A 144,179-nucleotide genomic window follows, 5' to 3' on the forward strand; every position below is an offset into this window, starting at 1 on the left:
ACTTTTTGAAGCTTTCTGAGCGAAAAAAAAAAATCAATTTTTGAAATTTTTTAAAATTTTTGAAAAAAAAATCAACTCCGGGCTTAAAAATTGGCCAAAACCGGTATCGGCGAGACCCGGAGCTAGGTACCTGAATTTTTTTGTGATAACCGCAGGTTCCTTGTCATAGTCTAGGAGGCCTGAATGATACTTTTTGATGCTTTCTGAGCGAAAAAAAAATTTCAATTTATGAAATTTTTTAGAATTTTTGAAAAAAATTCAACTCCGGGGCTTAAAAATTGGCCAAAACCGGTATCGGCGAGACCCGGAGCTAGGTACCTGAAATTTTTTGTGATAATCGCAGGTTCCTTGTCATAGTCTAGGAGGCCCGAATGATACTTTTTGAAGCTTTCTGAGCGAAAAAAAAAATTTCAATTTTTGAAAGTTTTTAGAATTTTTGAAAAATATTCAACTCCGGGGCTTAAAAATTGGCCAAAACCGGTATCGGCGAGACCCGAAGCTAGGTGCCTGAAATTTTTTGTGATAATCGCAGGTTCCTTGTCATAGTCTAGGAGGCCCGAATGATACTTTTTGAAGCTTTCTGAGCGAAAAAAAATTTTCAATTTTTGAAATTTTTTAGAATTTTTGAAAAAAAATCAACTCCGGGGCTTAAAAATTGGCCAAAACCGGTATCGGCGAGACCCGGAGCTAGGTACCTGAAATTTTTTGTGATAATCGCAAGTTCCTTGTCATAGTCTAGGAGGCCCGAATGATACTTTTTGATGCTTTCTGAGCGAAAAAAAAAATTTCAATTTTTGAAATTTTTTAGAATTTTTGAAAAAAATTCAACTCCGGGGCTTAAAAATTGGCCAAAACCGGTATCGGCGAGACCCGGAGCTAGGTACCTGAATTTTTTTGTGATAACCGCAGGTTCCTTGTCATAGTCTAGGAGGCCCGAATGATACTTTTTGATGCTTTCTGAGCGAAAAAAAAATTTTCAATTTTTGAAATTTTTTAGAATTTTTGAAAAATATTCAACTCCTGAGCTTAAAATTTGGCCAAAACCGGTATCGGCGAGACCCGGAGCTAGGTGCCTGAAATTTTTTGTGATAATCGCTGGTTCCTTGTCATAGTCTAGGAGGCCCGAATGATACTTTTTGATGCTTTCTGAGCGAAAAAAAATTTTCAATTTTTGAAATTTTTTAGAATTTTTGAAAAAAATTCAACTCCGGGGCTTAAAAATTGGCCAAAACCGGTATCGGCGAGACCCGGAGCTAGGTGCCTGAAATTTTTTGTGATAATCGCAGGTTCCTTGTCATAGTCTAGGAGGCCCGAATGATACTTTTTGATGCTTTCTGAGCGAAAAAAAATTTTCAGTTTTTGAAATGTTTTAGAATTTTTGAAAAAAATTCAACTCCGGGGCTTAAAAATTGGCCAAAACCGGTATCGGCGAGACCCGGAGCAAGGTACCTGAAATTTTTTGTGATAATCGCAGGTTCCTTGTCATAGTCTAGGAGGCCCGAATGATACTTTTTGATGCTTTCTGAGCGAAAACAAATTTTCAATTTTTGAAATTTTTTAGAATTTTTGAAAACAATTCAACTCCGGGGCTTAAAAATTGGCCAAAACCGGTATCGGCGAGAAACGGAGCTAGGTACCTGAAATTTTTTGTGATAACCGCAGGTTCCTTGTCATAGTCTAGGAGGCCCGAATGAAACTTTTTGAAGCTTTCTGAGCGAAAAAAAAATTTCAATTTATGAAATTTTTTAGAATTTTTGAAAAAAATTCAACTCCGGGGCTTAGAAATTGGCCAAAACCGGTATCGGCGAGACCCGGAGCTAGGTACCTGAAATTTTTTGTGATAATCGCAGGTTCCTTGTCATAGTCTAGGAGGCCCGAATGAAACTTTTTGAAGCTTTCTGAGCGAAAAAAAAATTTCAATTTTTGAAATTTTTTAGAATTTTTGAAAACAATTCAACTCCGGGGCTTAAAAATTGGCCAAAGCCGGTATCGGCGAGACCCGGAGCTAGGTACCTGAAATTTTTTGTGATAACCGCAGGTTCCTTGTCATAGTCTAGGAGGCCCGAATGAAACTTTTTGAAGCTTTCTGAGCGAAAAAAAAATTTCAATTTTTGAAAGTTTTTAGAATTTTTGAAAACAAATCAACTCCGGGGCTTAAAAATTGGCCAAAACCGGTATCGGCGAGACCCGGAGCTAGGTACCTGAAATTTTTTGTGATAATCGCAGGTTCCTTGTCATAGTCTAGTAGGCCCGAATGATACTTTTTGAAGCTTTCTGAGCGAAAAAAAATTTTCAATTTTTGAAATTTTTTAGAATTTTTGAAAAAAATCCAACTCCGGGGCTTAAAAATTGGCCAAAACCGGTATCGGCGAGACCCGGAGCTAGGTACCTGAATTTTTTTGTGATAATCGCAGGTTCCTTGTCATAGTCTAGGAGGCCCGAATGATACTTTTTGAAGCTTTCTGAGTGAAAAAAAATTTTCAATTTTTGAAATTTTTTCGAATTTTTGAAAAATATTCAACTCCTGAGCTTAAAAATTGGCCAAAACCGGTATCGGCGAGACCCGGAGCTAGGTGCCTGAAATTTTTTGTGATAATCGCAGGTTCCTTGTCATAGTCTAGGAGGCCCGAATGATACTTTTTGATGCTTTCTGAGCGAAAAAAAAATTTTCAATTTTTGAAATTTTTTAGAATTTTTGAAAAATATTCAACTCCTGAGCTTAAAAATTGGCCAAAACCGGTATCGGCGAGACCCGGAGCTAGGTGCCTGAAATTTTTTGTGATAATCGCAGGTTCCTTGTCATAGTCTAGGAGGCCCGAATGATACTTTTTGATGCTTTCTGAGCGAAAAAAAAATTTTCAATTTTTGAAATTTTTTAGAATTTTTGAAAAAAAATCAACTCCGGGGCTTAAAAATTGGCCAAAACCGGTATCGGCGAGACCCGGAGCTAGGTACCTGAAATTTTTTGTGATAATCGCAGGTTCCTCGTCATAGTCTAGGAGGCCCGAATGATACTTTTTGATGCTTTCTGAGCGAAAAAAAAATTTCAATTTATGAATTTTTTAGAATTTTTGAAAAAAATTCAACTCCGGGGCTTAAAAATTGGCCAAAACTGGTATCGGCGAGACCCGGAGCTAGGTACCTGACATTTTTTGTGATAATCGCAGGTTCCTTGTCATAGTCTAGGAGGCCCGAATGATACTTTTTGATGCTTTCTGAGTGAAAAATTTTTTTTTCAATTATTGAAATTTTTTAGAATTTTTGAAAAAAATTCAACTCCGGGGCTTAAAAATTGGCCAAAACCGGTATCGGCGAGACCCGGAGCTAGGTACCTGAAATTTTTTGTGATAATCGCAGGTTCCTTGTCATAGTCTAGGAGGCCCGAATGATACTTTTCGAAGTTTTCTGAGCGAAAAAAAAATTTTCAATTTTTGAAATTTTTTAGAATTTTTGAAAAAAAATCAACTCCGGGGCTTAAAAATTGGCCAAAACCGGTATCGGCGAGACCCGAAGCAAGGTACCTGAAATTTTTTGTGATAATCGCAGGTTCCTTGTCATAGTCTAGGAGGCCCGAATGATACTTTTTGATGCTTTCTGAGCGAAAAAAAAATTTTCAATTTTTGAAAGTTTTTAGAATTTTTGAAAAAAATTCAAATCCGGGGCTTAAAAATTGGCCAAAACCGGTATCGGCGAGACCCGAAGCTAGGTACCTGAAATTTTTTGTGATAATCGCAGGTTCCTTGTCATAGTCTAGGAGGCCCGAATGATACTTTTTGATGCTTTCTGAGCGAAAAAAAAATTTTCAATTTTTGAAATTTTTTCGAATTTTTGAAAAATATTCAACTCCTGAGCTTAAAAATTGGCCAAAACCGGTATCGGCGAGACCCGGAGCTAGGTGCCTGAAATTTTTTGTGATAATCGCAGGTTCCTTGTCATAGTCTAGGAGGCCCGAATGATACTTTTTGAAGCTTTCTGAGCGAAAAAAAAATTTTCAATTTTTGAAATTTTTTAGAATTTTTGAAAAAAATCCAACTCCGGGGCTTAAAAATTGGCCAAAACCGGTATCGGCGAGACCCGAAGCTAGGTACCTGAAATTTTTTGTGATAATCGCAGGTTTCTTGTCATAGTCTAGGAGGCCCGAATGATACTTTTTGAAGCTTTCTGAGCGAAAAAAAAAAATTCAATTTTTGAAAGTTTTTAGAATTTTTGAAAAAAATTCAACTCCGGGGCTTAAAAATTGGCCAAAACCGGTATCGGCGAGACCCGAAGCTAGGTGCCTGAAATTTTTTGTGATAATCGCAGGTTCCTTGTCATAGTCTAGGAGGCCCGAATGATACTTTTTGAAGCTTTCTGAGCGAAAACAAATTTTCAATTTTTGAAATTTTTTAGAATTTTTGAAAAAAATTCAACTCCGGGACTTAAAAATTGGCCAAAACCGGTATCGGCGAGACCCGGAGCTAGGTACCTGAAATTTTTTGTGATAATCGCAGGTTCCTTGTCATAGTCTAGGAGGCCCGAATGATACTTTTTGATGCTTTCTGAGCGAAAAAAAAATTTCAATTTTTGAAATTTTTTAGAATTTTTGAAAAAAATTCAACTCCGGGGCTTAAAAATTGGCCAAAACCGGTATCGGCGAGACCCGGAGCTAGGTACCTGAAATTTTTTGTGATACTCGCAGGTTCCTTGTCATAGTCTAGTAGGCCCGAATGATACTTTTTGAAGCTTTCTGAGCGAAAAAAAATTTTCAATTTTTGAAATTTTTTAGAATTTTTGAAAAAAAAATCAACTCCGGGGCTTAAAAATTGGCCAAAACCGGTATCGGCGAGACCCGGAGCAAGGTACCTGAAATTTTTTGTGATAATCGCAGGTTCCTTGTCATAGTCTAGGAGGCCCGAATGATACTTTTTGATGCTTTCTGAGCGAAAAAAAAAAATTCAATTTTTGAAATTTTTTAGAATTTTTGAAAAAAATTCAACTCCGGGGCTTAAAAATTGGCCAAAACCGGTATCGGCGAGACCCGGAGCTAGGTACCTGAAATTTTTTGTGATAATCGCAGGTTCCTTGTCATAGTCTAGGAGGCCCGAATGATACTTTTTGAAGCTTTCTGAGCGAAAAAAAAAATTTCAATTTTTGAAAGTTTTTAGAATTTTTGAAAAAAAATCAACTCCGGGGCTTAAAAATTGGCCAAAACCGGTATCGGCGAGACCCGGAGCTAGGTACCTGAAATTTTTTGTGATAATCGCAGGTTCCTTGTCATAGTCTAGGAGGCCCGAATGATACTTTTTGAAGCTTTCTGAGCGAAAAAAAAAATTTCAATTTGTGAAATTTTTTTGAATTTTTGAAAAAAATTCAACTCCGGGGCTTAAAAATTGGCCAAAACCGGTATCGGCGAGACCCGGAGCTAGGTACCTGAAATTTTTTGTGATAACCGCAGGTTCCTTGTCATAGTCTAGGAGGCCCGAATGAAACTTTTTGATGCTTTCTGAGCGAAAAAAAAATTTCAATTTTTGAAATTTTTTAGAATTTTTGAAAAAAATTCAACTCCGGTGCTTAAAAATTGGCCAAAACCGGTATCGGCGAGACCCGGAGCTAGGTACCTGAAATTTTTTGTGATAATCGCAGGTTCCTTGTCATAGGCTAGGAGGCCCGAATGATACTTTTTGAAGCTTTCTGAGCGAAAACAAATTTTCAATTTTTGAAAGTTTTTAGAATTTTTGAAAAAAATTCAACTCCGGGGCTTAAAAATTGGCCAAAACCGGTATCGGCGAGACCCGGAGCTAGGTACCTGAAATTTTTTGTGATAATCGCAGGTTCCTTGTCATAGTCTAGGAGGCCCGAATGATACTTTTTTATGCTTTCTGAGCGAAAAAAAAAATTTCAATTTTTGAAAGTTTTTAGAATTTTTGAAAAAAATTCAACTCCGGGGCTTAAAAATTGGCCAAAACCGGTATCGGCGAGACCCGGAGCTAGGTACCTGAAATTTTTTGTGTCAATCGCAGGTTCCTTGTCATAGTCTAGTAGGCCCGAATGATACTTTTTGAAGCTTTCTGAGCGAAAAAAAATTTTCAATTTTTGAAATTTTTTAGAATTTTTGAAAAAAAATCAACTCCGGGGCTTAAAAATTGGCCAAAACCGGTATCGGCGAGACCCGGAGCAAGGTACCTGAAATTTTTTGTGATAATCGCAAGTTCCTTGTCATAGTCTAGGAGGCCCGAATGATACTTTTTGATGCTTTCTGAGCGAAAAAAAAAATTTCAATTTTTGAAATTTTTTTGAATTTTTGAAAAAAATTCAACTCCGGGGCTTAAAAATTGGCCAAAACCGGTATCGGCGAGACCCGGAGCTAGGTACCTGAAATTTTTTGTGATAACCGCAGGTTCCTTGTCATAGTCTAGGAGGCCCGAATGAAACTTTTTGATGCTTTCTGAGCGAAAAAAAAATTTCAATTTTTGAAATTTTTTAGAATTTTTGAAAAAAATTCAACTCCGGGGCTTAAAAATTGGCCAAAACCGGTATCGGCGAGACCCGGAGCCAGGTACCTGAATTTTTTTGTGATAATCGCAGGTTTCTTGTCATAGTCTAGGATGCCCGAATGATACTTTTTGAAGCTTTCTGAGCGAAAAAAAAAATTTCAATTTTTGAAATTTTTTAGAATTTTTGAAAACAAATCAACTCTGGGGCTTAAAAATTGGCCAAAACCGGTATCGGCGAGACCCGGAGCTAGGTACCTGAAATTTTTTGTGATAATCGCAGGTTCCTTGTCATAGTCTAGGAGGCCCGAATGATACTTTTTGAAGCTTTCTGAGCGAAAAAAAAAATTTCAATTTTTGAAAGTTTTTAGAATTTTTGAAAAAAATTCAACTCCGGGGCTTAAAAATTGGCCAAAACCGGTATCGGCGAGACCCGAAGCTAGGAACCTGAAATTTTTTGTGATAATCGCAGGTTCCTTGTCATAGTCTAGGAGGCCCGAATGATACTTTTTGATGCTTTCTGAGCGAAAAAAAAATTTTCAATTTTTGAAATTTTTTAGAATTTTTGAAAAATATTCAACTCCTGAGCTTAAAAATTGGCCAAAACCGGTATCGGCGAGACCCGGAGCTAGGTGCCTGAAATTTTTTGTGATAATCGCAGGTTCCTTGTCATAGTCTAGGAGGCCCGAATGATACTTTTTGAAGCTTTCTGAGCGAAAAAAAAATTTCAATTTATGAAATTTTTTAGAATTTTTGAAAAAAATTCAACTCCGGGGCTTAAAAATTGGCCAAAACCGGTATCGGCGAGACCCGGAGCTAGGTACCTGAAATTTTTTGTGATAATCGCAGGTTCCTTGTCATAGTCTAGGAGGCCCGAATGATACTTTTTGATGCTTTCTGAGCGAAAAAAAAATTTTCAATTTTTGAAAATTTTTAGAATTTTTGAAAAAAATTCAACTCCGGGGCTTAAAAATTGGCCAAAACCGGTATCGGCGAGACCCGAAGCTAGGTGCCTGAAATTTTTTGTGATAATCGCAGGTTCCTTGTCATAGTCTAGGAGGCCCGAATGATACTTTTTGAAGCTTTCTGAGCGAAAACAAATTTTCAATTTTTGAAATTTTTTAGAATTTTTGAAAAAAATTCAACTCCGGGGCATAAAAATTGGCCAAAACCGGTATCGGCGAGACCCGGAGCTAGGTACTTGAAATTTTTTGTGATAATCGCAGGTTCCTTGTCATAGTCTAGGAGGCCCGAATGATACTTTTTGATGCTTTCTGAGCGAAAAAAAAAATTTCAATTTTTGAAATTTTTTCGAATTTTTCAAAAAAATTCAACTCCGGGGCTTAAAAATTGGCCAAAACCGGTATCGGCGAGACCCGGAGCTAGGTACCTGAAATTTTTTGTGATACTCGCAGGTTCCTTGTCATAGTCTAGTAGGCCCGAATGATACTTTTTGAAGCTTTCTGAGCGAAAAAAAATTTTCAATTTTTGAATTTTTTTGAATTTTTGAAAAAAAATCAACTCCGGGGCTTAAAAATTGGCCAAAACCGGTATCGGCGAGACCCGGAGCAAGGTACCTGAAATTTTTTGTGATAATCGCAAGTTCCTTGTCATAGTCTAGGAGGCCCGAATGATACTTTTTGATGCTTTCTGAGCGAAAAAAAAAATTTCAATTTTTGAAATTTTTTTGAATTTTTGAAAACAATTCAACTCCGGGGCTTAAAAATTGGCCAAAACCGGTATCGGCGAGACCCGGAGCTAGGTACCTGAAATTTTTTGTGATAACCGCAGGTTCCTTGTCATAGTCTAGGAGGCCCGAATGATACTTTTTGAAGCTTTCTGAGCGAAAAAAAAATTTCAATTTTTGAAATTTTTTAGAATTTTTGAAAAAAATTCAACTCCGGGGCTTAAAAATTGGCCAAAACCGGTATCGGCGAGACCCGGAGCAAGGTACCTGAAATTTTTTGTGATAATCGCAGGTTCCTTGTCATAGTCTAGGAGGCCCGAATGATACTTTTTGAAGCTTTCTGAGCGAAAACAAATTTTCAATTTTTGAAATTTTTTAGAATTTTTGAAAAAAATTCAACTCCGGGGCATAAAAATTGGCCAAAACCGGTATCGGCGAGACCCGAAGCTAGGAACCTGAAATTTTTTGTGATAATCGCAGGTTCCTTGTCATAGTCTAGGAGGCCCGAATGATACTTTTTGATGCTTTCTGAGCGAAAAAAAAATTTTCAATTTTTGAAATTTTTTAGAATTTTTGAAAAATATTCAACTCCTGAGCTTAAAATTTGGCCAAAACCGGTATCGGCGAGACCCGGAGCTAGGTGCCTGAAATTTTTTGTGATAATCGCAGGTTCCTTGTCATAGTCTAGGAGGCCCGAATGATACTTTTTGAAGCTTTCTGAGCGAAAAAAAAATTTCAATTTATGAATTTTTTTAGAATTTTTGAAAAAAATTCAACTCCGGGGCTTAAAAATTGGCCAAAACCGGTATCGGCGAGACCCGGAGCTAGGTACCTGAAATTTTTTGTGATAATCGCAGGTTCCTTGTCATAGTCTAGGAGGCCCGAATGATACTTTTTGATGCTTTCTGAGCGAAAAAAAAATTTTCAATTTTTGAAAGTTTTTAGAATTTTTGAAAAAAATTCAACTCCGGGGCTTAAAAATTGGCCAAAACCGGTATCGGCGAGACCCGAAGCTAGGTGCCTGAAATTTTTTGTGATAATCGCAGGTTCCTTGTCATAGTCTAGGAGGCCCGAATGATACTTTTTGAAGCTTTCCTAGCGAAAACAAATTTTCAATTTTTGAAATTTTTTAGAATTTTTGAAAAAAATTCAACTCCGGGGCATAAAAATTGGCCAAAACCGGTATCGGCGAGACCCGGAGCTAGGTACCTGAAATTTTTTGTGATAATCGCAGGTTCCTTGTCATAGTCTAGGAGGCCCGAATGATACTTTTTGATGCTTTCTGAGCGAAAAAAAAATTTTCAATTTTTGAAATTTTTTCGAATTTTTCAAAAAAATTCAACTCCGGGGCTTAAAAATTGGCCAAAACCGGTATCGGCGAGACCCGGAGCTAGGTACCTGAAATTTTTTGTGATACTCGCAGGTTCCTTGTCATAGTCTAGTAGGCCCGAATGATACTTTTTGAAGCTTTCTGAGCAAAAAAAAATTTTCAATTTTTGAATTTTTTTAGAATTTTTGAAAAAAAATCAACTCCGGGGCTTAAAAATTGGCCAAAACCGGTATCGGCGAGACCCGGAGCAAGGTGCCTGAAATTTTTTGTGATAATCGCAAGTTCCTTGTCATAGTCTAGGAGGCCCGAATGATACTTTTTGATGCTTTCTGAGCGAAAAAAAAAATTTCAATTTTTGAAATTTTTTTGAATTTTTGAAAACAATTCAACTCCGGGGCTTAAAAATTGGCCAAAACCGGTATCGGCGAGACCCGGAGCTAGGTACCTGAAATTTTTTGTGATAACCGCAGGTTCCTTGTCATAGTCTAGGAGGCCCGAATGAAACTTTTTGAAGCTTTCTGAGCGAAAAAAAAATTTCAATTTATGAAATTTTATAGAATTTTTGAAAAAAATTCAACTCCGGGGCTTAAAAATTGGCCAAAACCGGTATCGGCGAGACCCGGAGCAAGGTACCTGAAATTTTTTGTGATAATCGCAGGTTCCTTGTCATAGTCTAGGAGGCCCGAATGATACTTTTTGATGCTTTCTGAGCGAAAAAAAAATTTTCGATTTTTGAAAGTTTTTAGAATTTTTGAAAAAAATTCAACTCCGGGGCTTAAAAATTGGCCAAAACCGGTATCGGCGAGACCCGAAGCTAGGTGCCTGAAATTTTTTGTGATAATCGCAGGTTCCTTGTCATAGTCTAGGAGGCCCGAATGATACTTTTTGATGCTTTCTGAGCGAAAACAAATTTTCAATTTTTGAAATTTTTTAGAATTTTTGAAAAAAATTCAACTCCGGGGCATAAAAATTGGCCAAAACCGGTATCGGCGAGACCCGAAGCTAGGAACCTGAAATTTTTTGTGATAATCGCAGGTTCCTTGTCATAGTCTAGGAGGCCCGAATGATACTTTTTGATGCTTTCTGAGCGAAAAAAAAATTTTCAATTTTTGAAATTTTTTAGAATTTTTGAAAAAAAATCAACTCTGGGGCTTAAAAATTGGCCAAAACCGGTATCGGCAAGACCCGGAGCTAGGTACCTGAATTTTTTTGTGATACTCGCAGGTTCCTTGTCATAGTCTAGGAGGCCCGAATGATACTTTTTGATGCTTTCTGAGCGAAAAAAAAAATTTCAATTTTTGAAATTTTTTTCGAATTTTTGAAAAAAATTCAACTCCGGGGCTTAAAAATTGGCCAAAACCGGTATCGGCGAGACCCGGAGCTAGGTACCTGAATTTTTTAGTGATACTCGCAGGTTCCTTGTCATAGTCTAGGAGGCCCGAATGATACTTTTTGAAGCTTTCTGAGCGAAAAAAAAATTTTCAATTTTTGAAATTTTTTCGAATTTTTGAAAAAAATTCAACTCCGGGGCTTAAAAATTGGCCAAAACCTGTATCGTCGAGACCCGGAGCTAGGTACCTGAAATTTTTTGTGATAATCGCAGGTTCCTTGTCATAGTCTAGGAGGCCCGAATGATACTTTTTGAAGCTTTCTGAGCAAAAAAAAAATTTTCATTTTTTGAAATTTTTTAGAATTTTTGAAAAAAATTCAACTCCGGGGCTTAAAAATTGGCCAAAAACGGTATCGGCGAGACCCGGAGCTAGGTACCTGAAATTTTTTGTGATAATCGCAGGTTCCCTGTCATAGTCTAGGAGGCCCGAATGATACTTTTTGATGCTTTCTGAGCGAAAAAAAATTTTCAATTTTTGAAATTTTTTAGAATTTTTGAAAAAAAATCAACTCCGGGGCTTAAAAATTGGCCAAAACCGGTATCGGCGAGACCCGGAGCTAGGTACCTGAAATTTTTTGTGATAATCGCAGGTTCCTTGTCATAGTCTAGGAGGCCCGAATGATACTTTTTGAAGCTTTCTGAGCAAAAAAAAAATTTTCAATTTTTGAAATTTTTTAGAATTTTTTAAAAAAATTCAACTCCGGGGCTTAAAAATTGGCCAAAACCGGTATCGGCGAGAACCGGAGCTAGGTACCTGAAATTTTTTGTGATAATCGCAGGTTCCTTGTCATAGTCTAGGAGGCCCGAATGATACTTTTTGATGCTTTCTGAGCAAAAAAAAAAATTTCAATTTTTGAAATTTTTTAGAATTTTTGAAAAAAATTCAACTCCGGGGCTTAAAAATTGGCCAAAACCGGTATCGGCGTGACCCGGAGCTAGGTACCTGAAATTTTTTGTGATAATCGCAGGTTCCTTGTCATAGTCTAGGAGGCCCGAATGATACTTTTTGAGGCTTTCTGAGCGAAAAAAAAATTTTCAATTTTTGAAATTTTTTAGAATTTAAAAAAAAAAATTACTCCGGGGCTTAAAAATTGGCCAAAACCGGTATCGGCGAGACCCGAAGCTAGGTACCTGAAATTTTTTGTGATAATCGCAGGTTCCTTGTCATAGTCTAGGAGGCCCGAATGATACTTTTTGAAGCTTTCTGAGCGAAAAAAAAATTTTCAATTTTTGAAATTTTTTAGAATTTTTTAAAAAAATTCAACTCCGGGGCTTAAAAATTGGCCAAAACCGGTATCGGCGAGACCCGGAGCTAGGTACCTGAAATTTTTTGTGATAATCGCAGGTTCCTTGTCATAGTCTAGTAGGCCCGAATGATACTTTTTGAAGCTTTCTGAGCGAAAAAAAAAATTTTCAATTTTTGAAATTTTTTCGAATTTTTGAAAAAAATTCAACTCCGGGGCTTAAAAATTGGCCAAAACCGGTATCGGCGAGACCCGAAGCTAGGTACCTGAAACTTTTGTGATAATCGCAGGTTCCTTGTCATAGTCTAGGAGGCCCGAATGATACTTTTTGAAGCTTTCTGAGCAAAAAAAATTTTTCAATTTTTGACATTTTTTTGAATTTTTGAAAAAAATTTCAACTCCGGGGCTTAAAAATTGGAAAAAAACCGGTATCGGCGAGACCCGAAGCTAGGTACCTGAAATTTTTTGTGATAATCGCAGGTTCCTTGTCATAGTCTAGGAGGCCCGAATGATACTTTTTGAAGCTTTCAGAGCGAATAAAAAATTTCAATTTTTGAAATTTTTTAGAATTTTTGAAAAAAATTCAACTCCGGGGCTTAAGAATTGACCAAAAACCAGTATCGGCGAGACCCGGAGCTAGCTACCTGAAATTTATTGTGTCAATCGCAGGTTCCTTGTCATAGTCTAGGAGGCCTGAACGATACAGTTTGAAGCTTTCTGAGCGAAAAAAAAAGTGTGCATTTTTGATTTTTTTTTTAATTTTTGAAAAACATTCAACTCCGGGGCTTAAGAATTGACCAAAAACCAGTATCGGCGAGACCCGGAGCTAGCTATCTGAAATTTATTGTGTCAATCGCAGGTTCCTTGTCATAGTCTAGGAGGCCTGAATGATACTTTTTAAAGCTTTCTGAGCGAAAAAAAAATTTGGAATTTTTGATTTTTTTTGAATTTTTGAAAAAAGTTCAACTCCGGGGCTTAAAAATTGGCCAAAACCGGTATCGGCGAGACCCGGAGCTAGCTGCCTGAAATTTCTCGTGTCAATCGCAGGTTCCTTGTCATAGTCTAGGAGGCCTGAATGATACTTTTTGAAGCTTTCTAAGCGAAAAAAAATAAGAATTTTTGAAAAAAATTCAACACCGGGGCTTAAAAATTGGCCAAAAACCGGTTTCGACGAGACCCGGAGCTAGGTACCTGAAATTTATTGTGTCAATCGCAGGTTCCTTATCATAGTGTAGGAGGCCTGAATGATACTTTTTGAAGCTTTCTGAGCGAAAATAAATTTGGAATTTTTAAAATTTTTTTGAATTTTTGAAAAACATTCAACTCCGGGGCTTAAAAATTGGCCAAAACCAGTATCGGCGAGACCCGGAGCTAGCTGCCTGAAATTTCTCGTGTCAATCGCAGGTTCCTTGTCATAGTCTAGGAGGCCTGAATGATACTTTTTGAAGCTTTCTAAGCGAAAAAAAATAAGAATTTTTGAAAAAAATTCAACTCCGGGGCTTAAAAAATGGCCAAAACCAGTATCGGCGAGACCCGGAGCTGGGTACCTGAAACTTATTGTGTCAATCGCAGGTTCCTTGTCATAGTCTAGGAGGCCTGAATGATACTTTTTGAAGCTTTCTGAACGAAAAATAAATTTTGAATTTTTATTTTTTTTTGAATTTTTAAAAAAATTCAACTCCGGGGCTAAAATATTGGCTAAAATCCGGTTTCGGCGAGACCCGGAGCTAGGTACCTGAAATGTATTGTGTGAATCGCAGGTTCCTTGTCATAGTCTAGAAGGCCTGAATGATACATTTTGAAGCTTTCTAAGCGAAAAATAAATTTGGAATTTTTAAATTTTTTTTGAATTTTTGAAAAACATTCAACTCCGGGGCTTAAAAATTGGCCAAAACCAGTATCGGCGAGACCCGGAGCTAGCTACCTGAAATTTATTGTGTCAATCGCAGGTTCCTTGTCATAGTCTAGGAGGCCTGAATGATACTTTTTGAAGCTTTCAAAAAAAAAAAGTATAAATTTGGAATTTTTGAAATTTTTTTGAATTTTTGAAAAAAATTCAACTCCGGGGCTTAAAAATTGGCCAAAACCGGTATCGGCGAGACCCGGAGCTAGGTGCCTGAAATTTTTTGTGATAATCGCAGGTTCCTTGTCATAGTCTAGGAGGCCCGAATGATACTTTTTGAAGCTTTCTGAGCGAAAACAAATTTTCAATTTTTGAAATTTTTTAGAATTTTTGAAAAAAATTCAACTCCGGGGCATAAAAATTGGCCAAAACCGGTATCGGCGAGACCCGGAGCTAGGTACCTGAAATTTTTTGTGATAATCGCAGGTTCCTTGTCATAGTCTAGGAGGCCCGAATGATACTTTTTGATGCTTTCTGAGCGAAAAAAAAATTTTCAATTTTTGAAATTTTTTCGAATTTTTCAAAAACATTCAACTCCGGGGCTCAAAAATTGGCTAAAATCCGGTTTCGGCGAGACCCGGAGCTAGGTACCTGAAATGTATTGTGTGAATCGCAGGTTCCTTGTCATAGTCTAGGAGGCCTGAATGATACTTTTTGAAGCTTTCTGAACAAAAAATAAATTTTGAATTTTTGAAAAAAGTTCAACTCCAGAGCTCAAAAATTGGCCAAAACCCGGTTTCGGCGAGACCCGGAGCTAGTTACCTGAAATTTCTCGTCTCAATCGCAGGTTCCTTGTCATAGTCTAGGAGGCCTGAATGATACTTTTTGAAGCTATCTGAACGAAAAATAAATTTTGAATTTTTGATTTTTTTTGAATTTTTGAAAAACATTCAACTCCGGGGCTCAAAAATTGGCTAAAATCCGGTTTCGGCGAGACCCGGAGCTAGGTACCTGAAATGTATTGTGTGAATCGCAGGTTCCTTGTCATAGTCTAGGAGGCCTGAATGATACATTTTGAAGCTTTCTGAGCGAAAAAAATAAGAAGTTTTGACTTCTTTTTTATTTTTGAAAAAAATCTAATCCGGGGCTTTAAAATTAGCCACAAACCTGTTTTGGCGAGACTCGGAGCTAGGTACCTGAAATTTATTGTGTCAATCGCAGGTTCCTTGTCATAGTCTAGGAGGCCTGAATGATACTTTTTGAAGCTTTCTGAACGAAAAAAATAAGAAGTTTTGACTTCTTTTTTATTTTTGAAAAAAATCTAATCCGGGGCTTAAAAATTGGCCAAAACCGGTTTCGACGAGACCCGGAGCTAGGTACCTGAAATTTATTGTGTCAATCGCAGGTTCCTTGTCATAGTCTAGGAGGCCTGAATGATACTTTTTGAAGCTTTCTGAGCGAAAAAAGAATTTGATTTTTGAAAACAGTTCAACTCCGGGGCTCAAAAGATGGCCAACAACCGGTTTCGGCGAGACCCGGAGCTAGGTACCTGAAATGTATTGTGTGAATCGCAGGTTCCTTGTCATAGTCTAGGAGGCCTGAATGATACATTTTGAAGCTTTCAAAAAAAAAAAAGTACAAATTTGGAATTTTTTAAATTTTTTTGGATTTTTGAAAAACATTCAACTCCGGGGCTTAAGAATTGACCAAAAACCAGTATCGGCGAGACCAGGAGCTAGCTACCTGAAATTTATTGTGTCAATCGCAGGTTCCTTGTCATAGTCTAGGAGGCCTGAATGATACTTTTTTAAGCTTTCTGAACGAAAAATAAATTTGGAATTTTTGATTTTTTTTGAATTTTTGAAAAAAGTTCAACTCCGGGGCTTAAAAATTGGCTAAAATCCGGTTTCGGCGAGACCCGGAGCTAGGTACCTGAAATGTATTGTGTAAATCGCAGGTTCCTTGTCATAGTCTAGGAGGCCTGAATGATACATTTTGAAGCTTTCTGAGCGAAAAAAAATAAGAAGTTTTGACTTCTTTTTTATTTTTGAAAAAAATCTAATCCGGGGCTTAAAAATTAGCCACAAACCTGTTTTGGCGAGACTCGGAGCTAGGTACCTGAAATTTATTGTGTCAATCGCAGGTTCCTTGTCATAGTCTAGGAGGCCTGAATGATACTTTTTGAAGCTTTCTGAGCGAAAAAAAAAGTGTGCATTTTTGATTTTTTTTTGAATTTTTGAAAAACATTCAACTCCGGGGCTTAAAAATTGGCCAAAACCAGTATCGGCGAGACCCGGAGCTAGGTACCTGAAATTTATTTTGTCAATCGCAGGTTTCGTGTCATAGTCCAGGAGGCCTGAATGATACTTTTTGAAGCTTTCAAAAAAAAAAAGTATAAATTTGGAATTTTTAAAATTTTTTTGGATTTTTGAAAAACATTCAACTCCGGGGCTTAAAAATTGGCCAAAACCGGTTTCGGCGAGACCCGGAGCTAGGTACCTGAAATGTATTGTGTGAATCGCAGGTTCCTTGTCATAGTCTAGGAGGCCTGAATGATACATTTTGAAACTTTCTAAGCGATAAATAAATTTGGAATTTTAAAATTTTTTTTGAATTTTTGAAAAACATTCAACTCCGGGGCTTAAAAATTGGCCAAAACCAGTATCGGCGAGACCCGGAGCTAGGTACCTGAAATTTATTGTGTCAATCGCAGGTTTCGTGTCATAGTCCAGGAGGCCTGAATTATACTTTTTGAAGCTTTCAAAAAAAAAAAGTATAAATTTGGAATTTTTGAAATTTTTTTGGATTTTTGAAAAACATTCAACTCCGGGGCTTAAAAATTGGCCAAAACCGGTATCGGCGAGACCCGGAGCTAGGTACCTGAAACTTATTGTGTCAATCGCAGGTTCCTTGTCATAGTCTAGGAGGCCTGAATTATACTTTTTGAAGCTTTCAAAAAAAAAAAGTATAAATTTGGAATTTTTGAAATTTTTTTGGATTTTTGAAAAACATTCAACTCCGGGGCTTAAAAATTGGCCAAAACCGGTATCGGCGAGACCCGGAGCTAGGTACCTGAAACTTATTGTGTCAATCGCAGGTTCCTTGTCATAGTCTAGGAGGCCTGAATTATACTTTTTGAAGCTTTCAAAAAAAAAAAGTATAAATTTGGAATTTTAAAATTTTTTTTGAATTTTTGAAAAACATTCAACTCCGGGGCTTAAAAATTGGCCAAAACCAGTATCGGCGAGACCCGGAGCTAGGTACCTGAAATTTATTGTGTCAATCGCAGGTTTCGTGTCATAGTCCAGGAGGCCTGAATTATACTTTTTGAAGCTTTCAAAAAAAAAAAGTATAAATTTGGAATTTTTGAAATTTTTTTGGATTTTTGAAAAACATTCAACTCCGGGGCTTAAAAATTGGCCAAAACCGGTTTCGGCGAGACCCGGAGCTAGGTACCTGAAATTTTTTGTGATAATCGCAGGTTCCTTGTCATAGTCTAGGAGGCCCGAATGATACTTTTTGATGCTTTCTGAGCGAAAAAAAAATTTTCAATTTTTGAAATTTTTTCGAATTTTTCAAAAACATTCAACTCCGGGGCTCAAAAATTGGCTAAAATCCGGTTTCGGCGAGACCCGGAGCTAGGTACCTGAAATGTATTGTGTGAATCGCAGGTTCCTTGTCATAGTCTAGGAGGCCTGAATGATACTTTTTGAAGCTTTCTGAACAAAAAATAAATTTTGAATTTTTGAAAAAAGTTCAACTCCAGAGCTCAAAAATTGGCCAAAACCCGGTTTCGGCGAGACCCGGAGCTAGTTACCTGAAATTTCTCGTCTCAATCGCAGGTTCCTTGTCATAGTCTAGGAGGCCTGAATGATACTTTTTGAAGCTATCTGAACGAAAAATAAATTTTGAATTTTTGATTTTTTTTGAATTTTTGAAAAACATTCAACTCCGGGGCTCAAAAATTGGCTAAAATCCGGTTTCGGCGAGACCCGGAGCTAGGTACCTGAAATGTATTGTGTGAATCGCAGGTTCCTTGTCATAGTCTAGGAGGCCTGAATGATACATTTTGAAGCTTTCTGAGCGAAAAAAATAAGAAGTTTTGACTTCTTTTTTATTTTTGAAAAAAATCTAATCCGGGGCTTTAAAATTAGCCACAAACCTGTTTTGGCGAGACTCGGAGCTAGGTACCTGAAATTTATTGTGTCAATCGCAGGTTCCTTGTCATAGTCTAGGAGGCCTGAATGATACTTTTTGAAGCTTTCTGAACGAAAAAAATAAGAAGTTTTGACTTCTTTTTTATTTTTGAAAAAAATCTAATACGGGGCTTAAAAATTGGCCAAAACCGGTTTCGACGAGACCCGGAGCTAGGTACCTGAAATTTATTGTGTCAATCGCAGGTTCCTTGTCATAGTCTAGGAGGCCTGAATGATACTTTTTGAAGCTTTCTGAGCGAAAAAAGAATTTGATTTTTGAAAACAGTTCAACTCCGGGGCTCAAAAGATGGCCAACAACCGGTTTCGGCGAGACCCGGAGCTAGGTACCTGAAATGTATTGTGTGAATCGCAGGTTCCTTGTCATAGTCTAGGAGGCCTGAATGATACATTTTGAAGCTTTCAAAAAAAAAAAAGTACAAATTTGGAATTTTTTAAATTTTTTTGGATTTTTGAAAAACATTCAACTCCGGGGCTTAAGAATTGACCAAAAACCAGTATCGGCGAGACCAGGAGCTAGCTACCTGAAATTTATTGTGTCAATCGCAGGTTCCTTGTCATAGTCTAGGAGGCCTGAATGATACTTTTTTAAGCTTTCTGAACGAAAAATAAATTTGGAATTTTTGATTTTTTTTGAATTTTTGAAAAAAGTTCAACTCCGGGGCTTAAAAATTGGCTAAAATCCGGTTTCGGCGAGACCCGGAGCTAGGTACCTGAAATGTATTGTGTAAATCGCAGGTTCCTTGTCATAGTCTAGGAGGCCTGAATGATACATTTTGAAGCTTTCTGAGCGAAAAAAAATAAGAAGTTTTGACTTCTTTTTTATTTTTGAAAAAAATCTAATCCGGGGCTTAAAAATTAGCCACAAACCTGTTTTGGCGAGACTCGGAGCTAGGTACCTGAAATTTATTGTGTCAATCGCAGGTTCCTTGTCATAGTCTAGGAGGCCTGAATGATACTTTTTGAAGCTTTCTGAGCGAAAAAAAAAGTGTGCATTTTTGATTTTTTTTTGAATTTTTGAAAAACATTCAACTCCGGGGCTTAAAAATTGGCCAAAACCAGTATCGGCGAGACCCGGAGCTAGGTACCTGAAATTTATTTTGTCAATCGCAGGTTTCGTGTCATAGTCCAGGAGGCCTGAATGATACTTTTTGAAGCTTTCAAAAAAAAAAAGTATAAATTTGGAATTTTTAAAATTTTTTTGGATTTTTGAAAAACATTCAACTCCGGGGCTTAAAAATTGGCCAAAACCGGTTTCGGCGAGACCCGGAGCTAGGTACCTGAAATGTATTGTGTGAATCGCAGGTTCCTTGTCATAGTCTAGGAGGCCTGAATGATACATTTTGAAACTTTCTAAGCGATAAATAAATTTGGAATTTTAAAATTTTTTTTGAATTTTTGAAAAACATTCAACTCCGGGGCTTAAAAATTGGCCAAAACCAGTATCGGCGAGACCCGGAGCTAGGTACCTGAAATTTATTGTGTCAATCGCAGGTTTCGTGTCATAGTCCAGGAGGCCTGAATTATACTTTTTGAAGCTTTCAAAAAAAAAAAGTATAAATTTGGAATTTTTGAAATTTTTTTGGATTTTTGAAAAACATTCAACTCCGGGGCTTAAAAATTGGCCAAAACCGGTATCGGCGAGACCCGGAGCTAGGTACCTGAAACTTATTGTGTCAATCGCAGGTTCCTTGTCATAGTCTAGGAGGCCTGAATGATACTTTTTGAAGCTTTCTGAACAAAAAATAAATTTGGAATTTTAAAATTTTTTTTGAATTTTTGAAAAACATTCAACTCCGGGGCTTAAAAATTGGCCAAAACCAGTATCGGCGAGACCCGGAGCTAGGTACCTTAAATTTATTGTGTCAATCGCAGGTTTCGTGTCATAGTCCAGGAGGCCTGAATTATACTTTTTGAAGCTTTCAAAAAAAAAAAAGTATAAATTTGGAATTTTTAAAATTTTTTTGGATTTTTGAAAAACATTCAACTCCGGGGCTTAAAAATTGGCCAAAACCGGTTTCGGCGAGACCCGGAGCTAGGTACCTGAAACTTATTGTGTCAATCGCAGGTTCCTTGTCATAGTCTAGGAGGCCTGAATGATACTTTTTGAAGCTTTCTGAACGAAAAATAAATTTTGAATTTTTGTTTTTTTTTGATTTTTAAAAAAATTCAACTCCGGGGCTCAAATATTGGCTAAAATCCGGTTTCGGCGAGACCCGGAGCTAGGTACCTGAAATGTATTGTGTGAATCGCAGGTTCCTTGTCATAGTCTAGGAGGCCTGAATGATACTTTTTAAAGCTTTCTAAGCGAAAAAAAATAAGAAGTTTTGAAAAAAATTCAACTCCGGGGCTTAAAAATTGGCCAAAACCGGTTTCGACGAGACCTTGAGCTAGTTACCTGAAATTTCTCGTGTCAATCGCAGGTTCCTTGTCATAGTCTAGGAGGCCTGAATGATACTTTTTGAAGCTTTCTGAACGAGAATTAAATTTGGAATTTTAGATTTTTTAGAATTTTTTAAAAGAATTCAACTCCGGGGCTTAAAAATTGGCCAAAACCGGTATCGGCGAGACCCGGAGCTAGCTGCCTGAAATTTCTCGTGTCAATCGCAGGTTCCTTGTCATAGTCTAGGAGGCCTGAATGATACTTTTTAAAGCTTTCTAAGCGAAAAAAAATAAGAAGTTTTGAAAAAAATTCAACTCCGGGGCTCAAAAATTGGCTAAAATCCGGTTTCGGCGAGACCCGGAGCTAGGTACCTGAAATTTATTGTGTCAATCGCAGGTTCCTTGTCATAGTCTAGGAGGCCTGAATGATACTTTTTGAAGCTATCTGAACGAAAAATAAATTTTGAATTTTTGATTTTTTTTGAATTTTTGAAAAACATTCAACTCCGGGGCTCAAAAATTGGCTAAAATCCGGTTTCGGCGAGACCCGGAGCTAGGTACCTGAAATGTATTGTGTGAATCGCAGGTTCCTTGTCATAGTCTAGGAGGCCTGAATGATACATTTTGAAGCTTTCTGAGCGAAAAAAATAAGAAGTTTTGACTTCTTTTTTATTTTTGAAAAAAATCTAATCCGGGGCTTTAAAATTAGCCACAAACCTGTTTTGGCGAGACTCGGAGCTAGGTACCTGAAATTTATTGTGTCAATCGCAGGTTCCTTGTCATAGTCTAGGAGGCCTGAATGATACTTTTTGAAGCTTTCTGAGCGAAAAAAATAAGAAGTTTTGACTTCTTTTTTATTTTTGAAAAAAATCTAATCCGGGGCTTAAAAATTGGCCAAAACCGGTTTCGACGAGACCCGGAGCTAGGTACCTGAAATTTATTGTGTCAATCGCAGGTTCCTTGTCATAGTCTAGGAGGCCTGAATGATACTTTTTGAAGCTTTCTGAGCGAAAAAAGAATTTGATTTTTGAAAACAGTTCAACTCCGGGGCTCAAAAGATGGCCAACAACCGGTTTAGGCGAGACCCGGAGCTAGGTACCTGAAATGTATTGTGTGAATCGCAGGTTCCTAGTCTAAGAGGCCTGAATGATACATTTTGAAGCTTTCAAAAAAAAAGTACAAATTTGGAATTTTTTAAATTATTTTGGATTTTTGAAAAACATTCAACTCCGGGGCTTAAGAATTGGCCAAAACCAGTATCGGCGAGACCAGGAGCTAGCTACCTGAAATTTATTGTGTCAATCGCAGGTTCCTTGTCATAGTCTAGGAGGCCTGAATGATACTTTTTGAAGCTTTCTGAACGAAAAATAAATTTGGAATTTTTGATTTTTTTTGAATTTTTGAAAAAAGTTCAACTCCGGGGCTTAAAAATTGGCTAAAATCCGGTTTCGGCGAGACCCGGAGCTAGGTACCTGAAATGTATTGTGTGAATCGCAGGTTCCTTGTCATAGTCTAGGAGGCCTGAATGATACATTTTGAAGCTTTCTGAGCGAAAAAAAATAAGAAGTTTTGACTTCTTTTTTATTTTTGAAAAAAATCTAATCCGGGGCTTAAAAATTAGCCACAAACCTGTTTTGGCGAGACTCGGAGCTAGGTACCTGAAATTTATTGTGTCAATCGCAGGTTCCTTGTCATAGTCTAGGAGGCCTGAATGATACTTTTTGAAGCTTTCAAAAACAAAAAGTATAAATTTGGATTTTGTAAAATTTTTTTTAATTTTTGAAAAACATTCAACTCCGGGGCTTAAGAATTGACCAAAAACCAGTATCGGCGAGACCCGGAGCTAGCTACCTGAAATTTATTGTGTCAATCGCAGGTTCCTTGTCATAGTCTAGGAGGCCTGAATGATACTTTTTGAAGCTTTCAAAAACAAAAAGTATAAATTTGGAATTTGTAAAATTTTTTTTAATTTTTGAAAAACATTCAACTCCGGGGCTTAAAAATTGGCCAAAACCGGTATCGGCGAGACCCGAAGCTAGGTACCTGAAATTTTTTGTGATAATCGCAGGTTCCTTGTCATAGTCTAGGAGGCCCGAATGATACTTTTTGAGGCTTTCTGAGCGAAAAAAAAAATTTCAATTTTTGAAATTTTTTCGAATTTATGAAAAAAATTCAACTCCGGGGCTTAAAAATTGGCCAAAACCGGTATCGGCGAGACCCGAAGCTAGGTACCTGAAACTTTTGTGATAATCGCAGGTTCCTTGTCATAGTCTAGGAGGCCCGAATGATACTTTTTGAAGCTTTCTGAGCAAAAAAAATTTTTCAATTTTTGACATTTTTTTGAATTTTTGAAAAAAATTTCAACTCCGGGGCTTAAAAATTGGAAAAAAACCGGTATCGGCGAGACCCGAAGCTAGGTACCTGAAATTTTTTGTGATAATCGCAGGTTCCTTGTCATAGTCTAGGAGGCCCGAATGATACTTTTTGAAGCTTTCTGAGCGAAAAAAAAATTTCAATTTTTGAAATTTTTTAGAATTTTTGAAAAAAATTCAACTCCGGGGCTTAAGAATTGACCAAAAACCAGTATCGGCGAGACCCGGAGCTAGCTACCTGAAATTTATTGTGTCAATCGCAGGTTCCTTGTCATAGTCTAGGAGGCCTGAACGATACAGTTTGAAGCTTTCTGAGCGAAAAAAAAAGTGTGCATTTTTGATTTTTTTTTTAATTTTTGAAAAACATTCAACTCCGGGGCTTAAGAATTGACCAAAAACCAGTATCGGCGAGACCCGGAGCTAGCTACCTGAAATTTATTGTGTCAATCGCAGGTTCCTTGTCATAGTCTAGGAGGCCTGAATGATACTTTTTAAAGCTTTCTGAGCGAAAAAAAAATTTGGAATTTTTGATTTTTTTTGAATTTTTGAAAAAAGTTCAACTCCGGGGCTTAAAAATTGGCCAAAACCGGTATCGGCGAGACCCGGAGCTAGCTGCCTGAAATTTCTCGTGTCAATCGCAGGTTCCTTGTCATAGTCTAGGAGGCCTGAATGATACTTTTTGAAGCTTTCTAAGCGAAAAAAAATAAGAATTTTTGAAAAAAATTCAACACCGGGGCTTAAAAATTGGCCAAAAACCGGTTTCGACGAGACCCGGAGCTAGGTACCTGAAATTTATTGTGTCAATCGCAGGTTCCTTATCATAGTGTAGGAGGCCTGAATGATACTTTTTGATGCTTTCTGAGCGAAAATAAATTTGGAATTTTTAAAATTTTTTTGAATTTTTGAAAAACATTCAACTCCGGGGCTTAAAAATTGGCCAAAACCAGTATCGGCGAGACCCGGAGCTAGCTGCCTGAAATTTCTCGTGTCAATCGCAGGTTCCTTGTCATAGTCTAGGAGGCCTGAATGATACTTTTTGAAGCTTTCTAAGCGAAAAAAAATAAGAATTTTTGAAAAAAATTCAACTCCGGGGCTTAAAAATTGGCCAAAACCAGTATCGGCGAGACCCGGAGCTGGGTACCTGAAACTTATTGTGTCAATCGCAGGTTCCTTGTCATAGTCTAGGAGGCCTGAATGATACTTTTTGAAGCTTTCTGAACGAAAAATAAATTTTGAATTTTTATTTTTTTTTGAATTTTTAAAAAAATTCAACTCCGGGGCTAAAATATTGGCTAAAATCCGGTTTCGGCGAGACCCGGAGCTAGGTACCTGAAATGTATTGTGTGAATCGCAGGTTCCTTGTCATAGTCTAGGAGGCCTGAATGATACATTTTGAAGCTTTCTAAGCGAAAAATAAATTTGGAATTTTTAAATTTTTTTTGAATTTTTGAAAAACATTCAACTCCGGGGCTTAAAAATTGGCCAAAACCAGTATCGGCGAGACCCGGAGCTAGCTACCTGAAATTTATTGTGATACTCGCAGGTTCCTTGTCATAGTCTAGGAGGCCTGAATGATACTTTTTGAAGCTTTCAAAAAAAAAAAGTATAAATTTGGAATTTTTGAAATTTTTTTGAATTTTTGAAAAAAATTCAACTCCGGGGCTTAAAAATTGGCCAAAACCGGTATCGGCGAGACCCGGAGCTAGGTGCCTGAAATTTTTTGTGATAATCGCAGGTTCCTTGTCATAGTCTAGGAGGCCCGAATGATACTTTTTGAAGCTTTCTGAGCGAAAACAAATTTTCAATTTTTGAAATTTTTTAGAATTTTTGAAAAAAATTCAACTCCGGGGCATAAAAATTGGCCAAAACCGGTATCGGCGAGACCCGGAGCTAGGTACCTGAAATTTTTTGTGATAATCGCAGGTTCCTTGTCATAATCTAGGAGGCCCGAATGATACTTTTTGATGCTTTCTGAGCGAAAAAAAAATTTGGAATTTTTGAAATTTTTTCGAATTTTTCAAAAACATTCAACTCCGGGGCTCAAAAATTGGCTAAAATCCGGTTTCGGCGAGACCCGGAGCTAGGTACCTGAAATGTATTGTGTGAATCGCAGGTTCCTTGTCATAGTCTAGGAGGCCTGAATGATACTTTTTGAAGCTTTCTGAACAAAAAATAAATTTTGAATTTTTGAAAAAAGTTCAACTCCAGAGCTCAAAAATTGGCCAAAACCCGGTTTCGGCGAGACCCGGAGCTAGTTACCTGAAATTTCTCGTCTCAATCGCAGGTTCCTTGTCATAGTCTAGGAGGCCTGAATGATACTTTTTGAAGCTATCTGAACGAAAAATAAATTTTGAATTTTTGATTTTTTTTGAATTTTTGAAAAACATTCAACTCCGGGGCTCAAAAATTGGCTAAAATCCGGTTTCGGCGAGACCCGGAGCTAGGTACCTGAAATGTATTGTGTGAATCGCAGGTTCCTTGTCATAGTCTAGGAGGCCTGAATGATACATTTTGAAGCTTTCTGAGCGAAAAAAATAAGAAGTTTTGACTTCTTTTTTATTTTTGAAAAAAATCTAATCCGGGGCTTTAAAATTAGCCACAAACCTGTTTTGGCGAGACTCGGAGCTAGGTACCTGTAATTTATTGTGTCAATCGCAGGTTCCTTGTCATAGTCTAGGAGGCCTGAATGATACGTTTTGAAGCTTTCTGAACGAAAAAAATAAGAAGTTTTGACTTCTTTTTTATTTTTGAAAAAAATCTAATCCGGGGCTTAAAAATTGGCCAAAACCGGTTTCGACGAGACCCGGAGCTAGGTACCTGAAATTTATTGTGTCAATCGCAGGTTCCTTGTCATAGTCTAGGAGGCCTGAATGATACTTTTTGAAGCTTTCTGAGCGAAAAAAGAATTTGATTTTTGAAAACAGTTCAACTCCGGGGCTCAAAAGATGGCCAACAACCGGTTTCGGCGAGACCCGGAGCTAGGTACCTGAAATGTATTGTGTGAATCGCAGGTTCCTTGTCATAGTCTAGGAGGCCTGAATGATACATTTTGAAGCTTTCAAAAAAAAAAAAGTACAAATTTGGAATTTTTTAATTTTTTTTGGATTTTTGAAAAACATTCAACTCCGGGGCTTAAGAATTGACCAAAAACCAGTATCGGCGAGACCAGGAGCTAGCTACCTGAAATTTATTGTGTCAATCGCAGGTTCCTTGTCATAGTCTAGGAGGCCTGAATGATACTTTTTTAAGCTTTCTGAACGAAAAATAAATTTGGAATTTTTGATTTTTTTTGAATTTTTGAAAAAAGTTCAACTCCGGGGCTTAAAAATTGGCTAAAATCCGGTTTCGGCGAGACCCGGAGCTAGGTACCTGAAATGTATTGTGTAAATCGCAGGTTCCTTGTCATAGTCTAGGAGGCCTGAATGATACATTTTGAAGCTTTCTGAGCGAAAAAAAATAAGAAGTTTTGACTTCTTTTTTATTTTTGAAAAAAATCTAATCCGGGGCTTAAAAATTAGCCACAAACCTGTTTTGGCGAGACTCGGAGCTAGGTACCTGAAATTTATTGTGTCAATCGCAGGTTCCTTGTCATAGTCTAGGAGGCCTGAATGATACTTTTTGAAGCTTTCTGAGCGAAAAAAAAAGTGTGCATTTTTGATTTTTTTTTGAATTTTTGAAAAACATTCAACTCCGGGGCTTAAAAATTGGCCAAAACCAGTATCGGCGAGACCCGGAGCTAGGTACCTGAAATTTATTTTGTCAATCGCAGGTTTCGTGTCATAGTCCAGGAGGCCTGAATTATACTTTTTGAAGCTTTCAAAAAAAAAAAGTATAAATTTGGAATTTTTAAAATTTTTTTGGATTTTTGAAAAACATTCAACTCCGGGGCTTAAAAATTGGCCAAAACCGGTTTCGGCGAGACCCGGAGCTAGGTACCTGAAATGTATTGTGTGAATCGCAGGTTCCTTGTCATAGTCTAGGAGGCCTGAATGATACATTTTGAAACTTTCTAAGCGAAAAATAAATTTGGAATTTTAAAATTTTTTTTGAATTTTTGAAAAACATTCAACTCCGGGGCTTAAAAATTGGCCAAAACCAGTATCGGCGAGACCCGGAGCTAGGTACCTGAAATTTATTGTGTCAATCGCAGGTTTCGTGTCATAGTCCAGGAGGCCTGAATTATACTTTTTGAAGCTTTCAAAAAAAAAAAGTATAAATTTGGAATTTTTAAAATTTTTTTGGATTTTTGAAAAACATTCAACTCCGGGGCTTAAAAATTGGCCAAAACCGGTATCGGCGAGACCCGGAGCTAGGTACCTGAAACTTATTGTGTCAATCGCAGGTTCCTTGTCATAGTCTAGGAGGCCTGAATGATACTTTTTGAAGCTTTCTGAACAAAAAATAAATTTGGAATTTTAAAATTTTTTTTGAATTTTTGAAAAACATTCAACTCCGGGGCTTAAAAATTGGCCAAAACCAGTATCGGCGAGACCCGGAGCTAGGTACCTTAAATTTATTGTGTCAATCGCAGGTTTCGTGTCATAGTCCAGGAGGCCTGAATTATACTTTTTGAAGCTTTCAAAAAAAAAAAAGTATAAATTTGGAATTTTTAAAATTTTTTTGGATTTTTGAAAAACATTCAACTCCGGGGCTTAAAAATTGGCCAAAACCGGTTTCGGCGAGACCCGGAGCTAGGTACCTGAAACTTATTGTGTCAATCGCAGGTTCCTTGTCATAGTCTAGGAGGCCTGAATGATACTTTTTGAAGCTTTCTGAACGAAAAATAAATTTTGAATTTTTGTTTTTTTTTGATTTTTAAAAAAATTCAACTCCGGGGCTCAAATATTGGCTAAAATCCGGTTTCGGCGAGACCCGGAGCTAGGTACCTGAAATGTATTGTGTGAATCGCAGGTTCCTTGTCATAGTCTAGGAGGCCTGAATGATACTTTTTAAAGCTTTCTAAGCGAAAAAAAATAAGAAGTTTTGAAAAAAATTCAACTCCGGGGCTTAAAAATTGGCCAAAACCGGTTTCGACGAGACCTTGAGCTAGTTACCTGAAATTTCTCGTGTCAATCGCAGGTTCCTTGTCATAGTCTAGGAGGCCTGAATGATACTTTTTGAAGCTTTCTGAACGAGAATCAAATTTGGAATTTTAGATTTTTTAGAATTTTTGAAAAAAATTCAACTCCGGGGCTTAAAAATTGGCCAAAACCGGTATCGGCGAGACCCGGAGCTAGCTGCCTGAAATTTCTCGTGTCAATCGCAGGTTCCTTGTCATAGTCTAGGAGGCCTGAATGATACTTTTTAAAGCTTTCTAAGCGACAAAAAATAAGAAGTTTTGAAAAAAATTCAACTCCGGGGCTCAAAAATTGGCTAAAATCCGGTTTCGGCGAGACCCGGAGCTAGGTACCTGAAATTTATTGTGTCAATCGCAGGTTCCTTGTCATAGTCTAGGAGGCCTGAATGATACTTTTTGAAGCTATCTGAACGAAAAATAAATTTTGAATTTTTGATTTTTTTTGAATTTTTGAAAAACATTCAACTCCGGGGCTCAAAAATTGGCTAAAATCCGGTTTCGGCGAGACCCGGAGCTAGGTACCTGAAATGTATTGTGTGAATCGCAGGTTCCTTGTCATAGTCTAGGAGGCCTGAATGATACATTTTGAAGCTTTCTGAGCGAAAAAAATAAGAAGTTTTGACTTCTTTTTTATTTTTGAAAAAAATCTAATCCGGGGCTTTAAAATTAGCCACAAACCTGTTTTGGCGAGACTCGGAGCTAGGTACCTGAAATTTATTGTGTCAATCGCAGGTTCCTTGTCATAGTCTAGGAGGCCTGAATGATACTTTTTGAAGCTTTCTGAGCGAAAAAAATAAGAAGTTTTGACTTCTTTTTTATTTTTGAAAAAAATCTAATCCGGGGCTTAAAAATTGGCCAAAACCGGTTTCGACGAGACCCGGAGCTAGGTACCTGAAATTTATTGTGTCAATCGCAGGTTCCTTGTCATAGTCTAGGAGGCCTGAATGATACTTTTTGAAGCTTTCTGAGCGAAAAAAGAATTTGATTTTTGAAAACAGTTCAACTCCGGGGCTCAAAAGATGGCCAACAACCGGTTTAGGCGAGACCCGGAGCTAGGTACCTGAAATGTATTGTGTGAATCGCAGGTTCCTTGTCATAGTCTAGGAGGCCTGAATGATACATTTTGAAGCTTTCAAAAAAAAAGTACAAATTTGGAATTTTTTAAATTATTTTGGATTTTTGAAAAACATTCAACTCCGGGGCTTAAGAATTGGCCAAAACCAGTATCGGCGAGACCAGGAGCTAGCTACCTGAAATTTATTGTGTCAATCGCAGGTTCCTTGTCATAGTCTAGGAGGCCTGAATGATACTTTTTGAAGCTTTCTGAACGAAAAATAAATTTTGAATTTTTGTTTTTTTTTGAATTTAAAAAAAAAATCAACTCCTGGGCTCAAAAATTGGCTAAAATCCGGTTTCGGCGAGACCCGGAGCTAGGTACCTGAAATGTATTGTGTGAATCGCAGGTTCCTTGTCATAGTCTAGGAGGCCTGAATGATACTTTTTGAAGCTTTCTGAGTGAAAAAAGAATTTGATTTTTGAAAACAGTTCAACTCCGGGGCTCAAAAGATGGCCAACAACCGGTTTCGGCGAGACCCGGAGCTAGGTACCTGAAATGTATTGTGTGAATCGCAGGTTCCTTGTCATAGTCTAGAAGGCCTGAATGATACATTTTGAAGCTTTCAAAAAAAAAAGTACAAATTTGGAATTTTTTAAATTTTTTTGGATTTTTGAAAAACATTCAACTCCGGGGCTTAAAAATTTTCCAAAACCGGTTTCGGCGAGACCCGGAGCTAGGTACCTTAAATTTATTGTGTCAATCGCAGGTTCCTTGTCATAGTCTAGGAGGCCCAAATGATACTTTTTGAATCTTTCAAAAAAAAAAGTATAAATTTGGAATTTTTAAAATTTTTTTGGATTTTTGAAAAACATTCAACTCCGGGGCTTAAAAATTGGCCAAAACCGGTTTCGGCGAGACCCGGAGCTAGGTACCTGAAATTTATTGTGTCAATCGCAGGTTCCTTGTCATAGTCTAGGAGGCCTGAATGATACTTTTTGAAGCTTTCTGAACGAAAAATAAATTTTGAATTTTTGTTTTTTTTTGAATTTTTGAAAAAAATTCAACTCCGGGGCTTAAAAATTGGCCAAAACCGGTTTCGGCGAGACCAGGAGCTAGGTACCTGAAATTTATTGTGTCAATCGCAGGTTCCTTGTCATAGTCTAGGAGGCCTGAATGATACTTTTTGAAGCTTTCTGAACGAAAAATAAATTTGGAATTTTAAATTTTTTTTTGAATTTTTGAAAAAAATTCAACTCCGGGGCTCAAAAATTGGCTAAAATCCGGTTTCGGCGAGACCCGGAGCTAGGTACCTGAAATGTATTGTGTGAATCGCAGGTTCCTTGTCATAGTCTAGGAGGCCTGAATGATACATTTTGAAGCTTTCTGAGCGAAAAAAAATAAGAAGTTTTGACTTCTTTTTTATTTTTGAAAAAAATCTAATCCGGGGCTTAAAAATTAGCCACAAACCTGTTTTGGCGAGACTCGGAGCTAGGTACCTGAAATTTATTGTGTCAATCGTAGGTTCCTTGTCATAGTCTAGGAGGCCTGAACGATACATTTTGAAGCTTTCTGAGCGAAAAAAAAAGTGTGCATTTTTGATTTTTTTTTGAATTTTTGAAAAACATTCAACTCCGGGGCTTAAGAATTGACCAAAAACCAGTATCGGCGAGACCCGGAGCTAGCTACCTGAAATTTATTGTGTCAATCGCAGGTTCCTTGTCATAGTCTAGGAGGCCTGAATGATACTTTTTGAAGCTTTCTGAACGAAAAATAAATTTGGAATTTTTGATTTTTTTTGAATTTTTGAAAAAAGTTCAACTCCGGGGCTTAAAAATTGGCCAAAACCGGTATCGGCGAGACCCGGAGCTAGCTGCCTGAAATTTCTCGTGTCAATCGCAGGTTCCTTGTCATAGTCTAGGAGGCCTGAATGATACTTTTTGAAGCTTTCTAAGCGAAAAAAAATAAGAATTTTTGAAAAAAATACAACACCGGGGCTTAAAAATTGGCCAAAAACCGGTTTCGACGAGACCCGGAGCTAGGTACCTGAAATTTATTGTGTCAATCGCAGGTTCCTTATCATAGTGTAGGAGGCCTGAATGATACTTTTTGAAGCTTTCTGAGCGAAAATAAATTTGGAATTTTTAAAATTTTTTTGAATTTTTGAAAAACATTCAACTCCGGGGCTTAAAAATTGGAAAAAACCAGTATCGGCGAGACCCGGAGCTAGGTACCTGAAATTTATTGTGTCAATCGCAGGTTTCGTGTCATAGTCCAGGAGGCCTGAATTATACTTTTTGAAGCTTTCAAAAAAAAAAAAGTAAAAATATGGAATTTTTTAAATTTTTTTGGATTTTTGAAAAACATTCAACTCCGGGGCTTAAAAATTGGCCAAAACCGGTTTCGGCGAGACCCGGAGCTAGGTACCTGAAACTTATTGTGTCCATCGCAGGTTCCTTGTCATAGTCTAGGAGGCCTGAATGATACTTTTTGAAGCTTTCTGAACGAAAAATAAATTTTGAATTTTTGTTTTTTTTTGAATTTTTAAAAAAAATCAACTCCGGGGCTCAAAAATTGGCTAAAATCCGGTTTCGGCGAGACCCGGAACTAGGTACCTGAAATGTATTGTGTGAATCGCAGGTTCCTTGTCATAGTCTAGGAGGCCTGAATGATACATTTTGAAACTTTCTAAGCGAAAAATAAATTTGGAATTTTTAAATTTTTTTTGAATTTTTGAAAAACATTCAACTCCGGGGCTTAAAAATTGGCCAAAACCAGTATCGGCGAGACCCGGAGCTAGCTACCTGAAATTTATTGTGTCAATCGCAGGTTCCTTGTCATAGTCTAGGAGGCCTGAATGATACTTTTTGAAGCTTTCAAAAAAAAAAAGTATAAATTTGGAATTTTTAAAATTTTTTTGGATTTTTGAAAAACATTCAACTCCGGGGCTTAAAAATTGGCCAATACCGGTTTCGGCGAGACCAGGAGCTAGGTACCTGAAATTTATTGTGTCAATCGCAGGTTCCTTGTCATAGTCTAGGAGGCCTGAATGATACTTTTTGAAGCTTTCTGAGCGAAAAAAGAATTTGATTTTTGAAAACAGTTCAACTCCGGGGCTCAAAAGATGGCCAACAACCGGTTTCGGCGAGACCCGGAGCTAGGTACCTGAAATTTATTGTGTGAATCGCAGGTTCCTTGTCATAGTCTAGAAGGCCTGAATGATACATTTTGAAGCTTTCAAAAAAAAAAAGTACAAATTTGGAATTTTTTAAATTTTCTTGGATTTTTGAAAAACATTCAACTCCGGGGCTTAAAAATTGGCCAAAACCGGTTTCGGCGAGACCCGGAGCTAGGTACCTGAAACTTATTGTGTCAATCGCAGATTCCTTGTCATAGTGTGAAAGGCCTGAATGATACTTTTTGAAGCTTTCTAAGCGAGAAAAATAAGAAGTTTTGACTTCTTTTTATTTTTGTAGAAAATCTAATCCGGGGCTTAAAAATTAGCCACAAATCGCAATTCCTTGTCATAGTCCAGGAGGCCTGAATGATACTTTTTAAAGTCTTTTGAGCGAAAACAAATGTTTGCATCTTTGAATTTTTTTGAATTTTTGAAAAAATCTAATCCGGAACTTAAAAATTGGCCAAAACCGGTATCGGCGAGACCCGGAGCCAGGTGCGTGAAATTTATTGTGTCGATCGCAGATTCCTTGTCATAGTGTGAGAGGCCTGAATGATACTTTTTGAAGCTTTCTAAGCGAAAAAAATAAGAAGTTTTGACTTCTTTTTATTTTTGAAGAAAATCTAATCCGGGGCTTAAAAATTAGCCACAAACCTGTTTTGGCGAGACTCGGAGCTAGGTACCTGTAATTTATTGTGTCAATCGCAGGTTCCTTGTCATAGACAAGGAGGCCTGAATGATACTTTTTGAAGCTTTCTGAGCGAAAAAAATAAGAAGTTTCGACTTCTTTTTTATTTTTGAAAAAAATCTAATCCGGGGCTTAAAAATTAGCCACAAACCTGTTTTGGCGAGACTCGGAGCTAGGTACCTGTAATTTATTGTGTCAATCGCAGGTTCCTTGTCATAGTCTAGGAGGCCTGAATGATACTTTTGAAGCTTTCTGAGCGAAAAAAAAAATTAAATTTTTGAAAAAAAATCAACTCCGGGTCTTAAACATTAGCCTCAAACCGGTTTCGGCGAGACCCGGAGCTAGGTACCTGAAATTTTTCGTGTCAATCGCAGGTTCCTTGTCATAGTGTAGCAGGCATGAATGATACTTTTTGATGCTTTCTGAGCGAAAAAAAAAAAGAATTTAAAAAAAAAATCAACTCCGGGGCTTAAAAATTGGCCACAACCGGTTTCGGCGAAACCCGGAGCTAGGTACCTGAAATTTATTGTGTCAATCGCAGGTTCCTTATCATAGTGTAGGAGGCCTGAATGATACTTTTTTAAGCTTTCTAAGCGAAAAAAAAAATAAGAATTTTTGAAAAAAAATCAACTTGGGGGCTTAAAATTTGGCCAAAAACCGGTTTCGGCGAGACCCGGAGCTAGGTACCTGAAATTTATTGTGTCAATCGCAGGTTCCTTGTCATTGTCTAGGAAGCCTGAATGATACTTTTCGAAGCTTTCTGAGCGAAAAATAAATTTTTGAGTTTTTGATTTTTTTTTGAAATATTTGAAAAAAAATCAACTCCGGGGCTTAAACATTAGCCACAAATCGGTTTCGGCGAGACCTGGATCTAGGTACCTGAAATTTTGTTTGATAATCGCAGGTTCCTTGTCATAGTGTAGGAGGGCTGAATGATACTTTTTGAAGCTTTCTAAGCGAAAAAATCTAATCCGGGACTTAAAAATTGACCAAAACCGTTATCGGCGAGACCCGGAGCCAGGTGCGTGAAATTTATTATATCAATCGAAGGTTCCTTGTCATAGTGTAGGAGGCCCGAATGATACTTTTTGATGCTTTCTGAGCGAAAAAAAAATTTCAATTTTTGAAATTTTTTACAATTTTTGAAAAAAATTCAACTCCGGGGCTTAAAAATTGGCCAAAACCGGTATCGGCGAGACCCGGAGCTAGGTACCTGAAATTTTTTGTGATAATCGCAGGTTCCTTGTCATAGTCTAGGAGGCCCGAATGATACTTTTTGATGCTTTCTGAGCGAAAAAAAAATTTTCAATTTTTGAAATTTTTTAGAATTTTTGAAAAAAATTCAACTCCGGGGCTTAAAAATTGGCCAAAACCGGTATCGGCGAGACCCGGAGCTAGGTACCTGAAATTTTTTGTGATAATCGCAGGTTCCTTGTCATAGTCTAGGAGGCCCGAATGATACTTTTTGATGCTTTCTGAGCGAAAAAAAAAATTTCAATTTTTGAAATTTTTTAGAATTTTTGAAAAAAATTCAACTCCGGGGCTTAAAAATTGGCCAAAACCGGTATCGGCGAGACCCGAAGCTAGGTACCTGAAATTTTTTGTGATAATCGCAGGTTCCTTGTCATAGTCTAGGAGGCCCGAATGATACTTTTTGAAGCTTTCTGAGCGAAAAAAAAATTTTCAATTTTTGAAAGTTTTTAGAATTTTTGAAAAAAATTCAACTCCGGGGCTTAAAAATTGGCCAAAACCGGTATCGGCGAGACCCGAAGCTAGGTACCTGAAATTTTTTGTGATAATCGCAGGTTCCTTGTCATAGTCTAGGAGGCCCGAATGATACTTTTTGAAGCTTTCTGAGCGAAAAAAAAACTTTCAATTTTTGAAAGTTTTTAGAATTTTTGAAAAAAATTCAACTCCGGGGCTTAAAAATTGGCCAAAACCGGTATCGGCGAGACCCGGAGCTAGGTACCTGAAATTTTTTGTGATAATCTCAGGTTTCTTGTCATAGTCTAGGAGGCCCGAATGATACTTTTTGAAGCTTTCTGAGCGAAAAAAAAATTTTCAATTTTTGAAATTTTTTAGAATTTTCGAAAAAAAAAACTCCGGGGCTTAAAAATTGGCCAAAACCGGTATCGGCGAAACCCGGAGCAAGGTACCTGAAATTTTTTGTGATAATCGCAGGTTTCTTGTCATAGTCTAGGAGGCCCGAATGATACTTTTTGAGGCTTTCTGAGCGAAAAAAAAATTTCAATTTTTGGCATTTTTTAAAATTTTTGAAAAAAATTCAACTCCGGGGCTTAAAAATTGGCTAAAACCGGTATCGGCGAGACCCGGAGCAAGGTACCAGAATTTTTTTGTGATAATCGCAGGTTCCTTGTCATAGTCTAGGAGGCACGAATGATACTTTTTGATGCTTTCTGAGCGAAAAATAAATTTTTGAGTTTTTGATTTTTTTTTGAAATATTTGAAAAAAAATCAACTCCGGGGCTTAAACATTAGCCACAAATCGGTTTCGGCGAGACCTGGATCTAGGTACCTGAAATTTTGTTTGATAATCGCAGGTTCCTTGTCATAGTATAGGAGGGCTGAATGATACTTTTTGAAGCTTTCTAAGCGAAAAAATCTAATCCGATACTTAAAAATTGGCCAAAACCGGTATCGGCGAGACCCGGAGCCAGGTGCGTGAAATTTATTATATCAATCGAAGGTTCCTTGTCATAGTGTAAGAGGCCCGAATGATACTTTTTGATGCTTTCTGAGCGAAAAAAAAATTTCAATTTTTGAAATTTTTTACAATTTTTGAAAAAAATTCAACTCCGGGGCTTAAAAATTGGCCAAAACCGGTATCGGCGAGACCCGGAGCTAGGTACCTGAAATTTTTTGTGATAATCGCAGGTTCCTTGTCATAGTCTAGGAGGCCCGAATGATACTTTTTGATGCTTTCTGAGCGAAAAAAAAATTTTCAATTTTTGAAATTTTTTAGAATTTTTGAAAAAAATTCAACTCCGGGGCTTAAAAATTGGCCAAAATCGGTATCGGCGAGACCCGGAGCTAGGTACCTGAAATTTTTTGTGATAATCGCAGGTTCCTTGTCATAGTCTAGGAGGCCCGAATGATACTTTTTGAGGCTTTCTGAGCGAAAAAAAAAATTTCAATTTTTGAAATTTTTTAGAATTTTTGAAAAAAATTCAACTCCGGGCTTAAAAATTGGCCAAAACCGGTATCGGCGAGACCCGGAGCTAGGTACCAGAAATTTTTTGTGATAATCGCAGGTTTCTTGTCATAGTCTAGGAGGCCCGAATGATACTTTTTGATGCTTTCTGAGCGAAAAAAAAATTTCAACTTTTGAAATTTTTTAGAATTTTTGAAAAAAATTCAACTCCGGGGCTTAAAAATTGGCCAAAACCGGTATCGGCGAGACCCGGAGCTAGGTACCTGAAATTTTTTGTGATAATCGCAGGTTCCTTGTCATAGTCTAGGAGGCCCGAATGATACTTTTTGATGCTTTCTGAGCGAAAAAAAAAATTTCAATTTTTGAAATTTTTTAGAATTTTTGAAAAAAATTCAACTCCGGGGCTTAAAAATTGGCCAAAACCGGTATCGGCGAAACCCGGAGCAAGGTACCTGAAATTTTTTGTGATAATCGCAGGTTCCTTGTCATAGTCTAGGAGGCCCGAATGATACTTTTTGAGGCTTTCTGAGCGAAAAAAAAATTTTTCAATTTTTGAAATTTTTTTAAATTTTTGAAAAAAATTCAACTCCGGGGCTTAAAAATTGGCCAAAACCGGTATCGGCGAGACCCGAAGCTAGGTACCTGAAATTTTTTGTGATAATCGCAGGTTCCTTGTCATAGTCTAGGAGGCCCGAATGATACTTTTTGAAGCTTTCTGAGCGAAAAACAAACTTTCAATTTTTGAAATTTTTTAGAATTTTTGAAAAAAATTCAACTCCGGGGCTTAAAAATTGGCCAAAACCGGTATCGGCGAGACCCGGAGCTAGGTACCAGAAAAGTTTTGTGATAATCGCAGGTTTCTTGTCATAGTCTAGGAGGCCCGAATGATACTTTTTGATGCTTTCTGAGCGAAAAAAAAATTTCAATTTTTGAAATTTTTTAGAATTTTTGAAAAAAATTCTACTCCGGGGCTTAAAAATTGGCCAAAACCGGGATCGGCGAGACCCGAAGCTAGGTACCTGAAATTTTTTGTGATAATCGCAGGTTCCTTGTCATAGTCTAGGAGGCCCGAATGATACTTTTTGATGCTTTCTGAGCGAAAAAAAAAATGTTCAATTTTTGAAATTTTTTAGAATTTTTGTAAAAAATCAACTCCGGGGCTTAAAACTTGGCCAAAACCGGTATCGGCGAGACCCGGAGCAAGGTACCTGAAATTTTTTGTGATAATCACAGGTTCCTTGTCATAGTCTAGGAGGCCCGAATGATACTTTTTGATGCTTTCTGAGCGAAAAAAAAATTATGAATTTTTGACATTTGTTTGAATTTTTGAAAAAAATTCAACTCCGGGGCTTAAACATTAGCCTTAAACCGGTTTCGGCGAGACCCGGAGCTAGTAATTGAAATTTTGTGTGATAATCGCAGGTTCCTTGTCATAGTGTAGGAGGCCTGAATGATACTTTTGAAGCTTTCTGAGCGAAAAAAATAAAAGAATTTTTGAAAAAATATTCAACTCCAGGGCATAAAATTGGCCAAAACCGGTATCGGCGAGACCCGGAGCTAGGTACCTGAAATTTTTTGTGATAATCGCAGGTTCCTTGTCATAGTCTAGGAGGCCCGAATGATACTTTTTGAGGCTTTCTGAGCGAAAGAAAAAAAATTTCAATTTTTGAAATTTTTTAGAATTTTTGAAAAAAATTCAACTCCGAAGCTTAAAAATTGGCCAAAACCGGTATCGGCGAGACCCGAAGCTAGGTACCTGAAATTTTTTGTGATAATCGCAGGTTCCTTGTCATAGTCTAGGAGGCCCGAATGATACTTTTTGAGGCTTTCTGAGCGAAAAAAAAATTTCAATTTTTGAAATTTTTTAGAATTTATGAAAAAAATTCAACTCCGGGGCTTAAAAATTGGCCAAAACCGGTATCGGCGAGACCCGAAGCTAGGTACCTGAAATTTTTTGTGATAATCGCAGGTTCCTTGTCATAGTCTAGGAGGCCCGAATGATACTTTTTGAGGCTTTCTGAGCGAAAAAAAAAATTTTAATTTTTGAAATTTTTTAGAATTTTTGAAAAAAATTCAACTCCGGGGCTTAAAAATTGGCTAAAACCGGTATCGGCGAGACCCGGAGCAAGGTACCAGAATTTTTTGTGATAATCGCAGGTTCCTTGTCATAGTGTAGGAGGCCCGAATGATACTTTTTGATGCTTTCTGAGCGAAAAAAAAATTTCAATTTTTGAAATTTTTTACAATTTTTGAAAAAAATTCAACTCCGGGGCTTAAAAATTGGCCAAAACCGGTATCGGCGAGACCCGGAGCTAGGTACCTGAAATTTTTTGTGATAATCGCAGGTTCCTTGTCATAGTCTAGGAGGCCCGAATGATACTTTTTGATGCTTTCTGAGCGAAAAAAAAATTTTCAATTTTTGAAATTTTTTAGAATTTTTGAAAAAAATTCAACTCCGGGGCTTAAAAATTGGCCAAAACCGGTATCGGCGAGACCCGGAGCTAGGTACCTGAAATTTTTTGTGATAATCGCAGGTTCCTTGTCATAGTCTAGGAGGCCCGAATGATACTTTTTGATGCTTTCTGAGCGAAAAAAAAAATTTCAATTTTTGAAATTTTTTAGAATTTTTGAAAAAAATTCAACTCCGGGGCTTAAATATTGGCCAAAACCGGTATCGGCGAGACCCGAAGCTAGGTACCTGAAATTTTTTGTGATAATCGCAGGTTCCTTGTCATAGTCTAGGAGGCCCGAATGATACTTTTTGAAGCTTTCTGAGCGAAAAAAAAATTTTCAATTTTTGAAAGTTTTTAGAATTTTTGAAAAAAATTCAACTCCGGGGCTTAAAAATTGGCCAAAACCGGTATCGGCGAGACCCGGAGCTAGGTACCTGAAATTTTTTGTGATAATCGCAGGTTCCTTGTCATAGTCTAGGAGGCCCGAATGATACTTTTTGAGGCTTTCTGAGCGAAAAAAAAAAAATTTCAATTTTTGAAATTTTTTAGAATTTTTGAAAAAAATTCAACTCCGAAGCTTAAAAATTGGCCAAAACCGGTATCGGCGAGACCCGAAGCTAGGTACCTGAAATTTTTTGTGATAATCGCAGGTTCCTTGTCATAGTCTAGGAGGCCCGAATGATACTTTTTGAGGCTTTCTGAGCGAAAAAAAAATTTCAATTTTTGAAATTTTTTAGAATTTATGAAAAAAATTCAACTCCGGGGCTTAAAAATTGGCCAAAACCGGTATCGGCGAGACCCGAAGCTAGGTACCTGAAATTTTTTGTGATAATCGCAGGTTCCTTGTCATAGTCTAGGAGGCCCGAATGATACTTTTTGAGGCTTTCTGAGCGAAAAAAAAAAATTTTAATTTTTGAAATTTTTTAGAATTTTTGAAAAAAATTCAACTCCGGGGCTTAAAAATTGGCTAAAACCGGTATCGGCGAGACCCGGAGCAAGGTACCAGAATTTTTTTGTGATAATCGTAGGTTCCTTGTCATAGTGTAGGAGGCCCGAATGATACTTTTTGATGCTTTCTGAGCGAAAAAAAAAATTTCAATTTTTGAAATTTTTTAGAATTTTTGAAAAAAATTCAACTCCGGGGCTTAAAAATTGGCCAAAACCGGTATCGGCGAGACCCGAAGCTAGGTACCTGAAATTTTTTTTGATAATCGCAGGTTCCTTGTCATAGTCTAGGAGGCCCGAATGATACTTTTTGAAGCTTTCTGAGCGAAAAAAAAATTTTCAATTTTTGAAAGTTTTTAGAATTTTTGAAAAAAATTCAACTCCGGGGCTTAAAAATTGGCCAAAACCGGTATCGGCGAGACCCGAAGCTAGGTACCTGAAATTTTTTGTGATAATCGCAGGTTCCTTGTCATAGTCTAGGAGGCCCGAATGATACTTTTTGAAGCTTTCTGAGCGAAAAAAAAACTTTCAATTTTTGAAATTTTTTAGAATTTTTGAAAAAAATTCAACTCCGGGGCTTAAAAATTGGCCAAAACCGGTATCGGCGAGACCCGGAGCTAGGTACCTGAAATTTTTTGTGATAATCGCAGGTTCCTTGTCATAGTCTAGGAGGCCCGAATGATACTTTTTGATGCTTTCTGAGCGAAAAAAAAATTTTCAATTTTTGAAATTTTTTAGAATTTTTGAAAAAAATTCAACTCCGGGGCTTAAAAATTGGCCAAAACCGGTATCGGCGAGACCCGGAGCTAGGTACCTGAAATTTTTTGTGATAATCGCAGGTTCCTTGTCATAGTCTAGGAGGCCCGAATGATACTTTTTGAGGCTTTCTGAGCGAAAAAAAAATTTTCAATTTTTGAAGTTTTTTAGAATTTTTGAAAAAAATTCAACTCCGGGGCTTAAATATTGGCCAAAACCGGTATCGGCGAGACCCGGAGCTAGGTACCTGAAATTTTTTGTGATAATCGCAGGTTCCTTGTCATAGTCTAGGAGGCCCGAATGATACTTTTTGAGGCTTTCTGAGCGAAAAAAAAAAATTTCAATTTTTGAAATTTTTTAGAATTTTTGAAAAAAATTCAACTCCGAAGCTTAAAAATTGGCCAAAACCGGTATCGGCGAGACCCGAAGCTAGGTACCTGAAATTTTTTGTGATAATCGCAGGTTCCTTGTCATAGTCTAGGAGGCCCGAATGATACTTTTTGAGGCTTTCTGAGCGAAAAAAAAATTTCAATTTTTGAAATTTTTTAGAATTTATGAAAAAAATTCAACTCCGGGGCTTAAAAATTGGCCAAAATCGGTATCGGCGAGACCCGAAGCTAGGTACCTGAAATTTTTTGTGATAATCGCAGGTTCCTTGTCATAGTCTAGGAGGCCCGAATGATACTTTTTGAGGCTTTCTGAGCGAAAAAAAAAATTTTAATTTTTGAAATTTTTTAGAATTTTTGAAAAAAAATCAACTCCGGGGCTTAAAAATTGGCTAAAACCGGTATCGGCGAGACCCGGAGCAAGGTACCAGAAATTTTTTGTGATAATCGCAGGTTCCTTGTCATAGTGTAGGAGGCCCGAATGATACTTTTTGATGCTTTCTGAGCGAAAAAAAAATTTCAATTTTTGAAATTTTTTACAATTTTTGAAAAAAATTCAACTCCGGGGCTTAAAAATTGGCCAAAACCGGTATCGGCGAGACCCGGAGCTAGGTACCTGAAATTTTTTGTGATAATCGCAGGTTCCTTGTCATAGTCTAGGAGGCCCGAATGATACTTTTTGATGCTTTCTGAGCGAAAAAAAAATTTTCAATTTTTGAAATTTTTTAGAATTTTAGAAAAAAATTCAACTCCGGGGCTCAAAAATTGGCCAAAACCGGTATCGGCGAGACCCGGAGCTAGGTACCTGAAATTTTTTGTGATAATCGCAGGTTCCTTGTCATAGTCTAGGAGGCCCGAATGATACTTTTTGATGCTTTCTGAGCGAAAAAAAAAATTTCAATTTTTGAAATTTTTTAGAATTTTTGAAAAAAATTCAACTCCGGGGCTTAAAAATTGGCCAAAACCGGTATCGGCGAGACCCGAAGCTAGGTACCTGAAATTTTTTGTGATAATCGCAGGTTCCTTGTCATAGTCTAGGAGGCCCGAATGATACTTTTTGAAGCTTTCTGAGCGAAAAAAAAAAAATTTCAATTTTTGAAAGTTTTTAGAATTTTTGAAAAAAATTCAACTCCGGGGCTTAAAACTTGGCCAAAACCGGTATCGGCGAGACCCGAAGCTAGGTACCTGAAATTTTTTGTGATAATCGCAGGTTCCTTGTCATAGTCTAGGATGCCCGAATGATACTTTTTGAAGCTTTCTGAGCGAAAAAAAAACTTTCAATTTTTGAAATTTTTTAGAATTTTTGAAAAAAATTCAACTCCGGGGCTTAAAAATTGGCCAAAACCGGTATCGGCGAGACCCGGAGCTAGGTACCAGAAAATTTTTGTGATAATCGCAGGTTTCTTGTCATAGTCTAGGAGGCCCGAATGATACTTTTTGATGCTTTCTGAGCGAAAAAAAAATTTCAACTTTTGAAATTTTTTAGAATTTTTGAAAAAAATTCAACTCCGGGGCTTAAAAATTGGCCAAAACCGGTATCGGCGAGACCCGAAGCTAGGTACCTGAAATTTTTTGTGATAATCGCAGGTTCCTTGTCATAGTGTAGGAGGCCCGAATGATACTTTTTGAAGCTTTCTGAGCGAAAAAAAATTTTCAATTTTTGAAAGTTTTTAGAAGTTTTGAAAAAATTCAACTCCGGGGCTTAAAAATTGGCCAAAACCGGTATCGGCGAGACCCGGAGCTAGGTACCAGAAATTTTTTGTGATAATCGCAGGTTTCTTGTCATAGTCTAGGAGGCCCGAATGATACTTTTTGAAGTTTTCTGAGCGAAAAAAAAATTTTCAATTTTTGAAATTTTTTAGAATTTTCGAAAAAAAAAAACTCCGGGGCTTAAATATTGGCCAAAACCGGTATCGGCGAAACCCGGAGCAAGGTACCTGAAATTTTTTGTGATAATCGCAGGTTCCTTGTCATAGTCTAGGAGGCCCGAATGATACTTTTTGATGCTTTCTGAGCGAAAAAAAAAATTTCAATTTTTGAAATTTTTTAGAATTTTTGAAAAAAATTCAACTCCGGGGCTTAAAAATTGGCCAAAACCGGTATCGGCGAGACCCGAAGCTAGGTACCTGAAATTTTTTGTGATAATCGCAGGTTTCTTGTCATAGTCTAGTAGGCCCGAATGATACTTTTTGAAGCTTTCTGAGCGAAAAAAAATTTTCAATTTTTGAAATTTTTTAGAATTTTTGAAAAAAATTCAACTCCGGGGCTTAAAAATTGGCCAAAACCGGTATCGGCGAGACCCGGAGCTAGGTACCTGAAATTTTTTGTGATAATCGCAGGTTCCTTGTCATAGTCTAGGAGGCCCGAATGATACTTTTTGATGCTTTCTGAGCGAAAAAAAAATTTTTAATTTTTGAAAATTTTTTAGAATTTTTGAAAAAAATTCAACTCCGGGGCTTAAAAATTGGCTAAAACCGGTATCGGCGAGACCCGGAGCAAGGTACCAGAATTTTTTTGTGATAATCGCAGGTTCCTTGTCATAGTCTAGGAGGCCCGAATGATACTTTTTGAAGCTTTCTGAGCGAAAAAAAAAATTTCAATTTTTGAAATTTTTTAGAATTTTTGAAAAAATTTCAACTCCGGGGCTTAAAAATTGGCCAAAACCGGTATCGGCGAAACCCGGAGCAAGGTACCTGAAATTTTTTGTGATAATCGCAGGTTCCTTGTCATAGTCTAGGAGGCCCGAATGATACTTTTTGATGCTTTCTGAGCGAAAAAAAATTTTTCAATTTTTGAAATTTTTTTAAATTTTTGAAAAAAATTCAACTCCGGCTCTTAAAAATTGGCCAAAACCGGTATCGGCGAGACCCGAAGCTAGGTACCTGAAATTTTTTGTGATAATCGCAGGTTCCTTGTCATAGTCTAGGAGGCCCGAATGATACTTTTTGAAGCTTTCTGAGCGAAAAAAAAACTTTCAATTTTTGAAATTTTTTAGAATTTTTGAAAAAAATCAACTCCGGGGCTTAAAAATTGGCCAAAACCGGTATCGGCGAGACCCGGAGCTAGGTACCAGAAAATTTTTGTGATAATCGCAGGTTTCTTGTCATAGTCTAGGAGGCCCGAATGATACTTTTTGATGCTTTCTGAGCGAAAAAAAAAATTTCAATTTTTGAAATTTTTTAGAATTTTTGAAAAAAATTCTACTCCGGGGCTTAAAAATTGGCCAAAACCGGGATCGGCGAGACCCGAAGCTAGGTACCTGAAATTTTTTGTGATAATCGCAGGTTCCTTGTCATAGTCTAGAAGGCCCGAATGATACTTTTTGAAGCTTTCTGAGCGAAAAAAAAATTTTCAATTTTTGAAAGTTTTTAGAATTTTTGAAAAAAATTCAACTCCGGGGCTTAAAAATTGGCCAAAACCGGTATCGGCGAGACCCGGAGCTAGGTACCAGAATTTTTTTGTGATAATCGCAGGTTTCTTGTCATAGTCTAGGAGGCCAAAATGATACTTTTTGAAGCTTTCTGAGCGAAAAAAAAATGTTCAATTTTTGAAATTTTTTAGAATTTTTGTAAAAAATCAACTCCGGGGCTTAAAACTTGGCCAAAACCGGTATCGGCGAGACCCGGAGCAAGGTACCTGAAATTTTTTGTGATAATCACAGGTTCCTTGTCATAGTCTAGGAGGCCCGAATGATACTTTTTGATGCTTTCTGAGCGAAAAAAAAATTATGAATTTTTGACATTTGTTTGAATTTTTGAAAAAAATTCAACTCCGGGGCTTAAACATTAGCCTTAAACCGGTTTCGGCGAGACCCGGAGCAAGTAATTGAAATTTTGTGTGATAATCGCAGGTTCCTTGTCATAGTGTAGGAGGCCTGAATGATACTTTTGAAGCTTTCTGAGCGAAAAAAATAAAAGAATTTTTGAAAAAATATTCAACTCCAGGGCATAAAATTGGCCAAAACCGGTATTGGCGAGACCCGGAGCTAGGTACCTGAAATTTTTTGTGATAATCGCAGGTTCCTTGTCATAGTCTAGGAGGCCCGAATGATACTTTTTGAGGCTTTCTGAGCGAAAAAAAAATTTTCAATTTTTGAAGTTTTTTACAATTTTTGAAAAAAATTCAACTCCGGGGCTTAAATATTGGCCAAAACCGGTATCGGCGAGACCCGGAGCTAGGTACCTGAAATTTTTTGTAATAATCGCAGGTTCCTTGTCATTGTCTAGGAGGCCCGAATGATACTTTTTGAGGCTTTCTGAGCGAAAAAAAAAATTTTCAATTTTTGAAATTTTTTAGAATTTTTGAAAAAAAAATCAACTCCGGGGCTTAAAAATTGGCCAAAACCGGTATCGGCGAGACCCGGAGCTAGGTACCTGAAATTTTTTGTGATAATCGCAGGTTCCTTGTCATAGTCTAGGAGGCCCGAATGATACTTTTTGAGGCTTTCTGAGCGAAAAAAAAAAATTTCAATTTTTGAAATTTTTTAGAATTTTTGAAAACAAATCAACTCCGGGGCTTAAAAATTGGCCAAAACCGGTATCGGCGAGACCCGGAGCTAGGTACCTGAAATTTTTTGTGATAATCGCAGGTTCCTTGTCATAGTCTAGGAGGCCCGAATGATACTTTTTGAGGCTTTCTGAGCGAAAAAAAAATTTTCAATTTTTGAAATTTTTTAGAATTTTTGAAAAAAATTCAACTCCGAAGCTTAAAAATTGGCCAAAACCGGTATCGGCGAGACCCGAAGCTAGGTACCTGAAATTTTTTGTGATAATCGCAGGTTCCTTGTCATAGTCTAGGAGGCCCGAATGATACTTTTTGAGGCTTTCTGAGCGAAAAAAAAATTTCAATTTTCGAAATTTTTTAGAATTTTTGAAAAAAATTCAACTCCGGGGCTTAAAAATTGGCCAAAACCGGTATCGGCGAGACCCGAAGCTAGGTACCTGAAATTTTTTGTGATAATCGCAGGTTCCTTGTCAAAGTCTAGGAGGCCCGAATGATACTTTTTGAGGCTTTCTGAGCGAAAAAAAAAATTTTCAATTTTTGATATTTTTTAGAATTTTTGAAAAAAATTCAACTCCGGGGCTTAAAACTTGGCCAAAACCGGTATCGGCGAGACCCGCAGCTAGGTACCTGAAATTTTTTGTGATAATCGCAGGTTCCTTGTCATAGTCTAGGAGGCCCGAATGATACTTTTTGAGGCTTTCTGAGCGAAAAAAAAAATTTTCAATTTTTGAAATTTTTTAGAATTTTTGAAAAAAATTCAACTCCGAAGCTTAAAAATTGGCCAAAACCGGTATCGGCGAGACCCGAAGCTAGGTACCTGAAATTTTTTGCGATAATCGCAGGTTCCTTGTCATAGTCTAGGAGGCCCGAATGATACTTTTTGAGGCTTTCTGAGCGAAAAAAAAAATTTTCAATTTTTGATATTTTTTAGAATTTTTGAAAAAAATTCAACTCCGGGGCTTCAAAATTGGCCAAAACCGGTATTGGCGAGACCCGCAGCTAGGTACCTGAAATTTTTTGTGATAATCGCAGGTTCCTTGTCATAGTCTAGGAGGCCCGAATGATGCTTTTTGAAGCTTTCTGAGCGAAAAAAAAAAAATGTGTTTTTGAAAAAAAAATCAACTCCGCGGCTTAAAAATTTTACAAAACCCGGTTTCGGCGAGACCCGGATCTAGGTACCTGAAATTTTGTTTGATAATCGCATCCTTGTCATAGTATAGGAGGCCTGAATGATACTTTTTGAAGCTTACTGAGCGAAAACAAATGTTTGCATTTTTGAATTTATTTTGAATTTTCGAAAAAAATTCAACTCCGGGGCTTAAAACTTGGCCAAAACCGGTATCGGCGAGACCCGAAGCTAGGTACCTGAAATTTTTTGTGATAATCGCAGGTTCCTTGTCATAGTCTAGGAGGCCCGAATGATACTTTTTGAGGCTTTCTGAGCGAAAAAAAAAATTTTCAATTTTTGAAGTTTTTTACAATTTTTGAAAAAAATTCAACTCCGGGGCTTAAATATTGGCCAAAACCGGTATCGGCGAGACCCGGAGCTAGGTACCTGAAATTTTTTGTGATAATCGCAGGTTCCTTGTCATAGTCTAGGAGGCCCGAATGATACTTTTTGAGGCTTTCTGAGCGAAAAAAAAAAAATTTCAATTTTTGAAATTTTTTAGAATTTTTGAAAAAAATTCAACTCCGAAGCTTAAAAATTGGCCAAAACCGGTATCGGCGAGACCCGAAGCTAGGTACCTGAAATTTTTTGTGATAATCGCAGGTTCCTTGTCATAGTCTAGGAGGCCCGAATGATACTTTTTGAGGCTTTCTGAGCGAAAAAAAAATTTCAATTTTTGAAATTTTTTAGAATTTATGAAAAAAATTCAACTCCGGGGCTTAAAAATTGGCCAAAACCGGTATCGGCGAGACCCGAAGCTTGGTACCTGAAATTTTTTGTGATAATCGCAGGTTCCTTGTCATAGTCTAGGAGGCCCGAATGATACTTTTTGAGGCTTTCTGAGCGAAAAAAAAAATTTTCAATTTTTGAAATTTTTTAGAATTTTTGAAAAAAATTCAACTCCGGGGCTTAAAAATTGGCCAAAACCGGTATTGGCGAGAGCCGAAGCTAGGTACCTGAAATTTTTTGTGATAATCGCAGGTTCCTTGTCATAGTCTAGGAGGCCCGAATGATACTTTTTGAGGCTTTCTGAGCGAAAAAAAAAAATTTCAATTTTTGAAATTTTTTAGAATTTTTGAAAAAAATTCAACTCCGGGGCTTAAAAATTGGCCAAAACCGGTATCGGCGAGACCCGGAGCTAGGTACCTGAAATTTTTTGTGATAATCGCAGGTTCCTTGTCATAGTCTAGGAGGCCCGAATGATACTTTTTGAGGCTTTCTGAGCGAAAAAAAAAATTTTCAATTTTTGAAATTTTTTAGAATTTTTGAAAAAAATTCAACTCCGGGGCTTAAAAATTGGCCAAAACCGGTATCGGCGAGACCCGGAGCTAGGTACCTGAAATTTTTTGTGATAATCGCAGGTTCCTTGTCATAGTCTAGGAGGCCCGAATGATACTTTTTGAGGCTTTCTGAGCGAAAAAAAAAAATTTCAATTTTTGAAATTTTTTAGAATTTTTGAAAACAAATCAACTCCGGGGCTTAAAAATTGGCCAAAACCGGTATCGGCGAGACCCGGAGCTAGGTACCTGAAATTTTTTGTGATAATCGCAGGTTCCTTGTCATAGTCTAGGAGGCCCGAATGATACTTTTTGAGGCTTTCTGAGCGAAAAAAAAATTTTAATTTTTGAAATTTTTTAGAATTTTTGAAAAAAATTCAACTCCGAAGCTTAAAAATTGGCCAAAACCGGTATCGGCGAGACCCGAAGCTAGGTACCTGAAATTTTTTGTGATAATCGCAGGTTCCTTGTCATAGTCTAGGAGGCCCGAATGATACTTTTTGAGGCTTTCTGAGCGAAAAAAAAATTTCAATTTTCGAAATTTTTTAGAATTTTTGAAAAAAATTCAACTCCGGGGCTTAAAAATTGGCCAAAACCGGTATCGGCGAGACCCGAAGCTAGGTACCTGAAATTTTTTGTGATAATCGCAGGTTCCTTGTCAAAGTCTAGGAGGCCCGAATGATACTTTTTGAGGCTTTCTGAGCGAAAAAAAAAATTTTCAATTTTTGATATTTTTTAGAATTTTTGAAAAAAATTCAACTCCGGAGCTTAAAACTTGGCCAAAACCGGTATCGGCGAGACCCGCAGCTAGGTACCTGAAATTTTTTGTGATAATCGCAGGTTCCTTGTCATAGTCTAGGAGGCCCGAATGATACTTTTTGAGGCTTTCTGAGCGAAAAAAAAAATTTTCAATTTTTGAAATTTTTTAGAATTTTTGAAAAAAATTCAACTCCGAAGCTTAAAAATTGGCCAAAACCGGTATCGGCGAGACCCGAAGCTAGGTACCTGAAATTTTTTGTGATAATCGCAGGTTCCTTGTCATAGTCTAGGAGGCCCGAATGATACTTTTTGAGGCTTTCTGAGCGAAAAAAAAAATTTTCAATTTTTGATATTTTTTAGAATTTTTGAAAAAAATTCAACTCCGGGGCTTAAAAATTGGCCAAAACCGGTATCGGCGAGACCCGCAGCTAGGTACCTGAAATTTTTTGTGATAATCACAGGTTCCTTGTCATAGTCTAGGAGGCCCGAATGATGCTTTTTGAAGCTTTCTGAGCGAAAAAAAAAAATGTGTTTTTGAAAAAAAAATCAACTCCGCGGCTTAAAAATTTTACAAAACCCGGTTTCGGCGAGACACGGATCTAGGTACCTGAAATTTTGTTTGATAATCGCATCCTTGTCATAGTATAGGAGGCCTGAATGATACTTTTTGAAGCTTACTGAGCGAAAACAAATGTTTGCATTTTTGAATTTATTTTGAATTTTTGAAAAAACTCTAATCCGGGACTTAAAAATTGGCCAAAACCGGTATCGGCGAGACCCGAAGCTAGGTGCGTGAAATTTTTTGTGATAATCGCAGGTTCCTTGTCATAGTCTAGGAGGTCTGAATGATACTTTTTGGAGCTTTCTGAACGAAAAATAAATTTTGAATTTTAGACATTTTTTTGAATTGTTAAAAAACATTCAACTCGGGAGCTTAAAAATTAGCCACAACCGGTATCGGCGAGACCCGGAGCTAGGTACCTGAAATTTATTGTGTGAATCGCAGGTTCCTTGTCATAGTATAGGAGGCCTGAATGATACTTTTTGAAGCTTTCTAAGCGAAACAAAAATTTAGAATTTTTGAAAAAAGTTCAACTCCAGAGCTAAAAAATTGGCCAAAACCCGGTTTCGGCGAGACCCGGAGCTAGTTACCTGAAATTTCTCGTCTCAATCGCAGGTTCCTTGTCATAGTATAGGAGGCCTGAATGATACTTTTTGAAGCTTTCTAAGCGAAACAAAAATTTAGAATTTTTGAAAAAAGTTCAACTCCAGAGCTCAAAAATTGGCCAAAACCCGGTTTCGGCGAGACCCGGAGCTAGTTACCTGAAATTTCTCGTCTCAATCGCAGGTTCCTTGTCATAGTCTAGGAGGCCTGAATGATACTTTTTAAAGCTTTCTAAGCGAAAAAAAATAAGAAGTTTTGAAAAAAATTCAACTCCGGGGCTTAAAAATTGGCCAAAACCGGTTTCGACGAGACCTTGAGCTAGTTACCTGAAATTTCTCGTGTCAATCGCAGGTTCCTTGTCATAGTATAGGAGGCCTGAATGATACTTTTTGAAGCTTACTGAGCGAAAACAAATGTTTGCATTTTTGACATATATTTTGAATTGTTGAAAAACATTCAACTCCGGGGCTTAAAAATTGGCCACAACCGGTATCGGCGAGACCCGAAGCTAGGTACCTGAAATTTATTGTGTGAATCGCAGGTTCCTTGTCATAGTATAGGAGGCCTGAATGATACTTTTTGAAGCTTTCTAAGCGAAACAAAAATTTAGAATTTTTGAAAAAAGTTCAACTCCAGAGCTCAAAAATTGGCCAAAACCGGTTTCGGCGAGACCCGGAGCTAGTTACCTGAAATTTCTCGTCTCAATCGCAGGTTCCTTGTCATAGTCTAGGAGGCCTGAATGATACTTTTTAAAGCTTTCTAAGCGAAAAAAAAAAGAAGTTTTGAAAAAAATTCAACTCCGGGGCTTAAAAATTGGCCAAAACCGGTTTCGACGAGACCCGGAGCTAGTTACCTGAAATTTCTCGTGTGAATCGCAGGTTCCTTGTCATAGTCTAGGAGGCCTGAATGATACTTATTGAAGCTTTCTGAGTGATAAATAATTATGGAATTTTTGGAATTTTTTTTGAAATTTTTGAAAAAAATCAACTTCGGGGCTTAAACATTAGCCACAAACCGGTTTCGGCGAGACCCGGATCTAGGTATCTGAAATTTTGATTGATAATCGCAGGTTCCTTGTCATAGTCTAGGAGGCCTGAATGATACTTTTTGAAGCTCTTCAAGCGAAACAAAAATTTAGAATTTTTGAATTTTTTTTGAATTTTTGAAAAAAAATCAACTCCGGAGCTCAAAAATTGGCCAAAAACCGGAAGCTAGGTGCGTGAAATTTATTCTTGGAAACCCGGAGCTAGGTGCGTGAAATTTATTGTTTCAATCGCAGGTTCCTTGTCATAGTCTAGGAGGCCTGAATGATACTTTTTGAAGCTTTCTGAACGAAAAATAAATTTGGAATTTTAGATTTTTTAGAATTTTTGAAAAGAATTCAACTCCGGGGCTTAAAAATTGGCCAAAACCAGTATCGGCGAGACCCGGAGCTAGCTGCCTGAAATTTCTCGTGTCAATCGCAGGTTCCTTGTCATAGTCTAGGAGGCCTGAATGATACTTTTTGAAGCTTTCTAAGCGAAAAAATATAAGAATTTTTGAAAAAAATTCAACACCGGGGCTTAAAAATTGGCCAAAACCCGGTTTCGGCGAGACCCGGAGCTAGGTACCTGAAATTTCTCGTCTCAATCGCAGGTTCCTTGTCATAGTCTAGGAGGCCTGAATGATACTTTTTGGAGCTTTCTGAGCAAAAAATAAATTTTGAATTTTTAATTTTTTTTTGAAATTTTTGAAAAAAAATCAACTTCGGGGCTTAAACATTAGCCACAAACCGGTTTCGGCGAGACCCGGATCTAGGTATCTGAAATTTTGATTGATAATCGCAGGTTCCTTGTCATAGTCTAGGAGGCCTGAATGATACATTTTGAAGCTTTCTGAGCGAAAAAAAATTTTAGAATTTTTGAATTTTTTTTGAATTTTTGAAAAAAAATCAACTCCAGAGCTCAAAAATTGGCCAAAAACCGGTTTCTTCGAAACCCGGAGCTAGCTACCTGAAATTTATTGTGTCAATCGCAGGTTCCTTGTCATAGTCTAGGAGGCCTGAATGATACTTATTGAAGCTTTCTGAGCGAAAAATAAATATGGAATTTTTGGAATTTTTTTTGAAATTTTTGAAAAAAATTTCAACTCCGGGGCTTAAACATTATCCACAAACCGGTTTCGGCGAGACCCGGATCTAGGTATCTGAAATTTTGATTGATAATCGCAGGTTCCTTGTCATAGTCTAGGAGGCCTGAATGATACATTTTGAAGCTTTCTGAGCGAAAAAAAAATTTAGAATTTTTGAATTTTTTTTGAATTTTTGAAAAAAAATCAACTCCGGAGCTCAAAAATTGGCCAAAAACCGGTTTCTTCGAAACCCGGAGCTAGCTACCTGAAATTTATTGTGTCAATCGCAGGTTCCTTGTCATAGTCTAGGAGGCCTGAATGATACTTTTTGAAGCTTTCTGAGCGAAAAATTAATTTTGAAGTTTTGATTTTCTTTGAAATTTTTGAAAAAAATTTCAACTCCGGGGCTTAAACATTAGCCACAAACCGGTTTCGGTGAGACCCGGAGCTAGCTACCTGAAATTTCTCGTGTCAATTGCAGGTTCCTTGTCATAGTCTAGGAGGATGATACATTTTGAAGCTTTCTAAGCGAATAAAAAATAATAATTTTTCAAAAAAATTCAACTCCGGGGCTTAAAAATTGTCCAAAAACCGGTTTCGACGAGACCCGGAGCTAGGTACCTGAAATTTATTGTGTCAATCGCATGTTCCTTGTCATAGTATTGGAAGCCTGAATAATACTTTTTAAAGCTTTGTGAGCGAAAAATAAATTTAGAATTTTTGAATTTTTTTTGAATTTATGAAAAAAGTTACACTCCGGGGCTTAAGAATTGACCAAAAACCGGTTTCGGCGAGACCCGGAGCTAGCTACCTGAAATTTATTGTGTCAATCGCAGGTTCCTTGTCATAGTCTAGGAGGCCTGAATGATACTTTTTGAAGCTTTCTGAGCGAAAAATAAATATGGAATTTTTGGATTTTTTTTTAATTTTTGAAAAACATTCAACTCCGGGGCTTAAGAATTGGCCAAAACCGGTTTCGGCGAGACCCGGAGCTAAGTACGTGAAATTTTTTGTGATAACCGCGTGTTCCTAGTCTAGACGGCCTGAATGATACTTTTTGGAGCATTCTGAACGAAAAATAAATTTTGAATTTTTGACATTTTATTGAATTTTTGAAAAACATTCAACTGCGGGGCTTGAAAATTGGCCAAAACCGGTATCGGCGAGACCTTGAGCCAGGTGCGTGAAATTTATTGTGTCAATCGCAGGTTCCTTGTCATAGTCTAGGAGGCCTGAATGATACTTTTTGGAGCTTTCTGAACCAAAAAATAGATTTTGAATTTTTGAAAAAAGTTCAACTCCAGAGCTCAAAAATTGGCCAAAACCCGGTTTCGGCGAGACCCGGAGCTAGTTACCTGAAATTTCTCGTCTCAATCGCAGGTTCCTGTCATAGTCTAGGAGGCCTGAATGATACTTTTTGAAGCTTTCCAAGCGAAAAAAAAATAAGAGTTTTTGAAAAAAATCAACTCCGCGGCTTAAAAATTGGACAAAACCCGGTTTCGGCGAGACCCGGATCTAGGTACCTGAAATTTTGTTTGATAATCGCATCCTTGTCATAGTATAAGAGGCCTGAATGATACTTTTTGAAGCTTACTGAGCGAAAACAAATGTTTGCATTTTTGAATTTATTTTGAATTTTTGAAAAAACTCTAATCCGGGACTTAAAAATTGGCCAAAACCGGTTTCGGCGAGACCCGGAGCTAGCTACCTGAAATTTATTGTGTCAATCGCAGGTTCCTTGTCATAGTCTAGGAGGCCTGAATGATACTTTTTGAAGCTTTCTGAACGAAAAATAAATTTGGAATTTTCGATTTTTTTTGAATTTTTGAAAAGAATTCAACTCCGGGGCTTAAAAATTGGCCAAAACCGGTATCGGCGAGACCCGGAGCTAGCTGCCTGAAATTTCTCGTGTCAATCGCAGGTTCCTTGTCATAGTCTAGGAGGCCTGAATGATACTTTTTGAAGCTTTCTAAGCGAAAAAATATAAGAATTTTTGGAAAAAATTCAACACCGGGGCTTAAAAATTGGCCAAAACCCGGTTTCGGCGCGACCCGGAGCTAGGTACCTGAAATTTCTCGTCTCAATCGCAGGTTCCTTGTCATAGTCTAGGAGGCCTGAATGATACTTATTGAAGCTTTCTAAGCGAAAAAAAAAAAAGAAGTTTTGAAAAAAATTCAACTCCGGGGCTTAAAAATTGGCCACAACCGGTATCGGCGAGACCCGAAGCTAGGTACCTGAAATTTATTGTGTGAATCGCAGGTTCCTTGTCATAGTATAGGAGGCCTGAATGATACTTTTTGAAGCTTTCTAAGCGAAACAAAAATTTAGAATATTTGAAAAAAGTTCAACTCCAGAGCTCAAAAATTGGCCAAAACCCGGTTTCGGCGAGACCCGGAGCTAGTTACCTGAAATTTCTCGTCTCAATCGCAGGTTCCTTGTCATAGTCTAGGAGGCCTGAATGATACTTTTTAAAGCTTTCTAAGCGAAAAAAAATAAGAAGTTTTGAAAAAAATTCAACTCCGGGGCTTAAAAATTGGCCAAAACCGGTTTCGACGAGACCTTGAGCTAGTTACCTGAAATTTCTCGTGTCAATCGCAGGTTCCTTGTCATAGTCTAGGAGGCCTGAATGATACTTTTCGAAGCTTTCTGAACAAAAAATAAATTTGGAATTTTTAAATTTTTTTTGAATTTTTGAAAAAAATTCAACTCCGGGGCTTAAAAATTGGCCAAAACCGGTATCGGCGAGACCCGAAGCTTGGTACCTGAAATTTTTTGTGATAATCGCAGGTTCCTTGTCATAGTCTAGGAGGCCCGAATGATACTTTTTGAGGCTTTCTGAGCGAAAAAAAAAAATTTTCAATTTTTGAAATTTTTTAGAATTTTTGAAAAAAATTCAACTCCGGGGCTTAAAAATTGGCCAAAACCGGTATCGGCGAGAGCCGAAGCTAGGTACCTGAAATTTTTTGTGATAATCGCAGGTTCCTTGTCATAGTCTAGGAGGCCCGAATGATACTTTTTGAGGCTTTCTGAGCGAAAAAAAAAAATTTCAATTTTTGAAATTTTTTAGAATTTTTGAAAAAAATTCAACTCCGGGGCTTAAAAATTGGCCAAAACCGGTATCGGCGAGACCCGAAGCTAGGTACCTGAAATTTTTTGTGATAATCGCAGGTTCCTTGTCATAGTCTAGGAGGCCCGAATGATACTTTTTGAAGCTTTCTGAGCGAAAAAAAAATTTTCAATTTTTGAAGTTTTTTAGAATTTTTGAAAAAAATTCAACTCCGGGGCTTAAATATTGGCCAAAACCGGTATCGGCGAGACCCGGAGCTAGGTACCTGAAATTTTTTGTGATAATCGCAGGTTCCTTGTCATAGTCTAGGAGGCCCGAATGATACTTTTTGAGGCTTTCTGAGCGAAAAAAAAAAAATTTCAATTTTTGAAATTTTTTAGAATTTTTGAAAAAAATTCAACTCCGAAGCTTAAAAATTGGCCAAAACCGGTATCGGCGAAACCCGGAGCAAGGTACCTGAAATTTTTTGTGATAATCGCAGGTTCCTTGTCATAGTCTAGGAGGCCCGAATGATACTTTTTGATGCTTTCTGAGCGAAAAAAAAATTTTCAATTTTGGAAATTTTTTTAAATTTTTGAAAAATAATCAACTCCAGGGCATAAAATTGGCCAAAACCGGTATCGGCGAGACCCGGAGCTAGGTACCTGAAATTTTTTGTGATAATCGCAGGTTCCTTGTCATAGTCTAGGAGGCCCGAATGATACTTTTTGAGGCTTTCTGAACGAAAAAAAAATTTTCAATTTTTGAAGTTTTTTAGAATTTTTGAAAAAAATTCAACTCCGAAGCTTAAAAATTGGCCAAAACCGGTATCGGCGAGACCCGAAGCTAGGTACCTGAAATTTTTTGTGATAATCGAGGTTCCTTGTCATAGTCTAGGAGGCCCGAATGATACTTTTTGAGGCTTTCTGAGCGAACAAAAAATTTCAATTTTTGAAATTTTTTAGAATTAATGAAAAAAATTCAACTCCGGGGCTTAAAAATTGGCCAAAACCGGTATCGGCGAGACCCGAAGCTAGGTACCTGAAATTTTTTGTGATAATCGCAGGTTCCTTGTCATAGTCTAGGAGGCCCGAATGATACTTTTTGAGGCTTTCTGAGCGAAAAAAAAAATTTTAATTTTTGAAATTTTTTAGAATTTTTGAAAAAAATTCAACTCCGGGGCTTAAAAATTGGCTAAAACCGGTATCGGCGAGACCCGGAGCAAGGTACCAGAATTTTTTTGTGATAATCGCAGGTTCCTTGTCATAGTGTAGGAGGCCCGAATGATACTTTTTGATGCTTTCTGAGCGAAAAAAAAATTTCAATTTTTGAAATTTTTTACAATTTTTGAAAAAAATTCAACTCCGGGGCTTAAAAATTGGCCAAAACCGGTATCGGCGAGACCCGGAGCTAGGTACCTGAAATTTTTTGTGATAATCGCAGGTTCCTTGTCATAGTCTAGGAGGCCCGAATGATACTTTTTGAGGCTTTCTGAGCGAAAAAAAAAATTTCAATTTTTGAAGTTTTTTAGAATTTTTGAAAAAAATTCAACTCCGGGGCTTAAATATTGGCCAAAACCGGTATCGGCGAGACCCGGAGCTAGGTACCTGAAATTTTTTGTGATAATCGCAGGTTCCTTGTCATAGTCTAGGAGGCCCGAATGATACTTTTTGAGGCTTTCTGAGCGAAAAAAAAAAATTTCAATTTTTGAAATTTTTTAGAATTTTTGAAAAAAATTCAACTCCGAAGCTTAAAAATTGGCCAAAACCGGTATCGGCGAGACCCGAAGCTAGGTACCTGAAATTTTTTGTGATAATCGCAGGTTCCTTGTCATAGTCTAGGAGGCCCGAATGATACTTTTTGAGGCTTTCTGAGCGAAAAAAAAATTTCAATTTTTGAAATTTTTTAGAATTTATGAAAAAAATTCAACTCCGGGGCTTAAAAATTGGCCAAAACCGGTATCGGCGAGACCCGAAGCTAGGTACCTGAAATTTTTTGTGATAATCGCAGGTTCCTTGTCATAGTCTAGGAGGCCCGAATGATACTTTTTGAGGCTTTCTGAGCGAAAAAAAAAATTTTAATTTTTGAAATTTTTTAGAATTTTTGAAAAAAATTCAACTCCGGGGCTTAAAAATTGGCCAAAACCGGTATCGGCGAGACCCGGAGCTAGGTACCTGAAATTTTTTGTGATAATCGCAGGTTCCTTGTCATAGTCTAGGAGGCCCGAATGATACTTTTTGATGCTTTCTGAGCGAAAAAAAAATTTTCAATTTTTGAAATTTTTTAGAATTTTTGAAAAAAATTCAACTCCGGGGCTTAAAAATTGGCCAAAACCGGTATCGGCGAGACCCGGAGCTAGGTACCTGAAATTTTTTGTGATAATCGCAGGTTCCTTGTCATAGTCTAGGAGGCCCGAATGATACTTTTTGATGCTTTCTGAGCGAAAAAAAAATTTCAACTTTTGAAATTTTTTAGAATTTTTGAAAAAAATTCAACTCCGGGGCTTAAAAATTGGCCAAACCGGTATCGGCGAGACCCGGAGCTAGGTACCAGAAATTTTTTGTGATAATCGCAGGTTTCTTGTCATAGTCTAGGAGGCCCGAATGATACTTTTTGATGCTTTCTGAGCGAAAAAAAAATTTCAACTTTTGAAATTTTTTAGAATTTTTGAAAAAAATTCAACTCCGGAGCTTAAAAATTGGCCAAAACCGGTATCGGCGAGACCCGAAGCTAGGTACCTGAAATTTTTTGTGATAACCGCAGGTTCCTTGTCATAGTCTAGGAGGCCCGAATGATACTTTTTGAAGCTTTCTGAGCGAAAAAAACTTTTCAATTTTTGAAAGTTTTGAAAAAAATTCAACTCCGGGGCTTAAAAATTGGCCAAAACCGGTATCGGCGAGACCCGGAGCTAGGTACCAGAAATTTTTTGTGATAATCGCAGGTTTCTTGTCATAGTCTAGGAGGCCCGAATGATACTTTTTGAAGCTTTCTGAGCGAAAAAAAAATTTTCAATTTTTGAAATTTTTTAGAATTTTCGAAAAAAAAAACTCCGGGGCTTAAATATTGGCCAAAACCGGTATCGGCGAAACCCGGAGCAAGGTACCTGAAATTTTTTGTGATAATCGCAGGTTCCTTGTCATAGTCTAGGAGGCCCGAATGATACTTTTTGATGCTTTCTGAGCGAAAAAAAAATTTCAATTTTTGAAATTTTTTAGAATTTTTGAAAAAAATTCAACTCCGGGGCTTAAAAATTGGCCAAAACCGGTATCGGCGAGACCCGAAGCTAGGTACCTGAAATTTTTTGTGATAATCGCAGGTTTCTTGTCATAGTCTAGTAGGCCCGAATGATACTTTTTGAAGCTTTCTGAGCGAAAAAAAATTTTCAATTTTTGAAATTTTTTAGAATTTTTGAAAAAAATTCAACTCCGGGGCTTAAAAATTGGCCAAAACCGGTATCGGCGAGACCCGGAGCTAGGTACCTGAAATTTTTTGTGATAATCGCAGGTTCCTTGTCATAGTCTAGGAGGCCCGAATGATACTTTTTGATGCTTTCTGAGCGAAAAAAAAATTTTTAATTTTTGAAATTTTTTAGAATTTTTGAAAAAAATTCAACTCCGGGGCTTAAAAATTGGCTAAAACCGGTATCGGCGAGACCCGGAGCAAGGTACCTGAAATTTTTTGTGATAATCGCAGGTTCCTTGTCATAGTCTAGGAGGCCCGAATGATACTTTTTGATGCTTTCTGAGCGAAAAAAAAAATTTCAATTTTTGAAATTTTTTAGAATTTTTGAAAAAATTTCAACTCCGGGGCTTAAAAATTGGCCAAAACCGGTATCGGCGAAACCCGGAGCAAGGTACCTGAAATTTTTTGTGATAATCGCAGGTTCCTTGTCATAGTCTAGGAGGCCCGAATGATACTTTTTGATGCTTTCTGAGCGAAAAAAAATTTTTCAATTTTTGAAATTTTTTTAAATTTTTGAAAAAAATTCAACTCCGGGGCTTAAAAATTGGCCAAAACCGGTATCGGCGAGACCCGAAGCTAGGTACCTGAAATTTTTTGTGATAATCGCAGGTTCCTTGTCATAGTCTAGGAGGCCCGAATGATACTTTTTGAAGCTTTCTGAGCGAAAAAAAAACTTTCAATTTTTGAAATTTTTTAGAATTTTCGAAAAAAATTCAACTCCGGGGCTTAAAAATTGGCCAAAACCGGTATCGGCGAGACCCGGAGCTAGGTACCAGAAAATTTTTGTGATAATCGCAGGTTTCTTGTCATAGTCTAGGAGGCCCGAATGATACTTTTTGATGCTTTCTGAGCGAAAAAAAAAATTTCAATTTTTGAAATTTTTTAGAATTTTTGAAAAAAATTCTACTCCGGGGCTTAAAAATTGGCCAAAACCGGGATCGGCGAGACCCGAAGCTAGGTACCTGAAATTTTTTGTGATAATCGCAGGTTCCTTGTCATAGTCTAGGAGGCCCGAATGATACTTTTTGAAGCTTTCTGAGCGAAAAAAAAATTTTCAATTTTTGAAAGTTTTTAGAATTTTTGAAAAAAATTCAACTCCGGGGCTTAAAAATTGGCCAAAACCGGTATCGGCGAGACCCGGAGCTAGGTACCAGAATTTTTTTGTGATAATCGCAGGTTTCTTGTCATAGTCTAGGAGGCCAAAATGATACTTTTTGAAGCTTTCTGAGCGAAAAAAAAATGTTCAATTTTTGAAATTTTTTAGAATTTTTGTAAAAAATCAACTCCGGGGCTTAAAACTTGGCCAAAACCGGTATCGGCGAGAGCCGAAGCTAGGTACCTGAAATTTTTTGTGATAATCGCAGGTTCCTTGTCATAGTCTAGGAGGCCCGAATGATACTTTTTGAGGCTTTCTGAGCGAAAAAAAAAAATTTCAATTTTTGAAATTTTTTAGAATTTTTGAAAAAAAATCAACTCCGGGGCTTAAAAATTGGCCAAAACCGGTATCGGCGAGACCCGGAGCTAGGTACCTGAAATTTTTTGTGATAATCGCAGGTTCCTTGTCATAGTCTAGGAGGCCCGAATGATACTTTTTGAGGCTTTCTGAGCGAAAAAAAAAATTTTCAATTTTTGAAATTTTTTAGAATTTTTGAAAAAAATTCAACTCCGGGGCTTAAAAATTGGCCAAAACCGGTATCGGCGAGACCCGGAGCTAGGTACCTGAAATTTTTTGTGATAATCGCAGGTTCCTTGTCATAGTCTAGGAGGCCCGAATGATACTTTTTGAGGCTTTCTGAGCAAAAAAAAAAAATTTCAATTTTTGAAATTTTTTAGAATTTTTGAAAACAAATCAACTCCGGGGCTTAAAAATTGGCCAAAACCGGTATCGGCGAGACCCGAAGCTAGGTACCTGAAATTTTTTGTGATAATCGCAGGTTCCTTGTCATAGTCTAGGAGGCCCGAATGATACTTTTTGAGGCTTTCTGAGCGAAAAAAAAATTTTCAATTTTTGAAATTTTTTAGAATTTTTGAAAAAAATTCAACTCCGAAGCTTAAAAATTGGCCAAAACCGGTATCGGCGAGACCCGAAGCTAGGTACCTGAAATTTTGTGTGATAATCGCAGGTTCCTTGTCATAGTCTAGGAGGCCCGAATGATACTTTTTGAGGCTTTCTGAGCGAAAAAAAAATTTCAATTTTCGAAATTTTTTTAAATTTTTGAAAAAAATTCAACTCCGGGGCTTAAAAATTGGCCAAAACCGGTATCGGCGAGACCCGAAGCTAGGTACCTGAAATTTTTTGTGATAATCGCAGGTTCCTTGTCTAAGTCTAGGAGGCCCGAATGATACTTTTTGAGGCTTTCTGAGCGAAAAAAAAAATTTTCAATTTTTGATATTTTTTAGAAGTTTTGAAAAAAATTCAACTCCGGGGCTTAAAACTTGGCCAAAACCGGTATCGGCGAGACCCGAAGCTAGGTACCTGAAATTTTTTGTGATAATCGCAGGTTCCTTGTCATAGTCTAGGAGGCCCGAATGATACTTTTTGAGGCTTTCTGAGCGAAAAAAAATTTCAATTTTCGAAATTTTTTAGAATTTATGAAAAAAATTCAACTCCGGGGCTTAAAAATTGGCAAAAACCGGTTTCGGCGAGACCCGAAGCTAGGTACCTGAAATTTTTTGTGATAATCGCAGGTTCCTTGTCAAAGTCTAGGAGGCCCGAATGATACTTTTTGAGGCTTTCTGAGCGAAAAAAAAAAATTTCCATTTTTGATATTTTTTAGAATTTTTGAAAAAAATTCAACTCCGGGGCTTAAAACTTGGCCAAAACCGGTATCGGCGAGACCCGCAGCTAGGTACCTGAAATTTTTTGTGATAATCGCAGGTTCCTTGTCATAGTCTAGGAGGCCTGAATGATACTTTTTTAGGCTTTCTGAGCGAAAAAAAAAATTTTCAATTTTTGAAATTTTTTAGAATTTTTGAAAAAAATTCAACTCCGAAGCTTAAAAATTGGCCAAAACCGGTATCGGCGAGACCCGAAGCTAGGTACCTGAAATTTTTTGTGATAATCGCAGGTTCCTTGTCATAGTCTAGGAGGCCCGAATGATACTTTTTGAGGCTTTCTGAGCGAAAAAAAAAATTTTCAATTTTTGATATTTTTTAGAATTTTTGAAAAAAATTCAACTCCGGGGCTTCAAAATTGGCCAAAACCGGTATCGGCGAGACCCGCAGCTAGGTACCTGAAATTTTTTGTGATAATCGCAGGTTCCTTGTCATAGTCTAGGAGGCCCGAATGATACTTTTTGAGGCTTTCTGAGCGAAAAAAAGAATTTTCAATTTTTGATATTTTTTAGAATTTTTGAAAAAAATTCAACTCCGGGGCTTAAAAATTGGCCAAAACCGGTATCGGCGAGACCCGCAGCTAGGTACCTGAAATTTTTTGTGATAATCGCAGGTTCCTTGTCATAGTCTAGGAGGCCCGAATGATGCTTTTTGAAGCTTTCTGAGCGAAAAAAAAAAATGTGTTTTTGAAAAAAAAATCAACTCCGCGGCTTAAAAATTTTACAAAACCCGGTTTCGGCGAGACCCGGATCTAGGTACCTGAAATTTTGTTTGATAATCGCATCCTTGTCATAGTATAGGAGGCCTGAATGATACTTTTTGAAGCTTACTGAGCGAAAACAAATGTTTGCATTTTTGACATATATTTTGAATTGTTGAAAAACATTCAACTCCGGGGCTTAAAAATTGGCCACAACCGGTATCGGCGAGACCCGAAGCTAGGTACCTGAAATTTATTGTGTGAATCGCAGGTTCCTTGTCATAGTATAGGAGGCCTGAATGATACTTTTTGAAGCTTTCTAAGTGAAACAAAAATTTAGAATTTTTGAAAAAAGTTCAACTCCAGAGCTCAAAAATTGGCCAAAACCGGTTTCGGCGAGACCCGGAGCTAGTTACCTGAAATTTCTCGTCTCAATCGCAGGTTCCTTGTCATAGTCTAGGAGGCCTGAATGATACTTTTTAAAGCTTTCTAAGCGAAAAAAAAAAAAGAAGTTTTGAAAAAAATTCAACTCCGGGGCTTAAAAATTGGCCAAAACCGGTTTCGACGAGACCCGGAGCTAGTTACCTGAAATTTCTCGTGTGAATCGCAGGTTCCTTGTCATAGTCTAGGAGGCCTGAATGATACTTATTGAAGCTTTCTGAGTGATAAATAATTATGGAATTTTTGGAATTTTTTTTGAAATTTTTGAAAAAAAATCAACTTCGGGGCTTAAACATTAGCCACAAACCGGTTTCGGCGAGACCCGGATCTAGGTATCTGAAATTTTGATTGATAATCGCAGGTTCCTTGTCATAGTCTAGGAGGCCTGAATGATACTTTTTGAAGCTCTTCAAGCGAAACAAAAATTTAGAATTTTTGAATTTTTTTTGAATTTTTGAAAAAAAATCAACTCCGGAGCTCAAAAATTGGCCAAAAACCGGAAGCTAGGTGCGTGAAATTTATTCTTGGAAACCCGGAGCTAGGTGCGTGAAATTTATTGTTTCAATCGCAGGTTCCTTGTCATAGTCTAGGAGGCCTGAATGATACTTTTTGAAGCTTTCTGAACGAAAAATAAATTTGGAATTTTAGATTTTTTAGAATTTTTGAAAAGAATTCAACTCCGGGGCTTAAAAATTGGCCAAAACCAGTATCGGCGAGACCCGGAGCTAGCTGCCTGAAATTTCTCGTGTCAATCGCAGGTTCCTTGTCATAGTCTAGGAGGCCTGAATGATACATTTTGAAGCTTTCTAAGCGAAAAAATATAAGAATTTTTGAAAAAAATTCAACACCGGGGCTTAAAAATTGGCCAAAACCCGGTTTCGGCGAGACCCGGAGCTAGGTACCTGAAATTTCTCGTCTCAATCGCAGGTTCCTTGTCATAGTCTAGGAGGCCTGAATGATACTTTTTGGAGCTTTCTGAGCAAAAAATAAATTTTGAATTTTTAATTTTTTTTTGAAATTTTTGAAAAAAAATCAACTTCGGGGCTTAAACATTAGCCACAAACCGGTATCGGCGAGACCCGGATCTAGGTATCTGAAATTTTGATTGATAATCGCAGGTTCCTTGTCATAGTCTAGGAGGCCTGAATGATACATTTTGAAGCTTTCTGAGCGAAAAAAAAATTTAGAATTTTTGAATTTTTTTTGAATTTTTGAAAAAAAATCAACTCCAGAGCTCAAAAATTGGCCAAAAACCGGTTTCTTCGAAACCCGGAGCTAGCTACCTGAAATTTATTGTGTCAATCGCAGGTTCCTTGTCATAGTCTAGGAGGCCTGAATGATACTTATTGAAGCTTTCTGAGCGAAAAATAAATATGGAATTTTTGGAATTTTTTTTGAAATTTTTGAAAAAAATTTCAACTCCGGGGCTTAAACATTAGCCACAAACCGGTTTCGGCGAGACCCGGATCTAGGTATCTGAAATTTTGATTGATAATCGCAGGTTCCTTGTCATAGTCTAGGAGGCCTGAATGATACATTTTGAAGCTTTCTGAGCGAAAAAAAAATTTAGAATTTTTGAATTTTTTTTGAATTTTTGAAAAAAAATCAACTCCGGAGCTCAAAAATTGGCCAAAAACCGGTTTCTTCGAAACCCGGAGCTAGCTACCTGAAATTTATTGTGTCAATCGCAGGTTCCTTGTCATAGTATTGGAAGCCTGAATAATACTTTTTAAAGCTTTGTGAGCGAAAAATAAATTTAGAATTTTTGAATTTTTTTTGAATTTATGAAAAAAGTTACACTCCGGGGCTTAAGAATTGACCAAAAACCGGTTTCGGCGAGACCCGGAGCTAGCTACCTGAAATTTATTGTGTCAATCGCAGGTTCCTTGTCATAGTCTAGGAGGCCTGAATGATACTTTTTGAAGCTTTCTGAGCGAAAAATAAATATGGAATTTTTGGATTTTTTTTTAATTTTTGAAAAACATTCAACTCCGGGGCTTAAGAATTGGCCAAAACCGGTTTCGGCGAGACCCGGAGCTAAGTACGTGAAATTTTTTGTGATAACCGCGGGTTCCTAGTCTAGGAGGCCTGAATGATACTTTTTGGAGCATTCTGAACGAAAAATAAATTTTGAATTTTTGACATTTTATTGAATTTTTGAAAAACATTCAACTCCGGGGCTTAAAACTTGGCCACAACCGGTATCGGCGAGACCCGGAGCTAGGTACCTGAAATTTATTGTGTGAATCGCAGGTTCCTGTCATAGTCTAGGAGGCCTGAATGATACTTTTTGAAGCTTTCCAAGCGAAAAAAAAATAAGAGTTTTTGAAAAAAATCAACTCCGCGGCTTAAAAATTGGACAAAACCCGGTTTCGGCGAGACCCGGATCTAGGTACCTGAAATTTTGTTTGATAATCGCATCCTTGTCATAGTATAAGAGGCCTGAATGATACTTTTTGAAGCTTACTGAGCGAAAACAAATGTTTGCATTCTTGAATTTATTTTGAATTTTTGAAAAAACTCTAATCCGGGACTTAAAAATTGGCCAAAACCGGTTTCGGCGAGACCCGGAGCTAGCTACCTGAAATTTATTGTGTCAATCGCAGGTTCCTTGTCATAGTCTAGGAGGCCTGAATGATACTTTTTGAAGCTTTCTGAACGAAAAATAAATTTGGAATTTTAGACAATTTTTAGAATTTTTGAAAAACATTCAACTGCGGGGCTTGAAAATTGGCCAAAACCGGTATCGGCGAGACCTTGAGCCAGGTGCGTGAAATTTATTGTGTCAATCGCAGGTTCCTTGTCATAGTCTAGGAGGCCTGAATGATACTTTTTGGAGCTTTCTGAACCAAAAAATAGATTTTGAATTTTTGAAAAAAGTTCAACTCCAGAGCTCAAAAATTGGCCAAAACCCGGTTTCTTCGAAACCCGGAGCTAGCTACCTGAAATTTATTGTGTCAATCGCAGGTTCCTTGTCATAGTCTAGGAGGCCTGAATGATACTTTTCGAAGCTTTCTGAACAAAAAATAAATTTGGAATTTTTAAATTTTTTTTGAATTTTTGAAAAAAATTCAACTCCGGGGCTTAAAAATTGGCCAAAACCGGTATCGGCGAGACCCGGAGCTAGGTACCTGAAATTTCTCGTGTCAATCGCAGGTTCCTTGTCATAGTCTAGGAGGCCTGAATGATACTTTTTGAAGCTTTCTAAGCGAAAAAATATAAGAATTTTTGAAAAAAATTCAACTCCGGGGCTTAAAAATTGGCCAAAACCGGTTTCGGCGAGACCCGGAGCTAGGTATCTGAAATTTCTCGTGTCAATCGCAGGTTCCTTGTCATAGTCTAGGAGGCCTGAATAATACTTTTTGAAGCTTTCTAAGCGAAAAAATATAAGAATTTTTGAAAAAAATTCAACTCCGGGGCTTAAAAATTGGCCAAAACCGGTTTCGGCGAGACCCGGAGCTAGGTATCTGAAATTTCTCGTGTCAATCGCAGGTTCCTTGTCATAGTCTAGGAGGCCTGAATGATACTTTTTGAAGCTTTCTGAACGAAAAATAAATTTGGAATTTTCGATTTTTTTTGAATTTTTGAAAAGAATTCAACTCCGGGGCTTAAAAATTGGCCAAAACCGGTATCGGCGAGACCCGGAGCTAGCTGCCTGAAATTTCTCGTGTCAATCGCAGGTTCCTTGTCATAGTCTAGGAGGCCTGAATGATACTTTTTGAAGCTTTCTAAGCGAAAAAATATAAGAATTTTTGGAAAAAATTCAACACCGGGGCTTAAAAATTGGCCAAAACCCGGCTTCGGCGCGACCCTGAGCTAGGTACCTGAAATTTCTCGTCTCAATCGCAGGTTCCTTGTCATAGTCTAGGAGGCCTGAATGATACTTATTGAAGCTTTCTAAGCGAAAAAAAAAAGAAGTTTTGAAAAAAATTCAACTCCGGGGCTTAAAAATTGGCCACAACCGGTATCGGCGAGACCCGAAGCTAGGTACCTGAAATTTATTGTGTGAATCGCAGGTTCCTTGTCATAGTCTAGGAGGCCTGAATGATACTTTTTAAAGCTTTCTAAGCGAAAAAAAAAAAGAAGTTTTGAAAAAAATTCAACTCCGGGGCTTAAAAATTGGCCAAAACCGGTTTCGACGTGACCCGGAGCTAGTTACCTGAAATTTCTCGTGTGAATCGCAGGTTCCTTGTCATAGTCTAGGAGGCCTGAATGATACTTATTGAAGCTTTCTGAGTGATAAATAATTATGGAATTTTTGGAATTTTTTTTGAAATTTTTGAAAAAAAATCAACTTCGGGGCTTAAACATTAGCCACAAACCGGATTCGGCGAGACCCGGATCTAGGTATCTGAAATTTTGATTGATAATCGCAGGTTCCTTGTCATAGTCTAGGAGGCCTGAATGATACTTTTTGAAGCTCTTCAAGCGAAACAAAAATTTAGAATTTTTGAATTTTTTTTGAATTTTTGAAAAAAAATCAACTCCGGAGCTCAAAAATTGGCCAAAAACCGGAAGCTAGGTGCGTGAAATTTATTCTTGGAAACCCGGAGCTAGGTGCGTGAAATTTATTGTTTCAATCGCAGGTTCCTTGTCATAGTCTAGGAGGCCTGAATGATACTTTTTGAAGCTTTCTGAACGAAAAATAAATTTGGAATTTTAGATTTTTTAGAATTTTTGAAAAGAATTCAACTCCGGGGCTTAAAAATTGGCCAAAACCAGTATCGGCGAGACCCGGAGCTAGCTGCCTGAAATTTCTCGTGTCAATCGCAGGTTCCTTGTCATAATCTAGGAGGCCTGAATGATACATTTTGAAGCTTTCTAAGCGAAAAAATATAAGAATTTTTGAAAAAAATTCAACACCGGGGCTTAAAAATTGGCCAAAACCCGGTTTCGGCGAGACCCGGAGCTAGGTACCTGAAATTTCTCGTCTCAATCGCAGGTTCCTTGTCATAGTCTAGGAGGCCTGAATGATACTTTTTGGAGCTTTCTGAGCAAAAAATAAATTTTGAATTTTTAATTTTTTTTTGAAATTTTTGAAAAAAAATCAACTTCGGGGCTTAAACATTAGCCACAAACCGGATTCGGCGAGACCCGGATCTAGGTATCTGAAATTTTGATTGATAATCGCAGGTTCCTTGTCATAGTCTAGGAGGCCTGAATGATACATTTTGAAGCTTTCTGAGCGAAAAAAAAATTTAGAATTTTTGAATTTTTTTTGAATTTTTGAAAAAAAATCAACTCCGGAGCTCAAAAATTGGCCAAAAACCGGTTTCTTCGAAACCCGGAGCTAGCTACCTGAAATTTATTGTGTCAATCGCAGGTTCCTTGTCATAGTCTAGGAGGCCTGAATGATACTTATTGAAGCTTTCTGAGCGAAAAATAAATATGGAATTTTTGGAATTTTTTTTGAAATTTTTGAAAAAAATTTCAACTCCGGGGCTTAAACATTAGCCACAAACCGGTTTCGGCGAGACCCGGATCTAGGTATCTGAAATTTTGATTGATAATCGCAGGTTCCTTGTCATAGTCTAGGAGGCCTGAATGATACATTTTGAAGCTTTCTGAGCGAAAAAAAAATTTAGAATTTTTGAATTTTTTTTGAATTTTTGAAAAAAAATCAACTCCGGAGCTCAAAAATTGGCCAAAAACCGGTTTCTTCGAAACCCGGAGCTAGCTACCTGAAATTTATTGTGTCAATCGCAGGTTCCTTGTCATAGTCTAGGAGGCCTGAATGATACTTTTTGAAGCTTTCTGAGCGAAAAATAAATATGGAATTTTTGGATTTTTTTTTAATTTTTGAAAAACATTCAACTCCGGGGCTTAAGAATTGGCCAAAACCGGTTTCGGCGAGACCCGGAGCTAAGTACGTGAAATTTTTTGTGATAACCGCGGGTTCCTAGTCTAGGAGGCCTGAATGATACTTTTTGGAGCATTCTGAACGAAAAATAAATTTTGAATTTTTGACATTTTATTCAATTTTTGAAAAACATTCAACTCCGGGGCTTAAAAATTGGCCACAACCGGTATCGGCGAGACCCGGAGCTAGGTACCTGAAATTTATTGTGTGAATCGCAGGTTCCTGTCATAGTCTAGGAGGCCTGAATGATACTTTTTGAAGCTTTCCAAGCGAAAAAATATAAGAGTTTTTGAAAAAAAATCAACTCCGCGGCTTAAAAATTGGACAAAACCCGGTTTCGGCGAGACCCGGATCTAGGTACCTGAAATTTTGTTTGATAATCGCATCCTTGTCATAGTATAAGAGGCCTGAATGATACTTTTTGAAGCTTACTGAGCGAAAACAAATGTTTGCATTCTTGAATTTATTTTGAATTTTTGAAAAAACTCTAATCCGGGACTTAAAAATTGGCCAAAACCGGTTTCGGCGAGACCCGGAGCTAGCTACCTGAAATTTATTGTGTCAATCGCAGGTTCCTTGTCATAGTCTAGGAGGCCTGAATGATACTTTTTGAAGCTTTCTGAACGAAAAATAAATTTGGAATTTTAGACAATTTTTAGAATTTTTGAAAAACATTAAACTGCGGGGCTTGAAAATTGGCCAAAACCGGTATCGGCGAGACCTTGAGCCAGGTGCGTGAAATTTATTGTGTCAATCGCAGGTTCCTTGTCATAGTCTAGGAGGCCTGAATGATACTTTTTGGAGCTTTCTGAACGAAAAATAGATTTTGAATTTTTGAAAAAAGTTCAACTCCAGAGCTCAAAAATTGGCCAAAACCCGGTTTCGGCGAGACCCGGAGCTAGTTACCTGAAATTTCTCGTCTCAATCGCAGGTTCCTTGTCATAGTCTAGGAGGCCTGAATGATACTTTTTAAAGCTTTCTAAGCGAAAAAAAATAAGAAGTTTTGAAAAAAATTCAACTCCGGGGCTTAAAAATTGGCCAAAACCGGTTTCGACGAGACCTTGAGCTAGTTACCTGAAATTTCTCGTGTCAATCGCAGGTTCCTTGTCATAGTCTAGGAGGCCTGAATGATACTTTTCGAAGCTTTCTGAACAAAAAATAAATTTGGAATTTTTAAATTTTTTTTGAATTTTTGAAAAAAATTCAACTCCGGGGCTTAAAAATTGGCCAAAACCGGTATCGGCGAGACCCGGAGCTAGGTACCTGAAATTTCTCGTGTCAATCGCAGGTTCCTTGTCATAGTCTAGGAGGCCTGAATGATACATTTTGAAGCTTTCTAAGCGAAAAAATATAAGAATTTTTGAAAAAAATTCAACTCCGGGGCTTAAAAATTGGCCAAAACCCGGTTTCGGCGAGACCCGGAGCTAGGTATCTGAAATTTCTCGTCTCAATCGCAGGTTCCTTGTCATAGTCTAGGAGGCCTGAATGATACTTTTTGGAGCTTTCTGAGCAAAAAATAAATTTTGAATTTTTAAATTTTTTTTGAAATTTTTGAAAAAAGTTCAACTCCGGGGCTTAAAAATTGGCCAAAACCCGGTTTCGGCGAGACCCGGAGCTAGGTACCTGAAATTTCTCGTCTCAATCGCAGGTTCCTTGTCATAGTCTAGGAGGCATGAATGATACTTTTTGGAGCTTTCTGAACGAAGAATAAATTTTGAATTTTTGAAAAACATTCAACTCCGGGGCTTAAAAATTAGCCACAACCGGTATCGGCGAGACCCGGAGCTAGGTACCTGAAATTTATTGTGTGAATCGCAGGTTCCTTGTCATAGTCTAGGAGGCCTGAATGATACTTTTTAAAGCTTTCTAAGCGAAAAAAAATAAGAAGTTTTGAAAAAAATTCAACTCCGGGGCTTAAAAATTGGCCAAAACCGGTTTCGACGAGACCTTGTGCTAGTTACCTGAAATTTCTCGTGTCAATCGCAGGTTCCTTGTCATAGTCTAGGAGGCCTGAATGATACTTTTTGAAGCTTTCTGAACGAAAAATAAATTTGGAATTTTAGATTTTTTAGAATTTTTGAAAAGAATTCAACTCCGGGGCTTAAAAATTGGCCAAAACCGGTATCGGCGAGACCCGGAGCTAGCTGCCTGAAATTTCTCGTGTCAATCGCAGGTTCCTTGTCATAGTCTAGGAGGCCTGAATGATACTTTTTGAAGCTTTCTAAGCGAAAAAATATAAGAATTTTTGAAAAAAAATTCAACACCGGGGCTTAAAAATTGGCCAAAACCGGTTTCGACGAGACCTTGAGCTAGTTACCTGAAATTTCTCGTGTCAATCGCAGGTTCCTTGTCATAGTCTAGGAGGCCTGAATGATACTTTTTGGAGCTTTCTGAACGAACAATAGATTTTGAATTTTTGAAAAAAGTTCAACTCCAGAGCTCAAAAATTGGCCAAAACCCGGTTTCGGCGAGACCCGGAGCTAGTTACCTGAAATTTCTCGTCTCAATCGCAGGTTCCTTGTCATAGTCTAGGAGGCCTGAATGATACTTTTTAAAGCTTTCTAAGCGAAAAAAAATAAGAAGTTTTGAAAAAAATTCAACTCCGGGGCTTAAAAATTGGCCAAAACCGGTTTCGACGAGACCTTGAGCTAGTTACCTGAAATTTCTCGTGTCAATCGCAGGTTCCTTGTCATAGTCTAGGAGGCCTGAATGATACTTTTCGAAGCTTTCTGAACAAAAAATAAATTTGGAATTTTTAAATTTTTTTTGAATTTTTGAAAAAAATTCAACTCCGGGGCTTAAAAATTGGCCAAAACCGGTATCGGCGAGACCCGGAGCTAGGTACCTGAAATTTCTCGTGTCAATCGCAGGTTCCTTGTCATAGTCTAGGAGGCCTGAATGATACATTTTGAAGCTTTCTAAGCGAAAAAATATAAGAATTTTTGAAAAAAATTCAACTCCGGGGCTTAAAAATTGGCCAAAACCCGGTTTCGGCGAGACCCGGAGCTAGGTATCTGAAATTTCTCGTCTCAATCGCAGGTTCCTTGTCATAGTCTAGGAGGCCTGAATGATACTTTTTGGAGCTTTCTGAGCAAAAAATAAATTTTGAATTTTTAAATTTTTTTTGAAATTTTTGAAAAAAGTTCAACTCCGGGGCTTAAAAATTGGCCAAAACCCGGTTTCGGCGAGACCCGGAGCTAGGTACCTGAAATTTCTCGTCTCAATCGCAGGTTCCTTGTCATAGTCTAGGAGGCATGAATGATACTTTTTGGAGCTTTCTGAACGAAGAATAAATTTTGAATTTTTGAAAAACATTCAACTCCGGGGCTTAAAAATTAGCCACAACCGGTATCGGCGAGACCCGGAGCTAGGTACCTGAAATTTCTCGTCTCAATCGCAGGTTCCTTGTCATAGTCTAGGAGGCCTGAATGATACTTTTTAAAGCTTTCTAAGCGAAAAAAAATAAGAAGCTTTGAAAAAAATTCAACTCCGGGGCTTAAAAATTGGCCAAAACCGGTTTCGACGAGACCTTGTGCTAGTTACCTGAAATTTCTCGTGTCAATCGCAGGTTCCTTGTCATAGTCTAGGAGGCCTGAATGATACTTTTTGAAGCTTTCTGAACGAAAAATAAATTTGGAATTTTAGATTTTTTAGAATTTTTGAAAAGAATTCAACTCCGGGGCTTAAAAATTGGCCAAAACCGGTATCGGCGAGACCCGGAGCTAGCTGCCTGAAATTTCTCGTGTCAATCGCAGGTTCCTTGTCATAGTCTAGGAGGCCTGAATGATACTTTTTGAAGCTTTCTAAGCGAAAAAATATAAGAATTTTTGAAAAAAAATTCAACACCGGGGCTTAAAAATTGGCCAAAACCCGGTTTCGGCGAGACCCGGAGCTAGGTACCTGAAATTTCTCGTCTCAATCGCAGGTTCCTTGTCATAGTCTAGGAGGCCTGAATGATACTTTTTGGAGCTTTCTGAGCGAAAAATAAATTTTCAATTTTTGAATTTTTTTTGAATTTTTGAAAAAAAATCAACTTCGGGGCTTAAACATTAGCCACAAACCGGTTTCGGCGAGACCCGGATCTAGGTACCTGAAATTTTGATTGATAATCGCAGGTTCCTTGTCATAGTCTAGGAGGCCTGAATGATACATTTTGAAGTTCTTCAAGCGAAACAAAAATTTAGAATTTTTGATTTTTTTTTGAATTTTTGAAAAAAAATCAACTCCGGAGCTCAAAAATTGGCCAAAAACCGGTTTCTTCGAAACCCGGAGCTAGCTACCTGAAATTTATTGTGTCAATCGCAGGTTCCTTGTCATAGTCTAGGAGGCCTGAATGATACTTTTTGGAGCTTTCTGAACGAAAAATAAATTTGGAATTTTAGACATTTTTTAGAATTTTTGAAAAACATTCAACTCCGGGGCTTAAAAATTGGCCAAAACCGGTATCGGCGAGACCTTGAGCTAGGTGCGTGAAATTTATTGTTTCAATCGCAGGTTCCTTGTCATAGTCTAGGAGGCCTGAATGATACTTTTTGAAGCTTTCTGAACGAAAAATAAATTTGGAATTTTCGATTTTTTTTGAATTTTTGAAAAGAATTCAACTCCGGGGCTTAAAAATTGGCCAAAACCGGTATCGGCGAGACCCGGAGCTAGCTGCCTGAAATTTCTCGTGTCAATCGCAGGTTCCTTATCATAGTCTAGGAGGCCTGGATTATACTTTTTGAAGCTTTCTAAGCGAAAAAATATAAGAATTTTTGAAAAAAATTCAACACCGGGGCTTAAAAATTGGCCAAAACCCGGTTTCGGCGAGACCCGGAGCTAGGTACCTGAAATTTCTCGTCTCAATCGCAGGTTCCTTGTCATAGTCTAGGAGGCCTGAATGATACTTTTTGGAGCTTTCTGAGCAAAAAATAAATTTTGAATTTTTGATTTTTTTTGAAATTTTTGAAAAAAAATCAACTTCGGGGCTTAAACATTAGCCACAAACCGGTTTCGGCGAGACCCGGATCTAGGTATCTGAAATTTTGATTGATAATCGCAGGTTCCTTGTCATAGTCTAGGAGGCCTGAATGATACATTTTGAAGCTCTTCAAGCGAAACAAAAATTTAGAATTTTTGAATTTTTTTTGAATTTTTGAAAAATAATCAACTCCGGAGCTCAAAAATTGGCCAAAAACCGGTTTCTTCGAAACCCGGAGCTAGCTACCTGAAATTTATTGTGTCAATCGCAGGTTCCTTGTCATAGTCTAGGAGGCCTGAATGATACTTTTTGAAGCTTTCTAAGCGAAAAATAAATTTTGAAGTTTTGATTTTTTTTGAAATTTTTGAAAAAAATTCAACTCCGGGGCTTAAACATTAGCCACAAACCGGTTTCGGTGAGACCCGGATCTAGCTACCTGAAATTTCTCGTGTCAATTGCAGGTTCCTTGTCATAGTGTAGGAGGCCTGAATGATACTTTGTGAAGCTTTCTAAGCGAATAAAAAATAAGAATTTTTGAAAAAAATTCAACTCCGGGGCTTAAAAATTGGCCAAAAACCGGTTTCGGCGAGACCCGGAGCTAGCTACCTTAAATTTATTGTGTCAATCGCAGGTTCCTTGTCATAGTCTAGGAGGCCTGAATGATACTTTTTGAAGCTTTCTGAGCGAAAAATAAATATGGAATTTTTGGATTTTTTTTGAATTCTTGAAAAACATTCAACTCCGGGGCTTAAGAATTGGCCAAAACCGGTTTCGGCGAGACCCGGAGCTAAGTACGTGAAATTTTTTGTGATAACCGCGGGTTCCTTGTCATAGTCTAGGAGGCCTGAATGATACTTTTTGGAGCTTTCTGAACGAAAAATAAATTTTGAATTTTTGACATTTTATTGAATTTTTGAAAAACATTCAACTCCGGGGCTTAAAAATTGGCCACAACCGGTATCGGCGAGACCCGGAGCTAGGTACCTGAAATTTATTGTGTGAATCGCAGGTTCCTGTCATAGTCTAGAAGGCCTGAATGATACATTTTGAAGCTTTCTGAGCGAAAGTAAATTTTGAATTTTTGAATTTTTTTTGAAATTTTTGAAAAAAAATCAACTCCGGGGCTTAAACATTAGCCACAAACCAGTTTCGGCGAGATCCGGAGCTAGCTACCTGAAATTTCTCGTGTCAATTGCAGGTTCCTTGTCATAGTCTAGGAGGCCTGAATGATACTTTTTGAAGCTTTCTAAGCGAATAAAAAATAAGAATTTTTGAAAAAAATTCAACTCCGGGGCTTAAAAATTGGCCAAAAACCGGTTTCGACGAGACCCGGAGCTAGGTACCTGAAATTTATTGTGTCAACCGCAGGTTCCTTGTCATAGCATTGGAAGCCTGAATAATACTTTTTGAAGCTTTCTGAGCGAAAAATAAATTTAGAATTTTTGAAATTTTTTTGAATTTCTGAAAAAAGTTCAACTCCGGGGCTTAAGTATTGACCAACAACCGGTATCAGCGAGACCCGGAGCTAGGTACCTGAAATTTATTGTGTCAATCGCAGGTTCCTTGTCATTTTCCGGGCTCATTCAGGGGCTTAAGAATTGGCCAAAACCGGTTTCGGCGAGACCCGGAGATAAGTACTTGAAATTTTTTGTGATAATCGCGGGTTCCTTGTCATAGTGTAGGAGGCCTGAATGATACTTTTTGAAGCTTTCTGAGCGAAAATTAAATTTGGAATTTTAAAATTTTTTTTGAATTTTTGAAAAACATTCAACTCTGGGGCTTAAAAATTGGCCAAAACCAGTATCGGCGAGACCCGGAGCTAGCTACCTGAAATTTATTGTGTCAATCGCAGGTTCCTTGTCATAGTCTAGGAGGCCTGAATGATACTTTTTGAAGCTTTCTGAGCGAAAAATAAATTTGGAATTTTTAAAAATTTTTTGAATTTTTGAAAAACATTCAACTCCGGGGCTTAAAAATTGGCCAAAAACAGTATCGGCGAGACCCGGAGCTAGCTGCCTGAAATTTCTCGTGTCAATCGCAGGTTCCTTGTCATAGTCTAGGAGGCCTGAATGATACTTTTTGAAGCTTTCTAAGCGAAAAAAAATAAGAATTTTTGAAAAAAATTCAACACCGGGGCTTAAAAATTGGCCAAAAACCGGTTTCGACGAGACCCGGAGCTAGGTACCTGAAATTTATTGTGTCAATCGCAGGTTCCTTGTCATAGTCTAGGAGGCCTGAATGATACTTTTTGAAGCTTTCTGAGCGAAAAATAAATTTGGAATTTTAAAATTTTTTTTGAATTTTTGAAAAACATTCAACTCCGGGGCTTAAAAATTGGCCAAAACCAGTATCGGCGAGACCCGGAGCTAGCTACCTGAAATTTATTGTGTCAATCGCAGGTTCCTTGTCATAGTCTAGGAGGCCTGAATGATACTTTTTGAAGCTTTCTGAGCGAAAAATAAATTTGTAATTTTTAATTTTTTTTTTTAATTTTTGAAAAACATTCAACTCCGGGGCTTAAAAATTGGCCAAAACCGGTATCGGCGAGACCCGGAGCTAGGTACCTGAAATTTATTGTGTCAATCGCAGGTTCCTTGTCATAGTCTAGGAGGCCTGAATGATACATTTTGAAGCTTTCTGAAAGAAAAAAATAAGAAGTTTTGACTTCTTTTTTATTTTTGAAAAACATTCAACTCCGGGGCTTAAACATTAGCCACAAACCTGTTTTGGCGAGACTCGGAGCTATCTACCTGAAATTTCTCGTGTCAATTGCAGGTTCCTTGTCATAGTGTAGGAGGCCTGAATGATACTTTTTGAAGCTTTCTAAGCGAATAAAAAATAAGAGTTTTTGAAAAAAAATTCAACTCCGGGGCTTCAAAATTGGCCAAAAACCGGTTTCGACGAGACCCGGAGCTAGGTACCTGAAATTTATTGTGTCAATCGCAGGTTCCTTGTCATAGTATTGGAAGCCTGAATGATACTTTTTGAAGCATTCTGAGCGAAAAATAAATTTTGAATTTTTGAAATTTTTTTGAATTTTTGAGAAACATTCAACTCCGGGGCTTAAGAATTGACCAAAAACCAGTATCGGCGAGACCCGGAGCTAGCTACCTGAAATTTATTGTGTCAATCGCAGGTTCCTTGTCATAGTCTAGGAGGCCTGAATGATACTTTTTGAAGCTTTCTGAACGAAAAATAAATTTTGCATTTTTGATTTTTTTTGAATTTTTGAAAAAAATTCAACTCCGGGGCTTAAAAATTGGCCAAAAACCGGTTTCGGCGAGACCCGGAGCTAGCTACCTTAAATTTATTGTGTCAATCGCAGGTTCCTTGTCATAGTCTAGGAGGCCTGAATGATACTTTTTGAAGCTTTCTGAGCGAAAAATAAATATGGAATTTTTGGATTTTTTTTGAATTCTTGAAAAACATTCAACTCCGGGGCTTAAGAATTGGCCAAAACCGGTTTCGGCGAGACCCGGAGCTAAGTACGTGAAATTTTTTGTGATAACCGCGGGTTCCTTGTCATAGTCTAGGAGGCCTGAATGATACTTTTTGGAGCTTTCTGAACGAAAAATAAATTTTGAATTTTTGACATTTTATTGAATTTTTGAAAAACATTCAACTCCGGGGCTTAAAAATTGGCCACAACCGGTATCGGCGAGACCCGGAGCTAGGTACCTGAAATTTATTGTGTGAATCGCAGGTTCCTGTCATAGTCTAGAAGGCCTGAATGATACATTTTGAAGCTTTCTGAGCGAAAGTAAATTTTGAATTTTTGAATTTTTTTTGAAATTTTTGAAAAAAAATCAACTCCGGGGCTTAAACATTAGCCACAAACCAGTTTCGGCGAGATCCGGAGCTAGCTACCTGAAATTTCTCGTGTCAATTGCAGGTTCCTTGTCATAGTCTAGGAGGCCTGAATGATACTTTTTGAAGCTTTCTAAGCGAATAAAAAATAAGAATTTTTGAAAAAAATTCAACTCCGGGGCTTAAAAATTGGCCAAAAACCGGTTTCGACGAGACCCGGAGCTAGGTACCTGAAATTTATTGTGTCAACCGCAGGTTCCTTGTCATAGCATTGGAAGCCTGAATAATACTTTTTGAAGCTTTCTGAGCGAAAAATAAATTTAGAATTTTTGAAATTTTTTTGAATTTTTGAAAAAAGTTCAACTCCGGGGCTTAAGTATTGACCAACAACCGGTATCAGCGAGACCCGGAGCTAGGTACCTGAAATTTATTGTGTCAATCGCAGGTTCCTTGTCATTTTCCGGGCTCATTCAGGGGCTTAAGAATTGGCCAAAACCGGTTTCGGCGAGACCCGGAGATAAGTACTTGAAATTTTTTGTGATAATCGCGGGTTCCTTGTCATAGTGTAGGAGGCCTGAATGATACTTTTTGAAGCTTTCTGAGCGAAAATTAAATTTGGAATTTTAAAATTTTTTTTGAATTTTTGAAAAACATTCAACTCTGGGGCTTAAAAATTGGCCAAAACCAGTATCGGCGAGACCCGGAGCTAGCTACCTGAAATTTATTGTGTCAATCGCAGGTTCCTTGTCATAGTCTAGGAGGCCTGAATGATACTTTTTGAAGCTTTCTGAGCGAAAAATAAATTTGGAATTTTTAAAAATTTTTTGAATTTTTGAAAAACATTCAACTCCGGGGCTTAAAAATTGGCCAAAAACAGTATCGGCGAGACCCGGAGCTAGCTGCCTGAAATTTCTCGTGTCAATCGCAGGTTCCTTGTCATAGTCTAGGAGGCCTGAATGATACTTTTTGAAGCTTTCTAAGCGAAAAAAAATAAGAATTTTTGAAAAAAATTCAACACCGGGGCTTAAAAATTGGCCAAAAACCGGTTTCGACGAGACCCGGAGCTAGGTACCTGAAATTTATTGTGTCAATCGCAGGTTCCTTATCATAGTGTAGGAGGCCTGAATGATACTTTTTGAAGCTTTCTGAGCGAAAAATAAATTTGGAATTTTAAAATTTTTTTTGAATTTTTGAAAAACATTCAACTCCGGGGCTTAAAAATTGGCCAAAACCAGTATCGGCGAGACCCGGAGCTAGCTACCTGAAATTTATTGTGTCAATCGCAGGTTCCTTGTCATAGTCTAGGAGGCCTGAATGATACTTTTTGAAGCTTTCTGAGCGAAAAATAAATTTGTAATTTTTAATTTTTTTTTTTAATTTTTGAAAAACATTCAACTCCGGGGCTTAAAAATTGGCCAAAACCGGTATCGGCGAGACCCGGAGCTAGGTACCTGAAATTTATTGTGTCAATCGCAGGTTCCTTGTCATAGTCTAGGAGGCCTGAATGATACATTTTGAAGCTTTCTGAAAGAAAAAAATAAGAAGTTTTGACTTCTTTTTTATTTTTGAAAAACATTCAACTCCGGGGCTTAAACATTAGCCACAAACCTGTTTTGGCGAGACTCGGAGCTAGCTACCTGAAATTTCTCGTGTCAATTGCAGGTTCCTTGTCATAGTGTAGGAGGCCTGAATGATACTTTTTGAAGCTTTCTAAGCGAATAAAAAATAAGAGTTTTTGAAAAAAAATTCAACTCCGGGGCTTCAAAATTGGCCAAAAACCGGTTTCGACGAGACCCGGAGCTAGGTACCTGAAATTTATTGTGTCAATCGCAGGTTCCTTGTCATAGTATTGGAAGCCTGAATGATACTTTTTGAAGCATTCTGAGCGAAAAATAAATTTTGAATTTTTGAAATTTTTTTGAATTTTTGAGAAACATTCAACTCCGGGGCTTAAGAATTGACCAAAAACCAGTATCGGCGAGACCCGGAGCTAGCTACCTGAAATTTATTGTGTCAATCGCAGGTTCCTTGTCATAGTCTAGGAGGCCTGAATGATACTTTTTGAAGCTTTCTGAACGAAAAATAAATTTTGAATTTTTGATTTTTTTTGAATTTTTGAAAAAAATTCAACTCCGGGGCTTAAAAATTGGCCAAAACCGGTATCGGCGAGACCCGGAGCTAGCTGCCTGAAATTTCTCGTGTCAATCGCAGGTTCCTTGTCATAGTCTAGGAGGCCTGAATGATACTTTTTGAAGCTTTCTAAGCGAAAAAATATAAGAATTTTTGAAAAAAATTCAACACCGGGGCTTAAAAATTGGCCAAAACCGGTTTCGGCGAGACCCGGAGCTAGGTACCTGAAATTTCTCGTCTCAATTGCAGGTTCCTTGTCATAGTCTAGGAGGCCTGAATGATACTTTTTGGAGCTTTCTGAGCAAAAAATAAATTTTGAATTTTTGATTTTTTTTGAAATTTTTGAAAAAAAATCAACTTCGGGGCTTAAACATTAGCCACAAACCGGTATCGGCGAGACCCGGATCTAGGTATCTGAAATTTTGATTGATAATCGCAGGTTCCTTGTCATAGTCTAGGAGGCCTGAATGATACATTTTGAAGTTCTTCAAGCGAAACAAAAATTTTCAATTTTTGATTTTTTTTTGAATTTTTGAAAAAAAATCAACTCCGGAGCTCAAAAATTGGCCAAAAACCGGTTTCTTCGAAACCCGGAGCTAGCTACCTGAAATTTATTGTGTCAATCGCAGGTTCCTTGTCATAGTCTAGGAGGCCTGAATGATACTTTTTGGAGCTTTCTGAACGAAAAATAAATTTGGAATTTTAGACATTTTTTAGAATTTTTGAAAAACATTCAACTCCGGGGCTTAAAAATTGGCCAAAACCGGTATCGGCGAGACCTTGAGCTAGGTGCGTGAAATTTATTGTTTCAATCGCAGGTTCCTTGTCATAGTGTAGGAGGCCTGAATGATACTTTTTGAAGCTTTATGAACGAAAAATAAATTTGGAATTTTTGATTTTTTTTTTAATTTTTGAAAAGAATTCAACTCCGGGGCTTAAAAATTGGACAAAACCGGTATCGGCGAGACCCGGAGCTAGCTGCTTGAAATTTCTCGTGTCAATCGCAGGTTCCTTATCATAGTCTAGGAGGCCTGAATGATACTTTTTGAAGCTTTCTAAGCGAAAAAATATAAGAATTTTTGAAAAAAATTCAACTCCGGGGCTTAAAAATTGGCCAAAACCCGGTTTCGGCGAGACCCGGAGCTAGGTACCTGAAATTTCTCGTCTCAATCGCAGGTTCCTTGTCATAGTCTAGGAGGCCTGAATGATACTTTTTGGAGCTTTCTGAGCAAAAAATAAATTTTGAATTTTTGATTTTTTTTTGAAATTTTTGAAAAAAAATCAACTTCGGGGCTTAAACATTAGCCACAAACCGGTTTCGGTGAGACCCGGATCTAGCTACCTGAAATTTCTCGTGTCAATTGCAGGTTCCTTGTCATAGTGTAGGAGGCCTGAATGATACTTTGTGAAGCTTTCTAAGCGAATAAAAAATAAGAATTTTTGAAAAAAATTCAACTCCGGGGCTTAAAAATTGGCCAAAAACCGGTTTCGACGAGACCCGGAGCTAGGTACCTGAAATTTATTGTGTCAATCGCAGGTTCCTTGTCATAGTATTGGAAGCCTGAATAATACTTTTTAAAGCTTTGTGAGCGAAAAATAAATTTAGAATTTTTGAATTTTTTTTGAATTTATGAAAAAAGTTACACTCCGGGGCTTAAAAATTGGCCAAAACCCGGTTTCGGCGAGACCCGGAGCTAGGTACCTCAAATTTCTCGTCTCAATCGCAGGTTCCTTGTCATAGTCTAGGAGGCCTGAATGATACTTTTTGAAGCTTTCTGAGCGAAAAATAAATATGGAATTTTTGGATTTTTTTTTAATTTTTGAAAAACATTCAACTCCGGGGCTTAAGAATTGGCCAAAACCGGTTTCGGCGAGACCCGGAGCTAAGTACGTGAAATTTTTTGTGATAACCGCGGGTTCCTTATGATAGTCTAGGAGGCCTGAATGATACTTTTTGGAGCTTTCTGAGCAAAAAATAAATTTTGAATTTTTGATTTTTTTTTGAAATTTTTGAAAAAAAATCAACTTCGGGGCTTAAACATTAGCCACAAACCGGTTTCGGTGAGACCCGGATCTAGCTACCTGAAATTTCTCGTGTCAATTGCAGGTTCCTTGTCATAGTGTAGGAGGCCTGAATGATACTTTTTGAAGCTTTCTAAGCGAATAAAAAATAAGAGTTTTTGAAAAAAAATTCAACTCCGGGGCTTAAAAATTGGCCAAAAACCGGTTTCGGCGAGACCCGAAGCTAGGTACCTGAAATTTATTGTGTGAATCGCAGGTTCCTTGTCATAGTATAGGAGGCCTGAATGATACTTTTTGAAGCATTCTGAGCAAAAAATAAATTTTGAAATTTTAATTTTTTTTTGAAATTTTTGAAAAAAAATCAACTTCGGGGCTTAAACATTAGCCACAAACCGGTTTCGGCGAGACCCGGATCTAGGTATCTGAAATTTTGATTGATAATCGCAGGTTCCTTGTCATAGTCTAGGAGGCCTGAATGATACATTTTGAAGTTCTTCAAGCGAAACAAAAATTTTCAATTTTTGAATTTTTTTTTAATTTTTGAAAAAAAATCAACTCCGGAGCTCAAAAATTGGCCAAAAACCGGTTTCTTCGAAACCCGGAGCTAGGTACCTGAAATTTCTCGTCTCAATCGCAGGTTCCTTGTCATAGTCTAGGAGGCCTGAATGATACTTTTTGGAGCTTTCTGAGCAAAAAATAAATTTTGAATTTTTGATTTTTTTTTGAAATTTTTGAAAAAAAATCAACTTCGGGGCTTAAACATTAGCCACAAACCGGTTTCGGTGAGACCCGGATCTAGCTACCTGAAATTTCTCGTGTCAATTGCAGGTTCCTTGTCATAGTGTAGGAGGCCTGAATGATACTTTGTGAAGCTTTCTAAGCGAATAAAAAATAAGAATTTTTGAAAAAAATTCAACTCCGGGGCTTAAAAATTAGCCACAACCGGTATCGGCGAGACCCGGAGCTAGGTACCTGAAATTTATTGTGTGAATCGCAGGTTCCTTGTCATAGTCTAGGAGGCCTGAATGATACTTTTTAAAGCTTTCTAAGCGAAAAAAAATAAGAAGTTTTGAAAAAAATTCAACTCCGGGGCTTAAAAATTGGCCAAAACCGGTTTCGACGAGACCTTGAGCTAGTTACCTGAAATTTCTCGTGTCAATCGCAGGTTCCTTGTCATAGTCTAGGAGGCCTGAATGATACTTTTTGAAGCTTTCTGAACGAAAAATAAATTTGGAATTTTCGATTTTTTTTGAATTTTTGAAAAGAATTCAACTCCGGGGCTTAAAAATTGGCCAAAACCGGTATCGGCGAGACCCGGAGCTAGCTGCCTGAAATTTCTCGTGTCAATCGCAGGTTCCTTATCATAGTCTAGGAGGCCTGGATTATACTTTTTGAAGCTTTCTAAGCGAAAAAATATAAGAATTTTTGAAAAAAATTCAACACCGGGGCTTAAAAATTGGCCAAAACCCGGTTTCGGCGAGACCCGGAGCTAGGTACCTGAAATTTCTCGTCTCAATCGCAGGTTCCTTGTCATAGTCTAGGAGGCCTGAATGATACTTTTTGGAGCTTTCTGAGCAAAAAATAAATTTTGAATTTTTGATTTTTTTTAAAATTTTTGAAAAAAAATCAACTTCGGGGCTTAAACATTAGCCACAAACCGGTTTCGGCGAGACCCGGATCTAGGTATCTGAAATTTTGATTGATAATCGCAGGTTCCTTGTCATAGTCTAGGAGGCCTGAATGATACATTTTGAAGCTCTTCAAGCGAAACAAAAATTTAGAATTTTTGAATTTTTTTTGAATTTTTGAAAAATAATCAACTCCGGAGCTCAAAAATTGGCCAAAAACCGGTTTCTTCGAAACCCGGAGCTAGCTACCTGAAATTTATTGTGTCAATCGCAGGTTCCTTGTCATAGTCTAGGAGGCCTGAATGATACTTTTTGAAGCTTTCTAAGCGAAAAATAAATTTTGAAGTTTTGATTTTTTTTGAAATTTTTGAAAAAAATTCAACTCCGGGGCTTAAACATTAGCCACAAACCGGTTTCGGTGAGACCCGGATCTAGCTACCTGAAATTTCTCGTGTCAATTGCAGGTTCCTTGTCATAGTGTAGGAGGCCTGAATGATACTTTGTGAAGCTTTCTAAGCGAATAAAAAATAAGAATTTTTGAAAAAAATTCAACTCCGGGGCTTAAAAATTGGCCAAAAACCGGTTTCGACGAGACCCGGAGCTAGGTACCTGAAATTTATTGTGTCAATCGCAGGTTCCTTGTCATAGTATTGGAAGCCTGAATGATACTTTTTGAAGCATTCTGAGCGAAAAATAAATTTTGAATTTTTGAAATTTTTTTGAATTTTTGAGAAACATTCAACTCCGGGGCTTAAAAATTGGCCAAAACCAGTATCGGCGAGACCCGGAGCTAGCTACCTGAAATTTATTGTGTCAATCGCAGGTTCCTTGTCATAGTCTAGGAGGCCTGAATGATACTTTTTGAAGCTTTCTGAGCGAAAAATAAATTTGTAATTTTTAATTTTTTTTTTTAATTTTTGAAAAACATTCAACTCCGGGGCTTAAAAATTGGCCAAAACCGGTATCGGCGAGACCCGGAGCTAGGTACCTGAAATTTATTGTGTCAATCGCAGGTTCCTTGTCATAGTCTAGGAGGCCTGAATGATACATTTTGAAGCTTTCTGAAAGAAAAAAATAAGAAGTTTTGACTTCTTTTTTATTTTTGAAAAACATTCAACTCCGGGGCTTAAACATTAGCCACAAACCTGTTTTGGCGAGACTCGGAGCTATCTACCTGAAATTTCTCGTGTCAATTGCAGGTTCCTTGTCATAGTGTAGGAGGCCTGAATGATACTTTTTGAAGCTTTCTAAGCGAATAAAAAATAAGAGTTTTTGAAAAAAAATTCAACTCCGGGGCTTCAAAATTGGCCAAAAACCGGTTTCGACGAGACCCGGAGCTAGGTACCTGAAATTTATTGTGTCAATCGCAGGTTCCTTGTCATAGTATTGGAAGCCTGAATGATACTTTTTGAAGCATTCTGAGCGAAAAATAAATTTTGAATTTTTGAAATTTTTTTGAATTTTTGAGAAACATTCAACTCCGGGGCTTAAGAATTGACCAAAAACCAGTATCGGCGAGACCCGGAGCTAGCTACCTGAAATTTATTGTGTCAATCGCAGGTTCCTTGTCATAGTCTAGGAGGCCTGAATGATACTTTTTGAAGCTTTCTGAACGAAAAATAAATTTTGCATTTTTGATTTTTTTTGAATTTTTGAAAAAAATTCAACTCCGGGGCTTAAAAATTGGCCAAAAACCGGTTTCGGCGAGACCCGGAGCTAGCTACCTTAAATTTATTGTGTCAATCGCAGGTTCCTTGTCATAGTCTAGGAGGCCTGAATGATACTTTTTGAAGCTTTCTGAGCGAAAAATAAATATGGAATTTTTGGATTTTTTTTGAATTCTTGAAAAACATTCAACTCCGGGGCTTAAGAATTGGCCAAAACCGGTTTCGGCGAGACCCGGAGCTAAGTACGTGAAATTTTTTGTGATAACCGCGGGTTCCTTGTCATAGTCTAGGAGGCCTGAATGATACTTTTTGGAGCTTTCTGAACGAAAAATAAATTTTGAATTTTTGACATTTTATTGAATTTTTGAAAAACATTCAACTCCGGGGCTTAAAAATTGGCCACAACCGGTATCGGCGAGACCCGGAGCTAGGTACCTGAAATTTATTGTGTGAATCGCAGGTTCCTGTCATAGTCTAGAAGGCCTGAATGATACATTTTGAAGCTTTCTGAGCGAAAGTAAATTTTGAATTTTTGAATTTTTTTTGAAATTTTTGAAAAAAAATCAACTCCGGGGCTTAAACATTAGCCACAAACCAGTTTCGGCGAGATCCGGAGCTAGCTACCTGAAATTTCTCGTGTCAATTGCAGGTTCCTTGTCATAGTCTAGGAGGCCTGAATGATACTTTTTGAAGCTTTCTAAGCGAATAAAAAATAAGAATTTTTGAAAAAAATTCAACTCCGGGGCTTAAAAATTGGCCAAAAACCGGTTTCGACGAGACCCGGAGCTAGGTACCTGAAATTTATTGTGTCAACCGCAGGTTCCTTGTCATAGCATTGGAAGCCTGAATAATACTTTTTGAAGCTTTCTGAGCGAAAAATAAATTTAGAATTTTTGAAATTTTTTTGAATTTTTGAAAAAAGTTCAACTCCGGGGCTTAAGTATTGACCAACAACCGGTATCAGCGAGACCCGGAGCTAGGTACCTGAAATTTATTGTGTCAATCGCAGGTTCCTTGTCATTTTCCGGGCTCATTCAGGGGCTTAAGAATTGGCCAAAACCGGTTTCGGCGAGACCCGGAGATAAGTACTTGAAATTTTTTGTGATAATCGCGGGTTCCTTGTCATAGTGTAGGAGGCCTGAATGATACTTTTTGAAGCTTTCTGAGCGAAAATTAAATTTGGAATTTTAAAATTTTTTTTGAATTTTTGAAAAACATTCAACTCTGGGGCTTAAAAATTGGCCAAAACCAGTATCGGCGAGACCCGGAGCTAGGTACCTGAAATTTATTGTGTCAATCGCAGGTTCCTTGTCATAGTCTAGGAGGCCTGAATGATACTTTTTGAAGCTTTCTGAGCGAAAAATAAATTTGGAATTTTTAAAAATTTTTTGAATTTTTGAAAAACATTCAACTCCGGGGCTTAAAAATTGGCCAAAAACAGTATCGGCGAGACCCGGAGCTAGCTGCCTGAAATTTCTCGTGTCAATCGCAGGTTCCTTGTCATAGTCTAGGAGGCCTGAATGATACTTTTTGAAGCTTTCTAAGCGAAAAAAAATAAGAATTTTTGAAAAAAATTCAACACCGGGGCTTAAAAATTGGCCAAAAACCGGTTTCGACGAGACCCGGAGCTAGGTACCTGAAATTTATTGTGTCAATCGCAGGTTCCTTATCATAGTGTAGGAGGCCTGAATGATACTTTTTGAAGCTTTCTGAGCGAAAAATAAATTTGGAATTTTAAAATTTTTTTTGAATTTTTGAAAAACATTCAACTCCGGGGCTTAAAAATTGGCCAAAACCAGTATCGGCGAGACCCGGAGCTAGCTACCTGAAATTTATTGTGTCAATCGCAGGTTCCTTGTCATAGTCTAGGAGGCCTGAATGATACTTTTTGAAGCTTTCTGAGCGAAAAATAAATTTGTAATTTTTAATTTTTTTTTTTAATTTTTGAAAAACATTCAACTCCGGGGCTTAAAAATTGGCCAAAACCGGTATCGGCGAGACCCGGAGCTAGGTACCTGAAATTTATTGTGTCAATCGCAGGTTCCTTGTCATAGTCTAGGAGGCCTGAATGATACATTTTGAAGCTTTCTGAAAGAAAAAAATAAGAAGTTTTGACTTCTTTTTTATTTTTGAAAAACATTCAACTCCGGGGCTTAAACATTAGCCACAAACCTGTTTTGGCGAGACTCGGAGCTAGCTACCTGAAATTTCTCGTGTCAATTGCAGGTTCCTTGTCATAGTGTAGGAGGCCTGAATGATACTTTTTGAAGCTTTCTAAGCGAATAAAAAATAAGAGTTTTTGAAAAAAAATTCAACTCCGGGGCTTCAAAATTGGCCAAAAACCGGTTTCGACGAGACCCGGAGCTAGGTACCTGAAATTTATTGTGTCAATCGCAGGTTCCTTGTCATAGTATTGGAAGCCTGAATGATACTTTTTGAAGCATTCTGAGCGAAAAATAAATTTTGAATTTTTGAAATTTTTTTGAATTTTTGAGAAACATTCAACTCCGGGGCTTAAGAATTGACCAAAAACCAGTATCGGCGAGACCCGGAGCTAGCTACCTGAAATTTATTGTGTCAATCGCAGGTTCCTTGTCATAGTCTAGGAGGCCTGAATGATACTTTTTGAAGCTTTCTGAACGAAAAATAAATTTTGAATTTTTGATTTTTTTTGAATTTTTGAAAAAAATTCAACTCCGGGGCTTAAAAATTGGCCAAAACCGGTATCGGCGAGACCCGGAGCTAGCTGCCTGAAATTTCTCGTGTCAATCGCAGGTTCCTTGTCATAGTCTAGGAGGCCTGAATGATACTTTTTGAAGCTTTCTAAGCGAAAAAATATAAGAATTTTTGAAAAAAATTCAACACCGGGGCTTAAAAATTGGCCAAAACCGGTTTCGGCGAGACCCGGAGCTAGGTACCTGAAATTTCTCGTCTCAATTGCAGGTTCCTTGTCATAGTCTAGGAGGCCTGAATGATACTTTTTGGAGCTTTCTGAGCAAAAAATAAATTTTGAATTTTTGATTTTTTTTGAAATTTTTGAAAAAAAATCAACTTCGGGGCTTAAACATTAGCCACAAACCGGTATCGGCGAGACCCGGATCTAGGTATCTGAAATTTTGATTGATAATCGCAGGTTCCTTGTCATAGTCTAGGAGGCCTGAATGATACATTTTGAAGTTCTTCAAGCGAAACAAAAATTTTCAATTTTTGATTTTTTTTTGAATTTTTGAAAAAAAATCAACTCCGGAGCTCAAAAATTGGCCAAAAACCGGTTTCTTCGAAACCCGGAGCTAGCTACCTGAAATTTATTGTGTCAATCGCAGGTTCCTTGTCATAGTCTAGGAGGCCTGAATGATACTTTTTGGAGCTTTCTGAGCAAAAAATAAATTTGGAATTTTAGACATTTTTTAGAATTTTTGAAAAACATTCAACTCCGGGGCTTAAAAATTGGCCAAAACCGGTATCGGCGAGACCTTGAGCTAGGTGCGTGAAATTTATTGTTTCAATCGCAGGTTCCTTGTCATAGTGTAGGAGGCCTGAATGATACTTTTTGAAGCTTTATGAACGAAAAATAAATTTGGAATTTTTGATTTTTTTTTTAATTTTTGAAAAGAATTCAACTCCGGGGCTTAAAAATTGGACAAAACCGGTATCGGCGAGACCCGGAGCTAGCTGCTTGAAATTTCTCGTGTCAATCGCAGGTTCCTTATCATAGTCTAGGAGGCCTGAATGATACTTTTTGAAGCTTTCTAAGCGAAAAAATATAAGAATTTTTGAAAAAAATTCAACTCCGGGGCTTAAAAATTGGCCAAAACCCGGTTTCGGCGAGACCCGGAGCTAGGTACCTGAAATTTCTCGTCTCAATCGCAGGTTCCTTGTCATAGTCTAGGAGGCCTGAATGATACTTTTTGGAGCTTTCTGAGCAAAAAATAAATTTTGAATTTTTGATTTTTTTTTGAAATTTTTGAAAAAAAATCAACTTCGGGGCTTAAACATTAGCCACAAACCGGTTTCGGTGAGACCCGGATCTAGCTACCTGAAATTTCTCGTGTCAATTGCAGGTTCCTTGTCATAGTGTAGGAGGCCTGAATGATACTTTGTGAAGCTTTCTAAGCGAATAAAAAATAAGAATTTTTGAAAAAAATTCAACTCCGGGGCTTAAAAATTGGCCAAAAACCGGTTTCGACGAGACCCGGAGCTAGGTACCTGAAATTTATTGTGTCAATCGCAGGTTCCTTGTCATAGTATTGGAAGCCTGAATAATACTTTTTAAAGCTTTGTGAGCGAAAAATAAATTTAGAATTTTTGAATTTTTTTTGAATTTATGAAAAAAGTTACACTCCGGGGCTTAAAAATTGGCCAAAACCCGGTTTCGGCGAGACCCGGAGCTAGGTACCTGAAATTTCTCGTCTCAATCGCAGGTTCCTTGTCATAGTCTAGGAGGCCTGAATGATACTTTTTGAAGCTTTCTGAGCGAAAAATAAATATGGAATTTTTGGATTTTTTTTTAATTTTTGAAAAACATTCAACTCCGGGGCTTAAGAATTGGCCAAAACCGGTTTCGGCGAGACCCGGAGCTAAGTACGTGAAATTTTTTGTGATAACCGCGGGTTCCTTATGATAGTCTAGGAGGCCTGAATGATACTTTTTGGAGCTTTCTGAGCAAAAAATAAATTTTGAATTTTTGATTTTTTTTTGAAATTTTTGAAAAAAAATCAACTTCGGGGCTTAAACATTAGCCACAAACCGGTTTCGGTGAGACCCGGATCTAGCTACCTGAAATTTCTCGTGTCAATTGCAGGTTCCTTGTCATAGTGTAGGAGGCCTGAATGATACTTTTTGAAGCTTTCTAAGCGAATAAAAAATAAGAGTTTTTGAAAAAAAATTCAACTCCGGGGCTTAAAAATTGGCCAAAAACCGGTTTCGGCGAGACCCGAAGCTAGGTACCTGAAATTTATTGTGTGAATCGCAGGTTCCTTGTCATAGTATAGGAGGCCTGAATGATACTTTTTGAAGCATTCTGAGCAAAAAATAAATTTTGAAATTTTAATTTTTTTTTGAAATTTTTGAAAAAAAATCAACTTCGGGGCTTAAACATTAGCCACAAACCGGTTTCGGCGAGACCCGGATCTAGGTATCTGAAATTTTGATTGATAATCGCAGGTTCCTTGTCATAGTCTAGGAGGCCTGAATGATACATTTTGAAGTTCTTCAAGCGAAACAAAAATTTTCAATTTTTGAATTTTTTTTTAATTTTTGAAAAAAAATCAACTCCGGAGCTCAAAAATTGGCCAAAAACCGGTTTCTTCGAAACCCGGAGCTAGGTACCTGAAATTTCTCGTCTCAATCGCAGGTTCCTTGTCATAGTCTAGGAGGCCTGAATGATACTTTTTGGAGCTTTCTGAGCAAAAAATAAATTTTGAATTTTTGATTTTTTTTTGAAATTTTTGAAAAAAAATCAACTTCGGGGCTTAAACATTAGCCACAAACCGGTTTCGGTGAGACCCGGATCTAGCTACCTGAAATTTCTCGTGTCAATTGCAGGTTCCTTGTCATAGTGTAGGAGGCCTGAATGATACTTTGTGAAGCTTTCTAAGCGAATAAAAAATAAGAATTTTTGAAAAAAATTCAACTCCGGGGCTTAAAAATTAGCCACAACCGGTATCGGCGAGACCCGGAGCTAGGTACCTGAAATTTATTGTGTGAATCGCAGGTTCCTTGTCATAGTCTAGGAGGCCTGAATGATACTTTTTAAAGCTTTCTAAGCGAAAAAAAATAAGAAGTTTTGAAAAAAATTCAACTCCGGGGCTTAAAAATTGGCCAAAACCGGTTTCGACGAGACCTTGAGCTAGTTACCTGAAATTTCTCGTGTCAATCGCAGGTTCCTTGTCATAGTCTAGGAGGCCTGAATGATACTTTTTGAAGCTTTCTGAACGAAAAATAAATTTGGAATTTTCGATTTTTTTTGAATTTTTGAAAAGAATTCAACTCCGGGGCTTAAAAATTGGCCAAAACCGGTATCGGCGAGACCCGGAGCTAGCTGCCTGAAATTTCTCGTGTCAATCGCAGGTTCCTTATCATAGTCTAGGAGGCCTGGATTATACTTTTTGAAGCTTTCTAAGCGAAAAAATATAAGAATTTTTGAAAAAAATTCAACACCGGGGCTTAAAAATTGGCCAAAACCCGGTTTCGGCGAGACCCGGAGCTAGGTACCTGAAATTTCTCGTCTCAATCGCAGGTTCCTTGTCATAGTCTAGGAGGCCTGAATGATACTTTTTGGAGCTTTCTGAGCAAAAAATAAATTTTGAATTTTTGATTTTTTTTGAAATTTTTGAAAAAAAATCAACTTCGGGGCTTAAACATTAGCCACAAACCGGTTTCGGCGAGACCCGGATCTAGGTATCTGAAATTTTGATTGATAATCGCAGGTTCCTTGTCATAGTCTAGGAGGCCTGAATGATACATTTTGAAGCTCTTCAAGCGAAACAAAAATTTAGAATTTTTGAATTTTTTTTGAATTTTTGAAAAATAATCAACTCCGGAGCTCAAAAATTGGCCAAAAACCGGTTTCTTCGAAACCCGGAGCTAGCTACCTGAAATTTATTGTGTCAATCGCAGGTTCCTTGTCATAGTCTAGGAGGCCTGAATGATACTTTTTGAAGCTTTCTAAGCGAAAAATAAATTTTGAAGTTTTGATTTTTTTTGAAATTTTTGAAAAAAATTCAACTCCGGGGCTTAAACATTAGCCACAAACCGGTTTCGGTGAGACCCGGATCTAGCTACCTGAAATTTCTCGTGTCAATTGCAGGTTCCTTGTCATAGTGTAGGAGGCCTGAATGATACTTTGTGAAGCTTTCTAAGCGAATAAAAAATAAGAATTTTTGAAAAAAATTCAACTCCGGGGCTTAAAAATTGGCCAAAAACCGGTTTCGGCGAGACCCGGAGCTAGCTACCTTAAATTTATTGTGTCAATCGCAGGTTCCTTGTCATAGTCTAGGAGGCCTGAATGATACTTTTTGAAGCTTTCTGAACGAAAAATAAATATGGAATTTTTGGATTTTTTTTGAATTCTTGAAAAACATTCAACTCCGGGGCTTAAGAATTGGCCAAAACCGGTTTCGGCGAGACCCGGAGCTAAGTACGTGAAATTTTTTGTGATAACCGCGGGTTCCTTGTCATAGTCTAGGAGGCCTGAATGATACTTTTTGGAGCTTTCTGAACGAAAAATAAATTTTGAATTTTTGACATTTTATTGAATTTTTGAAAAACATTCAACTCCGGGGCTTAAAAATTGGCCACAACCGGTATCGGCGAGACCCGGAGCTAGGTACCTGAAATTTATTGTGTGAATCGCAGGTTCCTGTCATAGTCTAGAAGGCCTGAATGATACATTTTGAAGCTTTCTGAGCGAAAGTAAATTTTGAATTTTTGAATTTTTTTTGAAATTTTTGAAAAAAAATCAACTCCGGGGTTTAAACATTAGCCACAAACCAGTTTCGGCGAGATCCGGAGCTAGCTACCTGAAATTTCTCGTGTCAATTGCAGGTTCCTTGTCATAGTCTAGGAGGCCTGAATGATACTTTTTGAAGCTTTCTAAGCGAATAAAAAATAAGAATTTTTGAAAAAAATTCAACTCCGGGGCTTAAAAATTGGCCAAAAACCGGTTTCGACGAGACCCGGAGCTAGGTACCTGAAATTTATTGTGTCAACCGCAGGTTCCTTGTCATAGCATTGGAAGCCTGAATAATACTTTTTGAAGCTTTCTGAGCGAAAAATAAATTTAGAATTTTTGAAATTTTTTTGAATTTTTGAAAAAAGTTCAACTCCGGGGCTTAAGTATTGACCAACAACCGGTATCAGCGAGACCCGGAGCTAGGTACCTGAAATTTATTGTGTCAATCGCAGGTTCCTTGTCATTTTCCGGGCTCATTCAGGGGCTTAAGAATTGGCCAAAACCGGTTTCGGCGAGACCCGGAGATAAGTACTTGAAATTTTTTGTGATAATCGCGGGTTCCTTGTCATAGTGTAGGAGGCCTGAATGATACTTTTTGAAGCTTTCTGAGCGAAAATTAAATTTGGAATTTTAAAATTTTTTTTGAATTTTTGAAAAACATTCAACTCTGGGGCTTAAAAATTGGCCAAAACCAGTATCGGCGAGACCCGGAGCTAGCTACCTGAAATTTATTGTGTCAATCGCAGGTTCCTTGTCATAGTCTAGGAGGCCTGAATGATACTTTTTGAAGCTTTCTGAGCGAAAAATAAATTTGGAATTTTTAAAAATTTTTTGAATTTTTGAAAAACATTCAACTCCGGGGCTTAAAAATTGGCCAAAAACAGTATCGGCGAGACCCGGAGCTAGCTGCCTGAAATTTCTCGTGTCAATCGCAGGTTCCTTGTCATAGTCTAGGAGGCCTGAATGATACTTTTTGAAGCTTTCTAAGCGAAAAAAAATAAGAATTTTTGAAAAAAATTCAACACCGGGGCTTAAAAATTGGCCAAAAACCGGTTTCGACGAGACCCGGAGCTAGGTACCTGAAATTTATTGTGTCAATCGCAGGTTCCTTATCATAGTGTAAAAGGCCTGAATGATACTTTTTGAAGCTTTCTGAGCGAAAAATAAATTTGGAATTTTAAAATTTTTTTTGAATTTTTGAAAAACATTCAACTCCGGGGCTTAAAAATTGGCCAAAACCAGTATCGGCGAGACCCGGAGCTAGCTACCTGAAATTTATTGTGTCAATCGCAGGTTCCTTGTCATAGTCTAGGAGGCCTGAATGATACTTTTTGAAGCTTTCTGAGCGAAAAATAAATTTGGAATTTTTAATTTTTTTTTTTAATTTTTGAAAAACATTCAACTCCGGGGCTTAAAAATTGGCCAAAACCGGTATCGGCGAGACCCGGAGCTAGGTACCTGAAATTTATTGTGTCAATCGCAGGTTCCTTGTCATAGTCTAGGAGGCCTGAATGATACATTTTAAAGCTTTCTGAAAGAAAAAAATAAGAAGTTTTGACTTCTTTTTTATTTTTGAAAAACATTCAACTCCGGGGCTTAAACATTAGCCACAAACCTGTTTTGGCGAGACTCGGAGCTAGCTACCTGAAATTTCTCGTGTCAATTGCAGGTTCCTTGTCATAGTGTAGGAGGCCTGAATGATACTTTTTGAAGCTTTCTAAGCGAAAAAATATAAGAATTTTTGAAAAAAATTCAACACCGGGGCTTAAAAATTGGCCAAAACCCGGTTTCGGCGAGACCCGGAGCTAGGTACCTGAAATTTCTCGTCTCAATTGCAGGTTCCTTGTCATAGTCTAGGAGGCCTGAATGATACTTTTTGGAGCTTTCTGAGCAAAAAATAAATTTTGAATTTTTGATTTTTTTTGAAATTTTTGAAAAAAAATCAACTTCGGGGCTTAAACATTAGCCACAAACCGGTATCGGCGAGACCCGGATCTAGGTATCTGAAATTTTGATTGATAATCGCAGGTTCCTTGTCATAGTCTAGGAGGCCTGAATGATACATTTTGAAGTTCTTCAAGCGAAACAAAAATTTTCAATTTTTGAATTTTTTTTGAATTTTTGAAAAAAAATCAACTCCGGAGCTCAAAAATTGGCCAAAAACCGGTTTCTTCGAAACCCGGAGCTAGCTACCTGAAATTTATTGTGTCAATCGCAGGTTCCTTGTCATAGTCTAGGAGGCCTGAATGATACTTTTTGGAGCTTTCTGAACGAAAAATAAATTTGGAATTTTAGACATTTTTTAGAATTTTTGAAAAAAAATTCAACTCCGGGGCTTCAAAATTGGCCAAAAACCGGTTTCGACGAGACCCGGAGCTAGGTACCTGAAATTTATTGTGTCAATCGCAGGTTCCTTGTCATAGTATTGGAAGCCTGAATGATACTTTTTGAAGCATTCTGAGCGAAAAATAAATTTTGAATTTTTGAAATTTTTTTGAATTTTTGAGAAACATTCAACTCCGGGGCTTAAGAATTGACCAAAAACCAGTATCGGCGAGACCCGGAGCTAGCTACCTGAAATTTATTGTGTCAATCGCAGGTTCCTTGTCATAGTCTAGGAGGCCTGAATGATACTTTTTGAAGCTTTCTGAACGAAAAATAAATTTTGAATTTTTGATTTTTTTTGAATTTTTGAAAAAAATTCAACTCCGGGGCTTAAAAATTGGCCAAAACCGGTATCGGCGAGACCCGGAGCTAGCTGCCTGAAATTTCTCGTGTCAATCGCAGGTTCCTTGTCATAGTCTAGGAGGCCTGAATGATACTTTTTGAAGCTTTCTAAGCGAAAAAATATAAGAATTTTTGAAAAAAATTCAACACCGGGGCTTAAAAATTGGCCAAAACCCGGTTTCGGCGAGACCCGGAGCTAGGTACCTGAAATTTCTCGTCTCAATTGCAGGTTCCTTGTCATAGTCTAGGAGGCCTGAATGATACTTTTTGGAGCTTTCTGAGCAAAAAATAAATTTTGAATTTTTGATTTTTTTTGAAATTTTTGAAAAAAAATCAACTTCGGGGCTTAAACATTAGCCACAAACCGGTATCGGCGAGACCCGGATCTAGGTATCTGAAATTTTGATTGATAATCGCAGGTTCCTTGTCATAGTCTAGGAGGCCTGAATGATACATTTTGAAGTTCTTCAAGCGAAACAAAAATTTTCAATTTTTGAATTTTTTTTGAATTTTTGAAAAAAAATCAACTCCGGAGCTCAAAAATTGGCCAAAAACCGGTTTCTTCGAAACCCGGAGCTAGCTACCTGAAATTTATTGTGTCAATCGCAGGTTCCTTGTCATAGTCTAGGAGGCCTGAATGATACTTTTTGGAGCTTTCTGAACGAAAAATAAATTTGGAATTTTAGACATTTTTTAGAATTTTTGAAAAACATTCAACTCCGGGGCTTAAAAATTGGCCAAAACCGGTATCGGCGAGACCTTGAGCTAGGTGCGTGAAATTTATTGTTTCAATCGCAGGTTCCTTGTCATAGTCTAGGAGGCCTGAATGATACTTTTTGAAGCTTTATGAACGAAAAATAAATTTGGAATTTTTGATTTTTTTTTGAATTTTTGAAAAGAATTCAACTCCGGGGCTTAAAAATTGGACAAAACCGGTATCGGCGAGACCCGGAGCTAGCTGCTTGAAATTTCTCGTGTCAATCGCAGGTTCCTTATCATAGTCTAGGAGGCCTGAATGATACTTTTTGAAGCTTTCTAAGCGAAAAAATATAAGAATTTTTGAAAAAAATTCAACTCCGGGGCTTAAAAATTGGCCAAAACCCGGTTTCGGCGAGACCCGGAGCTAGGTACCTGAAATTTCTCGTCTCAATCGCAGGTTCCTTGTCATAGTCTAGGAGGCCTGAATGATACTTTTTGGAGCTTTCTGAGCAAAAAATAAATTTTGAATTTTTGATTTTTTTTTGAAATTTTTGAAAAAAAATCAACTTCGGGGCTTAAACATTAGCCACAAACCGGTTTCGGTGAGACCCGGATCTAGCTACCTGAAATTTCTCGTGTCAATTGCAGGTTCCTTGTCATAGTGTAGGAGGCCTGAATGATACTTTGTGAAGCTTTCTAAGCGAATAAAAAATAAGAATTTTTGAAAAAAATTCAACTCCGGGGCTTAAAAATTGGCCAAAAACCGGTTTCGACGAGACCCGGAGCTAGGTACCTGAAATTTATTGTGTCAATCGCAGGTTCCTTGTCATAGTATTGGAAGCCTGAATAATACTTTTTAAAGCTTTGTGAGCGAAAAATAAATTTAGAATTTTTGAATTTTTTTTGAATTTATGAAAAAAGTTACACTCCGGGGCTTAAAAATTGGCCAAAACCCGGTTTCGGCGAGACCCGGAGCTAGGTACCTCAAATTTCTCGTCTCAATCGCAGGTTCCTTGTCATAGTCTAGGAGGCCTGAATGATACTTTTTGAAGCTTTCTGAGCGAAAAATAAATATGGAATTTTTGGATTTTTTTTTAATTTTTGAAAAACATTCAACTCCGGGGCTTAAGAATTGGCCAAAACCGGTTTCGGCGAGACCCGGAGCTAAGTACGTGAAATTTTTTGTGATAACCGCGGGTTCCTTATGATAGTCTAGGAGGCCTGAATGATACTTTTTGGAGCTTTCTGAGCAAAAAATAAATTTTGAATTTTTGATTTTTTTTTGAAATTTTTGAAAAAAAATCAACTTCGGGGCTTAAACATTAGCCACAAACCGGTTTCGGTGAGACCCGGATCTAGCTACCTGAAATTTCTCGTGTCAATTGCAGGTTCCTTGTCATAGTGTAGGAGGCCTGAATGATACTTTTTGAAGCTTTCTAAGCGAATAAAAAATAAGAGTTTTTGAAAAAAAATTCAACTCCGGGGCTTAAAAATTGGCCAAAAACCGGTTTCGGCGAGACCCGAAGCTAGGTACCTGAAATTTATTGTGTGAATCGCAGGTTCCTTGTCATAGTATAGGAGGCCTGAATGATACTTTTTGAAGCATTCTGAGCAAAAAATAAATTTTGAAATTTTAATTTTTTTTTGAAATTTTTGAAAAAAAATCAACTTCGGGGCTTAAACATTAGCCACAAACCGGTATCGGCGAGACCCGGATCTAGGTATCTGAAATTTTGATTGATAATCGCAGGTTCCTTGTCATAGTCTAGGAGGCCTGAATGATACATTTTGAAGTTCTTCAAGCGAAACAAAAATTTTCAATTTTTGAATTTTTTTTGAATTTTTGAAAAAAAATCAACTCCGGAGCTCAAAAATTGGCCAAAAACCGGTTTCTTCGAAACCCGGAGCTAGGTACCTGAAATTTCTCGTCTCAATCGCAGGTTCCTTGTCATAGTCTAGGAGGCCTGAATGATACTTTTTGGAGCTTTCTGAGCAAAAAATAAATTTTGAATTTTTGATTTTTTTTTGAAATTTTTGAAAAAAAATCAACTTCGGGGCTTAAACATTAGCCACAAACCGGTTTCGGTGAGACCCGGATCTAGCTACCTGAAATTTCTCGTGTCAATTGCAGGTTCCTTGTCATAGTGTAGGAGGCCTGAATGATACTTTGTGAAGCTTTCTAAGCGAATAAAAAATAAGAATTTTTGAAAAAAATTCAACTCCGGGGCTTAAAAATTAGCCACAACCGGTATCGGCGAGACCCGGAGCTAGGTACCTGAAATTTATTGTGTGAATCGCAGGTTCCTTGTCATAGTCTAGGAGGCCTGAATGATACTTTTTAAAGCTTTCTAAGCGAAAAAAAATAAGAAGTTTTGAAAAAAATTCAACTCCGGGGCTTAAAAATTGGCCAAAACCGGTTTCGACGAGACCTTGAGCTAGTTACCTGAAATTTCTCGTGTCAATCGCAGGTTCCTTGTCATAGTCTAGGAGGCCTGAATGATACTTTTTGAAGCTTTCTGAACGAAAAATAAATTTGGAATTTTAGATTTTTTAGAATTTTTGAAAAGAATTCAACTCCGGGGCTTAAAAATTGGCCAAAACCGGTATCGGCGAGACCCGGAGCTAGCTGCCTGAAATTTCTCGTGTCAATCGCAGGTTCCTTGTCATAGTCTAGGAGGCCTGAATGATACTTTTTGAAGCTTTCTAAGCGAAAAAATATAAGAATTTTTGAAAAAAATTCAACACCGGGGCTTAAAAATTGGCCAAAACCCGGTTTCGGCGAGACCCGGAGCTAGGTACCTGAAATTTCTCGTCTCAATTGCAGGTTCCTTGTCATAGTCTAGGAGGCCTGAATGATACTTTTTGGAGCTTTCTGAGCAAAAAATAAATTTTGAATTTTTGATTTTTTTTGAAATTTTTGAAAAAAAATCAACTTCGGGGCTTAAACATTAGCCACAAACCGGTATCGGCGAGACCCGGATCTAGGTATCTGAAATTTTGATTGATAATCGCAGGTTCCTTGTCATAGTCTAGGAGGCCTGAATGATACATTTTGAAGTTCTTCAAGCGAAACAAAAATTTAGAATTTTTGAATTTTTTTTGAATTTTTGAAAAAAAATCAACTCCGGAGCTCAAAAATTGGCCAAAAACCGGTTTGTTCGAAACCCGGAGCTAGCTACCTGAAATTTATTGTGTCAATCGCAGGTTCCTTGTCATAGTCTAGGAGGCCTGAATGATACTTTTTGGAGCTTTCTGAGCAAAAAATAAATTTTGAATTTTTGATTTTTTTTTGAAATTTTTGAAAAAAAATCAACTTCGGGGCTTAAACATTAGCCACAAACCGGTTTCGGTGAGACCCGGATCTAGCTACCTGAAATTTCTCGTGTCAATTGCAGGTTCCTTGTCATAGTGTAGGAGGCCTGAATGATACTTTTTGAAGCTTTCTAAGCGAATAAAAAATAAGAGTTTTTGAAAAAAAATTCAACTCCGGGGCTTAAAAATTGGCCAAAAACCGGTTTCGGCGAGACCCGAAGCTAGGTACCTGAAATTTATTGTGTGAATCGCAGGTTCCTTGTCATAGTATAGGAGGCCTGAATGATACTTTTTGAAGCATTCTGAGCAAAAAATAAATTTTGAAATTTTAATTTTTTTTTGAAATTTTTGAAAAAAAATCAACTTCGGGGCTTAAACATTAGCCACAAACCGGTTTCGGCGAGACCCGGATCTAGGTATCTGAAATTTTGATTGATAATCGCAGGTTCCTTGTCATAGTCTAGGAGGCCTGAATGATACATTTTGAAGTTCTTCAAGCGAAACAAAAATTTTCAATTTTTGAATTTTTTTTGAATTTTTGAAAAAAAATCAACTCCGGAGCTCAAAAATTGGCCAAAAACCGGTTTCTTCGAAACCCGGAGCTAGGTACCTGAAATTTCTCGTCTCAATCGCAGGTTCCTTGTCATAGTCTAGGAGGCCTGAATGATACTTTTTGGAGCTTTCTGAGCAAAAAATAAATTTTGAATTTTTGATTTTTTTTTGAAATTTTTGAAAAAAAATCAACTTCGGGGCTTAAACATTAGCCACAAACCGGTTTCGGTGAGACCCGGATCTAGCTACCTGAAATTTCTCGTGTCAATTGCAGGTTCCTTGTCATAGTGTAGGAGGCCTGAATGATACTTTGTGAAGCTTTCTAAGCGAATAAAAAATAAGAATTTTTGAAAAAAATTCAACTCCGGGGCTTAAAAATTAGCCACAACCGGTATCGGCGAGACCCGGAGCTAGGTACCTGAAATTTATTGTGTGAATCGCAGGTTCCTTGTCATAGTCTAGGAGGCCTGAATGATACTTTTTAAAGCTTTCTAAGCGAAAAAAAATAAGAAGTTTTGAAAAAAATTCAACTCCGGGGCTTAAAAATTGGCCAAAACCGGTTTCGACGAGACCTTGAGCTAGTTACCTGAAATTTCTCGTGTCAATCGCAGGTTCCTTGTCATAGTCTAGGAGGCCTGAATGATACTTTTTGAAGCTTTCTGAACGAAAAATAAATTTGGAATTTTAGATTTTTTAGAATTTTTGAAAAGAATTCAACTCCGGGGCTTAAAAATTGGCCAAAACCGGTATCGGCGAGACCCGGAGCTAGCTGCCTGAAATTTCTCGTGTCAATCGCAGGTTCCTTGTCATAGTCTAGGAGGCCTGAATGATACTTTTTGAAGCTTTCTAAGCGAAAAAATATAAGAATTTTTGAAAAAAATTCAACACCGGGGCTTAAAAATTGGCCAAAACCCGGTTTCGGCGAGACCCGGAGCTAGGTACCTGAAATTTCTCGTCTCAATTGCAGGTTCCTTGTCATAGTCTAGGAGGCCTGAATGATACTTTTTGGAGCTTTCTGAGCAAAAAATAAATTTTGAATTTTTGATTTTTTTTGAAATTTTTGAAAAAAAATCAACTTCGGGGCTTAAACATTAGCCACAAACCGGTATCGGCGAGACCCGGATCTAGGTATCTGAAATTTTGATTGATAATCGCAGGTTCCTTGTCATAGTCTAGGAGGCCTGAATGATACATTTTGAAGTTCTTCAAGCGAAACAAAAATTTAGAATTTTTGAATTTTTTTTGAATTTTTGAAAAAAAATCAACTCCGGAGCTCAAAAATTGGCCAAAAACCGGTTTATTCGAAACCCGGAGCTAGCTACCTGAAATTTATTGTGTCAATCGCAGGTTCCTTGTCATAGTCTAGGAGGCCTGAATGATACTTTTTGGAGCTTTCTGAGCAAAAAATAAATTTTGAATTTTTGATTTTTTTTTGAAATTTTTGAAAAAAAATCAACTTCGGGGCTTAAACATTAGCCACAAACCGGTTTCGGTGAGACCCGGATCTAGCTACCTGAAATTTCTCGTGTCAATTGCAGGTTCCTTGTCATAGTGTAGGAGGCCTGAATGATACTTTGTGAAGCTTTCTAAGCGAATAAAAAATAAGAATTTTTGAAAAAAAATCAACTCCGGGGCTTAAAAATTGGCCAAAAACCGGTTTCGGCGAGACCCGAAGCTAGGTACCTGAAATTTATTGTGTGAATCGCAGGTTCCTTGTCATAGTATAGGAGGCCTGAATGATACTTTTTGAAGCTTTCTAAGCGAAACAAAAATTTAGAATTTTTGAAAAAAGTTCAACTCCAGAGCTCAAAAATTGGCCAAAACCGGTTTCGGCGAGACCCGGAGCTAGTTACCTGAAATTTCTCGTCTCAATCGCAGGTTCCTTGTCATAGTCTAGGAGGCCTGAATGATACTTTTTAAAGCTTTCTAAGCGAAAAAAAAAAAGAAGTTTTGAAAAAAATTCAACTCCGGGGCTTAAAAATTGGCCAAAACCGGTTTCGACGAGACCCGGAGCTAGTTACCTGAAATTTCTCGTGTGAATCGCAGGTTCCTTGTCATAGTCTAGGAGGCCTGAATGATACTTATTGAAGCTTTCTGAGTGATAAATAATTATGGAATTTTTGAATTTTTTTTGAAATTTTTGAAAAAAAATCAACTTCGGGGCTTAAACATTAGCCACAAACCGGATTCGGCGAGACCCGGCTCTAGGTATCTGAAATTTTGATTGATAATCGCAGGTTCCTTGTCATAGTCTAGGAGGCCTGAATGATACTTTTTGAAGCTCTTCAAGCGAAACAAAAATTTAGAATTTTTGAATTTTTTTTGAATTTTTGAAAAAAAATCAACTCCGGAGCTCAAAAATTGGCCAAAAACCGGAAGCTAGGTGCGTGAAATTTATTCTTGGAAACCCGGAGCTAGGTGCGTGAAATTTATTGTTTCAATCGCAGGTTCCTTGTCATAGTCTAGGAGGCCTGAATGATACTTTTTGAAGCTTTCTGAACGAAAAATAAATTTGGAATTTTAGATTTTTTAGAATTTTTGAAAAGAATTCAACTCCGGGGCTTAAAAATTGGCCAAAACCAGTATCGGCGAGACCCGGAGCTAGCTGCCTGAAATTTCTCGTGTCAATCGCAGGTTCTTTGTCATAATCTAGGAGGCCTGAATGATACATTTTGAAGCTTTCTAAGCGAAAAAATATAAGAATTTTTGAAAAAAATTCAACACCGGGGCTTAAAAATTGGCCAAAACCCGGTTTCGGCGAGACCCGGAGCTAGGTACCTGAAATTTCTCGTCTCAATCGCAGGTTCCTTGTCATAGTCTAGGAGGCCTGAATGATACTTTTTGGAGCTTTCTGAGCAAAAAATAAATTTTGAATTTTTAATTTTTTTTTGAAATTTTTGAAAAAAAATCAACTTCGGGGCTTAAACATTAGCCACAAACCGGTTTCGGCGAGACCCGGATCTAGGTATCTGAAATTTTGATTGATAATCGCAGGTTCCTTGTCATAGTCGAGGAGGCCTGAATGATACATTTTGAAGCTTTCTGAGCGAAAAAAAAATTTAGAATTTTTGAATTTTTTTTGAATTTTTGAAAAAAAATCAACTCCGGAGCTCAAAAATTGGCCAAAACCCGGTTTATTCGAAACCCGGAGCTAGCTACCTGAAATTTATTGTGTCAATCGCAGGTTCCTTGTCATAGTCTAGGAGGCCTGAATGATACTTATTGAAGCTTTCTGAGCGAAAAATAAATATGGAATTTTTGGAATTTTTTTTGAAATTTTTGAAAAAAATTTCAACTCCGGGGCTTAAACATTAGCCACAAACCGGTTTCGGCGAGACCCGGATCTAGGTATCTGAAATTTTGATTGATAATCGCAGGTTCCTTGTCATAGTCTAGGAGGCCTGAATGATACATTTTGAAGCTTTCTGAGCGAAAAAAAAATTTAGAATTTTTGAATTTTTTTTGAATTTTTGAAAAAAAATCAACTCCGGAGCTCAAAAATTGGCCAAAAACCGGTTTCTTCGAAACCCGGAGCTAGCTACCTGAAATTTATTGTGTCAATCGCAGGTTCCTTGTCATAGTCTAGGAGGCCTGAATGATACTTTTTGAAGCTTTCTGAGCGAAAAATTAATTTTGAAGTTTTGATTTTCTTTGAAATTTTTGAAAAAAATTTCAACTCCGGGGCTTAAACATTAGCCACAAACCGGTTTCGGTGAGACCCGGAGCTAGCTACCTGAAATTTCTCGTGTCAATTGCAGGTTCCTTGTCATAGTCTAGGAGGCCTGAATGATACATTTTGAAGCTTTCTAAGCGAATAAAAAATAATAATTTTTAAAAAAAATTCAACTCCGGGGCTTAAAAATTGTCCAAAAACCGGTTTCGACGAGACCCGGAGCTAGGTACCTGAAATTTATTGTGTCAATCGCAGGTTCCTTGTCATAGTATTGGAAGCCTGAATAATACTTTTTAAAGCTTTGTGAGCGAAAAATAAATTTAGAATTTTTGAATTTTTTTTGAATTTATGAAAAAAGTTACACTCCGGGGCTTAAGAATTGACCAAAAACCGGTTTCGGCGAGACCCGGCGAGAGCTACCTGAAATTTATTGTGTCAATCGCAGGTTCCTTGTCATAGTCTAGGAGGCCTGAATGATACTTTTTGAAGCTTTCTGAGCGAAAAATAAATTTGGAATTTTAAAATTTTTTTTTAATTTTTGAAAAACATTCAACTCCGGGGCTTAAGAATTGGCCAAAACCGGTTTCGGCGAGACCCGGAGCTAAGTACGTGAAATTTTTTGTGATAACCGCGGGTTCCTAGTCTAGGAGGCCTGAATGATACTTTTTGAAGCTTTCTGAACGAAAAATAAATTTTGAATTTTTGACATTTTATTCAATTTTTGAAAAACATTCAACTCCGGGGCTTAAAAATTGGCCACAACCGGTATCGGCGAGACCCGGAGCTAGGTACCTGAAATTTATTGTGTGAATCGCAGGTTCCTGTCATAGTCTAGGAGGCCTGAATGATACTTTTTGAAGCTTTCCAAGCGAAAAAAAAATAAGAGTTTTTGAAAAAAAATCAACTCCGCGGCTTAAAAATTGGCCAAAACCGGTTTCGGCGAGACCCGGATCTAGGTACCTGAAATTTTGTTTGATAATCGCATCCTTGTCATAGTATAAGAGGCCTGAATGATACTTTTTGAAGCTTACTGAGCGAAAACAAATGTTTGCATTCTTGAATTTATTTTGAATTTTTGAAAAAACTCTAATCCGGGACTTAAAAATTGGCCAAAACCGGTTTCGGCGAGACCCGGAGCTAGCTACCTGAAATTTATTGTGTCAATCGCAGGTTCCTTGTCATAGTCTAGGAGGCCTGAATGATACTTTTTGAAGCTTTCTGAACGAAAAATAAATTTGGAATTTTAGACAATTTTTAGAATTTTTGAAAAACATTAAACTGCGGGGCTTGAAAATTGGCCAAAACCGGTATCGGCGAGACCTTGAGCCAGGTGCGTGAAATTTATTGTGTCAATCGCAGGTTCCTTGTCATAGTCTAGGAGGCCTGAATGATACTTTTTGGAGCTTTCTGAACGAAAAATAGATTTTGAATTTTTGAAAAAAGTTCAACTCCAGAGCTCAAAAATTGGCCAAAACCCGGTTTCGGCGAGACCCGGAGCTAGTTACCTGAAATTTCTCGTCTCAATCCCAGGTTCCTTGTCATAGTCTAGGAGGCCTGAATGATACTTTTTAAAGCTTTCTAAGCGAAAAAAAATAAGAAGTTTTGAAAAAAATTCAACTCCGGGGCTTAAAAATTGGCCAAAACCGGTTTCGACGAGACCTTGAGCTAGTTACCTGAAATTTCTCGTGTCAATCGCAGGTTCCTTGTCATAGTCTAGGAGGCCTGAATGATACTTTTCGAAGCTTTCTGAACAAAAAATAAATTTGGAATTTTTAAATTTTTTTGAATTTTTGAAAAAAATTCAACTCCGGGGCTTAAAAATTGGCCAAAACCGGTATCGGCGAGACCCGGAGCTAGGTACCTGAAATTTCTCGTGTCAATCGCAGGTTCCTTGTCATAGTCTAGGAGGCCTGAATGATACTTTTTGAAGCTTTCTAAGCGAAAAAATATAAGAATTTTTGAAAAAAATTCAACTCCGGGGCTTAAAAATTGGCCAAAACCCGGTTTCGGCGAGACCCGGAGCTAGGTATCTGAAATTTCTCGTCTCAATCGCAGGTTCCTTGTCATAGTCTAGGAGGCCTGAATGATACTTTTTGGAGCTTTCTGAGCAAAAAATAAATTTTGAATTTTTAAATTTTTTTTGAAATTTTTGAAAAAAGTTCAACTCCGGGGCTTAAAAATTGGCCAAAACCCGGTTTCGGCGAGACCCGGAGCTAGGTACCTGAAATTTCTCGTCTCAATCGCAGGTTCCTTGTCATAGTCTAGGAGGCATGAATGATACTTTTTGGAGCTTTCTGAACGAAGAATAAATTTTGAATTTTTGAAAAACATTCAACTCCGGGGCTTAAAAATTAGCCACAACCGGTATCGGCGAGACCCGGAGCTAGGTACCTGAAATTTATTGTGTGAATCGCAGGTTCCTTGTCATAGTCTAGGAGGCCTGAATGATACTTTTTAAAGCTTTCTAAGCGAAAAAAAATAAGAAGTTTTGAAAAAAATTCAACTCCGGGGCTTAAAAATTGGCCAAAACCGGTTTCGACGAGACCTTGAGCTAGTTACCTGAAATTTCTCGTATCAATCGCAGGTTCCTTGTCATAGTCTAGGAGGCCTGAATGATACTTTTTGAAGCTTTCTGAACGAAAAATAAATTTGGAATTTTAGATTTTTTAGAATTTTTGAAAAGAATTCAACTCCGGGGCTTAAAAATTGGCCAAAACCGGTATCGGCGAGACCCGGAGCTAGCTGCCTGAAATTTCTTGTGTCAATCGCAGGTTCCTTGTCATAGTCTAGGAGGCCTGAATGATACTTTTTGAAGCTTTCTAAGCGAAAAAATATAAGAATTTTTGAAAAAAAATTCAACACCGGGGCTTAAAAATTGGCCAAAACCCGGTTTCGGCGAGACCCGGAGCTAGGTACCTGAAATTTCTCGTCTCAATCGCAGGTTCCTTGTCATAGTCTAGGAGGCCTGAATGATACTTTTTGGAGCTTTCTGAGCGAAAAATAAATTTTCAATTTTTGAATTTTTTTTGAATTTTTGAAAAAAAATCAACTTCGGGGCTTAAACATTAGCCACAAACCGGTTTCGGCGAGACCCGGATCTAGGTACCTGAAATTTTGATTGATAATCGCAGGTTCCTTGTCATAGTCTAGGAGGCCTGAATGATACATTTTGAAGTTCTTCAAGCGAAACAAAAATTTAGAATTTTTGAATTTTTTTTTAATTTTTTGAAAAAAAATCAACTCCGGAGCTCAAAAATTGGCCAAAAACCGGTTTCTTCGAAACCCGGAGCTAGCTACCTGAAATTTATTGTGTCAATCGCAGGTTCCTTGTCATAGTCTAGGAGGCCTGAATGATACTTTTTGGAGCTTTCTGAACGAAAAATAAATTTGGAATTTTAGACATTTTTTAGAATTTTTGAAAAACATTCAACTCCGGGGCTTAAAAATTGGCCAAAACCGGTATCGGCGAGACCTTGAGCTAGGTGCGTGAAATTTATTGTTTCAATCGCAGGTTCCTTGCCATAGTCTAGGAGGCCTGAATGATACTTTTTGAAGCTTTCTGAACGAAAAATAAATTTGGAATTTTCGATTTTTTTTGAATTTTTGAAAAGAATTCAACTCCGGGGCTTAAAAATTGGCCAAAACCGGTATCGGCGAGACCCGGAGCTAGCTGCCTGAAATTTCTCGTGTCAATCGCAGGTTCCTTATCATAGTCTAGGAGGCCTGGATTATACTTTTTGAAGCTTTCTAAGCGAAAAAATATAAGAATTTTTGAAAAAAATTCAACACCGGGGCTTAAAAATTGGCCAAAACCCGGTTTCGGCGAGACCCGGAGCTAGGTACCTGAAATTTCTCGTCTCAATCGCAGGTTCCTTGTCATAGTCTAGGAGGCCTGAATGATACTTTTTGGAGCTTTCTGAGCAAAAAATAAATTTTGAATTTTTGATTTTTTTTTGAAATTTTTGAAAAAAAATCAACTTCGGGGCTTAAACATTAGCCACAAACCGGTTTCGGCGAGACCCGGATCTAGGTACCTGAAATTTTGATTGATAATCGCAGGTTCCTTGTCATAGTCTAGGAGGCCTGAATGATACATTTTGAAGCTCTTCAAGCGAAACAAAAATTTAGAATTTTTGAATTTTTTTTGAATTTTTGAAAAATAATCAACTCCGGAGCTCAAAAATTGGCCAAAAACCGGTTTCTTCGAAACCCGGAGCTAGCTACCTGAAATTTATTGTGTCAATCGCAGGTTCCTTGTCATAGTCTAGGAGGCCTGAATGATACTTTTTGAAGCTTTCTAAGCGAAAAATAAATTTTGAAGTTTTGATTTTTTTTGAAATTTTTGAAAAAAATTCAACTCCGGGGCTTAAACATTAGCCACAAACCGGTTTCGGTGAGACCCGGATCTAGCTACCTGAAATTTCTCGTGTCAATTGCAGGTTCCTTGTCATAGTGTAGGAGGCCTGAATGATACTTTGTGAAGCTTTCTAAGCGAATAAAAAATAAGAATTTTTGAAAAAAATTCAACTCCGGGGCTTAAAAATTGGCCAAAAACCGGTTTCGGCGAGACCCGGAGCTAGCTACCTTAAATTTATTGTGTCAATCGCAGGTTCCTTGTCATAGTCTAGGAGGCCTGAATGATACTTTTTGAAGCTTTCTGAGCGAAAAATAAATATGGAATTTTTGGATTTTTTTTGAATTCTTGAAAAACATTCAACTCCGGGGCTTAAGAATTGGCCAAAACCGGTTTCGGCGAGACCCGGAGCTAAGTACGTGAAATTTTTTGTGATAACCGCGGGTTCCTTGTCATAGTCTAGGAGGCCTGAATGATACTTTTTGGAGCTTTCTGAACGAAAAATAAATTTTGAATTTTTGACATTTTATTGAATTTTTGAAAAACATTCAACTCCGGGGCTTAAAAATTGGCCACAACCGGTATCGGCGAGACCCGGAGCTAGGTACCTGAAATTTATTGTGTGAATCGCAGGTTCCTGTCATAGTCTAGAAGGCCTGAATGATACATTTTGAAGCTTTCTGAGCGAAAGTAAATTTTGAATTTTTGAATTTTTTTTGAAATTTTTGAAAAAAAATCAACTCCGGGGCTTAAACATTAGCCACAAACCAGTTTCGGCGAGATCCGGAGCTAGCTACCTGAAATTTCTCGTGTCAATTGCAGGTTCCTTGTCATAGTCTAGGAGGCCTGAATGATACTTTTTGAAGCTTTCTGAGCGAATAAAAAATAAGAATTTTTGAAAAAAATTCAACTCCGGGGCTTAAAAATTGGCCAAAAACCGGTTTCGACGAGACCCGGAGCTAGGTACCTGAAATTTATTGTGTCAACCGCAGGTTCCTTGTCATAGCATTGGAAGCCTGAATAATACTTTTTGAAGCTTTCTGAGCGAAAAATAAATTTAGAATTTTTGAAATTTTTTTGAATTTTTGAAAAAAGTTCAACTCCGGGGCTTAAGTATTGACCAACAACCGGTATCAGCGAGACCCGGAGCTAGGTACCTGAAATTTATTGTGTCAATCGCAGGTTCCTTGTCATTTTCCGGGCTCATTCAGGGGCTTAAGAATTGGCCAAAACCGGTTTCGGCGAGACCCGGAGATAAGTACTTGAAATTTTTTGTGATAATCGCGGGTTCCTTGTCATAGTGTAGGAGGCCTGAATGATACTTTTTGAAGCTTTCTGAGCGAAAATTAAATTTGGAATTTTAAAATTTTTTTTGAATTTTTGAAAAACATTCAACTCTGGGGCTTAAAAATTGGCCAAAACCAGTATCGGCGAGACCCGGAGCTAGCTACCTGAAATTTATTGTGTCAATCGCAGGTTCCTTGTCATAGTCTAGGAGGCCTGAATGATACTTTTTGAAGCTTTCTGAGCGAAAAATAAATTTGGAATTTTTAAAAATTTTTTGAATTTTTGAAAAACATTCAACTCCGGGGCTTAAAAATTGGCCAAAAACAGTATCGGCGAGACCCGGAGCTAGCTGCCTGAAATTTCTCGTGTCAATCGCAGGTTCCTTGTCATAGTCTAGGAGGCCTGAATGATACTTTTTGAAGCTTTCTAAGCGAAAAAAAATAAGAATTTTTGAAAAAAATTCAACACCGGGGCTTAAAAATTGGCCAAAAACCGGTTTCGACGAGACCCGGAGCTAGGTACCTGAAATTTATTGTGTCAATCGCAGGTTCCTTATCATAGTGTAGGAGGCCTGAATGATACTTTTTGAAGCTTTCTGAGCGAAAAATAAATTTGGAATTTTAAAATTTTTTTTGAATTTTTGAAAAACATTCAACTCCGGGGCTTAAAAATTGGCCAAAACCAGTATCGGCGAGACCCGGAGCTAGCTACCTGAAATTTATTGTGTCAATCGCAGGTTCCTTGTCATAGTCTAGGAGGCCTGAATGATACTTTTTGAAGCTTTCTGAGCGAAAAATAAATTTGGAATTTTTAATTTTTTTTTTTAATTTTTGAAAAACATTCAACTCCGGGGCTTAAAAATTGGCCAAAACCGGTATCGGCGAGACCCGGAGCTAGGTACCTGAAATTTATTGTGTCAATCGCAGGTTCCTTGTCATAGTCTAGGAGGCCTGAATGATACATTTTGAAGCTTTCTGAAAGAAAAAAATAAAAAGTTTTGACTTCTTTTTTATTTTTGAAAAACATTCAACTCCGGGGCTTAAACATTAGCCACAAACCTGTTTTGGCGAGACTCGGAGCTAGCTACCTGAAATTTCTCGTGTCAATTGCAGGTTCCTTGTCATAGTGTAGGAGGCCTGAATGATACTTTTTGAAGCTTTCTAAGCGAATAAAAAATAAGAGTTTTTGAAAAAAAATTCAACTCCGGGGCTTCAAAATTGGCCAAAAACCGGTTTCGACGAGACCCGGAGCTAGGTACCTGAAATTTATTGTGTCAATCGCAGGTTCCTTGTCATAGTATTGGAAGCCTGAATGATACTTTTTGAAGCATTCTGAGCGAAAAATAAATTTTGAATTTTTGAAATTTTTTTGAATTTTTGAGAAACATTCAACTCCGGGGCTTAAGAATTGACCAAAAACCAGTATCGGCGAGACCCGGAGCTAGCTACCTGAAATTTATTGTGTCAATCGCAGGTTCCTTGTCATAGTCTAGGAGGCCTGAATGATACTTTTTGAAGCTTTCTGAACGAAAAATAAATTTTGAATTTTTGATTTTTTTTGAATTTTTGAAAAAAATTCAACTCCGGGGCTTAAAAATTGGCCAAAACCGGTATCGGCGAGACCCGGAGCTAGGTACCTGAAATTTATTGTGTGAATCGCAGGTTCCTGTCATAGTCTAGAAGGCCTGAATGATACATTTTGAAGCTTTCTGAGCGAAAGTAAATTTTGAATTTTTGAATTTTTTTTGAAATTTTTGAAAAAAAATCAACTCCGGGGCTTAAACATTAGCCACAAACCAGTTTCGGCGAGATCCGGAGCTAGCTACCTGAAATTTCTCGTGTCAATTGCAGGTTCCTTGTCATAGTCTAGGAGGCCTGAATGATACTTTTTGAAGCTTTCTGAGCGAATAAAAAATAAGAATTTTTGAAAAAAATTCAACTCCGGGGCTTAAAAATTGGCCAAAAACCGGTTTCGACGAGACCCGGAGCTAGGTACCTGAAATTTATTGTGTCAACCGCAGGTTCCTTGTCATAGCATTGGAAGCCTGAATAATACTTTTTGAAGCTTTCTGAGCGAAAAATAAATTTAGAATTTTTGAAATTTTTTTGAATTTTTGAAAAAAGTTCAACTCCGGGGCTTAAGTATTGACCAACAACCGGTATCAGCGAGACCCGGAGCTAGGTACCTGAAATTTATTGTGTCAATCGCAGGTTCCTTGTCATTTTCCGGGCTCATTCAGGGGCTTAAGAATTGGCCAAAACCGGTTTCGGCGAGACCCGGAGATAAGTACTTGAAATTTTTTGTGATAATCGCGGGTTCCTTGTCATAGTGTAGGAGGCCTGAATGATACTTTTTGAAGCTTTCTGAGCGAAAATTAAATTTGGAATTTTAAAATTTTTTTTGAATTTTTGAAAAACATTCAACTCTGGGGCTTAAAAATTGGCCAAAACCAGTATCGGCGAGACCCGGAGCTAGCTACCTGAAATTTATTGTGTCAATCGCAGGTTCCTTGTCATAGTCTAGGAGGCCTGAATGATACTTTTTGAAGCTTTCTGAGCGAAAAATAAATTTGGAATTTTTAAAAATTTTTTGAATTTTTGAAAAACATTCAACTCCGGGGCTTAAAAATTGGCCAAAAACAGTATCGGCGAGACCCGGAGCTAGCTGCCTGAAATTTCTCGTGTCAATCGCAGGTTCCTTGTCATAGTCTAGGAGGCCTGAATGATACTTTTTGAAGCTTTCTAAGCGAAAAAAAATAAGAATTTTTGAAAAAAATTCAACACCGGGGCTTAAAAATTGGCCAAAAACCGGTTTCGACGAGACCCGGAGCTAGGTACCTGAAATTTATTGTGTCAATCGCAGGTTCCTTATCATAGTGTAGGAGGCCTGAATGATACTTTTTGAAGCTTTCTGAGCGAAAAATAAATTTGGAATTTTAAAATTTTTTTTGAATTTTTGAAAAACATTCAACTCCGGGGCTTAAAAATTGGCCAAAACCAGTATCGGCGAGACCCGGAGCTAGCTACCTGAAATTTATTGTGTCAATCGCAGGTTCCTTGTCATAGTCTAGGAGGCCTGAATGATACTTTTTGAAGCTTTCTGAGCGAAAAATAAATTTGGAATTTTTAATTTTTTTTTTTAATTTTTGAAAAACATTCAACTCCGGGGCTTAAAAATTGGCCAAAACCGGTATCGGCGAGACCCGGAGCTAGGTACCTGAAATTTATTGTGTCAATCGCAGGTTCCTTGTCATAGTCTAGGAGGCCTGAATGATACATTTTGAAGCTTTCTGAAAGAAAAAAATAAAAAGTTTTGACTTCTTTTTTATTTTTGAAAAACATTCAACTCCGGGGCTTAAACATTAGCCACAAACCTGTTTTGGCGAGACTCGGAGCTAGCTACCTGAAATTTCTCGTGTCAATTGCAGGTTCCTTGTCATAGTGTAGGAGGCCTGAATGATACTTTTTGAAGCTTTCTAAGCGAATAAAAAATAAGAGTTTTTGAAAAAAAATTCAACTCCGGGGCTTCAAAATTGGCCAAAAACCGGTTTCGACGAGACCCGGAGCTAGGTACCTGAAATTTATTGTGTCAATCGCAGGTTCCTTGTCATAGTATTGGAAGCCTGAATGATACTTTTTGAAGCATTCTGAGCGAAAAATAAATTTTGAATTTTTGAAATTTTTTTGAATTTTTGAGAAACATTCAACTCCGGGGCTTAAGAATTGACCAAAAACCAGTATCGGCGAGACCCGGAGCTAGCTACCTGAAATTTATTGTGTCAATCGCAGGTTCCTTGTCATAGTCTAGGAGGCCTGAATGATACTTTTTGAAGCTTTCTGAACGAAAAATAAATTTTGAATTTTTGATTTTTTTTGAATTTTTGAAAAAAATTCAACTCCGGGGCTTAAAAATTGGCCAAAACCGGTATCGGCGAGACCCGGAGCTAGCTGCCTGAAATTTCTCGTGTCAATCGCAGGTTCCTTGTCATAGTCTAGGAGGCCTGAATGATACTTTTTGAAGCTTTCTAAGCGAAAAAATATAAGAATTTTTGAAAAAAATTCAACACCGGGGCTTAAAAATTGGCCAAAACCCGGTTTCGGCGAGACCCGGAGCTAGGTACCTGAAATTTCTCGTCTCAATTGCAGGTTCCTTGTCATAGTCTAGGAGGCCTGAATGATACTTTTTGGAGCTTTCTGAGCAAAAAATAAATTTTGAATTTTTGATTTTTTTTGAAATTTTTGAAAAAAAATCAACTTCGGGGCTTAAACATTAGCCACAAACCGGTATCGGCGAGACCCGGATCTAGGTATCTGAAATTTTGATTGATAATCGCAGGTTCCTTGTCATAGTCTAGGAGGCCTGAATGATACATTTTGAAGTTCTTCAAGCGAAACAAAAATTTTCAATTTTTGAATTTTTTTTGAATTTTTGAAAAAAAATCAACTCCGGAGCTCAAAAATTGGCCAAAAACCGGTTTCTTCGAAACCCGGAGCTAGCTACCTGAAATTTATTGTGTCAATCGCAGGTTCCTTGTCATAGTCTAGGAGGCCTGAATGATACTTTTTGGAGCTTTCTGAACGAAAAATAAATTTGGAATTTTAGACATTTTTTAGAATTTTTGAAAAACATTCAACTCCGGGGCTTCAAAATTGGCCAAAACCGGTATCGGCGAGACCTTGAGCTAGGTGCGTGAAATTTATTGTTTCAATCGCAGGTTCCTTGTCATAGTCTAGGAGGCCTGAATGATACTTTTTGAAGCTTTCTGAACGAAAAATAAATTTGGAATTTTTGATTTTTTTTTGAATTTTTGAAAAGAATTCAACTCCGGGGCTTAAAAATTGGACAAAACCGGTATCGGCGAGACCCGGAGCTAGCTGCTTGAAATTTCTCGTGTCAATCGCAGGTTCCTTATCATAGTCTAGGAGGCCTGAATGATACTTTTTGAAGCTTTCTAAGCGAAAAAATATAAGACTTTTTGAAAAAAATTCAACTCCGGGGCTTAAAAATTGGCCAAAACCCGGTTTCGGCGAGACCCGGAGCTAGGTACCTGAAATTTCTCGTCTCAATCGCAGGTTCCTTGTCATAGTCTAGGAGGCCTGAATGATACTTTTTGGAGCTTTCTGAGCAAAAAATAAATTTTGAATTTTTGATTTTTTTTTGAAATTTTTGAAAAAAAATCAACTTCGGGGCTTAAACATTAGCCACAAACCGGTTTCGGTGAGACCCGGATCTAGCTACCTGAAATTTCTCGTGTCAATTGCAGGTTCCTTGTCATAGTGTAGGAGGCCTGAATGATACTTTGTGAAGCTTTCTAAGCGAATAAAAAATAAGAATTTTTGAAAAAAATTCAACTCCGGGGCTTAAAAATTGGCCAAAAACCGGTTTCGACGAGACCCGGAGCTAGGTACCTGAAATTTATTGTGTCAATCGCAGGTTCCTTGTCATAGTATTGGAAGCCTGAATAATACTTTTTAAAGCTTTGTGAGCGAAAAATAAATTTAGAATTTTTGAATTTTTTTTGAATTTATGAAAAAAGTTACACTCCGGGGCTTAAAAATTGGCCAAAACCCGGTTTCGGCGAGACCCGGAGCTAGGTACCTCAAATTTCACGTCTCAATCGCAGGTTCCTTGTCATAGTCTAGGAGGCCTGAATGATACTTTTTGAAGCTTTCTGAGCGAAAAATAAATATGGAATTTTTGGATTTTTTTTTAATTTTTGAAAAACATTCAACTCCGGGGCTTAAGAATTGGCCAAAACCGGTTTCGGCGAGACCCGGAGCTAAGTACGTGAAATTTTTTGTGATAACCGCGGGTTCTTTATGATAGTCTAGAAGGCCTGAATGATACTTTTTGGAGCTTTCTGAGCAAAAAATAAATTTTGAATTTTTGATTTTTTTTGAAATTTTTGAAAAAAAATCAACTTCGGGGCTTAAACATTAGCCACAAACCGGTTTCGGCGAGACCCGGATCTAGGTATCTGAAATTTTGATTGATAATCGCAGGTTCCTTGTCATAGTCTAGGAGGCCTGATTGATACATTTTGAAGTTCTTCAAGCGAAACAAAAATTTAGAATTTTTGAATTTTTTTTTGGGGTTTCGACGAGACCCGGAGCTAGGTACCTGAAATTTATTGTGTCAACCGCAGGTTGCTTGTCATAGCATTGGAAGCCTGAATAATACTTTTTGAAGCTTTCTGAGCGAAAAATAAATTTAGAATTTTTGAAATTTTTTTGAATTTTTGAAAAAAGTTCAACTCCGGGGCTTAAGTATTGACCAACAACCGGTGTCAGCGAGACCCTGAGCTAGGTACCTGAAATTTATTGTGTCAATCGCAGGTTCCTTGTCATTTTCCGGGCTCATTCAGGGGCTTAAGAATTGGCCAAAACCGGTATCGGCGAGACCCGGAGATAAGTACTTGAAATTTTTGTGATAATCGCGGGTTCCTTGTCATAGTGTAGGAGGCCTGAATGATACTTTTTGAAGCTTTCTGAGCGAAAAATAAATTTGGAATTTTAAAATTTTTTTTGAATTTTTGAAAAACATTCAACTCCGGGACTTAAAAATTGGCCAAAACCAGTATCGGCGAGACCCGGAGCTAGCTACCTGAAATTTATTGTGTCAATCGCAGGTTCCTTGTCATAGTCTAGGAGGCCTGAATGATACTTTTTGAAGCTTTCTAAGCGAAAAAATATAAGAATTTTTGAAAAAAATTCAACACCGATGCTTAAAAATTGGCCAAAACCCGGTTTCGGCGAGACCCGGAGCTAGCTACCTGAAATTTATTGTGTCAATCGCAGGTTCCTTGTCATAGTCTAGGAGGCCTGAATGATACTTTTTGAAGCTTTCTGAGCGAAAAATAAATTTAGAATTTTTGAATTTTTTTTTAATTTATGAAAAAAGTTACACTCCGGGGCTTAAAAATTGGCCAAAAACCGGTTTCGGCGAGACCCGGAGCTAGCTACCTTAAATTTATTGTGTCAATCGCAGGTTCCTTGTCATAGTCTAGGAGGCCTGAATGATACTTTTTGAAGCTTTCTGAGCGAAAAATAAATATGGAATTTTTGGAATTTTTTTTAATTTTTGAAAAACATTCAACTCCGGGGCTTAAGAATTGGCCAAAACCGGTTTCGGCGAGACCCGGAGCTAAGTACGTGAAATTTTTTGTGATAACCGCGGGTTCCTTGTGATAGTCTAGGAGGCCTGAATGATACTTTTTGGAGCTTTATGAACGAAAAATAAATTTTGAATTTTTGATTTTTTTTGAAATTTTTGAAAAACAATCAACTTCGGGGCTTAAACATTAGCCACAAACCGGTTTCGGCGAGACCCGGATCTAGGTATCTGAAATTTTGATTGATAATCGCAGGTTCCTTGTCATAGTCTAGGAGGCCTGAATGATACATTTTGAAGCACTTCAAGCGAAACAAATATTTAGAATTTTTGAATTTTTTTTTGAATTTTTGAAAAAAATCAACTCCGGAGCTCAAAAATTGGCCAAAAACCGGTTTCTTCGAAACCCGGAGCTAGCTACCTGAAATTTATTGTGTCAATCGCAGGTTCCTTGTCATAGTCTAGGAGGCCTGAATGATACTTTTTGAAGCTTTCTGAGCGAAAAATAAATTTAGAATTTTTGAATTTTTTTTTAATTTATGAAAAAAGTTACACTCCGGGGCTTAAAAATTGGCCAAAAACCGGTTTCGGCGAGACCCGGAGCTAGCTACCTTAAATTTATTGTGTCAATCGCAGGTTCCTTGTCATAGTCTAGGAGGCCTGAATGATACTTTTTGAAGCTTTCTGAGCGAAAAATAAATTTGGAATTTTTAAAATTTTTTTGAATTTTTGAAAAACATTCAACTCCGGGGCTTAAAAATTGGCCACAACCGGTATCGGCGAGACCCGGAGCTAGGTACCTGAAATTTATTGTGTGAATCGCAGGTTCCTGTCATAGTCTAGGAGGCCTGAATGATACATTTTGAAGCTTTCTGAGCGAAAATAAATTTTGAATTTTTGAATCTTGTTTGAAATTTTTGAAAAAAATTAACTCCGGGGCTTAAACATTAGCCACAAACCGGTTTCGGTGAGACCCGGATCTAGCTACCTGAAATTTCTCGTGTCAATTGCAGGTTCCTTGTCATAGTCTAGGAGGCCTGAATGATACTTTTTGAAGCTTTCTAAGCGAATAAAAAATAAGAATTTTTGAAAAACATTCAACTCCGGGGCTTAAAAATTGGCCAAAAACCGGTTTCGACGAGACCCGGAGCTAGGTACCTGAAATTTATTGTGTCAACCGCAGGTTGCTTTTCATAGCATTGGAAGCCTGAATAATACTTTTTGAAGCTTTCTGAGCGAAAAATAAATTTAGAATTTTTGAAATTTTTTTGTATTTTTGAAAAAAGTTCAACTCCGGGGCTTAAAAATTGGCCAAAACCAGTATCGGCGAGACCCGGAGCTAGCTGCCTGAAATTTCTCGTGTCAATCGCAGGTTCCTTGTCATAGTCTAGGAGGCCTGAATGATACTTTTTGAAGCTTTCTAAGCGAAAAAATATAAGAATTTTTGAAAAAAATTCAACACCGATGCTTAAAAATTGGCCAAAACCCGGTTTCGGCGAGACCCGGAGCTAGGTACCTGAAATTTCTCGTGTCAATCGCAGGTTCCTTGTCATTTTCCGGGCTCATTCAGGGGCTTAAGAATTGGCCAAAACCGGTATCGGCGAGACCCGGAGATAAGTACTTGAAATTTTTGTGATAATCGCGGGTTCCTTGTCATAGTGTAGGAGGCCTGAATGATACTTTTTGAAGCTTTCTGAGTGAAAAATAAATTTGGAATTTTAAAATTTTTTTTGAATTTTTGAAAAACATTCAACTCCGGGACTTAAAAATTGGCCAAAACCAGTATCGGCGAGACCCGGAGCTAGCTACCTGAAATTTATTGTGTCAATCGTAGGTTCCTTGTCATAGTCTAGGAGGCCTGAATGATACTTTTTGAAGCTTTCTGAGCGAAAAATAAATTTGGAATTTTTAAAATTTTTTTGAATTTTTGAAAAACATTCAACTCCGGGGCTTAAAAATTGGCCAAAACCAGTATCGGCGAGACCCGGAGCTAGCTGCCTGAAATTTCTCGTGTCAATCGCAGGTTCCTTGTCATAGTCTAGGAGGCCTGAATGATACTTTTTGAAGCTTTCTAAGCGAAAAAATATAAGAATTTTTGAAAAAAATTCAACACCGATGCTTAAAAATTGGCCAAAACCCGGTTTCGGCGAGACCCGGAGCTAGGTACCTGAAATTTCTCGTGTCAATCGCAGGTTCCTTGTCATAGTCTAGGAGGCCTGAATGATACTTTTCGAAGCTTTCTGAGCAAAAAATAAATTTTGAATTTTTGATTTTTTTTGAAATTTTTGAAAAACAATCAACTTCGGGGCTTAAACATTAGCCACAAACCGGTTTCGGCGAGACCCGGATCTAGGTATCTGAAATTTTGATTGATAATCGCAGGTTCCTTGTCATAGTCTAGGAGGCCTGAATGATACATTTTGAAGCTCTTCAAGCGAAACAAATATTTAGAATTTTTGAATTTTTTTTTGAATTTTTGAAAAAAAATCAACTCCGGAGCTCAAAAATTGGCCAAAAACCGGTTTCTTCGAAACCCGGAGCTAGCTACCTGAAATTTATTGTGTCAATCGCAGGTTCCTTGTCATAGTCTAGGAGGCCTGAATGATACTTTTTGATGCTTTCTGAGCGAAAAATAAATTTAGAATTTTTGAATTTTTTTTGAATTTATGAAAAAAGTTACACTCCGGGGCTTAAAAATTGGCCAAAAACCGGTTTCGGCGAGACCCGGAGCTAGCTACCTTAAATTTATTGTGTCAATCGCAGGTTCCTTGTCATAGTCTAGGAGGCCTGAATGATACTTTTTGAAGCTTTCTGAGCGAAAAATAAATATGGAATTTTTGGAATTTTTTTTAATTTTTGAAAAACATTCAACTCCGGGGCTTAAGAATTGGCCAAAACCGGTTTCGGCGAGACCCGGAGCTAAGTACGTGAAATTTTTTGTGATAACCGCGGGTTCCTTGTGATAGTCTAGGAGGCCTGAATGATACTTTTTGGAGCTTTCTGAACGAAAAATAAATTTTGAATTTTTGACATTTTATTGAATTTTTGAAAAACATTCAACTCCGGGGCTTAAAAATTGGCCACAACCGGTATCGGCGAGACCCGGAGCTAGGTACCTGAAATTTATTGTGTCAACCGCAGGTTCCTTGTCATAGCATTGGAAGCCTGAATAATACTTTTTGAAGCTTTCTGAGCGAAAAATAAATTTAGAATTATTGAAATTTTTTTGAATTTTTGAAAAACATTCAACTCCGGGGCTTAAGTATTGACCAACAACCGGTATCAGCGAGACCCGGAGCTAGGTACCTGAAATTTATTGTGTCAATCGCAGGTTCCTTGTCATTTTCCGGGCTCATTCAGGGGCTTAAGAATTGGCCAAAACCGGTTTCGGCGAGACCCGGAGATAAGTACTTGAAATTTTTTGTGATAATCGCGGGTTCCTTGTCATAGTGTAGGAGGCCTGAATGATACTTTTTGAAGCTTTCTGAGCGAAAAATAAATTTGGAATTTTAAAATTTTTTTTGAATTTTTGAAAAACATTCAACTCCGGGGCTTAAAAATTGGCCAAAACCAGTATCGGCGAGACCCGGAGCTAGCTACCTGAAATTTATTGTGTCAATCGCAGGGTCCTTGTCATAGTCTAGGAGGCCTGAATGATACTTTTTGAAGCTTTCTGAGCGAAAAAAAAAAGAATTTAAAAAAAAAAATCAAAACAGGGGCTTAAAAATTGGCCAAAAACCGGTTTCGACGAGACCCGGAGCTAGCTGCCTGAAATTTCTCGTGTCAATCGCAGGTTCCTTGTCATAGCATTGGAAGCCTGAATAATACTTTTTGAAGCTTTCTGAGCGAAAAATAAATTTAGAATTATTGAAATTTTTTTGAATTTTTGAAAAAAGTTCAACTCCGGGGCTTAAGTATTGACCAACAACCGGTATCAGCGAGACCCGGAGCTAGGTACCTGAAATTTATTGTGTCAATCGCAGGTTCCTTGTCATTTTCCGGGCTCATTCGGGGGCTTAAGAATTGGCCAAAACCGGTTTCGGCGAGACCCGGAGCTAGGTACCTGAAATTTTTTGTGATAATCGCAGGTTCCTTGTCATAGTCTAGGAGGCCCGAATGATACTTTTGGAAGCTTTCTGAGCGAAAAATAAATTTGGAATTTTTAAAATTTTTTTGAATTTTTGAAAAACATTCAACTCCGGGGCTTAAAAATTGGCCAAAACCAGTATCGGCGAGACCCGGAGCTAGCTACCTGAAATTTATTGTGTCAATCGCAGGTTCCTTGTCATAGTCTAGGAGGCCTGAATGATACTTTTTGAAGCTTTCAAAAACAAAAAGTATAAATTTGGAATTTGTAAATTTTTTTTTAATTTTTGAAAAACATTCAACTCCGGGGCTTAAAAATTGGCCAAAACCGGTATCGGCGAGACCCGGAGCTAGGTACCTGAAATTTATTGTGTCAATCGCAGGTTCCTTGTCATAGTCTAGGAGGCCTGAATGATACTTTTTGAAGCTTTCTGAACGAAAAATAAATTTGGAATTTTAAAATTTTTTTTGAATTTTTGAAAAACATTCAACTCCGGGGCTTAAAAATTGGCCAAAACCAGTATCGGCGAGACCCGGAGCTAGGTACCTGAAATTTATTGTGTCAATCGCAGGTTCCTTGTCATAGTCTAGGAGGCCTGAATGATACTTTTTGAAGCTTTCTGAACGAAAAATAAATTTTGAATTTTTGAAATTTTTTGAATTTTTGAAAAAAATTCAACTCCGGGGCTCAAAAATTGGCTAAAATCCGGTTTCGGCGAGACCCGGAGCTAGGTACCTGAAATGTATTGTGTGAATCGCAGGTTCCTTGTCATAGTCTAGGAGGCCTGAATGATACATTTTGAAGCTTTCTGAGCGAAAAAAAATAAGAAGTTTTGACTTCTTTTTTATTTTTGAAAAAAATCTAATCCGGGGCTTAAAAATTAGCCACAAACCTGTTTTGGCGAGACTCGGAGCTAGGTACCTGAAATTTATTGTGTCAATCGCAGGTTCCTTGTCATAGTCTAGGAGGCCTGAACGATACGTTTTGAAGCTTTCTGAGCGAAAAAAAAAGTGTGCATTTTTGATTTTTTTTTGAATTTTTGAAAAACATTCAACTCCGGGGCTTAAGAATTGGCCAAAACCGGTTTCGGCGAGACCCGGAGCTAAGTACGTGAAATTTTTTGTGATAACCGCGGGTTCCTTGTGATAGTCTAGGAGGCCTGAATGATACTTTTTGGAGCTTTATGAACGAAAAATAAATTTTGAATTTTTGATTTTTTTTGAAATTTTTGAAAAACAATCAACTTCGGGGCTTAAACATTAGCCACAAACCGGTTTCGGCGAGACCCGGATCTAGGTATCTGAAATTTTGATTGATAATCGCAGGTTCCTTGTCATAGTCTAGGAGGCCTGAATGATACATTTTGAAGCACTTCAAGCGAAACAAATATTTAGAATTTTTGAATTTTTTTTTGAATTTTTGAAAAAAATCAACTCCGGAGCTCAAAAATTGGCCAAAAACCGGTTTCTTCGAAACCCGGAGCTAGCTACCTGAAATTTATTGTGTCAATCGCAGGTTCCTTGTCATAGTCTAGGAGGCCTGAATGATACTTTTTGAAGCTTTCTGAGCGAAAAATAAATTTAGAATTTTTGAATTTTTTTTTAATTTATGAAAAAAGTTACACTCCGGGGCTTAAAAATTGGCCAAAAACCGGTTTCGGCGAGACCCGGAGCTAGCTACCTTAAATTTATTGTGTCAATCGCAGGTTCCTTGTCATAGTCTAGGAGGCCTGAATGATACTTTTTGAAGCTTTCTGAGCGAAAAATAAATTTGGAATTTTTAAATTTTTTTTGAATTTTTGAAAAACATTCAACTCCGGGGCTTAAAAATTGGCCACAACCGGTATCGGCGAGACCCGGAGCTAGGTACCTGAAATTTATTGTGTGAATCGCAGGTTCCTGTCATAGTCTAGGAGGCCTGAATGATACATTTTGAAGCTTTCTGAGCGAAAATAAATTTTGAATTTTTGAATCTTGTTTGAAATTTTTGAAAAAAATTAACTCCGGGGCTTAAACATTAGCCACAAACCGGTTTCGGTGAGACCCGGATCTAGCTACCTGAAATTTCTCGTGTCAATTGCAGGTTCCTTGTCATAGTCTAGGAGGCCTGAATGATACTTTTTGAAGCTTTCTAAGCGAATAAAAAATAAGAATTTTTGAAAAACATTCAACTCCGGGGCTTAAAAATTGGCCAAAAACCGGTTTCGACGAGACCCGGAGCTAGGTACCTGAAATTTATTGTGTCAACCGCAGGTTGCTTTTCATAGCATTGGAAGCCTGAATAATACTTTTTGAAGCTTTCTGAGCGAAAAATAAATTTAGAATTTTTGAAATTTTTTTGTATTTTTGAAAAAAGTTCAACTCCGGGGCTTAAAAATTGGCCAAAACCAGTATCGGCGAGACCCGGAGCTAGCTGCCTGAAATTTCTCGTGTCAATCGCAGGTTCCTTGTCATAGTCTAGGAGGCCTGAATGATACTTTTTGAAGCTTTCTAAGCGAAAAAATATAAGAATTTTTGAAAAAAATTCAACACCGATGCTTAAAAATTGGCCAAAACCCGGTTTCGGCGAGACCCGGAGCTAGGTACCTGAAATTTCTCGTGTCAATCGCAGGTTCCTTGTCATTTTCCGGGCTCATTCAGGGGCTTAAGAATTGGCCAAAACCGGTATCGGCGAGACCCGGAGATAAGTACTTGAAATTTTTGTGATAATCGCGGGTTCCTTGTCATAGTGTAGGAGGCCTGAATGATACTTTTTGAAGCTTTCTGAGTGAAAAATAAATTTGGAATTTTAAAATTTTTTTTGAATTTTTGAAAAACATTCAACTCCGGGACTTAAAAATTGGCCAAAACCAGTATCGGCGAGACCCGGAGCTAGCTACCTGAAATTTATTGTGTCAATCGTAGGTTCCTTGTCATAGTCTAGGAGGCCTGAATGATACTTTTTGAAGCTTTCTGAGCGAAAAATAAATTTGGAATTTTTAAAATTTTTTTGAATTTTTGAAAAACATTCAACTCCGGGGCTTAAAAATTGGCCAAAACCAGTATCGGCGAGACCCGGAGCTAGCTGCCTGAAATTTCTCGTGTCAATCGCAGGTTCCTTGTCATAGTCTAGGAGGCCTGAATGATACTTTTTGAAGCTTTCTAAGCGAAAAAATATAAGAATTTTTGAAAAAAATTCAACACCGATGCTTAAAAATTGGCCAAAACCCGGTTTCGGCGAGACCCGGAGCTAGGTACCTGAAATTTCTCGTGTCAATCGCAGGTTCCTTGTCATAGTCTAGGAGGCCTGAATGATACTTTTCGAAGCTTTCTGAGCAAAAAATAAATTTTGAATTTTTGATTTTTTTTGAAATTTTTGAAAAACAATCAACTTCGGGGCTTAAACATTAGCCACAAACCGGTTTCGGCGAGACCCGGATCTAGGTATCTGAAATTTTGATTGATAAACGCAGGTTCCTTGTCATAGTCTAGGAGGCCTGAATGATACATTTTGAAGCTCTTCAAGCGAAACAAATATTTAGAATTTTTGAATTTTTTTTTGAATTTTTGAAAAAAAATCAACTCCGGAGCTCAAAAATTGGCCAAAAACCGGTTTCTTCGAAACCCGGAGCTAGCTACCTGAAATTTATTGTGTCAATCGCAGGTTCCTTGTCATAGTCTAGGAGGCCTGAATGATACTTTTTGATGCTTTCTGAGCGAAAAATAAATTTAGAATTTTTGAATTTTTTTTGAATTTATGAAAAAAGTTACACTCCGGGGCTTAAAAATTGGCCAAAAACCGGTTTCGGCGAGACCCGGAGCTAGCTACCTTAAATTTATTGTGTCAATCGCAGGTTCCTTGTCATAGTCTAGGAGGCCTGAATGATACTTTTTGAAGCTTTCTGAGCGAAAAATAAATATGGAATTTTTGGAATTTTTTTTAATTTTTGAAAAACATTCAACTCCGGGGCTTAAGAATTGGCCAAAACCGGTTTCGGCGAGACCCGGAGCTAAGTACGTGAAATTTTTTGTGATAACCGCGGGTTCCTTGTGATAGTCTAGGAGGCCTGAATGATACTTTTTGGAGCTTTCTGAACGAAAAATAAATTTTGAATTTTTGACATTTTATTGAATTTTTGAAAAACATTCAACTCCGGGGCTTAAAAATTGGCCACAACCGGTATCGGCGAGACCCGGAGCTAGGTACCTGAAATTTATTGTGTCAACCGCAGGTTCCTTGTCATAGCATTGGAAGCCTGAATAATACTTTTTGAAGCTTTCTGAGCGAAAAATAAATTTAGAATTATTGAAATTTTTTTGAATTTTTGAAAAACATTCAACTCCGGGGCTTAAGTATTGACCAACAACCGGTATCAGCGAGACCCGGAGCTAGGTACCTGAAATTTATTGTGTCAATCGCAGGTTCCTTGTCATTTTCCGGGCTCATTCAGGGGCTTAAGAATTGGCCAAAACCGGTTTCGGCGAGACCCGGAGATAAGTACTTGAAATTTTTTGTGATAATCGCGGGTTCCTTGTCATAGTGTAGGAGGCCTGAATGATACTTTTTGAAGCTTTCTGAGCGAAAAATAAATTTGGAATTTTAAAATTTTTTTTGAATTTTTGAAAAACATTCAACTCCGGGGCTTAAAAATTGGCCAAAACCAGTATCGGCGAGACCCGGAGCTAGCTACCTGAAATTTATTGTGTCAATCGCAGGGTCCTTGTCATAGTCTAGGAGGCCTGAATGATACTTTTTGAAGCTTTCTGAGCGAAAAAAAAAAGAATTTAAAAAAAAAATTCAAAACAGGGGCTTAAAAATTGGCCAAAAACCGGTTTCGACGAGACCCGGAGCTAGCTGCCTGAAATTTCTCGTGTCAATCGCAGGTTCCTTGTCATAGCATTGGAAGCCTGAATAATACTTTTTGAAGCTTTCTGAGCGAAAAATAAATTTAGAATTATTGAAATTTTTTTGAATTTTTGAAAAAAGTTCAACTCCGGGGCTTAAGTATTGACCAACAACCGGTATCAGCGAGACCCGGAGCTAGGTACCTGAAATTTATTGTGTCAATCGCAGGTTCCTTGTCATTTTCCGGGCTCATTCGGGGGCTTAAGAATTGGCCAAAACCGGTTTCGGCGAGACCCGGAGCTAGGTACCTGAAATTTTTTGTGATAATCGCAGGTTTCTTGTCATAGTCTAGGAGGCCCGAATGATACTTTTGGAAGCTTTCTGAGCGAAAAATAAATTTGGAATTTTTAAAATTTTTTTTGAATTTTTGAAAAACATTCAACTCCGGGGCTTAAAAATTGGCCAAAACCAGTATCGGCGAGACCCGGAGCTAGCTACCTGAAATTTATTGTGTCAATCGCAGGTTCCTTGTCATAGTCTAGGAGGCCTGAATGATACTTTTTGAAGCTTTCAAAAACAAAAAGTATAAATTTGGAATTTGTAAATTTTTTTTTAATTTTTGAAAAACATTCAACTCCGGGGCTTAAAAATTGGCCAAAACCGGTATCGGCGAGACCCGGAGCTAGGTACCTGAAATTTATTGTGTCAATCGCAGGTTCCTTGTCATAGTCTAGGAGGCCTGAATGATACTTTTTGAAGCTTTCTGAACGAAAAATAAATTTGGAATTTTAAAATTTTTTTTGAATTTTTGAAAAACATTCAACTCCGGGGCTTAAAAATTGGCCAAAACCAGTATCGGCGAGACCCGGAGCTAGGTACCTGAAATTTATTGTGTCAATCGCAGGTTCCTTGTCATAGTCTAGGAGGCCTGAATGATACTTTTTGAAGCTTTCTGAACGAAAAATAAATTTTGAATTTTTGAAATTTTTTGAATTTTTGAAAAAAATTCAACTCCGGGGCTCAAAAATTGGCTAAAATCCGGTTTCGGCGAGACCCGGAGCTAGGTACCTGAAATGTATTGTGTGAATCGCAGGTTCCTTGTCATAGTCTAGGAGGCCTGAATGATACATTTTGAAGCTTTCTGAGCGAAAAAAAATAAGAAGTTTTGACTTCTTTTTTATTTTTGAAAAAAATCTAATCCGGGGCTTAAAAATTAGCCACAAACCTGTTTTGGCGAGACTCGGAGCTAGGTACCTGAAATTTATTGTGTCAATCGCAGGTTCCTTGTCATAGTCTAGGAGGCCTGAACGATACGTTTTGAAGCTTTCTGAGCGAAAAAAAAAGTGTGCATTTTTGATTTTTTTTTGAATTTTTGAAAAACATTCAACTCCGGGGCTTAAGAATTGACCAAAAACCAGTATCGGCGAGACCCGGAGCTAGCTACCTGAAATTTATTGTGTCAATCGCAGGTTCCTTGTCATAGTCTAGAAGGCCTGAATGATACTTTTTGAAGCTTTCTGAACGAAAAATAAATTTGGAATTTTTGATTTTTTTTGAATTTTTGAAAAAAGTTCAACTCCGGGGCTTAAAAATTGGCTAAAATCCGATTTCGGCGAGACCCGAAGCTAGGTACCTGAAATGTATTGTGTGAATCGCAGGTTCCTTGTCATAGTCTAGGAGGCCTGAATGATACATTTTGAAGCTTTCTGAGCGAAAAAAAATAAGAAGTTTTGACTTCTTTTTTATTTTTGAAAAAAATCTAATCCGGGGCTTAAAAATTAGCCACAAACCTGTTTTGGCGAGACTCGGAGCTAGGTACCTGAAATTTATTGTGTCAATCGCAGGTTCCTTGTCATAGTCTAGGAGGCCTGAATGATACTTTTTGAAGCTTTCAAAAACAAAAAGTATAAATTTGGAATTTGTAAAATTTTTTTTAATTTTTGAAAAACATTCAACTCCGGGGCTTAAAAATTGGCCAAAACCGGTATCGGCGAGACCCGGAGCTAGGTACCTGAAATTTATTGTGTCAATCGCAGGTTCCTTGTCATAGTGTAGGAGGCCTGAATGATACATTTTGAAGCTTTCTGAACGAAAAATAAATTTGGAATTTTTAAAATTTTTTTTGAATTTTTGAAAAACATTCAACTCCGGGGCTTAAAAATTGTCCAAAACCAGTATCGGCGAGACCCGGAGCTAGGTACCTGAAATTTATTGTGTCAATCGCAGGTTCCTTGTCATAGTCCAGGAGGCCTGAATGATACTTTTTGAAGCTTTCTGAACGAAAAATAAATTTTGAATTTTTGAAATTTTTTGAATTTTTGAAAAAAATTCAACTCCGGGGCTCAAAAATTGGCTAAAATCCGGTTTCGGCGAGACCCGGAGCTAGGTACCTGAAATGTATTGTGTGAATCGCAGGTTCCTTGTCATAGTCTAGGAGGCCTGAATGATACATTTTGAAGCTTTCTGAGCGAAAAAAAATAAGAAGTTTTGACTTCTTTTTTATTTTTGAAAAAAATCTAATCCGGGGCTTAAAAATTAGCCACAAACCTGTTTTGGCGAGACTCGGAGCTAGGTACCTGAAATTTATTGTGTCAATCGCAGGTTCCTTGTCATAGTCTAGGAGGCCTGAACGATACATTTTGAAGCTTTCTGAGCGAAAAAAAAAGTGTGCATTTTTGATTTTTTTTTGAATTTTTGAAAAACATTCAACTCCGGGGCTTAAGAATTGACCAAAAACCAGTATCGGCGAGACCCGGAGCTAGCTACCTGAAATTTATTGTGTCAATCGCAGGTTCCTTGTCATAGTCTAGGAGGCCTGAATGATACTTTTTGAAGCTTTCTGAGCGTAAAAAAAATTTGGAATTTTTGATTTTTTTTGAATTTTTGAAAAAAGTTCAACTCCGGGGCTTAAAAATTGGCCAAAACCGGTATCGGCGAGACCCGGAGCTAGCTGCCTGAAATTTCTCGTGTATATCGCAGGTTCCTTGTCATAGTCTAGGAGGCCTGAATGATACTTTTTGAAGCTTTCTAAGCGAAAAAAAATAAGAATTTTTGAAAAACATTCAACACCGGGGCTTAAAAATTGGCCAAAAACCGGTTTCGACGAGACCCGGAGCTAGGTACCTGAAATGTATTGTGTCAATCGCAGGTTCCTTATCATAGTGTAGGAGGCCTGAATGATACTTTTTGAAGCTTTCTGAGCGAAAATTAAATTTGGAATTTTTAAAATTTTTTTGAATTTTTGAAAAACATTCAACTCCGGGGCTTAAAAATTGGCCAAAACCAGTATCGGCGAGACCCGGAGCTAGGTACCTGAAATTTATTGTGTCAATCGCAGGTTTCTTGTCATAGTCCAGGAGGCCTGAATGATACTTTTTGAAGCTTTCAAAAAAAAAAAAGTATAAATTTGGAATTTTTTAAATTTTTTTGGATTTTTGAAAAACATTCAACTCCGGGGCTTAAAAATTGGCCAAAACCGGTATCGGCGAGACCCGGAGCTGGGTACCTGAAACTTATTGTGTCAATCGCAGGATCCTTGTCATAGTCTAGGAGGCCTGAATGATACTTTTTGAAGCTTTCCGAACGAAAAATATATTTGGAATTTTTGTTTTTTTTTGAATTTTTAAAAAAATTCAACTCCGGGGCTCAAAAATTGGCTAAAATCCGGTTTCGGCGAGACCCGGAGCTAGGTACCTGAAATGTATTGTGTGAATCGCAGGTTCCTTGTCATAGTCTAGGAGGCCTGAATGATACTTTTTGAAACTTTCTAAGCGAAAAATAAATTTGGAATTTTTAATTTTTTTTTTAAATTTTTGAAAAACATTCAACTCCGGGGCTTAAAAATTGGCCAAAACCAGTATCGGCGAGACCCGGAGCTAGCTACCTGAAATTTATTGTGTCAATCGCAGGTTCCTTGTCATAGTCTAGGAGGCCTGAATGATACTTTTGAAGCTTTCAAAAAAAAAAAGTATAAATTTGGAATTTTTGAAATTTTTTTGAATTTTTGAAAAAAATTCAACTCCGGGGCTTAAAAATTGGCCAAAACCGGTTTCGGCGAGACCAGGAGCTAGGTACCTGAAATTTATTGTGTCAATCGCAGGTTCCTTGTCATAGTCTAAGAGGCCTGAATGATACTTTTTGAAGCTTTCTGAACGAAAAATAAATTTGGAATTTTAAATTTTTTTTTGAATTTTTGAAAAACATTCAACTCCGGGGCTTAAAAATTGGCCAAAACCAGTATCGGCGAGACCCGGAGCTAGGTACCTGAAATTTATTGTGTCAATCGCAGGTTCCTTGTCATAGTCTAGGAGGCCTGAATGATACTTTTTGAAGCTTTCTGAACGAAAAATAAATTTTGAATTTTTGTTTTTTTTTAATTTTTAAAAAAATTCAACTCCGGGGCTCAAAAATTGGCTAAAATCCGGTTTCGGCGAGACCCGGAGCTAGGTACCTGAAATGTATTGTGTCAATCGCAGGTTCCTTGTCATAGTCCTAGGAGGCCTGAATGATACTTTTTGAAGCTTTCTGAACGAAAAATAAGTTTTGAATTTTTGTTTTTTTTTTTAATTTTTAAAAAAAATTCAACTCCGGGGCTCAAAAATTGGCTAAAATCCGGTTTCGGCGAGACCCGGAGCTAGGTACCTGAAATGTATTGTGTCAATCGCAGGTTCCTTGTCATAGTCTAGGAGGCCTGAATGATACATTTTGAAGCTTTCTGAGCGAAAAAAATAAGAAGTTTTGACTTCTTTTTTATTTTTGAAAAAAATCTAATCCGGGGCTTAAAAATTAGCCACAAACCTGTTTTGGCGAGACTCGGAGCTAGGTACCTGAAATTTATTGTGTCAATCGCAGGTTCCTTGTCATAGTCTAGGAGGCCTGAACGATACATTTTGAAGCTTTCTGAGCGAAAAAAAAAGTGTGCATTTTTGATTTTTTTTTTGAATTTTTGAAAAACATTCAACTCCGGGGCTTAAGAATTGACCAAAAACCAGTATCGGCGAGACCCGGAGCTAGCTACCTGAAATTTATTGTGTCAATCGCAGGTTCCTTGTCATAGTCTAGGAGGCCTGAATGATACTTTTTGAAGCTTTCTGAACGAAAAATAAATTTGGAATTTTTTTTTTTTTTGAATTTTTGAAAAAAGTTCAACTCCAGGGCTTAAAAATTGGCCAAAACCGGTATCGGCGAGACCCGGAGCTAGCTGCCTGAAATTTCTCGTGTCAATCGCAGGTTCCTTGTCATAGTCTAGGAGGCCTGAATGATACTTTTTGAAGCTTTCTAAGCGAAAAACAATAAGAATTTTTGAAAAAAATTCAACACCGGGGCTTAAAAATTGGCCAAAAACCGGTTTCGACGAGACCCGGAGCTAGGTACCTGAAATTTATTGTGTCAATCGCAGGTTCCTTATCATAGTGTAGGAGGCCTGAATGATACTTTTTGAAGCTTTCTGAGCGAAAATAAATTTGGAATTTTTAAAATTTTTTTGAATTTTTGAAAAACATTCAACTCCGGGGCTTAAAAATTGGCCAAAACCAGTATCGGCGAGACCCGGAGCTAGGTACCTGAAATTTATTGTGTCAATCGCAGGTTCCTTGTCATAGTCTAGGAGGCACGAATGATACATTTTGAAACTTTCTAAGCGAAAAATAAATTTGGAATTTTTAAATTTTTTTTGAATTTTTGAAAAACATTCAACTCCGGGGCTTAAAAATTGGCCACCAACCGGTTTCGGCGAGACCCGGAGCTAGGTACCTGAAATGTATTGTGTGAATCGCAGGTTCCTTGTCATAGCCCAGAAGGCCTGAATGATACTTTTTGAAGCTTTCAAAAAAAAAAAGTATAAATTTGGAATTTTTAAAATTTTTTTGGATTTTTGAAAAACATTCAACTCCGGGGCTTAAAAATTGGCCAAAACCGGTTTCAGCGAGACCCGGAGCTAGGTACATGAAACTTATTGTGTCAATCGCAGGTTCCTTGTCATAGTCTAGGAGGCCTGAATGATACTTTTTGAAGCTTTCTGAACGAAAAATAAATTTGGAATTTTAAAATTTTTTTTGAATTTTTGAAAAACATTCAACTCCGGGGCTTAAAAATTGGCCAAAACCAGTATCGGCGAGACCCGGAGCTAGGTACCTGAAATTTATTGTGTCAATCGCAGGTTTCGTGTCATAGTCCAGGAGGCCTGAATGATACTTTTTGAAGCTTTCAAAAAAAAAAAAGTATAAATTTGGAATTTTTAAAATTTTTTTGGATTTTTGAAAAACATTCAACTCCGGGGCTTAAAAATTGGCCAAAACCGGTTTCGGCGAGACCCGGAGCTAGGTACCTGAAACTTATTGTGTCAATCGCAGGTTCCTTGTCATAGTCTAGGAGGCCTGAATGATACTTTTTGAAGCTTTCTGAACGAAAAATAAATTTGGAATTTTTGTTTTTTTTTGAATTTTTAAAAAAATTCAACTCCGGGGCTCAAAAATTGGCTAAAATCCGGTTTCGGCGAGACCCGGAGCTAGGTACCTGAAATTTATTGTGTGAATCGCAGGTTCCTTGTCATAGTCTAGGAGGCCTGAATGATACATTTTGAAACTTTCTAAGCGAAAAATAAATTTGGAATTTTTAAATTTTTTTTGAATTTTTGAAAAACATTCAACTCCGGGGCTTAAAAATTGGCCAAAACCAGTATCGGCGAGACCCGGAGCTAGCTACCTGAAATTTATTGTGTCAATCGCAGGTTCCTTGTCATAGTCTAGGAGGCCTGAATGATACTTTTTGAAGCTTTCAAAAAAAAAAAGTATAAATTTGGAATTTTTGAAATTTTTTTGAATTTTTGAAAAAAATTCAACTCCGGGGCTTAAAAATTGGCCAAAACCGGTTTCGGCGAGACCAGGAGCTAGGTACCTGAAATTGATTGTGTCAATCGCAGGTTCCTTGTCATAGTCTAGGAGGCCTGAATGATACATTTTGAAACTTTCTAAGCGAAAAATAAATTTGGAATTTTAAATTTTTTTTTGAATTTTTGAAAAACATTCAACTCCGGGGCTTAAAAATTGGCCAAAACCAGTATCGGCGAGACCCGGAGCTAGCTACCTGAAATTTATTGTGTCAATCGCAGGTTCCTTGTCATAGTCTAGGAGGCCTGAATGATACTTTTTGAAGCTTTCTGAACGAAAAATAAATTTTGAATTTTTGAAATTTTTTGAATTTTTGAAAAAAATTCAACTCCGGGGCTCAAAAATTGGCTAAAATCCGGTTTCGGCGAGACCCGGAGCTAGGTACCTGAAATGTATTGTGTGAATCGCAGGTTCCTTGTCATAGTCTAGGAGGCCTGAATGATACATTTTGAAGCTTTCTGAGCGAAAAAAAATAAGAAGTTTTGACTTCTTTTTTATTTTTGAAAAAAATCTAATCCGGGGCTTAAAAATTAGCCACAAACCTGTTTTGGCGAGACTCGGAGCTAGGTACCTGAAATTTATTGTGTCAATCGCAGGTTCCTTGTCATAGTCTAGGAGGCCTGAACGATACATTTTGAAGCTTTCTGAGCGAAAAAAAAAGTGTGCATTTTTGATTTTTTTTTGAATTTTTGAAAAACATTCAACTCCGGGGCTTAAGAATTGACCAAAAACCAGTATCGGCGAGACCCGGAGCTAGCTACCTGAAATTTATTGTGTCAATCGCAGGTTCCTTGTCATAGTCTAGGAGGCCTGAATGATACTTTTTGAAGCTTTCTGAACGAAAAATAAATTTTGAATTTTTGATTTTTTTTGAATTTTTGAAAAAAGTTCAACTCCGGGGCTTAAAAATTGGCCAAAACCGGTATCGGCGAGACCCGGAGCTAGCTGCCTGAAATTTCTCGTGTCAATCGCAGGTTCCTTGTCATAGTCTAGGAGGCCTGAATGATACTTTTTGAAGCTTTCTGAGCGAAAAAAAATAAGAATTTTTGAAAAAAAATTCAACACCGGGGCTTAAAAATTGGCCAAAAACCGGTTTCGACGAGACCCGGAGCTAGGTACCTGAAATTTATTGTGTCAATCGCAGGTTCCTTATCATAGTGTAGGAGGCCTGAATGATACTTTTTGAAGCTTTCTGAGCGAAAATAAATTTGGAATTTTTAAAATTTTTTTGAATTTTTGAAAAACATTCAACTCCGGGGCTTAAAAATTGGCCAAAACCAGTATCGGCGAGACCCGGAGCTAGGTACCTGAAATTTATTGTGTCAATCGCAGGTTTCGTGTCATAGTCCAGGAGGCCTGAATGATACTTTTTGAAGCTTTCAAAAAAAAAAAAAGTATAAATTTGGAATTTTTAAAATTTTTTTGGATTTTTGAAAAACATTCAACTCCGGGGCTTAAAAATTGGCCAAAACCGGTTTCGGCGAGACCCGGAGCTAGGTACCTGAAACTTATTGTGTCAATCGCAGGTTCCTTGTCATAGTCTAGGAGGCCTGAATGATACTTTTTGAAGCTTTCTGAACGAAAAATAAATTTGGAATTTTTGTTTTTTTTTTAATTTTTAAAAAAATTCAACTCCGGGGCTCAAAAATTGGCTAAAATCCGGTTTCGGCGAGACCCGGAGCTAGGTACCTGAAATGTATTGTGTGAATCGCAGGTTCCTTGTCATAGTCTAGGAGGCCTGAATGATACATTTTGAAACTTTCTAAGCGAAAAATAAATTTGGAATTTTTAAAATTTTTTTGAATTTTTGAAAAACATTCAACTCCGGGGCTTAAAAATTGGCCAAAACCAGTATCGGCGAGACCCGGAGCTAGCTACCTGAAATTTATTGTGTCAATCGCAGGTTCCTTGTCATAGTCTAGGAGGCCTGAATGATACTTTTTGAAGCTTTCAAAAAAAAAAAGTATAAATTTGGAATTTTTGAAATTTTTTAGAATTTTTGAAAAAAATTCAACTCCGGGGCTTAAAAATTGGCCAAAACCGGTTTCGGCGAGACCAGGAGCTAGGTACCTGAAATTGATTGTGTCAATCGCAGGTTCCTTGTCATAGTCTAGGAGGCCTGAATGATACTTTTTGAAGCTTTCTGAACAAAAAATAAATTTTGAATTTTTGAAAAACATTCAACTCCAGAGCTCAAAAATTGGCCAAAACCCGGTTTCGGCGAGACCCGGAGCTAGTTACCTGAAATTTCTCGTCTCAATCGCAGGTTCCTTGTCATAGTCTAGGAGGCCTGAATGATACTTTTTGAAGCTTTCTGAACGAAAAATAAATTTTGAATTTTTGATTTTTTTTGAATTTTTGAAAAAAATTCAACTCCGGGGCTCAAAAATTGGCTAAAATCCGGTTTCGGCGAGACCCGGAGCTAGGTACCTGAAATGTATTGTGTGAATCGCAGGTTCCTTGTCATAGTCTAGGAGGCCTGATACATTTTGAAACTTTCTAAGCGAAAAATAAATTTGGAATTTTTAAAATTTTTTTGAATTTTTGAAAAACATTCAACTCCGGGGCTTAAAAATTGGCCAAAACCAGTATCGGCGAGACCCGGAGCTAGGTACCTGAAATTTATTGTGTCAATCGCAGGTTCCTTGTCATAGTTTAGGAGGCCTGAATGATACTTTTTGAAACTTTCAAAACAAAAAGTATAAATTTGGAATTTTTGAAATTTTTTTGAATTTTTGAAAAACATTCAACTCCGGGGCTTAAAATTTGGCCAAAACCGGTTTCGGCGAGACCAGGAGCTAGGTACCTGAAATTTATTGTGTCAATCGCAGGTTCCTTGTCATAGTCTAGGAGGCCTGAATGATACTTTTTTAATCTTTCAAAAAAAAAAGTATAAATTTGGAATTTTAAAATTTTTTTGAATTTTTGAAAAACATTCAACTCCGGGGCTTAAAAATTGGCCAAAACCAGTATCGGCGAGACCCGGAGCTAGGTACCTGAAATTTATTGTGTCAATCGCAGGTTCCTTGTCATAGTCTAGGAGGCCTGAATGATACTTTTTGAAGCTTTCTGAACGAAAAATAAATTTTGAATTTTTGAAATTTTTTGAATTTTTGAAAAAAATTCAACTGCGGGGCTCAAAAATTGGCTAAAATCCGTTTTGGCGAGACCCGGAGCTAGGTACCTGAAATGTATTGTGTGAATCGCAGGTTCCTTGTCATAGTCTAGGAGGCCTGAATGATACATTTTGAAGCTTTCTGAGCGAAAAAAAAAAGAAGTTTTGACTTCTTTTTTATTTTTGAAAAAAATCTAATCCGGGGCTTAAAAATTAGCCACAAACCTGTTTTGGCGAGACTCGGAGCTAGGTACCTGAAATTTATTGTGTCAATCGCAGGTTCCTTGTCATAGTCTAGGAGGCCTGAACGATACATTTTGAAGCTTTCTGAGCGAAAAAAAAAGTGTGCATTTTTGATTTTTTTTTGAATTTTTGAAAAACATTCAACTCCGGGGCTTAAGAATTGACCAAAAACCAGTATCGGCGAGACCCGGAGCTAGCTACCTGAAATGTATTGTGTGAATCGCAGGTTCCTTGTCATAGTCTAGGAGGCCTGAATGATACATTTTGAAGCTTTCTGAGCGAAAAAAAATAAGAAGTTTTGACTTCTTTTTTATTTTTGAAAAAAATCTAATCCGGGGCTTAAAAATTAGCCACAAACCTGTTTTGGCGAGACTCGGAGCTAGGTACCTGAAATTTATTGTGTCAATCGCAGGTTCCTTGTCATAGTCTAGGAGGCCTGAATGATACTTTTTGAAGCTTTCTGAACGAAAAATAAAATTTGAATTTTTGAAATTTTTTGAATTTTTGAAAAAAATTCAACTCCGGGGCTCAAAAATTGGCTAAAATCCGGTTTCGGCGAGACCCGGAGCTAGGTACCTGAAATGTATTGTGTGAATCGCAGGTTCCTTGTCATAGTCTAGGAGGCCTGAATGATACATTTTGAAGCTTTCTGAGCGAAAAAAAATAAGAAGTTTTGACTTCTTTTTTATTTTTGAAAAAAATCTAATCCGGGGCTTAAAAATTAGCCACAAACCTGTTTTGGCGAGACTCGGAGCTAGGTACCTGAAATTTATTGTGTCAATCGCAGGTTCCTTGTCATAGTCTAGGAGGCCTGAATGATACTTTTTGAAGCTTTCTGAGCGAAAAATAAATTTGGAATTTTTAAAAATTTTTTGAATTTTTGAAAAACATTCAACTCCGGGGCTTAAAAATTGGCCAAAAACAGTATCGGCGAGACCCGGAGCTAGCTGCCTGAAATTTCTCGTGTCAATCGCAGGTTCCTTGTCATAGTCTAGGAGGCCTGAATGATACTTTTTGAAGCTTTCTAAGCGAAAAAAAATAAGAATTTTTGAAAAAAATTCAACACCGGGGCTTAAAAATTGGCCAAAAACCGGTTTCGACGAGACCCGGAGCTAGGTACCTGAAATTTATTGTGTCAATCGCAGGTTCCTTATCATAGTGTAGGAGGCCTGAATGATACTTTTTGAAGCTTTCTGAGCGAAAAATAAATTTGGAATTTTAAAATTTTTTTTGAATTTTTGAAAAACATTCAACTCCGGGGCTTAAAAATTGGCCAAAACCAGTATCGGCGAGACCCGGAGCTAGCTACCTGAAATTTATTGTGTCAATCGCAGGTTCCTTGTCATAGTCTAGGAGGCCTGAATGATACTTTTTGAAGCTTTCTGAGCGAAAAATAAATTTGGAATTTTTAATTTTTTTTTTTAATTTTTGAAAAACATTCAACTCCGGGGCTTAAAAATTGGCCAAAACCGGTATCGGCGAGACCCGGAGCTAGGTACCTGAAATTTATTGTGTCAATCGCAGGTTCCTTGTCATAGTCTAGGAGGCCTGAATGATACATTTTGAAGCTTTCTGAAAGAAAAAAATAAAAAGTTTTGACTTCTTTTTTATTTTTGAAAAACATTCAACTCCGGGGCTTAAACATTAGCCACAAACCTGTTTTGGCGAGACTCGGAGCTAGCTACCTGAAATTTCTCGTGTCAATTGCAGGTTCCTTGTCATAGTGTAGGAGGCCTGAATGATACTTTTTGAAGCTTTCTAAGCGAATAAAAAATAAGAGTTTTTGAAAAAAAATTCAACTCCGGGGCTTCAAAATTGGCCAAAAACCGGTTTCGACGAGACCCGGAGCTAGGTACCTGAAATTTATTGTGTCAATCGCAGGTTCCTTGTCATAGTATTGGAAGCCTGAATGATACTTTTTGAAGCATTCTGAGCGAAAAATAAATTTTGAATTTTTGAAATTTTTTTGAATTTTTGAGAAACATTCAACTCCGGGGCTTAAGAATTGACCAAAAACCAGTATCGGCGAGACCCGGAGCTAGCTACCTGAAATTTATTGTGTCAATCGCAGGTTCCTTGTCATAGTCTAGGAGGCCTGAATGATACTTTTTGAAGCTTTCTGAACGAAAAATAAATTTTGAATTTTTGATTTTTTTTGAATTTTTGAAAAAAATTCAACTCCGGGGCTTAAAAATTGGCCAAAACCGGTATCGGCGAGACCCGGAGCTAGCTGCCTGAAATTTCTCGTGTCAATCGCAGGTTCCTTGTCATAGTCTAGGAGGCCTGAATGATACTTTTTGAAGCTTTCTAAGCGAAAAAATATAAGAATTTTTGAAAAAAATTCAACACCGGGGCTTAAAAATTGGCCAAAACCCGGTTTCGGCGAGACCCGGAGCTAGGTACCTGAAATTTCTCGTCTCAATTGCAGGTTCCTTGTCATAGTCTAGGAGGCCTGAATGATACTTTTTGGAGCTTTCTGAGCAAAAAATAAATTTTGAATTTTTGATTTTTTTTGAAATTTTTGAAAAAAAATCAACTTCGGGGCTTAAACATTAGCCACAAACCGGTATCGGCGAGACCCGGATCTAGGTATCTGAAATTTTGATTGATAATCGCAGGTTCCTTGTCATAGTCTAGGAGGCCTGAATGATACATTTTGAAGTTCTTCAAGCGAAACAAAAATTTTCAATTTTTGAATTTTTTTTGAATTTTTGAAAAAAAATCAACTCCGGAGCTCAAAAATTGGCCAAAAACCGGTTTCTTCGAAACCCGGAGCTAGCTACCTGAAATTTATTGTGTCAATCGCAGGTTCCTTGTCATAGTCTAGGAGGCCTGAATGATACTTTTTGGAGCTTTCTGAACGAAAAATAAATTTGGAATTTTAGACATTTTTTAGAATTTTTGAAAAACATTCAACTCCGGGGTTTCAAAATTGGCCAAAACCGGTATCGGCGAGACCTTGAGCTAGGTGCGTGAAATTTATTGTTTCAATCGCAGGTTCCTTGTCATAGTCTAGGAGGCCTGAATGATACTTTTTGAAGCTTTCTGAACGAAAAATAAATTTGGAATTTTTGATTTTTTTTTGAATTTTTGAAAAGAATTCAACTCCGGGGCTTAAAAATTGGACAAAACCGGTATCGGCGAGACCCGGAGCTAGCTGCTTGAAATTTCTCGTGTCAATCGCAGGTTCCTTATCATAGTCTAGGAGGCCTGAATGATACTTTTTGAAGCTTTCTAAGCGAAAAAATATAAGAATTTTTGAAAAAAATTCAACTCCGGGGCTTAAAAATTGGCCAAAACCCGGTTTCGGCGAGACCCGGAGCTAGGTACCTGAAATTTCTCGTCTCAATCGCAGGTTCCTTGTCATAGTCTAGGAGGCCTGAATGATACTTTTTGGAGCTTTCTGAGCAAAAAATAAATTTTGAATTTTTGATTTTTTTTTTAAATTTTTGAAAAAAAATCAACTTCGGGGCTTAAACATTAGCCACAAACCGGTTTCGGTGAGACCCGGATCTAGCTACCTGAAATTTCTCGTGTCAATTGCAGGTTCCTTGTCATAGTGTAGGAGGCCTGAATGATACTTTGTGAAGCTTTCTAAGCGAATAAAAAATAAGAATTTTTGAAAAAAATTCAACTCCGGGGCTTAAAAATTGGCCAAAAACCGGTTTCGACGAGACCCGGAGCTAGGTACCTGAAATTTATTGTGTCAATCGCAGGTTCCTTGTCATAGTATTGGAAGCCTGAATAATACTTTTTAAAGCTTTGTGAGCGAAAAATAAATTTAGAATTTTTGAATTTTTTTTGAATTTATGAAAAAAGTTACACTCCGGGGCTTAAAAATTGGCCAAAACCCGGTTTCGGCGAGACCCGGAGCTAGGTACCTCAAATTTCTCGTCTCAATCGCAGGTTCCTTGTCATAGTCTAGGAGGCCTGAATGATACTTTTTGAAGCTTTCTGAGCGAAAAATAAATATGGAATTTTTGGATTTTTTTTTAATTTTTGAAAAACATTCAACTCCGGGGCTTAAGAATTGGCCAAAACCGGTTTCGGCGAGACCCGGAGCTAAGTACGTGAAATTTTTTGTGATAACCGCGGGTTCTTTATGATAGTCTAGAAGGCCTGAATGATACTTTTTGGAGCTTTCTGAGCAAAAAATAAATTTTGAATTTTTGATTTTTTTTGAAATTTTTGAAAAAAAATCAACTTCGGGGCTTAAACATTAGCCACAAACCGGTTTCGGCGAGACCCGGATCTAGGTATCTGAAATTTTGATTGATAATCGCAGGTTCCTTGTCATAGTCTAGGAGGCCTGATTGATACATTTTGAAGTTCTTCAAGCGAAACAAAAATTTAGAATTTTTGAATTTTTTTTGGGGTTTCGACGAGACCCGGAGCTAGGTACCTGAAATTTATTGTGTCAACCGCAGGTTGCTTGTCATAGCATTGGAAGCCTGAATAATACTTTTTGAAGCTTTCTGAGCGAAAAATAAATTTAGAATTTTTGAAATTTTTTTGAATTTTTGAAAAAAGTTCAACTCCGGGGCTTAAGTATTGACCAACAACCGGTGTCAGCGAGACCCTGAGCTAGGTACCTGAAATTTATTGTGTCAATCGCAGGTTCCTTGTCATTTTCCGGGCTCATTCAGGGGCTTAAGAATTGGCCAAAACCGGTATCGGCGAGACCCGGAGATAAGTACTTGAAATTTTTGTGATAATCGCGGGTTCCTTGTCATAGTGTAGGAGGCCTGAATGATACTTTTTGAAGCTTTCTGAGCGAAAAATAAATTTGGAATTTTAAAATTTTTTTTGAATTTTTGAAAAACATTCAACTCCGGGACTTAAAAATTGGCCAAAACCAGTATCGGCGAGACCCGGAGCTAGCTACCTGAAATTTATTGTGTCAATCGCAGGTTCCTTGTCATAGTCTAGGAGGCCTGAATGATACTTTTTGAAGCTTTCTAAGCGAAAAAATATAAGAATTTTTGAAAAAAATTCAACACCGATGCTTAAAAATTGGCCAAAACCCGGTTTCGGCGAGACCCGGAGCTAGCTACCTGAAATTTATTGTGTCAATCGCAGGTTCCTTGTCATAGTCTAGGAGGCCTGAATGATACTTTTTGAAGCTTTCTGAGCGAAAAATAAATTTAGAATTTTTGAATTTTTTTTGAATTTATGATAAAAGTTACACTCCGGGGCTTAAAAATTGGCCAAAAACCGGTTTCGGCGAGACCCGGAGCTAGCTACCTTAAATTTATTGTGTCAATCGCAGGTTCCTTGTCATAGTCTAGGAGGCCTGAATGATACTTTTTGAAGCTTTCTGAGCGAAAAATAAATATGGAATTTTTGGAATTTTTTTTAATTTTTGAAAAACATTCAACTCCGGGGCTTAAGAATTGGCCAAAACCGGTTTCGGCGAGACCCGGAGCTAAGTACGTGAAATTTTTTGTGATAACCGCGGGTTCCTTGTGATAGTCTAGGAGGCCTGAATGATACTTTTTGGAGCTTTATGAACGAAAAATAAATTTTGAATTTTTGATTTTTTTTGAAATTTTTGAAAAACAATCAACTTCGGGGCTTAAACATTAGCCACAAACCGGTTTCGGCGAGACCCGGATCTAGGTATCTGAAATTTTGATTGATACTCGCAGGTTCCTTGTCATAGTCTAGGAGGCCTGAATGATACATTTTGAAGCACTTCAAGCGAAACAAATATTTAGAATTTTTGAATTTTTTTTTGAATTTTTGAAAAAAATCAACTCCGGAGCTCAAAAATTGGCCAAAAACCGGTTTCTTCGAAACCCGGAGCTAGCTACCTGAAATTTATTGTGTCAATCGCAGGTTCCTTGTCATAGTCTAGGAGGCCTGAATGATACTTTTTGAAGCTTTCTGAGCGAAAAATAAATTTAGAATTTTTGAATTTTTTTTTAATTTATGAAAAAAGTTACACTCCGGGGCTTAAAAATTGGCCAAAAACCGGTTTCGGCGAGACCCGGAGCTAGCTACCTTAAATTTATTGTGTCAATCGCAGGTTCCTTGTCATAGTCTAGGAGGCCTGAATGATACTTTTTGAAGCTTTCTGAGCGAAAAATAAATTTGGAATTTTTAAAATTTTTTTGAATTTTTGAAAAACATTCAACTCCGGGGCTTAAAAATTGGCCACAACCGGTATCGGCGAGACCCGGAGCTAGGTACCTGAAATTTATTGTGTGAATCGCAGGTTCCTGTCATAGTCTAGGAGGCCTGAATGATACATTTTGAAGCTTACTGAGCGAAAATAAATTTTGAATTTTTGAATCTTTTTTGAAATTTTTGAAAAAAATTAACTCCGGGGCTTAAACATTAGCCACAAACCGGTTTCGGTGAGACCCGGATCTAGCTACCTGAAATTTCTCGTGTCAATTGCAGGTTCCTTGTCATAGTCTAGGAGGCCTGAATGATACTTTTTGAAGCTTTCTAAGCGAATAAAAAATAAGAATTTTTGAAAAACATTCAACTCCGGGGCTTAAAAATTGGCCAAAAACCGGTTTCGACGAGACCCGGAGCTAGGTACCTGAAATTTATTGTGTCAACCGCAGGTTGCTTTTCATAGCATTGGAAGCCTGAATAATACTTTTTGAAGCTTTCTGAGCGAAAAATAAATTTAGAATTTTTGAAATTTTTTTGTATTTTTGAAAAAAGTTCAACTCCGGGGCTTAAAAATTGGCCAAAACCAGTATCGGCGAGACCCGGAGCTAGCTGCCTGAAATTTCTCGTGTCAATCGCAGGTTCCTTGTCATAGTCTAGGAGGCCTGAATGATACTTTTTGAAGCTTTCTAAGCGAAAAAATATAAGAATTTTTGAAAAAAATTCAACACCGATGCTTAAAAATTGGCCAAAACCCGGTTTCGGCGAGACCCGGAGCTAGGTACCTGAAATTTCTCGTGTCAATCGCAGGTTCCTTGTCATTTTCCGGGCTCATTCAGGGGCTTAAGAATTGGCCAAAACCGGTATCGGCGAGACCCGGAGATAAGTACTTGAAATTTTTGTGATAATCGCGGGTTCCTTGTCATAGTGTAGGAGGCCTGAATGATACTTTTTGAAGCTTTCTGAGTGAAAAATAAATTTGGAATTTTAAAATTTTTTTTGAATTTTTGAAAAACATTCAACTCCGGGACTTAAAAATTGGCCAAAACCAGTATCGGCGAGACCCGGAGCTAGCTACCTGAAATTTATTGTGTCAATCGTAGGTTCCTTGTCATAGTCTAGGAGGCCTGAATGATACTTTTTGAAGCTTTCTGAGCGAAAAATAAATTTGGAATTTTTAAAATTTTTTTGAATTTTTGAAAAACATTCAACTCCGGGGCTTAAAAATTGGCCAAAACCAGTATCGGCGAGACCCGGAGCTAGCTGCCTGAAATTTCTCGTGTCAATCGCAGGTTCCTTGTCATAGTCTAGGAGGCCTGAATGATACTTTTTGAAGCTTTCAAAAACAAAAAGTATAAATTTGGAATTTGTAAATTTTTTTTTAATTTTTGAAAAACATTCAACTCCGGGGCTTAAAAATTGGCCAAAACCGGTATCGGCGAGACCCGGAGCTAGGTACCTGAAATTTATTGTGTCAATCGCAGGTTCCTTGTCATAGTCTAGGAGGCCTGAATGATACTTTTTGAAGCTTTCTGAACGAAAAATAAATTTGGAATTTTAAAATTTTTTTTGAATTTTTGAAAAACATTCAACTCCGGGGCTTAAAAATTGGCCAAAACCAGTATCGGCGAGACCCGGAGCTAGGTACCTGAAATTTATTGTGTCAATCGCAGGTTCCTTGTCATAGTCTAGGAGGCCTGAATGATACTTTTTGAAGCTTTCTGAACGAAAAATAAATTTTGAATTTTTGAAATTTTTTGAATTTTTGAAAAAAATTCAACTCCGGGGCTCAAAAATTGGCTAAAATCCGGTTTCGGCGAGACCCGGAGCTAGGTACCTGAAATGTATTGTGTGAATCGCAGGTTCCTTGTCATAGTCTAGGAGGCCTGAATGATACATTTTGAAGCTTTCTGAGCGAAAAAAAATAAGAAGTTTTGACTTCTTTTTTATTTTTGAAAAAAATCTAATCCGGGGCTTAAAAATTAGCCACAAACCTGTTTTGGCGAGACTCGGAGCTAGGTACCTGAAATTTATTGTGTCAATCGCAGGTTCCTTGTCATAGTCTAGGAGGCCTGAACGATACGTTTTGAAGCTTTCTGAGCGAAAAAAAAAGTGTGCATTTTTGATTTTTTTTTGAATTTTTGAAAAACATTCAACTCCGGGGCTTAAGAATTGACCAAAAACCAGTATCGGCGAGACCCGGAGCTAGCTACCTGAAATTTATTGTGTCAATCGCAGGTTCCTTGTCATAGTCTAGAAGGCCTGAATGATACTTTTTGAAGCTTTCTGAACGAAAAATAAATTTGGAATTTTTGATTTTTTTTGAATTTTTGAAAAAAGTTCAACTCCGGGGCTTAAAAATTGGCTAAAATCCGATTTCGGCGATACCCGAAGCTAGGTACCTGAAATGTATTGTGTGAATCGCAGGTTCCTTGTCATAGTCTAGGAGGCCTGAATGATACATTTTGAAGCTTTCTGAGCGAAAAAAAATAAGAAGTTTTGACTTCTTTTTTATTTTTGAAAAAAATCTAATCCGGGGCTTAAAAATTAGCCACAAACCTGTTTTGGCGAGACTCGGAGCTAGCTACCTGAAATTTATTGTGTCAATCGCAGGTTCCTTGTCATAGTCTAGGAGGCCTGAATGATACTTTTTGAAGCTTTCAAAAACAAAAAGTATAAATTTGGAATTTGTAAAATTTTTTTTAATTTTTGAAAAACATTCAACTCCGGGGCTTAAAAATTGGCCAAAACCGGTATCGGCGAGACCCGGAGCTAGGTACCTGAAATTTATTGTGTCAATCGCAGGTTCCTTGTCATAGTGTAGGAGGCCTGAATGATACATTTTGAAGCTTTCTGAACGAAAAATAAATTTGGAATTTTTAAATTTTTTTTTGAATTTTTGAAAAACATTCAACTCCGGGGCTTAAAAATTGTCCAAAACCAGTATCGGCGAGACCCGGAGCTAGGTACCTGAAATTTATTGTGTCAATCGCAGGTTCCTTGTCATAGTCCAGGAGGCCTGAATGATACTTTTTGAAGCTTTCTGAACGAAAAATAAATTTTGAATTTTTGAAATTTTTTGAATTTTTGAAAAAAATTCAACTCCGGGGCTCAAAAATTGGCTAAAATCCGGTTTCGGCGAGACCCGGAGCTAGGTACCTGAAATGTATTGTGTGAATCGCAGGTTCCTTGTCATAGTCTAGGAGGCCTGAATGATACATTTTGAAGCTTTCTGAGCGAAAAAAAATAAGAAGTTTTGACTTCTTTTTTATTTTTGAAAAAAATCTAATCCGGGGCTTAAAAATTAGCCACAAACCTGTTTTGGCGAGACTCGGAGCTAGGTACCTGAAATTTATTGTGTCAATCGCAGGTTCCTTGTCATAGTCTAGGAGGCCTGAACGATACATTTTGAAGCTTTCTGAGCGAAAAAAAAAGTGTGCATTTTTGATTTTTTTTTGAATTTTTGAAAAACATTCAACTCCGGGGCTTAAGAATTGACCAAAAACCAGTATCGGCGAGACCCGGAGCTAGCTACCTGAAATTTATTGTGTCA

Source organism: Anopheles marshallii, chromosome 2 (assembly GCF_943734725.1).
Source record: "Anopheles marshallii chromosome 2, idAnoMarsDA_429_01, whole genome shotgun sequence".
Taxonomy (NCBI): domain Eukaryota; kingdom Metazoa; phylum Arthropoda; class Insecta; order Diptera; family Culicidae; genus Anopheles; species Anopheles marshallii.